At 40.8% G+C, this 144179-nt stretch overlaps 1 protein-coding gene across 1 annotated transcript; it reads left to right on the top strand.

Moving 5' to 3' along the window:
* The first annotated feature begins 66198 nt into the window (after positions 1-66198).
* On the top strand, positions 66199-133431 carry Efemp1 (EGF containing fibulin extracellular matrix protein 1). The gene is made up of 11 exons (XM_057772125.1): positions 66199-66334; positions 67494-67583; positions 76712-76760; positions 76899-77285; positions 117070-117192; positions 121297-121416; positions 122428-122547; positions 123701-123820; positions 127736-127859; positions 127951-128146; positions 132299-133431. The coding sequence occupies exons 2-11, from the start codon at positions 67503-67505 to the stop codon at positions 132458-132460; spliced, it is 1482 nt and encodes a 493-aa protein (XP_057628108.1). The 5' UTR covers positions 66199-66334; positions 67494-67502; the 3' UTR covers positions 132461-133431.
* Positions 133432-144179: the final 10748 nt, after the last annotated feature.

Here is a 144179-nt window from a genome sequence, read left to right as displayed (position 1 = left end):
CTTCCTAAAGCCTTTCTAAGACTGTGACTGGAAAAGAAGCTGGCTGGGATTCATTTCTACTTAGGATTCCCTTCCAATGCCACTTGTCTGTTTTCTATGTTGCTTTAAAAGTCAGCAACAGGATTAGGGTTTCAGAAGCTGAACCCAAAGGGTTTGCTCATGAAACTTTCCTCCCTGCTTTGTGGATAATAGTCCATCAAATTCTAGGGAATCAGTGTAAACACTGCATGTCCTCAGACTGAGCTCCCCAGGTTGCCACCTTTAACCACCCTTCCTCATCCCCCTGTATATGTCTTAGTGAAGATTAAAATTCAGGACTAACTGCAGAGCAGACTAAGGTGGCCATAAGATGCTTGAGCCTCTATCCAATCCTAATCCTTGTTGGGCGTCAAATCATATGAACCCTTTACTGAAATGAGGGAGATAACTCAGTCTGGGCAGGCATGGACAAAAGCTCTGGGCTTGTCGGCCAACCAGTTTAGCTGAATTTGTGATCTGCAGGTCAGTGAAACAGCCTAAAAAAGAAGACCTAAGGTGAATGCGGAGACATCTAGTTGTGATCTCTACAAACAAAACCACACATGTATTAATAACCACATATGCATGCTCATACATGCAAACATGTACATGCATATCTACACAAACAATTATAATTTAATAACAAAAGAGTGAAAAGTCTAATTTCTCAAGGGAAAGACTCAAAGTCAGTTCTCTTCCTTATTCATTCAGTAACATCAAACAAATCATATAAAACAAGTTTATACTTAAGTGTATGATCAACACACTTAAAATTTCATTGCAAAAAAATGATTAAGGATGGTGTTTCAAAAGTTTTGGATGACATGTTTTCCTTGAATCCTCTCAGAAAAACAGGTCTGATTAAGTTACATTATGTATCAAGACAAGTTAACATGACCTGTGATTATCACTAAGAACAATACAGTATCTCATTCCTCTCCTAAAAGTACCAATAAGGCTTCCAAGAACACTTGGCCTCAGTGCTGTGGCTCGGCTAGCTCAGGTAGTGGCCTAACCCGTCAGTTGTCACAGGAGCCCCTATACAATGAGAAGGTTGTATACTGACAAAAATTCCTCTCTGTTCTTGGGAACTAGCTAACTGATCCCTGCTTTCTCCTTATGCATCAGAATGGGTATGTTAAATAATGTGGGCAGCCTTAAATCAGATCAATTAGGGTTCCATGTGATACCAATAAAGCTTTGAAGTCCTGGACAGAGGCTAAGCAGCCAGAGGCATCCTAAAGCAACCCTCATAAGGGTTACACAGTAGCCCAATGCCAACTTTGGCATTGTTTCTGTGGAAATGTAGACTGGAGAAGGCATGGCCCTCTCTCGTGATAACTACTGGAGAATGAGCAACTACTGAGCTCATAGAAAATATCCTCTTTATCTTGTTCAATATTCTCACCAATAAACCAATAGGTATGCCTTCAGCAGTCATCAAAAGGTCCCACTTTAACCAACTGGAACTGTTTATCATTGAGGTAGAGATGGAGAATGTTTTCCTGCTTATAGACTCAATCCTTTCAGTTTAGAGTTCACTCCAGTCAGCCTGCCAGGTATCCAACTTGGGCTAATCTAGCCTATTTTTCCAGTAGTCCTTGAATCCGAGACCTCTATGTGACTATCTGTAATTATATACAGTTACCTGCCATGAGCCAAGGATAAAAAAGATCACCTAGACAGTAAAATAAACATTTAGAATTTGGAAGAAAGGGAGGACAGACTTTGATAGAGTCTACGAATGGACCAGCTTTCCTACAGTTACCTAACACGTTGTATTGTAACATTGGACATGCCAAGACGATCTTTCTAGAGAATCTCAAAGAATAATTTGAAAACGATATCCCTATTCTTTTTCAGTTCTGTCTTCATGAAACCCCTCAGCTTAGAGCAAAACAATCAAGCCTTTACAAGGATGTCTGGGGCCTGGAATTTAGAATTCTGTTTTCCTAGGAGTGTTAGCTTAGTCGTCTTCCTTTACCTTCATTTTGCAACATTTATAAGCACATTTGCTCTGTTTACAAGCTCAATAATTGCTACTAGTCTACTAAAAAAAAAAAAAAACAGCAAAGTTTCCTTTCTGCTTTTGAATATGGAGGTGAGGCCATATTCCCACAGGACCCATAATAGCATACACACAGTCCAACACGCAACTTCCTGAGCTGTGCTAATTACTAAGACTTGAACTACTGTGGCTATTCTTCCTACTAGATCATCACATTCAGTTATGAACAATTATCTGTAAGATCACTTGGTCCCACAAGCCAGATTGTCTCTCCCTAAGTTAAGGTAGGTTTTTTTTTCCAATGAGAAATGCCCAAAACTAACTTATAATATCACTAATAAAGTAGCAAATCAGTCGCATCTTGGGTTTGTATGACTGCTGTTCTTCTTGATGTCATATTCCAGCTGCATCTACCAACCTCATCTCTTCAGTAAGCTACAATCTAGAATGGCGTGAAAGACAGGACCACCTCTGAAAATGATGGTGATGTGTATCACCTGCATTTAGTTGATTGTAGCAGCATGCATAAATATGTTCAAACACATCAACTTGTATACTTTAATTATTTACTAGTTTTATATACAAATTATCTTCAGTAAATTTGGGGGAGAAAAAAAGCACCATAATTATATATCAACATGCATTTTATCCTAATTAATGAGCATGGTTTAATAATTAATTAGAATTGTCTTTTTCAAATCCATTTTAAGATTTTAATGTTTTTTAATTACCATGACAAAACAGGAATTAGTGGTCTGGGGGAAAATGTTTCTTGATATCCTTTCTAAAAACAACTTATTTACCTATTTTGCCATTAATTTTTATGTTTCTCTTAATCTGTTAGGGACTTGTCCATTAGTATGACTTTGGATTGCTGTATTATATGCCTGTAGAAAGACTCTCCTAGCCACAAATGAAAGACTAAAAGAGAAGGAGTTGCTGTGTTGGGAAATAGGAAGTATTCAAAAGACTCATCACAGTGTTTGATGTCGCAGATACTGCATCAGGAACTGATTGGATAAGACTCAGTCACCATCAGTCCCTAATGCATTGCCTTCAGCATCTAAACAACCACCAGTTGTTAGGCTTGCTGTGATGTGTTTATGGTCATCCGACAGATCTTAATTGTACCCTAAAAAAAAAAAATGTTTCTTTAGGAGAAGTAGTCCCAGAACGCTAAGCCATCTACCTTTAGCACTCTTGTGGATTTATTACTGCAAACAAAGACATTAATCTAGTTCCTTGTGTGTCCCTATAATGTACTGTACCTTTCTGACAGAATATAGCACTAAATAAAATAATTTAAATTTAGCTCATCACTTTCATTTCCTGAGAGAAAATCAAGTACTTTTGTTTCTTTGTTTAGTATAAACTTCTGGGTTTACATGGTTTTAAATATGATAGAGTTGTTTGGCTGGGGATTCTTTCCTAATGAGTACCACGAAAATAAACATCATTATTTTAAAACAAGCAACTGTAGCAGAAATAATAAAAACCCAAAGACAAAATTGGGTTTCAACCTGAAGGTCAGAAAAGCAAAACAGGCACCGGCTCTTGCATCTAAATGGCTCTTACATCAAAATGGCGATCCTGCCTCCAGAAATCTTCAAAATGAGCCTGTGTGTGAGAGTTGTCTCCTCCTGTTTTATATTCCTCTCTAGTGCTGGGATTAAAGGCGTGCACCAATACACCCCAGTTCCTAAGGAAAACTAGTGTGGCTACTGGGATTAAACTACTAGCGTCACCACTGCCTGGTCTGTAAGACTGACCAGTGGGACTGTTTTACTCTCTGATCTCCAGGAAAGCTTTATTTGTTAAAGTACAAATGAAATATCACTACATGCTACCAAGTGGTCACTATAGCTAAAATCTGCTTACAACTACTTTAAAATCATTTGTATTTCCAGCATTTTTCAATTGGAGGGTCGAGGTGGTTTGATCAAATCCTTTATCTCCACTTAATAAGGAATTTAGGAAGTTTCATTGAATGCATGTTAGTTTCAGGTACTAGTCTAGAAACTTCTGATGCTGTAGTGAACAAAAAGTCACTTTCAAATGGAGCCCATCTAGTTGTAAAGGGAACAGACTAAAATCCTTCTCTTCCCTATTGAATGACTACTTTTCAGAGGAGAAACAATCTTGAAAAAAAAGTGTTCTTTATTTAGTGGGACACTATCATAAACAAGGAAGTACGCAGCTTGTTGCATAACTACACACAGGTCATACACATGTTAGATACATTGTGATGACTCGACAGGTGAATCTTGCAGGATGACAGTGGGCTATAAACTTGACCAGATGATAACTATAATTGCAATTGCTATATCAGATGTGGTTTCAATGTTTGAGCAAATTAAAACATTTCCTGCCAGGTATGCAGTTACTGGCTTTCAAATTCTTTTCTCCACATACTTGTTAGTAAAGTCTGCCAGGAGCAGTTGCTTTTAGGTGACAAGGTTATCAATCTACTTTCATCATCTTTTCTCAGAGGTATATCAGCTCTTCAACCCTTTGTTATAATCTAGAGGGTAAGAACTTTAGTCACATATCCAGTCCACAAGATAGGATACTCAACCATGAAACTGGTAATATGGTGATCGTTGGACCTAGTGAGTGATAAGTAACAACTACTGCATGCTCGTTGCTAAGACATTTGCATTTCAGAAGGTAGAAAGTAAATGCAAAAAAAAAATGCACATGGTTTCCATTTCAAAGAAATTTGTAGGAGTCCCGTGTCATTGAGGCATATTAAGACCATCTAAGATGAATCCTGTCTAAGATGAAATTTAAGCCAAAACATCTGGTCCATCCTACAATCAAGAAAGAGATACAATGCCCAGTGAGTCTCTTTGTGTTTGGGAGTGGAAATATATTCCTCACTCAGGAATGTTACTCCTGCCCTTTTTCAGCGTGCCTTGTGGAACATCTTTGTGCCAATAGTGAAAGACGATCTTCCCAATGGGCAGAACTTTGAGTGATATACTCACTTGCTAAGCACTTTGCTTAGATGGAGAAATGACCAGGTGTGTGATTGTATGCCAATTATTGATTGTGGCTAATTATTTGGCTAATGGACAGGACTGAAAAATTGTTGAAAACTGGAAAAATGGCTCCAAGGTTAAGAGAATTTTCTGCTTTTCCAGTGGATCCAATTTCATTGCTCAGCACCCGCATGGAGTGGCTCACTGTTGTCTATACCTTCAACTCCAGGGAATACATTGTCCTCCTCTGGTTTCCACAGGCATGTGCCATGCACACACAATAGGAAAACATAAACTTAAAAGTAACAATTTTGATAAGGAATTTCGAAAAAAATCATGAAGAGAGCATAGCACAATGTCTAAGAGGATAAAAATATTAGGCACAAAAACATGACAACCTAAATTTAACCCCCAGATCACATGGTGGAAAGATAGAATACCAAAATTTGTCCTCTGACTTCTATATCTGTGCGGTAGCACAACTGCTCTAAACACACACAGAGAGAGAGAGAGAGAGAGAGAGAGAGAGAGAGAGAGAGAGAGAGAGAGAGAGAGATGATTTAAAATGTTTTAATAAATTAAAAAAAAAACGAGGATATACCTCTTCAGACAAAACAAAGAATAGCAAAAATATCTCTAAAAGGAGACCACACTCTCTTTTCCCAGCCTCCCAGAACCAAATAATCACACAAAAATTTTATTACTTACAACACTGTTTGGCCAATGGCTCAGGCATATTTTTAACTAGCTCTTACATATTGAATTAACCCATTTCTATTTTATATTTTACCAGGAGGTTTATGGTTTGTTACTTCATGTCTGCTTCTTGGGTGGCTACATGACATCTATATAACTCCACCCTCTTTCTCCCTGCATTCAATTTAGTTTTTCTGCCTAGCTATATTCTGCCTTGCTATAGGCCAAAAAAACTTTTTTATTAACCAATGATAATAAAACATATTCATAGCAGACAGATGGGAATATCTGCACCTTTGTGAATATACACAAAAGGGTGACAAGAAAGCATGGTTTATTATTAAGACTGGCTTATGAATACAAATTAGTCTCCTCCCCCAGCCACCCCTCTTATTGCCTGAATTTTGTGCTCATATGCAGAAAGCCCACAGTAAAGGTAACGGTGACTATTCTTGACATAACATAGATTTACGCCCAGCAAGACCAATATAATGGTGACCATTGCTGAGTTTCCAGTCATCCAGCAGCAGAGACAAGACCTGTACTGAGTCCCCAAAGTGACACCATTCCTTCAATTGACTCTTTGGTAATTTCACATCAGCACTTCAATTCCATTTCTTTTCCAGTACTTCCAAGTCCACCCTCTACCCTTGTAGCCTCCCCCTCACCATGCTAAAAGAAAATTTAAAAGTTATTTAAAATAATTCACTCCTCCATCTTCCCCACATTTCCATCACATTTTCATCTATCACAGTAGCCTTGGGAGCTGCAGTGTCTCTTTCAACATACCATCTTGCCCAAACAGCTTTACTTGCAAGTGCTCATTGTGTAATGTGTTATTGGTCTGGTTCAAGGCCTCTGGCTTCTGGTATACCATCAATACTGGACCCCGACCAAAACTCCTCTCAGATCTCCTGCTGTTGCTTAGAGACCCTGCAGATACAGGTCCACAGGACCAGTCCCTGTACACACTCCAGCAGGTCATTGATGGGGTAGATGTTGGGGTGGACCCACTCAAAGCTGTGGATGTGGGTGCGCCTAGACAGTAGCTGAGATGATGAGGGTGGTTCTCCACTGAGACTGCACCCCCTCAGGTGAGGGTCAGGACCAGCTCTCCTATGCCCATGTCATCAGGGGCAGCTCTCCCATTGAAGTGACCAGAGAGCAAGGAGGGCAGTTTTCACAGTGCCATCAAGGATCTTTGAGCCAGCTCTCCCGTGCTCAGAACACTGTGGCCATTTTAGATACTAGAGCTAGGGCTGTTCTCTGCTGAGTTGACCAGTAAGGGAGCAGGATCAGCTCTCCAGTGTACAGGCCAGCATGGGCAGCTCTCCAATGGCCTGGGTAGTAATACAGCCTATGGACATCATCACATACCCTGGCTGCAGTAGCGCCAGGGACACAGACATGGTCCTCAGCTGCAGTTTGGGCCTGGATATTGCCATGGCCTTGGTTGGCAGTGCAGATCTCTCAGAGCAGCATGGCCCTCAGACATGAACATGGTCTCAGGTGGTGACCTGTAACAGGAAGGGTCCCCTTGTTCATCCTGCTGCCCAGTTCCCCGTTGCCCTGCTAGCTTAGACCTGAAATAACCCCAGAGAAATTGTGTTAATTAAATCACTGCTTGGCCCATTAGCTCTAGCCTCTTATTGGCTAACTCTCACATCTTGATTTAACCCATTTCTATTAATCTGTATATCACCACGTGGCAGTGGCCTACTGGATAAAATTCAGCACATCTATCTCCGGAGGCAGATCCATGGTGGTCCCCTCACTCTGCTCTGATGGAGGAGTTAATTTCATTGGTTAAATAAAGAAACTGCCTAGCCCATTTGATAGGCCAACCCTTAGGTGGGAGGAGTAAACAGAACAGATTGCTGGGAGAAAGAAGCCGAGTCAGGGAGTCGCCATGATTCTCCCACTCCAGACAGACGCAGGTTAAGATCTTTCCTGGTAAGCCAGCTCATGGTACTACACAGAATATTAGAAATGGGTTAGATCAATATGTAAGAGCTAGCCAATAAGAGGCTGGAACTAATAGGCCAGGCAGTGATTAAAAGAATACAGTTTCCGTGTAATTATTTCGGGGCATAAGCTAGCCATGGGAGTGGCTGGGTGCCGGGGGACGCAGCCCCGTCACTCTTATTACAACACTGCTCACTTCCTCCCAGAATTCAGTTCTGTCTTCTCCACCTACCTAAGTTCTGCCCTATCAGGCCAAGGCAGTTTCTTTATTCATTAACCAATACAAGCAACACAGGGGATTCCCGCATCAATGACCCAGACAATGGGCATCCATATGACCCTCAGTGATAATACGGGTCACAGACATCATCACGGACCCCAGCTGCAGCTCTCACCAACATCATCATGCCCCATCATGGCAGCACAGGTCACCCACATCAATCTGTTTGTCACTGTGGTTGGGTCTTCAGTTCCACCTCCATCCATAGTACACAAACCACTCTGCCTCTCTTCTCCCATCTCTCCACCACATTCTCTTCATCACAGCGGCACCCACCCACCAGGGTTGCTTGAGGCCAGGTGGACCACAATAATCTACTTACAAGAAGATTTAGGATTATGATATTTTCCTGGTTAGTATCCTAAAAGTCCCTATAAATTTTAATAAAATAAAGTCTGTTTACCATCTATACCATCACACGTTTTAAAGAATATCTACCCTGGTATCAATTTATGTGATACTGTTTCTTGCCTGTACTAACCAAGGGTCCATAAGGGACCTGAAAACCCATTCTAAAAGGTTACTAAAGATGCTTTGCAGAAATGAAGGCAGGGTTAAGGGACCAGGAAATTTTTTTTTTATTTTTGTGCTTCCCTGCTCACTTATCCAACCTTCCTTTATCTCCAATCATCCCGTTTCCCCAAGTTTCCCTCATCCTCTCCTTCACACTTTTCTCTCCCCATCTCCCCTTACCCCATCCCACCCCACCCCCAAGATTCCAATTTTTTGCCCAGGAATCTTGTCTACTTCCCATAGCCAGGAGGATAACTATATGTTTTTCCTTGGGCTCACCCTCTTATTTAGCTTCTTTAGGATCACAAATTACAGACTCAGTGGCCCCTATCCACGGCTAGAAAACAATTATGAGTGAGTACATCCCATGATCTTATTTTTGGGTCTGGGTTACCTCACTCAGGATAGTATTTTCTATTTCCATCCATTTGCATGCAAAATTCGAGAAGTCATTGTTTTTTACCGCAGAGTAGTACTCTAATGTATATATATTCCACACTTTCTTCATCCATTCTTCCATTGAAGGACATATAGGTTGCTTCCAGGATCTGGCTATTACAAATAATGCTGCTATGAACATAGTTGAACAAATTCTTTTGTCATATGATAGGGCATCTCTTGGGTATATTCCCAAGGGTGGTATTGCTGGGTCCAGGGATAGGTTGATCCCAAATTTCCTGAGAAACCGCCACATTGATTTCCAAAGTGGTTGCACAAGTTTGCATTCCCACCAGCAATGGATGAGGGTACCCCTTTCTCCACAACCTCTCCAGCAAAGGCTATCCTTGGTGTTTTTGATTTTAGCCATTCTGACAGGTGTAAGATGATATCTCAAAGTTGTTTTGATTTGCATTTCTCTGATTGCTAAGGAGGTTGAGCATGACCTTAAGTATCTTTTGGCCATTTGAACTTCTTCTGATGAGAATTCTCTGCTCAGTTCAGTGCCCCATTTTTTAATTGGGTTAATTATCCTTTTAACGTCCAGTTTCTTGAGTTCTTTATATATTTTGGAGATCAGACCTTTGTCTGTTGTGGGGTTGGTGAAGATCTTCTCCCAGTCAGTAGGCTGTCTTTTTGTCTTAGTGACAGTGTCCTTTGCTTTACAGAAGCTTCTCAGTTTCAGGAGGTCCCATTTATTCAATGTTGCCCTTAATGTCTGTGCTGTTGGGGTTATACATAAGAAGCGATCTCCTGTGCCCATGTGTTGTAGGGTACTTCCCATTTTCTCTTCTATCAGGTTCAGTGTGTTCAGATTGATATTAAGGTCTTTGATCCATTTGGACTTGATTTTTGTGCATGGTGATAGATATGGGTCTATTTTCCTTCTTCTACAGGTTGACATCCAGTTGTGGCAGCACCATTTGTTGAAGATGCTTTCTTTCTTCCATTGTACACTTTTAGCTCCTTTATCAAAAATGAGGTGTTCATAGGTTTGTGGGTTAAAATCTAGGTCTTCTATACGATTCCATTGGTTGACTGCTCTGTTTTTATGCCAGTACTACGCTGTTTTCATTACTGTAGCTCTGTAATAGAGTTTGAAGTCAGGGATGGTAATGCCTCCAGAAGTTCCTTTATTGTGTAAGATTGTTTTGGCTATCCTGGGTTTTTTGTTTTTCCATATAAAGTTGATTATTGTCCTCTCAAGATCTGTGAAGAATTTTGATGCATTGAATCTATAAATTGTCTTTGGTAGAATTGTGATTTTTACTATGTTGATCCTCCCATCCAAGAGCAGGGGAGATTCCTCCATTTTCTGGTATCCTCTTCAATTTCTTTCTTCAATGCCTTAAAGTTCTTGTCAAATATTTCTTTCACTTCCTTGGTTAGAGTTACCCCAAGATATTTTATGCTGTTTGTGGCTATCGTGAAAGGTGATGATTCTCTTATTTCCCTCTCTGCTTCCATATCCTTTGTGTATAAGAGGGCGACTGATTTTTTGGAGTTGATCTTGTATCCTGCCACATTGCTAAAGGTATTTATCAGCTGTAGGAGTTCTTTGGTGGAGTTTTGGGGGTCACTTATGTACACTATCATATCATCTGCAAATAATGCAAGTTTAACTTCTTCCTTTCCAATTCGAATCCCCTTGATCCCCTTATGTTGTCTTATTGCTATTGCTAAAACTTCAAGGACTATATTGAAGAGGTATGGAGAGAGTGGACAGCCTTGGCGTGTTCCTGATTTTAGTGGGATGGCTTTAAGTTTCTCTCCATTTAATTTGATGTTAGCTGTTGACTTGCTGTAAATAGCTTTAATTATATTTAGGTATGACCCTTGTATCCCTAATCTCTCCAAGACTTTTATCATAAAGGGATGTTGAATTTTGTCAAATGCTTTTTCAGCATCTAATGAAACGATCATATGTTTTTTTTTCTTTCAGTTTATTTATATGATGGATTACATTGATAGATATGCGTATGTTGAACCAGCCCTGCATCTCTGGGATGAAGCCTACTTGATCGTAATGGATAATTTTTCTAATGTGTTCTTGGATTCTGTTTGCCAGTATTTTGTTGAGGATTTTTGCGTCGATGTTCATGAGTGAGATTGGCCTGTAATTCTCTTTCGTGGTTGAATCTTTGTGTGGTTTTGGTATCAGAGTTACTGTAGCTTCATAAAAGGAATTTGGCAATGACTCCTCTATGTCTATATTGTGAAATACATTAAGGTGTATAGGTATTAGGTCTTCTTGGAAGTTCTGGTAGAATTCCGCATTGAAACCATCTGGTCCGGTACTTTTTTTGGAAGGGAGGTTTTTGATAACAGCTTCTAATTCTTCACGACTAACAGGTCTATTTAGGTTGTTTACCTGGTCCTGGTTTAACTTTGGTATATGGTATTTATCTAAAAAAGTGTCCATTTCTTTTACATTTTCCAGTTTTGTCACATATAGGCTTTTGTAGTAAGATCTAATGATTCTCTGAATTTCCTCTGTGTCTGTGGTTATGTCCCTCTTTTCATTTCTGATCTTATTAATTTGCAAATTCTCTCTCTGCCGTTTGATTAATTTGGATAGCGGTTTATCAATCTTGTTGATTTTCTCCAGGAACCAGCTTTTTGTTTCATTGATTCTTTCAATTGTTTTCTGTGTTTCTATTTTGTTGATTTCAGCCCTCAGTTTGATTATTTCCAGTCTTCTACTCCTCCTAGGTGAGTCTGCTTCTTTTTTTTTCTAGAGCTTTCAGGTGGGCTGTTAAATCTCCAATGTGTGCTTTCTCTGTTTTCTTTAAGTGGGCACTTAGTGCTATGAACTTTCCTCTTAGGACTGCTTTCATAGTGTCCCATAAGTTTGAGTATGTTGTTTCTTTATTTTCATTGAATTCAAGGAAGACTTTAATTTCTTTCTTTATTTCTTCCTTAATCCAGGTATGGTTCAGTAGTTGACTGTTCAGTTTCCATGAGTTTGTAGGCTTTCTGGGGGTAGCATTGTTATTGAATTCTAGCTTTAATCCATGGTGATCTGATAAGATACAGGTGGTTACTAATATTTTTTTGTAACTCTGGATGTTTGCTTTGTTACCGAGTATGTGGTCAATTTTCGAGAAGGTTCCATGAGCTGCAGAGAAGAAGGTATATTCTCTCCTATTTGGGTGGAATATTCTATAGATGTCTGTTAAGTCCATTTGATTCATTACCTCCATTAATTCTCTTATTTCTCTGTTAGGTTTCTGTCTAATTGACCTCTCCATTGGTGAGAGAGGAGTGTTGAAGTCTCCTACTGTTAGTGTGTGCGGTTTGATGTCTGGCTTGAGTTTTAGCAATGTTTCTTTTATGTACGTGAGTGCTTTTATATTAGTGGCATAGATATTCAGGATTGAGACTTCATTCTGATGAACTGTTCCTGTTATGAGTAGAAAATGTCCCTCTCCATCTCTTCTGATTGATTTAAGCTTGAAGTCAACTTTGTTAGAAATTAGTATGGCCACACCTGCTTGTTTCTTAGGTCCATTTGCTTGATAAGCCTTATCCCAGCCCTTTCCTCTGAGTAGGTGCCTGTCTTTGTGGTTGAGGTGTGTTTCTTGTAAACAGCAGAATGTTGGATCCTGTTTTCGTATCCAATCTCTTAGCCTGTGCCTTTTTATAGGTGAGTTGAGTCCATTGACATTAAGTGATATTAATGACCAGTGGTTATTAACTCCGGTCACTTTTTTAGTAGTAGAGTTTGTGTGTTTTTCTTCTTTGAGTTGCACTGGTGAAGGGTCTCTAGATGTCTGAGTTATTGTAGTCATTGTTGGACTCCATGGTTAGTGATTTTCCTTCTATTACTTTCTGTAAGGCTGGATTTGTGGCTACATATTGTTTAAATTTGTTTTTATCCAGGAAAATTTTGTTTTCTCCATTTATAGTGAATGAAAGCTTGGCTGGGTATAATAGTCTGGGCTTGCATCCACAGTCTCTTAGTTTCTGGAATACATCTATCCAGGACCTTCTGGCTTTCATGGTTTCCATAGAGAAGTCAGGTGTAAGTCTGATAGGTTTACCTTTATAAGTAACTTGGCCTTTTTCCTTTGCAGCTCTTAATATTCTTCTTTTATTCTGCATGCTTTGCGTTTTGATTATTATATGGCGAGGGGATGTTTTTTTTTTGATCCAGCCTATTTGGTGTTCTGTATGCTTCTTGAACCTTCATAGGTATATCTTTCTTTAGGTTGGGAAAGTTTTCTTCTATAATTTTATTAAATATATTTTCTGGACCATTGAGCTGCCCTTCTTCTACTCCTATTATTCTTAGGTTTGGTCTTTTTATTGTGTCCCATATTTCCTGAATGTTTTGTGATGAGAGATTGTTGGCCTTGCTGTTTTCTTTGATCAGCGTGTTTATTTTCTCTATGGTATCTTCAGAATCTGAGATTCTTTCTTCTATCTCTTGTACTCTGTTGGTTATGCTTGTTTCTGTAGTCTCTATTCATTTACCTAGATTTTCCATGTCCAGCCGGCTCTCTGTGTTTTCTTCTTTGCCTCCATTTCAGTTTTCAAGTCTTGAACTGTTTCCATTATCTGTTTGATTGTTTTTCCTTGGTTTCCTAGGGTATCATTCACTGATTTACTAAATTCTTCAAACTTTCTGTTATACTTCTCATCCATTTCTATAAGGGCATTTTTTACATGCTGTTTAAGGGTGTCAATCACTTTCATAAAGTCAATTTTTTCTACTTCTTCTTGATTAAGGTGTTCATGACCTCCTGTTGTGAGGTTACTGGGTTCTGGTGGTTTCATATTGTTTTTCAGATTGTTGGTTGAATTCTTGCATTGGCGCCTGCCCGTCTCTTCCTCTGAGTGCTCCCCTATGGATCTTCTTTTATAGGATCAGATCTCCTTGCCTACTGATATACCTTCCCAGTGATGGCACTCCCCAGTGATGGCTCTCCTGGTGCTCCAGTGATGGCTCTCCTGGTGCCGAGATCAGATCTCCATGCTGGTTGGGTAGTTTGTAAACAAAGCGCCTACCTTGCTTGGTGCAGGCAGGTTATTGACACACAGGAACTCCCGTCTGCCCGTTTGCCCTGAGGGTTCAACCCCAGCGCCCAGGCAGGCTGAGCTGGGTGGCGTTATGTGCCCAAAGAGGGAAGGTGGGCAGAGAGGAGGAGGGTTCTGGATGCAAGCTGGGTGGGATAGGAAGAGAGAGGCAGTATGCGGGGAGTAGAGTCCCTTCAGGGAGCCCAGGAAGTACGGGGCGAGGGGGATGAGGAACTTCTGAGTTCCCTGTCCCGGGCTGCTGCCACGGGTCAGAAACTCACCCCAAAGATGGTTCTCCTGGCGCCGAGAACCAGGACCATAAAAATTTAAAGGTCCCAGGCCTTCTAATTAAGGAACAGCAGAAAGCTATTACTGCCTTAGTCCCTGGGGCAGGGGAGAGAGCAAGGGAGTGGTCACCACAATTAGAACAATGAGGCCTTTAGGTAAAAAAGAAGCCACTATGGAACCTCAGCCTGTAGGTGGTGGAAGCAGAAGGACTACTCTGGCCCTTTCTCCTGGCCCTTTCAATTCCAGTCAGTGCCTGAAACAGAAGAAGAGGCAAAGTTACCCCAGTTTCACAGAATGTGATGTCAGCAGAAGCAGATCTCTCTTTAGGAACACAGACTCACTTTTCCAAGGCTTTAAGAAGAAAAATGGTGAGCGAGGTAATTCCTATTTCTATTCTTCCAAATGGAAACTGCTCATAATGCCTAATGGATAAATGGCCATGGTTTTCTCTGTTCAATCTTTGTGAGTTTCTGGCTTCTATTTCAGTTCCAGTCACTTCTTCCGTATTCCTCCAATGACTGTCTGCTATCTAAACTAATGCTCTCTCTCCAACGCCATATCACTGTTTCATTGCATGTTGTATTTTCCTCCCAACATAACATGTCCTGAAATAATTTTCTGTTTTATTTTTGTTCTCTTCCCTGCCCCCATCCCGACTCCACAAATTCCCAGATTTTGCCTCACTTTTTCAGTACCTAGAACAGTGCTCCATACCTAGAAAATGTTCTGAAAATATGTCTGAATAAAGTGAAATCTGACAGACTCCAAGAATGTAACATAAGAGAAAACTGTGTGCCATCACGAGAAAATGCCCACAGCAAAGAAAACCTTTTCACAATGGGGAGAAACGCAAAAGATAATTCTAGAACCCGTCAGCATTCTAAAATGTCCTAGATAATTTATACTGTCTATCTTAAAGGGATCGTGGTGCTTGAGGTTTCAGGAGGAAAATCTCTAATTCCACAGCTTTGATTTAGTTATGAAGACAAAGTTAAAATGTGGAGTTGGGCAAGAAAGAGACCTAGAAGCTTCTTGGGATATCTCTGTCATGGCCCCTCTCCATCAAAAGCAAAATGCAAGCTGGAATATGTGGTTTGGGGACTGTCTTAAAGACTTCAGGGAAGTTTGAGAAGTGTCTGGAGAAGGCTGTCCTATTCCTTTATGTCATGAGTCACCTACGAGGCTCCAGGCAGCAGCTGTATGGCAGAAAGGTTTGAGGAACTGTTCAGCATCCACAGAGCAGAACTGCAGTTGGGCCACACCCTGTAAGTAACTGTCACTGTGGAAAGCGTGCCATATGAGGTGCTGTTCATTTCTGGGCAAGTGATGAACCACAATGTTGTAACGTGTCACACATTTGACCAAACAATCCCTAATCCTCCTATACTTCTCCGAGCCAGAGACAGAGGGGGCATGTCTGTTCCCCATTACCGGCTCATTGATCTGCCTTAAGAGCAATTTGGGAACGCGATACACGGACCACGCCACATCAGTCACAGATAACAAACCACCACACGAATATCCTAATTCACAAATAATAGCGCTTCTGAGGATCCACATGTCACCCCACGTGCGGGAGGGCATCTGAAAGTGCTGAGTGCTGAAATCACATGCAGCCAGGCAAGTCCCTGCTGAATTCACATCTGAGGAGCTTTGCATGTATTGTTTATTCCAGCAACTTTATGGAGTAAATTACATACAACAAATTGGTTTCAGATGGTGGATAGGAAGTGCTGATGTGCAGTGTAGGGAAGGTGCACACCCGCTTTGACCCAATCGCTTCCCCTCCTAGCCATCTCAGTCTCGCAGTCCAGATGCAGCTTAACTTGAAATGTAGTAGAGATTAAAAACTAATAAATGGTGAGGACTAGAGACATGAAAAAAAATGAGAGGTATTGGTTGTTAACTCGTCTGTCTTGTGATTTGGGGTTGTTGTAAATGAAAACATAAGGAAGTCTAAACTTGCTTGCTCCATCCCTGCCTACAGCACAGTGAGCAGAGTCAAATGCCTTCCTGACATTTTGTGCCTGTCCAGACATTCAGCTCATCCCACACACAGAACCTCACTGCTTACCCCCACACTGACCAGCATTCATACTCACCTGAAATCCCAGCACTTTAGAGGGGAGGCAGGAGGAGCAAGAGTTCAAGACCAGCATAGGCTACACAAGAAATTCTGATTAAAAAAAGAAAGAAAAGAGAAGGAGAAGAAAATGGCTCTATATTCCTGGGACACTTGTCTTTTCCTATCCTTCTGAAGCTAAATTCTTTTTGAAGAATTATGTTTAAATTAGCAGCAAAATGTAAATGTATTACTGATATACAGCTCTCTGAATTTTACTGAATGTATAAACTCAGGCAACCATAACTAGAGGCACCTGACTTTGCCTTTTCCTTATACTTGTAAATTTGGGGCTAATATTGATATATTTTAATATGATTTTTAATGTAATAAGACACTTAATAATTAGAGATACATAAAGCCCTGGGTAACCTACTTATAAATCAGGACACTTTATTTGGAGAGGGAATCCAGGAGGAATTTTTGACTGTAGTCAGTTTAAGCAACTTAACCCAGTGTCACATGTCCAGTCTAATTTTCAGTTCATAAATAAGTGCTGTGGGACAACGGTTTTGTGCCCTGTAAAGGTTTGTCACTTGTATTGGTTTAATAAAATTCTGGTTGGCCAGTTGCCAGGCAAGAAGTATCAGTGGGACAAGAGGAACAGGGGAGTTCTGGGAGGAGGAAATTCTCAGTCTGCAGTCATCACCCAGCTGCAGAGAAAACTGGATGAGAATGCCTCACTGATAAAAAGGTACCAAGCCACATGGCTGACACAGACAAGAATTATGGATTAATTTAAGATGTAAGAGTTAATAAGAAGCCTGAGCTAACCAGTTTATACTTAATGTAAACGTGTGTGTGTGTGTGTGTGTGTGTGTGTGTGTGTGTGTGTGTGTGTGTGTGTGTGTGTTGAAACTAAACATCTGCGGGGCCAGGTGGGACAGAAACTTCTGTCAACAAATGGTGTCAATGTGGACAAATAAATCCACTTAAAACCTGAGAGAGTCCGAGAAGTAATTCTAGACACAAAAGAAAAGAGTTAAGCTTGGCTTCTTGGTAGCATCATTTTCTTGGGTGGACTCTGTTTGCTAGAGGCAAATACATGTCATTTAAGAGAGGCTTCCTAGAAAACATCATTTTGAGTGAGGTAACCCAGATATAGAAAGACAATTATCACATGTACTGACTCATAAGTGCTTTTTAAACATAAAGCAAAGAAAACCAGCTCACAAATCACAGTCCCAGAGAACCTAGACAACAATGAGGACCCTAAGAGAGACATACATAGATCTAATCTGCATGGGTATCAGAAGAAGACAAGATCTCCTGAGTAAGTTGGAAGCATGGGGACCTTGGGAAGGGTTGAAGAGGAGGGGAGAAGCAGGAAGGGGAGGAGGGGAGCAGAGAAAAATGTAGAGCTCAATAAAAAAAAATCAATAAAAGAGAGGCTTCCTGACTCAGCTTTAGCTGCAAAAGCTTTGCAACTCTTTTAAGAGGCCACACCACCAAACACTTAAATGGTCTTGATGAATAGCCAACAACATGCTTCTTGGTGGTGGCAGGAACCTTGAAACTCCATAGAATTATGATAATAAGCATGGCTTCCACTAGTACCTCTGCCATGAAGCTAGACTCTCAAAAAGCTAAGGAACTGGGTGGATCCAGCCATCAAAGCCATTGCATTAATCCTAGTCACATCGCTTAGAAAATTAAAGACTCATGTGGTCAGAAAAATAGAGATATACAATAAAGACATATTCAGACCAAAACAACAACACTAAACAGTTTACAGTGTGTTTAAAAATATATGTAAGCTTGGGAGAGAAAGGAAAAGAATAAAGTCCAAGAAAGAAAGAAAGAAAGAAAGAAAGAAAGAAAGGAAGGAAGGAAGGAAGGAAGGAAGGAAGGAAGGAAGGAAGAAAGAAAGAAAGAAAGAAAGAAAGAAAGAAAGAAAGAAAGAAAGAGAGAGAGAGAGAGAAAGAAGTTAGTTGGGTGTGGTGGCACACACCTTTAATCCCAGTACTTGGGAGGCAGAGTCAGGCAGATCTCTGTGAGTTCAAGGACAACCTGGTCTACAGAGTAAGTTCCAGGACAGCCAAAGATACACAGAGAAACTCTGTCTCAATAAATAAATAAATAAAATAGAGTTTAAAATAAAGCCATGTAAAGATGAAAAATACAGAAGGAATCTGGATACTGTATGTTATTGTGCTGTCTTTGAATTGTTTGATGGCTGAAGAAGGAGCTAATTTGATTATAAATGTTGCTGGATTAATCCCAGCACTACTTGTTGAAGAGATTATCTTTTCTCCAAGTCATATTTTTGGCATCTTTGTCAAAAATCAGCTGGCCAGCCATCTGGTTTATAGCTGGGTTCTGAGTTCTACTATACAAATGATTTACATGTCAGCATCAACTTGTTTTTGATATTATGGCTCTGTAGTGTAATTTGAAATCAGGTATTGTGATATCTCAAGCATTATTCACAGAGTCACTTCTTAAAGCATTATTTTCATGAAAATGTGGTTATCTGCTCTTTTTTGCAATAACAAATAGATTTAATCTGAGAATAAACCATATAAATGTTTAAAAAGTGGTAGCAATATTTACATGAGATTTGAAGACAAAGAAACTGAAAAGAAATTTAAAATCTTGCTTATTAAAAGATAAAACATCTGGCAATCAAGTAGCATGAATAATTAAAAGCAAAAGGTAGAATATAGTAAGAGATTTGAAATTTCATCTTAAAAATAAGACAAAGATTATCTAAAATACATCCATATCTAGTAACATGAAACATTCCAAATGTGACAGAAGTAACAAACACATTTGATTTTTCAGAAAGAATGGTGAACCATTCTCACTTTTACAAACCTGATGTTATTTCTCTGTTGTGGATTCAGTTCATTTTTATTATATTTTTATTATTAAAACAATTTTTAAAATTTAAATATTTTGATCATATTCTTCCTCTCTCCCAAGTCCTTCAAGATCCTCTCCCCTTCTCTACCCACCCAACTTTAAGTTCTTTCTCAAAAGAAAAACAAAACCCCAATAAGATCCCCAAAACACAAGAAAACAAACTAAAACCATGACCAAAAAGAAAACAAACACTAACCTGTAACCAAAAGAAGCACACACATACACATAACAAATCTCACTTAATCATCCCCCCCAATGTATATTAGGTTTTAAGATCATTCTCATTGCACAGATAAGAAAATTGAAAACCAGAGTAGTACTATGCTGTAGTTCCTCAGCTGTCCATGTTGTGAGTGCTAAACTCAAACAACTGAAGCTCACTTGCTATGCATTCTTTCATTCAGATGCTCAACCCTAGCTCCAAAGAAATCAGGTCAGTCCCACTCTGCATCTGGACTAGTCCCATAGAGTCACCGTGAGCCAGCCTGGGCCAGTGCAAGTCGCAAAGCTCCCGTCTGAAAAAGAAGAGGAACATGAAATTGAGCAAACAGAGAGATAGGGGTGTGTCTGGGAAGACATAGGGAACCGGGGAGTAAATATGATCAAAATATATTGTATCAAATTCTCAAAGAATTAAAAAAATGTATTGGGTGTGATTGCATGCCTTTATAATCCTGGTGCTGGAAAAGCAGGAGACAGGCAGATCGCTGGGGGGAACTACTCAGCCAGCCCAGCTTATTGGGTGAACTCCAGACCAGCAAGAGGCCTTGTCTAAATAAACACGAGGCGACGTGGCGGATGGTGTTTGAGGGACAATACCTAAGATTATCCACTGGATTCTGTACACTCTTCACACAACATGAGCACGCGCGCGCATACACACACACATATCCTAAGGCTGTCCTACCCATTTTTCTGTTTTCAAGTTATAGATGGGTGTGACATAAACTCCAACTGGAAAGCTTAGGTGTACTTTATCTCAGCAAATTTTCTTTGATGTAAACTTTCCATATCTGAGATAAAGTATACCTAAGCTTTCCTGTTTTCAGGAGGACCTGATGAGCAAAGGGACTTTCCAGAGGAATGGTTGGTTTGGTTTGGTTTGGTTTGGGTTGGGTTGGGTTAGGTTGGGTTGGGTTTTCTACCCTTGTTTGGGAACATCCTTTTGCCCAAAGGTCACCTTGTGAATCTGATAGAGGTTTCTCCTGGCTTTTGTCTTTCCTATCTCTGTTCTCTTGACCTCTGCAGACCACGCCCACTGCCATTCCCTTCTTCCTCCTATCTGCTTCTCTGCAGACCTGTGCTCACTGCCATTCCCTTCTTCCCCTTATCTGCTTACCTCCATACTCACCCCAATCCATGCTAATTATATTCCTTAAGAAACTTTTGAAGCAGAGGGAAAGGTTTGTAACATCTTGGCATCAAAAGTGGTAATCAAAGCAGATTCTTGGCAAATCTATCATCACAGGCCCTGTCCGGATATTCCCAAATTGACAGCTTCTCATCTGCTCTCCTCATTCCACTGAAAGCAACTGAGCTGGTGGAGTGTGTGTGTGCATTGAAACCTTCAGGTATAGGCAACATCCCCTATCAAGAAACCTGGGCCTTCCTGGTAGGGGTAATGGGCTCCTGACAGCACAGTTCTCCCTAGTAATCGGGACCCACATGGATTAATTTAAAAGTTAACTACCAGTCAATGACCTTATGGAAGAGTTCTTAGCAGACATCAAATAAAAACAAATAAACAAAAACAAAGCAAGCAAAGAAACAAACAAAAAACCTTCCCTGTTTCAAGAAAGGCTAGTTTTCTGACAAAAGGATGCATCTGGAATAAGATCCATCTCAATTTAAATCCCAACAGATATAGGATTTAAACAACAAAGCCTGGCACATTAAGTTGGGGCAGAACCAAGCTCCTCCCTCCTGCATTGAGGCTGAGCAGTGCATCCCAAGTAGGGAATAAGCTCTAGCAAACTATCTCATGCACTAGGGATCCTAGGGATCGATCCTGGTCCCTTGGGAGGAGTAGATGGGGGGGTGGATTGGGGGAGTGGAGGCTTGGGGGGGGTGAAGAGGCATGGGAGAGAGAACTGTGGCTGGAATGTAAAATGAAATTTAAAATATAAATTAATTAAAATAAATAAAATTTATTGTAAAAAAAATAAAATAAATATAAATGCCAACTCTACCATGAACCAATTCCTATAGGTCTATTATGCATAAGTAAGGTGTACCTGAACTGTCCCTGGGGAGTCTGCATGCGAATTAATGAGGAAGTGGTACCTGGGATTCTGGGCATGCAGTCAGTACTTCAATAAACCAATAAAGCTTTCTCTTTCTTCTCTCTTCCCAGACCTCACAGGAAGAGGGGTGTGGTCGCTTAGTGAGAGAACATGAGGAGATTGTGATGATATTAAACATTCCAACTGTAACTTCTCTGGTTAGCCTTCCAAACCCTGTAACTGCTTCGTGAGCTCTGCTTTATAGATAAGAAGCTAAGTTCTTGTCAAGGGCACTCTGCTAATAAGTGATACAACTGTGATTAACTAACTCCAGACGAGAGATGCCAGGCAAGAGAGAGAAGAGAAGGGGTTGCATTAATGATAAGCCTTAGATGCTAGGCTCCATTTGGTTTGCATGCTAGTTAAAATCAGGTGAGGGCTGGCAGAGAGCTCAGTCAGTAAAGCACTTGCTTTGGAAGCATGAGGACATGAGGACAGCTCCCAAACCCACATAAATAAATACCTAGGGAAAGTATGTGCTGTGAACTGGAGCAATGAGGACACAAGCAGACCCTGGGACCAGCCAGCCCCCGTCATAGGTGAGTCCTAGACCAGTGAGAAACCCTGTCTCCCTTGTAGAAGGTACCTGATGAACAACAGTGGGGTTGGGCTCTGGCCTCCACACAAATGTATAAACCTGGGCAAATGTACACAGAGACAGGGAGAGAGAGACTGCATTTGGATCTCTGTTTCTGACACACAAAACGTGGGGGATGCTAATGGGGCCGCACGTGTTAATTAACAGCTACTCTCTGGACTCAGTTCTCAAGCTCACCAGTCTCCATGCCATGGTCCCGTTTGCTAGCGCCTGCTTCACTTGCCATCTGAATGCTCACTTGAGCTTGTGTTATAGACAATGCACCAAACCCTGTCTTAGCCACAAAGACGCAAGAACTATGCCCATTACTATGCACTCCATGACTGAAATATTTGCATGGCATTAAAGAACAAGGAACCTAAGAAAGAGTCTGTGTAAAACATAATTGACAATCACCTTCAAACCACGACCAGCACAGAGGACACTTGGGAAATCTTCTAGCCAGATGTGTAAGAATTATAAATCTGAACTTCCTAACACCTAAATCCTAGAATGGAAGTTTTTGTGTTGGCACTGGGGCAAATATTCAAGTGCTTTCATTGTTAAATGCATCCTTTACCTGGTGTAACTAGAATAAGCAGTCTCGGTTTTCACATACTTCTTAACTTGAAGGATAACATTCAAACAATTTTTTCTCTTCTTTTAGGTATTTAGGCCTTGAAGAGTAGTCATGTATCTTGTAAAATTCTCTGGGCAAGAACAGCATAAGGAAGGTCTAGAACTTTCTCTGGTCATGCCTATTAAGAAGGGCTTGATTTACAAGTGAGAAAACAACTCTAGAGATAACCGGGGTAGCGAGAGAATGAAGAAAAGACAGACACAGGTAAAATGCTGGGATCAGGGCCTTTGTCCTCTTGGCTGGAGGAACTTCAAGCAGCTCAGAAGCTCAGTGTGTTTATGACGTAGAGTGAACACACATACAGTTAGAGAGGCAAGGCTGTGGCATACAGAAGAACAGGGAGGCAGGATTTAAGGTATCAAGCTGGATCAAGGAGGCAGGTTTGGCTTGTCTGGGTGGGAGCAGATTCAGTGGGGGAACAGCTCAGGCCATAAATATCTGTGGAGGAGCTATGATGGACATTTTCTGCACAGTGCCAACACTTGCACTCAGTCCCCCATAAAGGGCTTTGCCATTTCTCCATGGAACCACAAGTATCTGGGACTTTTGATATGACCTGGCTCAGGTCAACACATACATCACTCAGGATTTCACTTACTCAGGGCTTTCTCTGCTCCCTACAGAAAGAGAATCAAGAATGTACCTAAAACCACAGAGTCCAGGAAGTACTGCCTGCCGTGCTCTGCCCTCGGATCCATGTCCTACCTAAGTATTCGCACTGCCTCCTTCAGTTCTTCTCTACATGAGCCACTCAAGAAAGCCATCTTTGTTGTCACCATTTGCACAAAAATATTACCTATTTTACATCTAGAGGTTTCCCGGACAGATAGATCTTTAACCAGGCATTACTCCCCAGTAAGCCCTCTCTTTATAACATACATCCAAAGGGAATTTCAGTACCCCTCCTCAGCAACCCTTTACAGTATACATTTTGTTTCACCTTCATGGTTCCATTCAACTCATTTTTATTAACTAGGAACAGAAAAAAAAATCACCAGCTTTTATTTTTATCATTCCACTTTATTATAAACCTGCAGTGGTGCCGATTGTGTTTTCAGATCTCTAAGTGGAATTTAACAAGCGTTTTCCTCCTCTAATCTCTCTCCTCAAGCATTCCCAGAAGCACACAAGCCATCTCAACCACTCCCCAGTTCCCCTTGGAATGCCCTGAATGATTCTGAAAGACTGTGTCATTCCCCAAACACCACCCTAAAACTAATCATTGGACTCCAGGCTGCTCTTCTTGCCAAGTTGAAGGGAGTTCAAATGCTCTCTCTAACCCAAGTCTAATGGTTACCAAGCCGTGTATCGTAGACGACATGTGTGTTGTTCTGAATAACCAGGCAAGGGGGTGGGGGCTCTGTGACAACCAGGAGTATCCAAAAAACTGACTGTGACCACGATGTGTACATGTCTGTTCTTTTACCTAAAAGTCAGCTTTTGTCTCAGTAACGTACAGTTAGAGTTTTCTCACATCCAAAACAATTAATGCTGCCTAATTTAAGAGTGTTTCTCTACTTTATACAATCCAAGCAGATATAAGAAACTGAGAAAACAAACCAGGGAAAATAATGGTGATCTGGCCAAAAAAATTAATAAAATATTTTGAATGAAACATTCGACGACTTGAACAGAGAATGTAGAAAAGACATTTCTAACAAGATACAGTACTAACTGGGATTTCCATAGACGTGACTGCGGAAACTGCTCTTTTCGCAAGGACCACACACATATCCACAGGGTCCTTCAACAAGGGGCACAGTTCCCTCAACTCCAGACTCCGTCCCTAGTTCCAGCTTATTCCCTGGCAGTTCTGCTAAGCTTCAAAATGGCCCTTGGGGACATTCATGCTAATTCAAGTTTTCATTCATATTTTAAGAACTATGTGAACATATAACTGAATTCCACGAATCACCTAAAGCGTGAGTGTACTCCCACCCCAGATACTGTATTGCTGGCACCTGGAATAGTGCCCAGCACATAGAAACGGCTTAATAAATTTAGTATTTTATGAAAAAAAATTAAAAAGTCTCACAATATCAATAGGACAGTGTGTTGGTTTGAAGGAAAATGATCCTCAAAGAGAGAGGCACTATCAGGAGGTGTGACTTTGTTGGAGTAGGTGCGGTCTTGTTGGAGGAAGTGTGTCCTGTTTTCCTGCATGCTGCGCTGCGTCCCATCATAATGATAATGGAGTGAACCGTTAAAACTGTAAGGGATCAACCTCAATTAAATGTTCTTTCTATAAGAGTTGTCATGGTCACGATGTCTCTTAATGGCAATACAAACCCGAAGACAGGCAGTCCTACAAATCTCTCTCTAGCCCTGCAATTTAACCTTTTCATTGCATGAGATCTTCAATGGGTCTTTAGTTCACTAAATACAAAGTCACATGGCCAGAAAGAAAAAACAAATCCCAGAGACCAAAAAGCAGCTTAGCTGTTCAGTCAGCTCCAATCTACAATTCTGGAGGAAGATTACTTTGGAGCTATGTGTTTTATACACGCATAAACTAAAACCTGGGCTCTTAGGGAGATCCTGTGGCTTAGTTTTAGATGGGAGGTGTTGAAGTTCCACCTGTCATTTTCTATACCTGCATCTTCAGTAGAGAGTCCTTACTCTCTCCAAAATGAGTACTTGTTAAACTTGAGGATTTCTTCTTTAATCCTCCCCAGCCTCAGTAATGGGGGTGATAGAAAGAGCTATGATTTGAACTTACCTATCAAGAATCAGAGGTTTGCATGGCTGAGAAGTGTATTTTGGCCAAAAGAAAGAAAGATCTTACCGGCCCATCTGAAAATGTGAACTGTTTTGTTCTTAAGTTCATGAATAGCCTCGGTGGAAAAGTGTATGGTTTCCTAAAACTATGAAGACAAAAAAAGCAAATCCTTCGATTTGGCCACAAGGGGGCAGCTGGAACATTTCCTCCTAAATCTTCAAGTTCTAAACCACCATGAAGAAAGGGGCACTGGGGCCTCTCTGCTCACCAGGCAGCTTAGCATCACCTTTCAGCTGAGTTCTCAGCATGTCACAGCCTTTTCTCACGGTGTTTCTTGGAGTGTATATTGTTTTGTTTTAAAACAAATTATTTTCCAATTTCTTTTCAAGATCTAGAGAGCCCTCTGGTTTAGAACTCTGTGCCAAGATTACCATCTACAAAGATCTTTGGAGACCAATAAATTGTTAGGCTAATTTGGAAAGCTGCAGAAAAATGTTTTATTTTAATTATGTTTGACCCCAGATAAAAATGAACGGTAATGATCATCTGATTCCGCCACACTTAATAAAGCTTACTCTAAGTGCTTTGAGATTCGCCAAATACTTGCCTCATCACCTAGGCTCCATTCGTCATTCCCATTTTTTGTGATAGCCCAAAAACTTTCAAATCAAAATTTATTGTGGAATTTTATCACTGAGCTAAACAGTGGGAGGTCTGCAAACATAAAAACAAGCAGAGATTAGTAATAGCTAAATTCCACATCTCTGCAGTTCTGCAAAAACATAAATTCACTTCGTCTTTTAGGTACATAAAGAGTTGGGAGTTAATCTGAAAAACAAATGCTAGGTTCCCTATGTGTGTGCACTGCCGGGGTTGGGGTGCATTTCACTTACAGTGACGGGTACTTTAAGGATGGAGTTTTGTCACTTTTAAAAATAGACACAAACTTGTGTTCCAAGGTTCTGTGATTCCTTCCCCTAAACATCCTATTTAGAATTCTACTAAGCCCCCTGCACTCACACATACACACACACACACACCCTCCCTACTCTGGTTTCCTGATTCAATGAGCAACATCTGACTTGTTTTACTTGGCCTCTCACTATCACCCCTTCCTCAACTACAACCAAATGCCTTATGCTCAAACCCAAATCTTGCCTGTTCCATTTAGTGCTGTGTTCACAGTTTATACTTGCGCCTGCCACCCTATGGGGACTCAGCAATTCAGCCAAATGGTGCAATTGCCAAAGGAGAAAAAATAAAGTCTTCCTATTATACTTTTGAAAATGGCTATTTTATTTCCAATTTTCCTAAAAATCCTTTATAATAGATAATCTTCTCTGCCAGAATTGAAGTATGCTTTTAAAGCAGGCATCTTAAACCACCCTTGGACTCTTGGTCGTTGCTGAGAGCATCCTCTGGAATGCCCAGACACAGATGGAGCTGGACCATGGTATCAGCAAAGGTGATCCTCCTGAGTTGCCATGGCATTAAACAGGCAGAGATGTACCACACTGCGGATGACACTGGCCTGGAAGGGAGAGCCCATAGTCCTCCTTTCGCCTCTGTCTCTGGCAAGCCAGGAGTTAGATCATCCAGTTCAGTTCCTACTGTCTCAATGTCCTCATCCGAAAAAGAACAAAGGGTATAAAACTTAACTACCAATTCAAAAGACTTTTGAATTCATGAAATGTAGAAGTGTTTAGAAAGAACAAAGTATTTTTCAAATATGAGGTAGGTTGAAAACCAGTGTTTCCTAGCCACTATTAAATAAATACACCTCTACTTCACATGGCCACCCCCACCCTTTTTTTGTCAGTGTCTCACTAGAAACCTCTGGCTGGAGTTGACTATGTAAACCAGAGCAGTCTCTTAGACACCTGTGGCCTCCATTTCCCAAGTGTTTATCTCTTCTTGATGGCTTAACTAACAGCCCTGGGGTGGATGCATTACCCAATCCCTAGACTTTCCCTTTGCCATAGCTGATTCAAATGACACTGGAAGTTCCTGCTGCTCCTGTCTCCAGGGTAAACCTTAACAGGAAACAACATCTCCTAAAGAAACTCCATCCTTGCAAGGAGGAATGTGTACCAAGTCACAGTCACAGCAGCCCTGACAGTGTGTTCCATGCTCGAAGATGAGCTTCTCTCACTCCACAGACAAATAGACAAGCTCTTTTCTCAAGATGGTAAGGTCACACACTGCTTCCTGGAAGCATTTTCACAGTGGGTCCTCCATAAACACTTGAGGGAGAGGATGAACGAATGATAAAGGGCTTTATGGCAATAGTCCCTTAGGTGTGGAAGAACTCTACACGCCAGGATTCCAATTTCTTGCCTCCTGCTAAGCCTCATTTATTCATTCAGACTGTAAAGCCCATTGCTTTCCCTACTTGAGCTTGCTTGCCACCCCCCAGGGATATTGCTTTCTACTGTCATTCTGCACTCTCTTGGTACACATCTCCAGTGATTCTATATCCTGGGGGACTGCTTCGCTTTGCTTCTGTTTCAGCTCAAGGGTTGCCCAGACCACAAGACCCTCACTGTGGCTAAGTGAAAGCGTGTAATTTAGCCATGCCTAGATTAGACAAAGCTCTGAGCATGCACAGGAAAGTGTAAGGAAGCCTAAAACTTTAAAAATAAATGGCATGTTTCACAAGTTTCTTTGTAACATGGATTCTCTAGTGCTTGCAAATGCATTTGTCTGTGGGAACAACCCACCTATTCTGGGAAGCGATTCCTTCAGAAATAGGTGAAGAGGATCTTCCTATTTTGTGCTGGCTTTAGCACAGTAGGAACACAGAGAGATGAGAGTCAGCTTCTTTCTTCCTGAAGAACATGGGGAATAGTGGTAGAAACAAATAGTACCTATACAGAGTCGCATGTCTGAAGATCAGATGGTCCACACAGTACACTGAGAACAAGGAATCCAAGGTGGACCCTCTGCCTGGGTGGATCTGGAAGGTTCTACAAAGAAACAATCAATCCTGCTGAGGCAGAAGAATGAGGAAGCAGACAGCAGGCAGATGAGTGGAGAAGGGTGTTCCTGGTATGTGGGTGTCAGATTGCCAAACCAACACCCAAGCATCCATTTAACCCCTTCTTTAGCTAAGCCATTGGAGAGCACTTCATCAAGGGCAGACATGGAGTAGGATTTTGTAAGTTAGCCTAGGAAATCTTGTGTTGGGGGGATCAGTCTAAGACCCACAGTAAGATAGCCCTGGTCCTTGGTTCATTCACCATGGTAACCCACCATCATTTACATCACAAGTATCAGGACAACATCTAGGGCAAAGAAGGAAAGCAGCCCCTTCTCTGAGACTGGGTGTGCTGCTCTTGCGCTTTCGCTTTTAAGTTTTAATGTGAATTTGAGGTCACGAGTCAGGCTTATTAGAGACTACACCTCAAGACAGGTCCACACCCCAAGGAGCTTAAAAGCTAGCTCTGTAGGTAAGGCTTCTGCATATAAAATAACTAAGAGCCTAAGAAAGTAGCTGCCAAAACAATGAGACATGCTGTAAGCACTATACTCTAAGTTTCACTGCTTTCTCCTGAACATAGCTCCGCATAGTTCAGCAAGTGTTTTTCATTAAATGCCCACCACAGGTCTGTTGATGACGCAAGGTGGCATTCAGCAGCAAGAGGCAGTGTCCCCAAAATTTTGCAAATGTAAATCCATGTACCTCCCAGAGATTAAGTCAACCCTGGAAAGGCTCTGGGGAATCTAATCAATAGGAATTCTGTTTTACTCCATATGGGGATAGGTATCCCTGAATATGTATGAGAATTTCCCACCAATCAGAGCTGTCTTAACAACAATGAACCTCCCTAGGAGATAACATGTTTCTAGCAAAGCTGGAAATTTACTTGGCAGGGCTCCTGTAGGGGTGATGCAAACACTCAATGATCAGTGGTCCCTCTGCCAGTCCTGTGATTGTGAGAACTTCCACACATACAACACACATGGTGGGGGGGGGAGAGAAAGAGAGAGAGAGAGAGAGCAATATCTGGGCAACCACACTGCAGCATGTCACCATACTGAGCATCAGCAATTGATAGGCTCATTTGAAGTACCAGAGCCCGAATAAATGGTGGCAAAGAACCACAGGATGGGAAGATACACTTTCCACTTAGAGCCTGAATGGACAGAGTGTAGCTGGGATAGCTGAGAGTCTCAGAATGTCAGAACTCAAAAGGGTTCAAGATCATCAGACAAAGACCTAGCAAAACACAACACCTGTGAAGAAAAGAGCAGTAATATTCTAGAGGACCTTGAGAGACTCTTCTAACACCTCTGGAAAGTCCAATTCAAGTGGCCATCATGGTTGTTGAAAGGGGACTCTGGGTAGCCTTCCAGCAAATATGTCACCAAAGATGTATTCAGGAAGACTTCCTCCAGAAGAAAGCCAGGGATGTATAGATCTCCTGAGGGCTTTACACAGCCTCAAAGGTGGACTGTAAAAAAGGAATGTTGTCTGAGGGTTCATCCCAAAAAGCAAGTTGGTTGAAAACCTGGCATGGCGTCAAAACAGCTGGCAAAAGATGTAATTTTCTGATCTTGAAACAAAGTCACCACATTGGTGCTGGTGTATCTGCTGTAACTCTTCAAGAAAGAAAAAGAGCCGCATTTGAATCTAGACCCAACCAGTTCTGAGATGAGACTCCTATGAGCTTCAGAAAACAGCATACTGGGTCAGCAACTTTGTGCAAGGACCCTTCCTGCTCTGAACTCCACTGTGCCAATGTACAAAGGAGAAGCTCTTATAGGAGAAGAAAAGGCAGCTCATCTCATATCATGTTAGAAGAAACAAAATAAAATAACCTTGATTCCTAAATTTCCATCGTGACTTCTCCCATCTTCTTCCTCCTCCCCTCACTGAATTTGGTTTAATCAGTTAAGACAAATGAATGGAAATGAAATCAATACACCACATACTAACATTTTAGGAGAAAGTAAGCAAATACATGATGTTTGATCATAGTGAATGTAATTCTACAGGCAAATCCCATAATTCTAAGACAGGTTCTGCCCAGGACCCAGAGAAATCCATCAAGAGAAGGCAAATTGTTTCTTTTCAAAAAAGCTATCAACTTAACATTGCAAATCATTTGCTATTCTCAAGGGTCTCGCCTAGTATTGCAAAACTTGATAATTACTGGTTCATGACTGATTTAGGAAAAACATGGACTTAAGTAATCAGGCCAGAGCAGGGCTGCTGACCGCAAGGCTGGCAGGCAGCTTGCCTTGCTTAACGTTACTCCTTTCATGACTGCTTAACATTTTACAAAATCGGGCTCTTAGTGGTTTGAATTTTCATAAATCCCAGAGTATGGAAAGCCCAGTTAAGACTCTCCAGCCACTGGTACCTTCTCTTTCCTTCTGACCTGAAATCCAGGAAGCTAGAGAAAGCTATTCCAGAAATTAGAATTGATTGTTTTCTATAAAGTGTCAGCGCTCAGACTCTGGACAAACTCACAGAGAAAGGTCTCCTCTGCAAATGGACAAGACTTCTGTGGAAATTAGGAGGAAGAATTTAATTACAGCTCGGAGCCAACCCTGTGCACCACAGGGAGCTCACTCCCTTCACCAACAGGGCTACAAAATTGTTTCATTTGGCCAATGGACAGCAACAGTGAGGGAGAAGGGAGATGCTCCTCTGCACTTGCCCCTGAGAAAACTTGTTGTATATTTGTTTGTTTGAAGGGTATGTAAATCTCCATCTGCAAAGGAAGCTGTTCCCTCTCAGCTGGAATAGTTTTCTTACTGAAGATCAAGAAATTAAGAATATTTTCTTATTCTGCTGAGAAATTATAGAGAAATGCATACAAAAATAGTGTAACAGATTCAAGCAGACAGCCCCTGGCCTCGAAGACTGTATCAAGTTTTCAGATCTTTACTGTTCAGCTTTCTGCTTCCAAATAAATATGCTTTTGTTAGTTAAAAAGCAGGCCCTTGTCACCAACTTGGTTCCTACTAACAGTTCTTAATAAGCATATATTTTATATAATGCAAATATTATAGATCTATTTACACACCATCAAAATTCTTGTAGAATTAAAAAGCAAGTAATTAGGGAGTGAAATTTTAAATAAGCATTTTAGCAGGAGGAAGATAAAGTCTAGTTGCACAGAATACTAATGTGCAAATTAGTAGAACCCTGTTATAACTTGACTATACATATATGTATCTATGTCTCACACACACATACACACACACACACATATATGCCTTTGAGCCAAAGATCCACTTTGAGGAATTTATCATTCAAATGATTAAAAACTCAGATAAAATCTTTGTGTTCAAAGATACTACTGTATACTATTTATGATTAAAAAAAGAGCAGAGAAACAACATTGCAGAAAGTAAAACTACATAACTAATAAGAGAATACTATGCAGCATGGCAAATATCTATCAACATTAGTGATAACATGAAAATGTTTATATAATATTAACCTAGAAGGCAATAAACGTGCATCACATATCTGTCTTCAACATTTGGTTATAACTCTGCTTGTAAAACTAAAATTTCTCAACATTACAAAATATTAAAATGAAATTTTGGTAGTTGTTTTTTCACCTTTTCTCCACATTTTCTGAATTTTCTTCAATGTGCTCCTAAAGGAAACATTTCCAATTTAATGGACCAGTAAGATAGTCTAGTAGATAAAGGCACTTGTCTCCAAACCCAAGGACCCTAAGTTTAATTCTCGGAATCTTCACAGTGAGGAAGAGACCAGGCTCCCAGGCCATTGGATACACACACACATGCACCCACAGAAACACTAAAGAAATAAATGCAAAACTCAACATAGAATAAGGAATTCTAAACAGATACATATTAAAATTAAGGTTCACTATTTCACACCAAAATTAGATTAGGATAAAGGGACTTCACATGTAAAAGCATATCTTAGTGGGATAGGTATGTATTAGATTATCATGGTGATTCATTTATTTTATGACTTCATAAAGGGTCTGAAGGATACTGGAAGTCACAGTTGAAACAAGAGCATCACCTAGTCCACAATACACGGTGTAGGATGAATGGACCCTGGGAGAATGAGACCAGCAGAGAACCCAAAGGAGGAGGAACTTCTAATAAGACAGAGAAGGTCAGGAATATAAGTAGAGACTGGATCTGGTGATGGGCAGCCAGAAAGGACAGAGGGAAAATGTAGAAGAGAAATCTGAACTCAGAGGGTGACAGAAAAGTGGAGGCATCAGACACACGCAGAGAACGTGAGACTGCCGATTAGGCCCAGACCCAATTTGTCCTGTTGGAAATATAAGAGAGAGTTGGCACAGCACTTCAAATGTTGCTAGGTACTCGTGAGACTATCTCTAGCCTGCTGTCATCTTGAGGCATCTCCTCTAGTACAACCACATCTGTGCAATTCCATGCCCGTGCCACCTCTGCCCTTCCCTCTGGGCTGTTCACCCTGGCCTATCTCTTGAATCCTCTCCCGAGCGCCCCCTCACTGTCAGATTCCAACATTTCTGAGGACTGCCACAGGCCATGTGATTGACAGCAGCACCCACACACCATCTCATCACCCCAATGCCTGCCTCTGTATTCTCATGGCCTTCTCTCTCTCTCTCTCTCTCTCTCTCTCTCTCTCTCTCTCTCTGTGTGTGTGTGTGTGTGTGTGTGTGTGTGTGTGTGTGTGCGTGTGCATGTGTGTGTGTGTGTTCTCTTGTTAAGACAGGAACCACTCAGTTAGGACCTACTCTAAGCCAATATTATTTCATTTTAACTAGACAAAGGACAACTGCAAATATGTCCTCCTGAATAAGGTACTCTGCTTGGGTTTTGAGTGTGTATGAAGGGAGGCACTGCTCACCTCTGCATCCCCTCCTCTCTCCTCCTCAGCGGAGCCATCTGTTCTAGCATGTCCTAACCTACCTTTTACCTAGCTCCTCTGTGCAGGACTCTGAGCTTGCATCTGCAGCCTTGATCTAAAGCCTCCTCTCCAGATCCATGTTTCCACCAGCCACCGGCCATGGTTGATTGGTATAGGCCCTTTAAACAAACCAGTGACTTTGAAAAGACTGCCCAAGTCCCACGGTACTTCCTGTACTTTATGTTTTAATTGAAGTAAATGCATCTGGTCTCTTAAGTCTGAAGCACCAGCTTTTCCCTCTTCCTCATCAGCTCCACAACATCCATACTACAAAGGGCTCCATGAATTCTTCCTCACAACCCTCACTCAGCGGGACTTTCTCACCACCTCCATTATTAAAGCCCTAGTGTGAGCTCCTGCCCTGCCCTTAGACTATTTGGGCAAGGAGAGTTTTGATTTGGCAAATGTCTATACAGCAGCTCTTCTGTGCCTGTCTTCAGGCACACCGATCAGAATTCCACTCAGTCTTGTGGTTTCCAGTCCCTTACCTGTCCTCCCTGCCACCATACCAAAAGACATTTTCTCACCAGAAAACAGACCTGAAGAGGTGCTGCTGCTTCTTTTGACTCCTCTTTCATTACAACATAAAATATACATCGTCTCCTGGCATGAAAGACTGTGCACAGTCTTCCTCCATGCACACGCCTACCCTTCATCCGCCCTGGTCCCTGCTGTGGTGGGCTTCTTACACTTTCCAAGGCCATGGCTGGGAGGAATGCTGTGTTTGATCTAAAATGACTTTCATTCTATACCCAAAAGACCCTTATCTTTCTTTAATGAGCCACTTAAAAGATCCCTCATCCTTCTCAAATCAGAATTCACTAGGATCCCACCATGCTCTGTGCCCCACACCCGACTTTGTTTAAACCTCTGTCAAAACCCTTACCCAAATTATTTTTCTGCACTATCTTTTTACTCACCCATCACCATCCCACACAGTCTATATAGGGCCAGTACCAGGAAGGATGAATTGATCTCTGTCTGTGTGTCAAATTCTACTTCTATATCTGAGTCCTACCTATCCTTTACAGCCCAGGGCAATCCCAGCCTCCTCCTTGACCCTTCTTTGGCCACTACCTCCAGACCAGCATGCCTTCTTGTCTGAATAGTCATAACACTACCCTCTGTCTACCAGCTTAGTTGTCAGTTAACAACACGGCACCTTGAGCTATCAAATGTTCTTGTCTTCCCTTCTACTGCTCTGCAAAGTCTCTTCTCTAAACCTCAGTCTCTCACTGTGCATCATACTCTGCGCTCTACAATTTTTTGCTCACCTGTAACTTTCTCTTCCAGAAAGAATGAGAATGATGACTCCAGGACAGAACAGAACAAGTGTAGGGTGTCTTTCCTTAGAAGAATCTAAAGGAAAAGGGAAGTAGGTGTAAGTGATACTAGAAAATACAAAGTCCTAAATAAGATAGCCGCAGACTTAATTTTTTCAGATAAACAAATCATAGAGAAATAAAGCAACATACTGAACTAAACATGCCTCATGATCATCAAATACAGTCAACTAAAAACAGATGCCCGTGCAGTCACTGTTCATATGAAAACAGAAAAGAGCAGGCACGCAAGTGGATAATTTCCAGCACACCCAACTCTTCATTTATGTAACTGATGTGCGTGGTTTAATAGAAAGCTTGAGAGAAAGTAACTGAAGTGCGAGTAATTCGGCCCTCTGCCCATTGAAGGGGCAGTTATGACTCACGTGTCCCTCACAGGACCTCAGCTCCTGATCCTAACACTAGAGGTGACAGTGGAAGGATAAATTCACACTGGTTTCCTCCACGTTGTTTCAACAGCAAGGAAAACACCACACTGCTGAGAGACAACACGCATTTGTGACTTTTATATAAAGGAACTTCGGAGTAATCGCAGAGAATTTTAAGAACATTGACTTTATATAATTTTTATATTGGGCTATGACTTTAACACCCAATCTTTTAGTGAGATGTGACCCTATTGTAGTTTAACGTCTTGATGGATACTTACCCCACCCACACACAAGGAGCTCCCATGGTGCTTCTACCAACGATGCTTGCTTGGAGAATTTGGTCATAGCTGTCTCTCATTGCTGCCCAAGTGCTGGTTGTTCTGATAGAAATGTGATCACCCCTTTTAACTGCAAGTTGATAGTAACAACGTCAACCTTTATACCCCCACAGTCTATGCCTCACCATGCTCAGGACTTAAACACACAGACATGATTAATTACTAACAGGCCATTTTAGCTGTGGTGCCATCTCCAAAATCAAATTCAGAGGCCGAATAAATGACTTGGACAGGAGTGTGTGTCTTGTGTTCCTATCATGTTTTCTTGGGTGCACTTACACTGTGAAATGACTGGAGAAAGGGAGAGGCTTTGGTTGACCCCAAATTACTCATTAAATATTAAATAATTGAATTTAATCATATTCACTTGAGAAGGAATGAAGAGGCTCTGTTTAAAGAGTAATAAAAAAGATATTGTCATCAACATTTTTCTACAAAGATAATAAAAAATTCACTTGGGAAAGAGGCCCGCCTTTATCAGCAGCCTGGGAGGGAACATCATACCAAGCAAAGATCCATAAACCAACTCCTCTAGAGAAAACAGCGATCCAGAAAGCAAAATCTCCCAGGATTAATCAACAAAATATAGATATATGAGGAGATTAATCAAGATTTCTTCATGTTTAACTAAATTATCATATATCATCTCTAATTTTAAAACAACATTTTTAAAGTAAGCTAAGCCTTTCACTGCTGGTTCCTAACACACCATTTCCTTCCCTCCTTTTATTTCACTCAATTTAATTCAACCCACAAGTCAGCAGGGGTCAGGTGGCCAGGCAATGACTGCGCAATTACCGGGTGTTATGGACTTACAAAGATTAGCTATTTGAATAATTTACACTAAAAATAATAAGAACTCCTTACCTTCAGGTGGTCTTAGGGAGCCGAGTCCTTCTGATAACTCAGCTAAGTTACATGGGGTGTCACAGAGAAGACAGCCTAAGTAGTTCCTGACATGAGCAGATTATTTCGAACTGTTCATGTCCCACAATGAAGAGAGGGATAGTTAATACCATCTCAGTTTAAAAGTAAGTTCTTTGCTATTTTTAATTTATTGGTCAGCAAGTACTTTTAAACTCATGAGTCAAAGTTTTTGGACATTAAAACAAACAAATCTACTGTTTTTTCAGGCATAAATGATATGCATTGAGCCTCTGAACACAGAGGTTTCTCATTCTACTTTGAGTTTATTTTCTTGCTCATGTTTAACTGAACTGCCTCCAAATGATTTTTAAGTATTAAGGTGAACACAGACGTCCTTTTTCAAGGATATTTTGGGCAACGGTTTTAAAGCAAAAATGCAAATCACTTTTTTAAAAAGCCTGATGTGAGATTAAAAAGTCAAGTCAAAGATCACCCAAAGCTTAAGCTCATATAAAAACAAACTAAATCAAAGGAAAGATATTTAAAATTCTTGAGAGCAGGTTCAAATTACCTGAGCTGTGGTGCAAACTCTCCTGAGTACATCGTTTTTTGATTCCATCAGATCCTGTTTTTTCTCTCATCTGTAAGCCACCATTTATCTAGAATGCAATCAAGCAGAACATTAAAATAAGCAGGGTGGTGATTTTCCTGTGGCCTCCTTTTGATTAATCCACATGTGTTTATTGAATACCTACAATGTTCCTAACACCATATTAGAAAAAGTGGGCATATGGAAAGGTACAGTTGTGGCTTTATGAGAGACAGCTAACGAGCAAACCAACTTCCAGAAATGCCATCCATAAAGCAGTCCTGATCACTCCAACCTTCATCTGTTCATGTAGGACTATCAGGTCAGGCACCAACAGCTGAACTCCTAACTATGCCTGAAAAGCACAGTGAAACCCAGAAACATCAGAGAAGCCCCGGCTTCTGCCATATTTTCTTAGTTTCAGTTGAATTTCTAGTTTTTGGATCTTCTCAAATATATGTAATAATTTACATGTTCTGTTAATAAAACTTATTTCTACACACTATAAGTCGATGAAGCCTGGAATATTTTTTTTTACCTAGTGCAAAGCCTAGCAAGAAACTGATAGGGTCAACAAATAATTGCTAAATGGTTGAGGTCATTTCCAAAAGCCAGATGCATGCTATTCTACACAAGTCTCAGAGTGACAGGTGTCAATTGAAAGCTTAATTTTACTTCTTGGTACAGTAAATTCCATTTTAAATGGAAATTATTCCAGGTAAAGAGAATCCTGATTAGAAAACACAACTGTACTCCAGGATGAAGGACCTTGTAATTTTCCATAGGGCTTAACCAAGAATCCCTCTCTCCATCATATTCACAGTCATGCCTCTCAGTCATCTTCACAGTCTTCCCTTTCTCCATCATCTTCACAGTCTTCCTCTCTCCATCATCTTCATAGTCATCTCTTTTTCCATCATCTTCACAGTCTTCCTCTCTCCATCATCTTCACAGTCTTCCTCTCTCCATCTCTCCATCATCTTCACAGTCTTCCCTCTCTCCATAATCTTCACAGTCTTCCTCTCTCCATCATCTTCACAATCATCCCTCTCTCCATCATCTTCACAGTCATCCCTCTCTCCATCATCTTCACAGTCTTCCTCTCTCCATCATCTCCACAGTCTTCCCTCTCTCCATCATCTTCACAGTCTTCCCTCTCTCCACCATCTTCACAGTCTTCCTCTCTCCATCATCTTCACAGTCTTCCCTCTCTCCATCATCTTCACAGTCATCCCTCTCTCCATCATCTTCACAGTCTTCCCTCTCTCCATCATCTTCACAGTCTTCCCTCTCTCCATCATCTTCACAGTCTTCCCTCTCTCCATCATCTTCACAGTCTTCCCTCTCTCCATCATCTTCACAGTCATCCCTCTCTCCATCATCTTCAGTTTTCCCTTTCTCCATCATCTTCATAGTCATCTCTCTCTCCATCATCTTCACAGTCATCCCTCTCTCCATCATCTTCACAGTCTTCCCTCTCTCCATCATCTTCACAGTCATCCCTCTCTCCATCATCTTCACAGTCTTCCTCTCTCCATCATCTTCACAGTCATCCCTCTCCATCATCTTCACAGTCATCCCTCTCTCCATCATCTTCACAGTCATCCCTCTCTCCATCATCTTCACAGTCTTCCTCTCTCCATCATCTTCACAGTCTTCCCTCTCTCCATCATCTTCACAGTCATCCCTCTCTCCATCATCTTCACAGACATCCCTCTTTCCAACACTGTCACAGACCCCATGCTTGTGAAAGTAAATAAGGCCAATGTTCCCCTTCCAAACTACTGTGTGTCTGTTTCTAATTCTTAGCTAGACTACCAATAATTGTGACACAGGGAAAATTCAAAATATAAAAGATTTGAATTTTACCTAAAGTAAGCAAAAGTTTTTAACTGCATAGGATCTTCTGTGTTAATTACCCATTTTACAGTAGCTCAGAGGATTTTGGAGAAGAAAAGATACTACCAAATAAAATTTGTTAAAAAAAAAAAACTATCGTGTTTCCTGGGAAAAAGTTCTGCTGCTGTATCAAAAATCTGATAAAAACTAACACTCTCCAAAGTCTATTTTAACCCCACCCATTTTCAAGCATATTTTACAGGTCACTCCTGCTGTCTGGGCCAAGACCAACTGACAAAGTACTCTCCAGACAACTCCAACACCTGCACAAGCTCTTAAGACTTCACCATTGGTACAAACTCTCCTGGATCAAGAACACCTACCAACTAAAATCTGTTATTGTGTCCCACTTAGACACCCAAGCCTTACCTGTACAACCAGGGCACTTCTGTGTCCCATTCTTCCTGGCAGTTAATGACTCTTCCCGTGGCTAGCCCCATTCATAGGGCCAATAATAACAATAAATTTTTTCTCGTAGCCAGCTGCCTTCTCATCTCCCTCAAGAAACAGCTTCCTGAGGTCTCTAAGATGACAGTATACTGGATGCCGCTCCAGCCACACCTCTTTCTGAGCATGAGTCCACTAACTCCCAGCTCTCCCCTCTCGCACATCGCCCCATGCCCACAGGAAGCAGCCAGACTTGAGCTGGCACCCCTTTATCCAAAAAGTCTGGAATGTTTGGCTCAGGACTTTTCCCCAGCTCCTGACATAAGCTCCCTTCCCTGGGAGTCACCTCAGTCCAAATTCCACCTCCAAGAAAGTCTGGCAAACGGTGAACCCCTCTCCAGGTGAAAGACCCCAGGTGGGGACCTTCCCTCAAGTGGAGACCCCCGGACCCAAAGACCAGGCCGATGCAAACTGCAAGAGGTTTATTAGGTAGACACAGGTACCTGCGGGCGGCAAAGTCCTTCGGAGGACTTGCGCACCTGCAGACTGGGAGGAGGTCTTTTTATAGGAAAGAGGGCAGCAAAAGCAAGTTTACAGAAGCATAAGCGTGGTTATCGGAATGAGGCGGGGGGCATGAATGGTTTTTCCTCTCCCAGCATGGATGTTTGGCAGCAGACATCCTGTTCTTATCTTATAGATATCCTACTTTGCAGTCATCTTGCTTTGTAGATGTCCTATCTTATAGATATCCTGTTTTCCTAAGCAAATGGGATGTTCTCACGAGAGAAGGCTAGCTGCTGATCCTGAGAATCTTTCCAGCAAACAGGACGTTCTCCCAGGAGCATGCTAGCTGCGGGTTCTGAGGAGGGGGTCTGTAGGGTCTTTCGCAGATAGGGTCAAGAAAGCCTGCCAAACAGTAACCCCTCCCCAGGGAAGGTCAAGACCACTCCCACAGGCTATTTAAACTGCCCCGCCTCCGCAGAGAATGAACACGTGGTCTCCAGGTTTCGCATGGTCTTCCCTTCTCCATGTTTGTCTGGGGCTACCGGGGAGCACTCCATTAAAAATGGGCATCTTTAATTAGGTCTGATTTGGTCTGTTGGGATTATTTATATCAGTGGGAGGTTTGATGTCTTAAGAAAATACTTAATAGAACCTTTCTGCAAAACCCTGTAGACTCTCATAGACAGAGCTTCAATAACTGTGTGCTCACAAGAAGTAAGTGGTAACGAACAAGACTCAAAAAACAAACAAACAAAAAAAAAACAACAACAAGCAACTTAAATAGACCCAGAAATTACTGTATCTGGAATAATCAAATGCTAGGTTAAAGTATGAAGTTTGCTGCATTTAAAGAAAAACAATGCAGATAATAAATAAAAACCTATAAAATGGGCATTCTTTAAATGATAAAATATTACTTCTAGAATGCAAGCTATCACAGTTAAGATTAGTCAAGTTGACCAACAAACTAGACAGAATTAAAGCTAGAACAAGTAAAACCAACCATGTGTAAACAGCACAGCTCTAACAGTCAGCTGTAAACAACATGACTGTATACAACCAGGTGTAAACAACATGACTATAAACAACCATATATAAACACCATGTCTGTAAAAAAACAGGTGTAAAGAAGATGGCTGTAAACAACCAGGTGTAAACAACATGACTGTAAAGAACCATATATAAACACTATGGCTGTAAATAACCAGGTGTAAACAACATGGCCGTATACAACCATAAGTAAACAACATGACTGTATCAACCATGTATAAACAGCATGACTTATACAATCATGAATAAACAGCATGACTGTAAACAACCAGGTGTAAATAACATGACTGTAAACAACCATGTGTAAAAAGCATGACTGTAAACAACCAGGTGTAAACAGCATAGCTGTAAACAACCAGGTGTAAACATCATTGACAGCAATGATCAAAGACTGGCAAGTGAAAGAAATGCCAAGAGGTAGAGAAGAGAGTGTGAACACACAAATATTTCTATGATCATACATAAATACAGAGAGTGAGAAGATGAAGAATAATCTTAGACTTAAAGAAGGGAATAAATCCTGATTCTAATTGTAACAATATCAAGAGTGATCAATGAAAGCAGGCATAGTGAGAAACCATGGCCCCTGAAAGAAAGAGATCAATGACAGATCATATGAACAACAAAAGCAGTTTCAAAATATTTTAACAGAACTAGAAAATTCTTGTTGCTTAGTGTTTTACCTCTGTCTTTTGTAGCACACCACTGTGTGGCAGTTGTCTTCAAACAGCAACATGCTGGACAGGAGCAATAGACAGGACATGCCATCTAGATGTGTGGGAGTACATTCTGTACAATGGCAAGACAGACAGACTGACAGCAAACTTCTTGGAACATAGTCCTGTGGTTAAGGGGCATATGACTTTGGGGAGTCAGGGGTGTGGAGACCAGAGGTTGACATTAGGTGTCCTCCTCAATTGTTCTCCACCTTGTTTTTTGAGATAAGGTCTCTCACTGAAGCTGATCAGAATATTCTAGATGCATGACTGTAAATATTAAGCACTTAACTGTTTCAAAATAGAAAGTGTTATATCTAGTAGACAAGAAATTTATGTTTTAAAAAAGTTACAAATAGATAGAACAGAAAAGTATTCCAAACATTAAAAATACAGCCATCTATTTGAAACTATAGATATTTCAGTGAAAATATGATCAGGCCTTCAAAGCCTTCAACTTCATTAGTCATAAAGACAGTATAAATGAGAACATGTGACATTGCTTCATCTGTAAGCATACTGACAATTCAAACACACATTGAATGAAAGAGCACTCATATCCAGCAAGATGAGTTATCTTTTATAACTCAGATTTACATTCACACTTATGTTTATATAATTTTAAATCTGTAGTCTACATATCAGAGAAAGCATTTATCTTTCTAGAATATTACATTTAACATAATGATTTCTATCCATTTTATTCCTTTCCAGTTCTATTCATTTTCCTGAAAATGTCATAATTTTATTTTTCTTTACTTCTGCATGGGATTCATTTGAGTATATATACCATATCTTTCTGTAACTCCAAGCTGTTTCCATGTCTTGGCAATTATGAACAGTGCAGTAATAAGCATAGATGTGCAAATCTCTGTGGTGTTTTGAATTCTCTGGGTATATACCCAAGAGTGCTGTAACCAAGAATAATTATTTATTAATGTATATTTTAGTTTGAAAAATTTGGCAACAGATATCAAAAGCCCTAATCAGTACTAGTAACCTAGAACTTGTGTTTCTAGAAATTTGTTCTAATTTGTTGATGTATGAAGAGACTGGCTTGAAAACTGTTTACACGGAATGGTCAGATATGTGAGAGTTAAAAGCATTAGCTGCTCTTCCAGAGGACCCAGGTTCTATTCTAAGCACCCACATGGCAGCTCACAGCTATCTGTAACTCCAGTTCCACAGGATCTGATGCCCTCTTTTCTAGTCTCTATGAACACTGTATGCACATGGTGCACAGACACATATGCAGGAAAAACACCCCCACACACAAAAATAAATAAATAGTTTTATTTATTTCAGAAACTGCCTATAACAATATAAAGTTAGAAACCATTTAAATGACCAATAATTTAGACCAAAAAAATAATTCACAGAAATATAAGATTATAAAAATATTAAATGACAACATATGAACCTAATTGTGCAAAGCAAATGTGTTCATAATAATGTCAAAATGGAAAGAAAATCAATTGAATTACAAGTAGGCATACTATAGTATGAGTATAACTAGAAAGATGATAAAAAATATTCAATAAAATCTTGGCACTGGTTACCTCTAGGTAGTTTTTTAAGATGATTTTAGTGTATCTTTTGACTTGCTATCATTTTCTACACTCTTTATGTATAATGAATAATTTTAAAAGAAAAAAATCATTACATATAGTCCTTAAAATACAACATTATATATAAACCAAATCAGATGATACTGCTTTCAGGAACCTCATACTCTACTTTTGTGGAAAATTTGGCCCTTTTCAATGGCAAGTCCTGAAATCTCAAGAACTGTAGAGTGTGAAGTCTTACTTAAGAACTTTAAGTCACAGCAGATGAAGAAAGTCACCAGTGAAAGTTTAATATAAATAATATGACAGTCGTAAAAAATAAAAACTTGCTGTCACTTAATAACTTTTTATTAATCTGCTATTTTTTTATTTTTCTCCTGATAGTAAGTTTTAAATACGAGCATCTTGCCTCAATGAGGAACTTTGAAAGCTATAAATTGTTTATACATTGTGCTTCCACTATGGGCATTTGAACCATCCCCTGACAATACACAGTTAATAATGTAATGAGGCCAAAGAAGCCCAAGAGGCCAAGGAGATTAGTCACAGAACTCAGGGGCTTTCACCACTCACTCATTGTTTGGAACTTAGCCTACATCAACAATGACTAAGAATCATAACCTACACTTCATTCCCAGCATTGTGTGATCCCTTTGCTTGGAGAAAAGGATTCAATCCAAAGAGCTGCCTGTTAAGGTGGCACTTCTACAGGAGCTCTCAGTGCTACAGAAACGAAATCCCAGCCATGGCTTTCCCACTCTCTAACCAGCGATGCATGTCTGAAAAGAAACAAAGGAGTAAGAGTGTGGGAGGGCAGGAGATTTCCAGTACCCATCCTACCATTCCGCTCCAAGCTTTCACCTTCATTAAACACAGTAAACCATGTTGTAATCAGGATGAAAACTTGATTAATCCAGAGATGTCTCGTGTCATTTTCAATTTGTTGCACTACTGAAAAAAGTTCAAGCATTCTGCTCTACCTACAGAACAGCTTGAAACCCCCAGAGAGCAGCCCCCATTCAGCACCTCCTTTCTCATACATTTTACATTTTCACAGCAAAAATATTTCCCTACTTGTGTTAAAAGTTGTATTAGAAGATAATGAACAATTATAATGCAATTTGCTAACAAACATCCCCGAGAGTTCTTTAATCATCCCTTAAAGATCTTCATAGTAAAGACGCAATGAGCTGTGTCCGGCTTTCATTCAAAGACTAAATTTATGAGGCAAGACCAGTAATTTCCTAGAGATGCCACCATTTTGAGCAGTGATTGAATAAATGCTAAGTATGCACGGCAAGAATCCCAAAATCTGACAAATTGAGAAGATTGCTTGTAGAAATTTAAATTCCAGTTGAGAGCAGCATCCCATAATTCCCAAGGCACATCACTAACCGGTCTTTATTTATGACTAAATAAGCTGAAATTAATATGTAGGAGTCTGGGGGCAGGGGTGAGAGGTTACTGGGAGGATAAATCTGTCAGCCATCGGGGTAAATGCAACATTCAGAAGCAGTATTTTCAGCTATTATTTGATGAATCTCTAGCAGGAAACATTTGTGTGTGTGATTTATGAAATGCAAAGTCTAAAAGCGCATGACAGGAGTAACAGAATGACAAGGGCTCTTGGAAATTTGCTCGTCTCAAACCCCTTCCCACCAAACTCCTCAGGAAACAGTGAATGACCAGGGAAGAGGGAAAAAGAAGACAAACCCACTGACAATGAAAGAGTTTCCCAGAATGAAGTGGATTCTGCTTGACCCCAGGTCATGGCTGTCTAGTTTTTTCCTCAGTCAGAGTTCAGACTTGAAATATGAAAATAAGCTAAGCTTAGAATGCCAGGCGCTCTTTAAAACTAAAATATCATGAGGGGGTAGTTAGTAGCCAGAGGGGAGAAGCCTACAAAGAACAACTAAGCTCTCCAGGCTTCTAGAAGGAGTCACCACACAAGAATTCAATTAAAAATATTGTAGCTTCGACAGGATCACACAGCTACTTGAGGTAGCACAAATACTTTGACCACTGAGAAGTTAAAAAAAAATTATTCAACTGTTAATGAAATGAAGTTCTCTCCTTGGGCTAGTTGAGGCACAAGCCCTACACACACTGAGGAGTTAAGTGGCCAAGTACATCTTAGATGTGTGTGTTATAATGGTTTTCTGAATCATATTAAACGAAAACTGTTCAAGGAAGGGGTCTAATGAATATTAAGAGTTTCTTTTTTCTCTGTGGCCTCAGTTGTTTTAAACCTATCTGTTTCCACTTATGTTGTCTGGGAAAAACTTGATTATTTCCCTCTCAAAAAGACACTTTCTTGACATCTTCTGTCATGAAATCTGAGTTTTTGAGTAACTTGTTATTCTTTTGGTGGAAAACTACAAAACACTGGAGACAGAAAATAATATTATCTAAAATGTGACAAAACCAGAAGTCAACCCTAGCCCATGCCAGTATCTCCTTCCAAAAATAAAAATAAAACAAATAAAAAACATAGGCTTTTTCCAGTCAGTCATGAATGAGCCACAGCGGTGACAGTGACCAAGACATGAGCCTTTTGAGTTTGGACCTGTTTGTCTGCTGGAGAGTTAGGCTGGTTCAGGTATGTAACAAAGCCTGACTATCCTAACTGTCCTGGCCACCTGAACAACACACAGCAGAGTTCAAACCCTCCCTGAAGAGGCAAGCTCAAGGTCCCCGCTTCCCAGTCAGTGGAAGGGTCCTGCTGTGTGGCACTGGGTCCTCCTGTGAAGCGTGGCCCTGATGAGAGATGGCCTAACTGAGAGTTCACCTGGAAGGGTGTGGGCTCTTACCAAGTAAAAACCACAACTTTGGTAAAGCAACTCGCTTGTAGGGATGTCTTGCTTTCTGGTTTCTAAGAATAATCTCTACTGATTGGCGCCTGGTGACAATGTATGGTTGCTTCTCACTTCTGAAGTTTAGCTTCAAAGCACGAGTTTGAAATCACAGGCTAAAGTTCTTCAGAAGATATCTAGGAAACTACAGGGAAACCCAGATTTTCATGGAATCTGCAGCAGGTCATAGACTCCAAATGTATTGACTCTGGATTACTATCCTCCTTTGTTATGATGGTATATGAATTTAGAGTCCATTATAGATAAATAACTTCTTACCAACAACCACTGTCTCTAGTCAAGTGATTTTCTTTTTAGTTATGTCTTTTATTATTTTAAAATAATAATATAATCACATCATGTCCCCCTTGCCTTTCTTCTGGCCCAGATCCCATATGCCTCTCCTTGCTTTTTCAAATTAAGAGCTTCTTTTCTCATTGTTATTATATACATACATACATACATACATACATACATACATGCATGCATACATACACACGCACACATACATAAATGCATACATACATACACACTCATGCATACATACATACATGTATACATGCATGCATGCACAACACACAATCCTAAATAGATAAATAAAACTTATACAGTATTTATAATGTTATTTGTATGGTATTGCACAAGCAATTGGTGTGCACTTCCCTGGGGAGGACTCTTTCCCCCACTCTCAACATTTCTCAGTTGCTTCTTATTCTTTATATAGGGTTGAGGCCTCATGGGCTCCCCCACCCACCAATACACATCCATATTGACAGGTCAATTGTTATTCTTGTTCAACTCATGGTTAAGCAGCCGTGTTGGTGAAACTTTACGGGCATAGTTTCTGCCAATCCTAATAGACACAATCACATGGCAAACTGTATTATTCTCTTGCTCTCACAACCTTCCATGCCTTCTTCTGTGGTGGTCCCCGGGCCATAGGTAGAGGAGTTTTTACAGGTGTATCTGTTGGTACTGGGCTCCATAAATCTGTATTTTGATTAGTTGCTTTCTAAAATGGTCTCTATCTGTTGTAAAAGTTTGTTCTCTAATAGGGGCGAGAACTACACTCATCTGTGGTTATAAAGATGAATATTTAGAGTATAGTTAGGGCTGAAGCTGGTTTAGTAAAGTGATTGTTGTAAGTTCTTCTCCAAGATCCATGATTTCATTAGCCATGTGTTTCCAGTACCAGAATATGAGTTCCCTCTTGTTGAGTGCGTGTTAAGTCCAACTGGAGAGCTACTGTGACTGCCAATGTATTTGTGCCTCTACTGCATCCTTAGGGCTATGGTGCCATGGTGTTAATTTTGTGGTTCATAGGCACCGTAGCTGAGGAGGCTTATTGGTTGCTTCCCTCCTTTGGAAGCTTTCATGGCACCTTCTGGTACTAGAAATTGCCATAGAAGCTAGTCATCAATGAGGAGGCTTTCAAGTCAGTTCTCAAGGTGCCGCGTCTGAAGTGCATGATGTCTTCATCAATAAGACCTTACCTTCCACTGCTGGGGGCCAACCAAGGGCAGTGGCAATCGACTGTAATAATTGGGGAATCTTTTGAATAATCATAACCAACAGCTCAGAAGAGCATCTCATGCCTCATGTTGGGGTTTTTGTTAGATGGTTTTTGACTCTTAGAGGGAGTATTGTCCAATCAGATGGGAAAACGTCATTTAAAGTATATATGTATATTTATATGGATAATTTTTTTAGATAGTTAATATTATAATTTCTTATAAATTTTTCAAACATCTTATTGTTATTTTACCCTCCTGTCCCCTTCTGTATTTATACCCCTTTCTCTCCCTAATTATATCCTCCTTCCCCAGCATTTTTTTGGAATAGTCACTATTTTTTATTGGTTTTTCAGCCTGTGGTGGTCAGACTTCTAACCCAACACACAAAATGTTCTCTTCAATGAGAAAAAATTACTTTTGTTTCCAAATTCGGTCTATATTTTTCAATTAAAATGAATTTATTCAGTTTCCACTTGGCCAACTTTGCCTAGTTTGATAAACAAAGGTCTTCATGACCCAACCCTGATTTATTTCTCCAGTCTTAACTTCCTTTTTTATCTACTGAATAACTTGATCCTCTTGTGTATGTGGCTTCCCTGAAGGCTCTCTAAGTATTGCAAAGTCATGTCCTCCATTGCCATGGTTAACTCTCTCTTCAGAGCTGAGGCAGGTACCCCATAATCTCCCTGTTCTGGTGACTGCCTCTTCCTACAAATCTCTGCCACGTGACATAAAGTTGGAACTGAATACTTAGATAGATATCTGAGCCTTCAGACTACAATAGTCTTACAATGTTCAATCCAATGTTCTCTGTAAAAGAACTGAGGATCCAGAAGAAATTAATTAAAAACAAATGATTTGTAAGTATAAATAGCATTTTCAAATGCTAGTAGAGAGGACTTCCATCCCAATACAAAGAAATGATGATGCTGAGATGATGGAGATGCCCATCCCCTGATGCAACATCACACACTATATGCCTACACAGAAATATCTCACCAAAAGTGTACACCACATTAATTAGGACTTTTAAACAATGAAATAAATGAGACACCCACAAATATAAGTTATTGATAATTTTGTATAGACACTTAAGTTTTATTTTCTATTCATAAAGCTCAATTACAAATCCATCTTTATTTAATACTTTCAAATAAAATGTATTAGCAGCTAGCCACCTGATAATCACGTAATTAAATCTAATTACCCAAACAAAAACTGGTATATCTGTATAGTAGTAAAATCAATGATTTTGTCTATATTACCACTCATAAAGAATTTCGTTATTAGGTTTTATTTTTCACAGAATTTACTGACTCAATGAACTGCATAAAGACCAGACAGCAACAAACTTTATAATAATCTAATAATTTAGGAGCACTCTATTAATCAACTTCAAATATATAACCAAGTGGTTTCTCCTATAAATATTATTTTCACAAATTGAGTGCTAGTCCGGTTTGATGCATTATTATAAATACATAATACTCAAATACAAATTCACTATGATTTCAAAGAATTTTAGGGTTTAGCCATATCTTAAACATTTTATGTGTGTTAAAATTACGCCATTTTCAAAATCAATTAAAGCCTCAAAATAATAAGACATATTTAGAAATGTTCAGCTTCAGACTTGTAATTGGAAAGCTAAAATGTAAGCAAAATGAACTTGTGAAAGGAAGTGGATGAGCATTTGTGGCTAACCGTTTTTGACAAGGAGTCAGGAGAGAGGGAACCGTTTTCATGGCAGTATTCTCCACGGTGTGTGTTCTGAGATTCTTCAGCTAAAACCACAGCTTCTAGTACAAACATGACCATTCAGTTATTCATCCAACACGATCCCATTAAGAATCACTTTTCCTGGTAATCATGACGTAGAAGCAAGCACTTCTTAGGGGGCCACTCACGAGTCAGATGGAATGAGTGTTTGACAGTGGCTTATCATTACAAACAACTGACAAGCTCGATTTTTTTTTATTTACCCCAAAATTATGCCCCTTTCTTTTATTTCACAAACTGTTTCCCAGGTGTAGATAATTATTGATACCTTTCAAATTTGTATTATGTGTAGGGCAAGAATAACCAAGGAAAAATCAACCTGCCCCTCACTAGACTGGAGACCTAGGCCAAGGAAAAACACCCTGACACTGGCTTGACTTCAGGGCCAGAACTTGAAATCCTACCAATCCCCGAGCTTGCTGCAGAGTCAGCCTGGAAAATTACATCAAACTCTGAATTTTCCCCAGAATCAGGCTACAAAAATTCACCAATCCAAGATACCACCCTCCAATAGAAACCCCTATATACGCCCTGTATCCTGTTTAGTTTGCTGCTGCTTCTGAATCTAGAGGCAGCCACCCTCCTGGATTTTTCCTTCCCAATAAATCTCTTGAAGGAGGATTGTTTCGTTGTGTGACATTTTTTGCTGGAGTGGAGGCAGTTAACAACTTTCACCATAACCAAGCAGAACAGAGTGTGGCAGAGCTGTAACAACTTGCTGGGGGAACCCTCCCTTGCCAGAGCAGAGCTGTTTTATTGGTTTGGTTTGGTTTTTCAAGACAGAGTTTCTCTGTGTAGCTTTGGAGCCTGTCCTTGAACTCACTCTGTAAACCAATCTGGCCCTGAACTCACAGTGACCTGGCTGCCTCTGCCCCCCAAGTGCTGAGATTAAAGGTGTGCGTGACACTTGTGTTAGGGACCCTTTTCCTGGAGCAGAGCTGTAAACCCACACTTACAGAGACTGTGTTATTCCTTGACTCCTGAGTACCAGGATACCTTTCCATCCAAGCTGCAACACTAACATTATGTGTCTCAAAAGATAATAGTCAGTAGTTTGGATCCAGTTATATTTGAAGCAGTTGATGACATTGACATTTAAACTTTATCAGCTTTTCTCTATCTCCTTCCATTCCCCGTACTCAGCACTTCCTCATCTTTTGGTTTCCTCCAGTTCCTCTTTTGACTGATTACAGCAGCATCCAGCTGGTCTCCCAAAAAGCAAACTGAAAAGGACCTGTGCTTTATCTTCCAACCACAGCCATGTCTTCCTTAACACATAATTTTAACTCTATAATGCTCAATGTCATCCCTAGACAAAAATGTCAAGCTGGTTTCTAGCTACCTGAAAAGTCAGTCACACCTCCTCAAAAATTCATTCATCATTTCTTTTGAGTCAGGCAAGCATAGAAAATAACTTAGAAACCCAGGATTTAGCTGCCATAAAATTCTTCCTACAATGATCTATTCTATCCAAACTACTCTGGCTAGCTATGAATAAGTAGAAGTTCAACTCTGTTGGTGGAGCGGCGGGGCTGCGTCCCGCCACCCGGTTAGCTTTACCCGGAATAATTACACGGAAACTGTATTCTTTTAAACACTGCCCATTAGTTCCAGCCTCTTATTGGCTAGCTCTTACATATTGATCTAACCCATTTCTAATAATCTGTGTAACACCACAAGCTGGCTTACCAGGAAAGATCTTAACCTGCGTCTGTCTGGAGTGGGAGAATCATGACGACTCCTGACTCAGCTTCTTTCTCCCAGCATTCTGTTCTGTTTACTCCGTCTATCTAAATTCTACCCTATCAGAGGCCAAGCAGTTTCTTTATTAATTAACCAATGAAAGCAACAGATAGAAAGATGACCCTCCTCCATCACAACTCTTTTTACTGTTTCCTGGAGGAAACTCCCATCATGACTATGCCTTTAACACTTATCTTCAGATTCAACATACACCTGAAGTCTATCTCACTCTTCAAAACCTCTTCCTCTACTCCTGAGTCCCACACCAAGGTATCCCTAAGCCACTGGTACACACTAATAGTCCTTATAGAAAATCTGTCACTTAACTGACACTGTGATATAATAAAAAACAATCCCTTTTTATCCTACTGTCTTCCCTAATGAGTAAATTTTTCTTTATTCCAAACCTACTGCTCTGTTTTTTCTTCTCATTACCAATTTTTCTAATCATTGTTTGGATGGCTGTGGTCATAGCTAGCCCCTCTTACTAGTTAATAGGACTTCTTATTTTGCTTGATATTTTTGGTTCTGCCTCCTTCTATAACTAATCAGTTTTGCTTCTCCAAAAAGCAAACAGATTCAGCCTCAAAGCATCACAAAAATATTCATTGTGGGTCCAGGTTGATATGAGAACCCACTTAAAACCTGCTTCCATGGTTAGAACAGATTCTGCTAGGTGCCTTCCCATCTTCTTTATTAAGCCCACTTTGGAGCAACCATGCCCTACCACCCTACACAGTTCTCAACATTATCAACAATATCCCATAGTTCAATCATTAGTGTGTGATCTGGTTCACCATGACAATAACATCACTCCTCAGTATTAATGTTCTATGTGAGTTACTTTTTTCATTACTATGACAAAAATCCCTGATCAAGTCAAATAGAGGAAAGAAACATTTATGTTGGTTCAAACTGTGGTTCAAGGTTACAGACCATCATGACAAGGAGAGCATGTCAGAGGGATGTGAAGTAGTTCAAGGTTACCGTCCATCATGGCAAGGAGAGCATATCAGAAGGGTATGAAATGGTTGCTCACATTGTGTCCCCAGTCACGAAGCACAGACAGATGACTACTGGGGGCTCAGTCTACATTCTACATTCAGAATGGGTCTTCCCTCTTTGCTTAAACCTTTCTGGAAACACTTTCAAATACTTTTCATTGAAGAAACACACATTCAGAGGTGTGTGTCTTTGGGAATTCTAAATCCTATCTGTTGTGGTGTAATCTTTTTGTACACTGTAAAGATTTGTCACTTGGATTGGTTTAATAAAAAGTTAAATGGCCAATAGCTAGGCAGGATTTTGGAGTCAGAGAGGACACTGAGAAGAAGAGAGAGATGCAGCCAGATGGAAAGAAAACAGCATGAACAGTACAGAGTAAAGAAAATAGAGCCACAAGGCAAAAAGTAGATTGATAAAAATGGGTTAATTTAAGTTAGAGCTAGTTAGATACAAGTTTAAGCTACCGACTAAGCTTTCATAATTAATAAGAAGTCTCTGTGTGATTATTTGGGAGCTGAGTGGGGTGAGACAGAAAATTCTACCTGTACCTATCAAGCTGATAATAAAGGTTAAATACCTCTTTAACAAAACTAAAGAACAGAACTCAAATCATTGTTAGTATTTCTTGCTTTTACTCTTGCTATCAGTACAGGCATACAGAGCTATCTTCTTCTATTTTTCACACCCCAAGTACTGTCCTTAAAATTCACAAACCAAGTAACTGTGCTAATCCAGGAGCTTCCAATAATACAGGAACAATTAAATCACTTGCAGTGATTATACTTCAAAACTACCAAGTTCCGTATTTACTCATTATGGCTGAATGTATTATACTGTGTATTACACTATACAGAATGCTACTGCTGTGTGAAGATCTGAACAAGTTTTTTTTTTCTTTTTTTAAGTGCTCAAATGCAGTGGGGAATTTAAAGAAACAAAGAACAGGAATGTGAAGCAGATGTAATTTTCAAACAAGTGTCTGATCATGATTCTTCTGACATCTTGGTTTCTGGAACCACTCAGATACCTGTCTGAGTCTTGTATTTGGTCTCTGCAGTTTCAAGCTATTTGTCAATTTTATTTCTTCTGTTACCAGCAGTGCCATCTCCAGATGGTGCTATGCAAGGCTTTCACCCACCCCTTGTTGTTAGAAGCCCCATTTCCTTTATGGTCCAGACCAGACCACACAGACCTATTCAAACTGCCCTTACCTATGTCTCTACCCCATGGAACCCCCACAGAGCCCCACAGGCCTGACAAACAATTAGTAAGGCCCACACTTTGCTCCTCCTTTGTTCTAAAAAACTGCTACTATTAATCCTCTCCCAGGCCTTCATGTCAAACGTGACTCAGTCATTCCCAGTCACTGTGGAGGACATGCTTCCCCAGTAAAATTAGAAAATCCAGTGTGATCCATTGGACCCTGAAAGCTACAAGTCCCACTCCTTCCCCAAGTGCTCCTATCCACCACAACCTCAGAGGAACTCTGAAACACAGGTGGTAAATTCACAGAGAGAACCAAAAGGTAAGTGATAACACCCCGCCCCCGGCAGGACATCCCATTCTCTAGGTGCTCCATAGATCATGTGAATCTAAACCTTAACTGCATTCTGGTCATATTGCCCTACAATCATTCTCCTACAGGAATTTTCATGCAAAGGAAAGATATTATCTTAGAATGGATATTTTAACCACATAAACTAAGTAAGAAATTAAAAACTTATGTGGAAAAGGTCTCTGAGTTAATTCTAAAAGGAAAATTGAGACTTCATCAATTAAAAGGAATAGACCCAGAAGAAATTGTAATACCATTCACTAATGTTGAAATTAACAAATTAGAAGAAGAAAGTGAACCCTGGCAAAGAGGTTGCAGTAATTGTTTTGGAAGAGATTAACAACAACTATCGCAAGTTATAAAGAGAAATAATTGGATTCTACCCTGACTTGTATGGGAAACATCAATAACTGGAGCCCCTACATCTATACTGATGCAAATGAATCAGAAAATGAAGGTTACAAATCAGAAATTTTAAGTAAAGTAGAACAAAGCCCTTATGATTCTATCCAAAAGTAAGAATTATATGCTATTCTCAAGGTAGTAAAGGATTTTAAAGAACCTCTCAATATAGCTACTGATTTGCATTATATAGAAAGACTTGTTATGCATATTGAAACCACTGAATTTATATCAGATGATACAGAATTGACTTCATTATTTATCCAAATCTAAGATATAATCAGGAATAGATATCATCTCATAAACATAACACATAACTGATCCCATATGGGTCTTCCAGTTCCTCTAGGACAAGATAACACGGAAATTGATCAATTATTGATTGGAAATGTGCTGAAGCCCTCAGAATTTCATTAAAACATTATGTTAATGGCAAAGGTTTAAGAAATAACTTTTCCATCACAGGGAAACACATCAAAAAATTATAATGAGATGTCCTATTTAATCTTTATACAACCAAATGCCACTACCTGCAGAAAGTAACCCAAAGGGTACTCAAATGAATAAAATATGACAGATGCATGTATTTCATTGTATAGAATTTGGAAAATTAAAATATGTACACCATGCCATTGATACTTTGTCAGGTTTCCAATGGGCAACAACTTTGAGTTTGGCAAAGGTTGATTCTGTAATTACACATTTACTAGAAGTTATGACCATCATGGATATACCACAATAAAAACATACAATACTCCAGTGTATGTGTCTAAGAAAATTAAACAGGTTTTGTTTCTTATAATATAACATATTACAGGTATACCAAACAATCCTACAGGTCAGGCAGTTATAGAAATAATAAATTGAACTACAAAGGGTTGTTAAATGAACAGAAATGGATAATAAATAACCCCAGGAATAGATTGAACAGTGCTTTATTAACCTTGAATTTTCTTAATGAGGATGAGAAAGGAACAACAACTGCAGAGAGTGTGGGAGCCCATGTGTGACTCAGTTTCCATCTGGAGTCATTTCTGACTTGAAGTCATTTGAATTCAAGCTTGCTTGCCTGCTCTGCTTTTTTTCCAGTAACCTTGAGGTCTGTGAGAAAGCTCTGATTAATCCCATGAGAAAGAGCATTTTTGCCCAGTTGGAAGAGCACATTTTTCTACTAATATTTGAGCTGGTATATGCCAGCCAGAGGCACTCCTCATTACAGATTAGAAGTGATTAGCTGAATAAGTTATTGCACCTGCTTGAACTTCCTCCCAAGGACAGTGCATGGAGGTACTTAGCTGACTGCACTGCTCTTTGTTTTGCCTTTTACCTGTAGTACATATGCTGCCTGAAAAATAAACTCAGGGCTGTTTGGTATTGACCTTCAGTCCTCCTGGTCTATCCTATGTTTCTATCTTCATTTCTCTTAATCTAACTTTTCCTCCATCTCAGTACTTCCTTCCAGGAAACCCTCAGTTGATTTCTGCTGCAGTGGGCTCTGACAAGAGAGATATTGAACAATAGAAAAATCTTCTGAATTGAATCAACTGGTGTACTTCAAGGATGTGTTGGCCTCAGAATGGAAACCAGGAGATGTGCTGTGTTGGGGAAGGGTTTTCTCTCTTGTTTTCACAGTAAAACAAAAGCTATGGATATGATCAAAGTTAAGACTTGATTTAAAAAGAGAGATCTCATCTCTGGATAAAAAGCAATGACATCTCATCCACAGAGGTGACAATCCCACAAGTTGTGAGAAAGCCTCACTAGGGTTGGAGCAAGGTTCTCTTCTTGTCTTTGCAGGAAAATAGAAAATACCCACTTTATGGATTTACAAAACATCATATTGAATGAAGTAACTCAGACCCAGAGAGACAAATATAATATGTACTCACTCATAAATGGCTTTTATACATAAAACAAAGAAAAACCAGCATACAGTCCACAACCCCAGAGAAATCTAGACAACAAAAAAGACCCTAAGAGAGACATAAATTGATCTAATCTACATGGGAAGTTGATGTAGGAGGGTCTTTTGTCTATATGTTACTTTCATTGGTCAAATAAAGAAACTGCCTTGGCCTTTTGATAGGCCAGCTCTTAGGTGGGTGGAGAAAGAAAGAAAGAAAGAAAGAAAGAGAGAGAGAGAGAGAGAGAGAGAGAGAGAGAGAGAAAGAAAGAAAGAAAGAAAGAAAGAAAGAAAGAAAGAAAAAAGAAAGAGAAAGCAGAGTCAGGCAGATGCCATGAATTTCCTGCCCTAGACAGATGTAGGTTAGGATCTTTCCTGGTAAGCCACAGCCTCGTGGTGCTACAGATTTAATGAAAATGGGTTACTCAAGATGTGAGAGTTGGCCAATAAGAGGATAGAAATAATGGGCCAGGCAGTGTTTAAATGAATACAGTTTCTGTGATTATTTCAGGGTATAAGTGGCCAGGAGTCAGGTGGCGGGAAGCAGCCGGCCACTCCTTTTACAGGAAGTGAAAAAGACAAGATCTCCAGAGTAAACTGGGAGCATGGGGGTCATGAGAGAGGGTAGAAGAGGAGGAGGAGGGAGGGAGGGGAGCAGAGAAATATATAGCTCAATAGAAACATTTAAAAAAAATCTTTGAGAAGTCAAGAGACCTTGTACATCTAGATACCAAAAGGAGAAAAGATGACTGTTCAGAAAGAATCACCAAGCATAGGAAAATCTGACTTTTGATATCCATATTCTCTGCATGGTAAAATCTCACTACTTAAACATACATATCTTCTTACTTCTTTCTCAGTATAATGATAGTCCTGACTCACTTAAAAATCAAAGATGGCTTTGGAGTTAGACAGTGTCTCCCTTTTCTAAATTCAAACATGTTGTTAAAAGAAAACTTCAGAGTTTCTGTATAATTTCAGGAGAGCCACCTGGTGTGGGAGAGAAGAAAGACAAAAATTTAGAGACTAAAGTTATCAAAATTCTGCATTCAAAAATTCTACTTCTCCCCATATCTATTTTTATCTCTGTGGTACCTTTCTTTGAATATATGTCTATAGAATTTCAAACTTTCCATTTTGATATGAATAATGTTTAAGTTTTCCACAGTGAACAACAATTTTTTCTACAGTAATCTCTGAAGTCTCTAGGAAGGAGATGAGGTCCCACAACAACAATTCCACCTAGTTCATTTGATGCCATTCAGCTGGTAGCATCACTTAAAGATCAGCTTTGGACTATAAACTACTCAGAATAATTTCAAGGTGACGAGCTGAGATGATCCAGCCTAACAAATCTAGCCAGGACTTGAGATAAGCCCTGCACTTTCCCATTATGCATAGCCTAGAAAAAATGATACAGCTGCCTCTCCCAACAGTTGACAATTAACCGCAAGGGGTGCACCCACACACTGAGACAATGGGGATGTTCTATAAGGAACTCACCAAGGCCAGCTGGCCTGGGTCTGAAAAAGCATGGTATAAAACCGGACTCACTGAACATAGTGGACAATGAAGACTACTGAGAACTCAAGAACAATGGCAATGGGTTTTTGATCCTACTGCACGTACTGGCTTTGTGGGAGCCTAGGCAGTTTGAATGCTCACCTGGATGGAGGTGGGTGGTCCTTGGACTTCCCACAGGGCAGGGAACCCTGATTGCTCTTAGGGCTGACGAGGGAGGGGGACTTGATGGGGAAGGGGGAGGGAAATGGGAGGCGGTGGTGGGGAAGCAGAAATCTATAATAAATAAATAATAAATAAAAATAAAAAAAAATAAAAAGCTGACAGACCAGTAGCCTGTCTGGAAGTATAAGTGGGACAGCCAGACATAGAAGACTCTAGGAAGAAGAAGGGCAAAGTCAGGGGAGATGCAAGCCAATCAACGAGGAAGCAGGACATATAGAAAATGAGGTAGCAAGCCACAAGTCACATGGCAAAGCAAAGATAAGAAATATGGGTTAATTTAAAGTGTAAGAGTTAGCAAATAACAAGCCTGAGCTATCGACCAAGCTTTTGTAATTAAGCCTCTGAGTGATTGAGGGTGGCTTCAGGACAGGAAAACTTGGCCTACATCCTAAAGTGTACTCTCAACTTGGGCTGCTAGGAGGATGAAAACAGGACTTACCTTCATGGGGACTGGTGAGACAGATAATATTCACCTCATTCCACAGATATGAGGGTTAGCAGCATTTCTATAAAGGCTAGAAACACACCTCAGTCAAATGCTTGATGTATATTGGATGGGTAGATGATACTAATGCAGTCTAACTTTGCTGAAGAGACAAGGGAGACTAGAAATGAAGAAAGAAGACAAGCAGAGCAGGGTGGCACACATCTGTGATGCCAGAACTCAGAAGGTGGCAGCAAAGGCATCTTGAGCTCAAACCAATCTGGGTGCTACATGGCAAGACCCTATCTCAAAACAAATAAATGAGAGGGAAAGAGGTAGGAAGTGAAAGGAGAGGAGGGGAGGACAGGGAAGGGACAGGAAAGACCTTCCTCCTAGTCTGTGGCTATGCCCCTAACTAGTGTGAATTTCAACAACTCATCACTCGTCTAATCTATGAGCCTCCCAAGGTCGTATGGGCAAATGGACCCTCATTTTGTTCTCTTTCCTTTTTCCTATAAAATGAATTCATCTGTTCTTATACCTTGAAGGTCCTTTTTGAGCCTGTCATTCTTCCAACTGAACTGAACAAATTCAATACTGTTTTATAATTCTTGACCCTTTTAAAGGTTACCTACAAAGGAACCATCTGCTGAACAGAGATCTTAAAGGAAGAAATAAGCTGAAATCCAAGAAACATCCATTCAAAGTCTCTCTTGTGGATATGTAAACTTTTAACCTCTTACCTCCAATGAATGAATTTCCTTATTTGTCCCATTTAATCATCAGTAAAAGTCAGACATGCCAGTTCTTAGATTTTGTCTGTTAGCACTATACTATAAATTCTAAAAGGAAAGAATTTTCTTTGGTCTTTCCACATTCTGCAATGAGAAAGAAGTTAATACTAGTTTATCAAGATAATTTATGTTTTAAATCCCTTAAAGAGGAGAGAGAAAATAATAATGTCTATTTCATTTTAGGCTTTGGTCTCACCAGTTGCATTGACATAGGTTATGACGTACTCAGGGGAAAAATCATAAATCATTCTTACAAATGCTATTACACATTTTTCACAACTATGGATGTCAACATGCATAAAGTATTTATGTTTTAGGAACCATTATTTCCTAAAGTTCCATGTAAATATTTTTAGACTGATTTTAAGAACTTATTTAACTATAATCAAGAAAAAAATAAGTGGTCACTAAAGGAAAGCCAAGACACATCTCTGCTGTAGTAAAAATCTACAAAAATGAAGGAAATTTTAATCTTCACAAAATGTTATTGTTGCTGTGTGCTATATGAGGTTGCATGGCTCCACCCACATTTGAGGTTGGAGGTGACTCTGTGAAGTCAGCTCTCTCCTCCCACTTCTGTTTGGCTTCTGGAGCTGGATCTCTGGTCATCAGACTCGCACAGCAAGTGCTTCATCCACTGGGCCATCTCACTGGCACCCCATAAGTTATTTAGATAGCTTTATTTTGATGTTGCAAAGCACACTGAAAGTTCTAAAAATCAACAAATTACTATGGAAAGTTTCCAAACTGGCAACGTGGAATAGCATTGATCTAATTCTTTAAATTGCACATTGAGGAGGAATTAGTAATTTAAGAGGGTTCTTATTTCCAATTTCATGCTCGGTAACTACAATCATCTTGAAACCCCACCAACCTGGAGGAGGGTTCCAGGAAAGTTAAATCTGAAAGGGGGTAGCATTGTAGCTGAAAAGAAAAGTGAAGCTTGCCATCTGCATCCTCTGAGATCGCCTCCCAGGATCTGAGAACTTGTTAGAAAGCAACCTTCTGCAAGGCTTTACATCATGCGTTTGTATCTCTCCAAGGAAATTCTAATTACTGGTTCCAATCATTTCTGATTGATTTGACTTTTATTTGTCCAAGATTTTCTTTGCTCTATGATGAAATCAAGCCTCTAATAAAATTCCAAATATTTCAGAACAATTTACCAGCTCCAGATGACTGAAAGTTTTCTTATGTCCATCTGGCGTTCAGGAAGAGAGTTTCACAGGATAGATCCTGAAGAATGATACTTCTGACAGTGCCTAAAACAAAGGACTCGACAGTGACATACTTAAGTCAATGAATCTTGCATGAATGCAAACTTGTCAATAATCTTTGAGACCCAAGCTTCAATATAACCATCACACATTTTAGTGAGTTTGTTTTCTAACACATGGCTTCATGTTTAGAGGACATTTTGGAAATCAATTACATAAACACACATTATCTTCAGTGAACACATTTATAATTATTGGCAAGCCAAGCATAGTGGCATTGTAATTCAGGAGGTAAAGGCAGTGGAATCAAGAATTCAAGGCCATTCTCTGCTACATAACAAGTTCAGGGCAAGCCTGAGATACATGAGACTATGTCTCAAAAATACATGTTATATAAACACAATATGTATATATAATATATATGTGTGTTTAATATATATATATATACATAGTGAGTGTGTGTGTGTGTGTGTGTGTGTGTGTGTGTGTGTGTGTGTGTGTGTGTGTGTGATCTATGTGACTCTGGCTGGCCACATAGGACCCTCCTACCTCAGTCTTCTGAGTGCTGGGATTACAGGACTGTGCTGCCAATTTTCCGTGTTCCTTTTTTAGTCTTTGGGGTTTTGGGTTATTTTTTCTCTTAAGAAACTAATTAGATATGCTAAACATTCACTTAAATTATTCATTTCTGTTGGCTTTACATAAACTCTAATTAAATGATGAAAGACAAAGCAAAGTGGAAAAATCTAGCACTGAAAGGTAACTACTCACCATCACATCCAAGGGCTTGCTTGAATCATAGCAAATACATCAGAATTCATATGTATGCTCATCAAGAAAAAAATTGTCATAGGCAATAATGTTCAATTTAGCTATTCAAAAATATTGAGTTTTTTAAGTACCAATGTGAAGACTAACCAAAATAAATAATTTGGTCAACATTATTCTTGGCAGGGGATGAATTTTTATCAATTCACTACAAATACTACTAATACAATAATAAATTCTTTCTATAACACCAATCGGTTGATTCATCCAGTTATGGCTACAATTGTTACTTCTCATGTACCCATATAAGAGAACATACTTTTACAAAATGAGACGGTATCAACACTGCCTGGTTTGGCTACCTGGCCGCAACAGTCAGACGATTTGATAATTTGTGTCTTGGTTTCTAAGACTCCAGAGATAACCAATGTGGTTCCTTGTTGGACTCTATTAGCTCATACCTCTACCAGCTCCTCTTAGAAATAAGACATACTTATAGAACAGATTTGATCCAGACACAAGCTTCAAGGATTAGAATCTTAGGGCATATTGGCCATGCATAGTCCTCAGTGTCTCTAAATCTCCTCTGCACCTGTAAACTCTTCCCACCAAACACAACTTGAAGTCTTTAAAAATATCAGCTTCTCCTAACCTCAGAGCAATTTATCAAGCCAAGTTTATTGATTGACCAACTTTATTCTGCTCAACCCTGTTCTTCCAACCTTGAATGCCTGTAGTTGATAGAGCTGCACTCGCTATAGTTGACTGCTTCTTTATGATCCCATTGTACTAAACTCCCCTGGTAGAGAGGAGGGTGTGGTGCACAGAAATATTCACAGTACACTCCTGACACCAGACTGCCTGAGTCTGACCCCCCATGTGTGACATGAGGCAAGTTACAGTAGTGTGTCTCAGTTTGCTTACAGTATAAAGACACAGTGCTAAGAAGCCATGCTCGGAGTCTCGTTAGTTTCTGGGACAGTGGGCATGATATATAATACCAGTTACTATCATCTTACTATTAATAAGTTTAATATTAATATGTTTAATGTTTGAAAAGTTAAATAACCCAGAGCCTTAGAATTTTAGAGGAGGTTTACAGATGTTGAAGAACCTATTCCAAACATAACTTCATCTTTAGATATTGCTTATAAGGGATCCACATATCCCCAAGACCTAGTCAGCAAACCACAGCAAACCAGTGCCCAGAGTCTGCAGCTTCTAAAATATAGCAGAGAGGGGAGGGCACACAAACAAAACCATGAAAAAAATTAGACATTAATCTATTTGTCATGCAATGAAGGATCAGACCAGTAAGTGATAGACCGCCATGATCAACAGCAGCATTAGCAATGGTAACATGAAAGTCCTAAAGGTTTTTTCTTTATGGACACTTTTAATACTTGTAAAAACATCTACAATGTGAGAAAAATCACCTGCCTGCCTGTCTTTTAGCATATGAAGAAATCGAGGCCTAGAGAGATTGAGTTCAAAGTTCACATATTTGGGAAATGCCAGTCAAAACTTGAATATAGTCCTGCAGGCTCTATGCCTCGTGCTCTATCACCATTATTTTGGTTATCTTCAAGTGTGTCTGCTGTCCCTCAACCATTCTATCTGACCACAGGAGATTTGATGTCATGATTAGCAAAGTCAAGGTACACACTCCCCCTTAAGCCAGGGGTGGGGAGTGGAGGAGAAACTTCATGATAATCACATAGAGAAGAAATGTCCTACATAAAATGTAGTGTCTGGATTCGAGGTCATATATGATCCCCCAAAAAGATAAAATGAAGCAAGGGTTCTCAGGTGGCCTCGTCCTCAGCTTGCCTGTATTCTGCAGAGACAGGCCTGAAGACTGGAGTTCTTGGCAACACAGCTAGAAGGGCTAGCCTCTGGACCAGAGAGGAGGAAAGGTGGTCTGTGTCGTTAGTGCCTAGCACACAGAAGCAAACCACTCCCAAAACCAGTGAGCCAGTGACTCGGCCATGTCACCCAACCCAACAGCTGATGTTTGACATGCTTGTTGCTCTGGTACTAGCCCATTTCCTCTTAACTACACTGCTGAGCCTGGGGAAAGGGTCTCTTTTGTGTGCATTTAAGGAACTCATCAAGGCTTTACACCATAAGCCTTGGTTTCCAAAGGAAAATCAAGAAGCTATTCACAGAAGAGAATTGAGGAAGAGCAGACAAAAGCAGTGTGGCACCTGCTGACAAGCATGTTACGGCAAGAGTAGCACAAGCAGTATGGTGAATATAGACTGGCCTTCCTTTTGAGTTTGGGCTATAGTTCAGCGACCAAGTGATTGCCTAGCATTCATAAAGCCCTGGGTTCATTCCCAGCACTACGAAAAGAAACACACAAAACAGCTCTTTATTTCAGTTCCTATTAGCCCTACATGGGCCAATAGTCCACCATGAAACAGGACCCATCAAGCAACACCACTAGTTGCATCTAATCTACACTAGTCAGGAGACTGTCAGGACAGGAAGTAATACCTGAATAATATCCTGTTAGGGTGGAGCACCAGATGTTCTGATAGCTAAAACACAATTATTTGCATGTGTTTGATATTCTTCATGGATTTCGTGTTCTAGCCTCAAAACAACCTCAAGGGGCCAGTAAGATGACTCAGCTGAGTAAAGGCACTTGCTGCCAAGCCTGACAATCTGAGTTCAATCCCTGGGGCCCACATGGTGAAAGGAAAGAAGTGACTCCCACAAAGTGTCCTCTGACCTCTGTGCATGTAACATGCACGCATGCCCACGTGCACACACACACACACACAAATGTCATTTTTTAAAACTTTAGGAAATAGAGACTTTGTCCTTCAATTTGACAAAAGCAGTAACATTTTAGAAATGGTAAAAAAAAAATTCTCAAAGCAGATTTTTGAGTAGAACAAAAAGGACGGTTATAAACATCAAAATTGAAAATATTGACTCTCAAAAGATAGCAGTAACACATTGATGTTGACAGAAGTTTCTGTCCTGCCCAGTCCTGCAGCCACTCAGTCCCAAAGAAACACACATAGGTCTACATTAATTATAAACTGGTTGGCCTATTAGCAATTATAACTTTTATAACTTACATTAGAGCATAATTCTTGTCTGTGTTAGGCATTTAGCTTGGTATCTTTCATCAGTGAGGCATTATCATCTTGCTTCCTCTACAGCTGGGTGACAACTGCCGACTGACTCTTTGCTCTTCCCAGAATTCTCCTGTTCTCCTTGTCCTGCCTCTACTTCCTGCTTGTCTACTGGATAATCAGTGTTTTATTAAACATATACAAGAAGCAAATCTTTACAGGTTAAAACCATTGTCCCACAGCACATTGAAAAGAAAAGAAGAAAATGTTCAAATTGTATCTGACCAAAGACTGAAAAGCACTTCTACAATAAGACAAAATCAATAAATAAATTGACAAAAGAATTGGACAAAATCTTTAAAAGGAAATTTTACCAATAGGCAAATAAAAAGATGCTGTGTGGTAGACATGAAAGAAGCGTTATGTGAAACTTCACAGATACAGGTTAGTCACCAGAAGGGATAGCATTGCATATACCGAGTACTAAGTGTCAATAAAGTCACAGAGTAAATGAAAACGCAAAATATTCTAACATTTGCTTATAAAGATAAAGATACAATTCCACTTCTCAAGCATTTACCTAAAAGAAAAATACTCAAAACATTCTAAACAAATGCCCAACACAGGTTTATTCATAAACAACCCAGATATCCATCAAAAAGCCAGCAGAAAACTGGAGATATAGCCACACAATGGAATGCCACACATCAATGAAAAAAAATGAACTTCTGGGTCCTTCCCAAGGCTTCATCTCAAAAGCATGCTAAGTGAAGGAAACCAGATCCAAAACAATTATATGCTGTATGGTTTGATTCACATGAACTTCTGCGATGAACAGCTGCAGGGGAACAAAGGTGCACACAGAGAAATCAATCAGGAGCTGTAATGATCCAGATGGAAAAGTCTAAATCAGGGTGGCTGCAAAGATGATGAGAACTGGTCCAGTTCTGAAAATATCTCAAAAAAAAAAGTCTGTGTCATTTTCTGCAGAACTTAATGCAGTATGCATGAAGTAAAGAAATGAAGCTGACTGGATCTGAGCAGAAGGAGAGATGAAATTTTTGTTGATTTGAATGGTGAAGCTGATGGTGGAACAGGCTGGGGGAGGGGTTGCTGAGGCTGGCATGTGTTCAGTCTGAAATGCCCATCAGATGTCTAAACAAGGGTAGCAAACCAACAACTGGGTGCGCAAGATAAGCTATAGATAGATTTTATATATAGATAAACTATAGCTAAATGACTACAGATAAACCACTGGGAGCCTTTTACCTCTCTGCTCCAAAGAAAACGATGCAGAGAGTTCCAACAAGAAAACACATAGAGAAGTGTTTTTATTGTACAGAAAGGGAGAATCTACTTTTTAAAACACAGAAAAGCAGTTTGGAATCGTTGGTGATAAGTGGAGTCAGGGAGACTCACTAGAAACTCAGCAGTCAAAGTCTTTGCTACGATCATCAAAGTCTTGCATACTCGGTATATCCTGGGGACCATCTCGAACTCCTCTGGTCCTGTCAAGTGTTGGGTGGTTTTTTACCTACACATTGTTGTCTAGGTAACCCACCTTCCCCAAAGACCACCTGGCAGGGCTCTCCCAACAGTCTCTGCCAAGTCCCCACCTCCTCGACTTCTGCAGTCTGCCTCTGGGCCAGCATGTTCTTAGACCCTCCAAGTTATTAGGTTCTGTGACCTCTGAAATTCATTTGGTAACTTGGTTCTTAAAAGGCACACCGGCAGCCAAAGGGAACTGCCTGGCTCTAGGGCTAGAGAAGTTATCATAGATAGCTGCAATCTGTGTGGTACGACTTGATGAAGTAGGTTTAAAAAAAAAATCTCTCTTCAGATTCCTGAAATTCCACTACTATTATGAAAGATGGAAGCAAAAGCCTAACTTGACTTTGGATGAGCAGTGCTGGGGAGAAGGAAGAAACTGTAGATAAGAAAGGAGAGGAGTTGAAAGACCAGCATTAACACACACACACACACACACACACACACGGTGCGGGCAGGGGACAGGCATGCATTCAGGCAGGTACACACTTTGTTACTGTGAGTTCCATTTGACCCACTCCCAACCTGGAGCACCTGGTAGGCCAGGAAATGAACACATTCGTTCTCACTATTGCACCATTTGAGGAAGCAAACCCTCCCTCCATCAATAAATAAATAAATCTGAAATTAAAAAGTAAAAGACCATCTCTGAATAACCTTAATTTACTCTCCCAGGAATCACTTCTTGAGATTAAAAAAAATATATTAAGCCATTTCTGTAGAACCTAAAAAAATCTCTATGGGGATGATATTTGGCATCATGTCTCAAATCCTTGTGAATCTGAAGACGGAGGGGCCGACCGCAGAGAACAGCTGGACACCCCCAGACCCCAACGCCGAGGGGCGCGCTTTCCCGCGGGCTGCAGCCTGGGCTGGGCGCTTGCGCCTCCCTCTCTCTCCTCCGCCCTCCTTCGCCCTACTTCTCCTCCCTTTCTCCTCCTCCTGTGGCTGCTGCTGCTGCCAGACCTCGCCATTTCAGACCCACCGGGCTGCCCTCCCCTGCGCACCTCTTCACTGCCAGGGCAGGAGAGCGGCGCAGTCCCCCGCAGGTAGGAGCCCCAAGCCGAAGTCGCAGGGTGCTCGCTGCACCCGCGATGGCTGCACCGGGGAGTGTGGTGGGGTGACCCAAGAACTATCCCAGTCTGTGCAACCGGGCAGAGGAGAGGGAGGTGGAGGTGAGGGTCTGAGAATGCAAACTGTCAGCCTATGCCAGTACTTGGGTGACATCTGTTGGGATGGGCAGAGTGTATGCGCAGGCTACCAACCCCGAGAGTTTTGCTGGTGACCATCGTCTCTAAAATTCAGCGACGGATGTGCAAGATCTGAGAGGCACCTGGATTGCGCAGCGGCTGGGTGGAAACTAAAGCATTCAGCCATTCACGCTGACAGGCGCCTAGTAGCTAACATCTAAGAAAGCGGAGCTCAACTCCCTGCAGGCACCAAGCCAGGCACCCAAAAACCGGTACCCAGTGTTGCGGTGCAGTCTGATGTCCGACTCTATGCAGCCTAGACCAGTGTGTAGCACATTCTGAGATCTTGGGACGAAGGAACAAGGGATCAGTGACTTTGAGTGGCTGATCTCTGATGCCCTGAGTTTGGAAACAAAGTTGAGGGCGCGATGGAAAAGGTGCTTCAAGAGAGGGGACATGAGAAGTAGCCCTGCGGGGAGTGAGAAGCTTTGTGAGAATTTCTACCAGGAACTTGGAGATCGCTCTTCTAGTTTTGTTTGGAAATTTTGGACTTTTGGGGGGCGGGAGGAAGAAAGTCTGAGGCCATATTGGTTCGCAGGTATTTTTACTGAGCTGGGTAAGAGCTTCACCAGCTAGAGGTGAGCCATGTGGGTATTCTAAGATTCCACAGAACAGACAGGTGCTGCCCATTTTCCCCTCCGCGGGGGGGAACGAGGGTCGCACAGTCGTCTTTGGAACTGATCATATTATATAGCCCCCTTTTTGACTCCTGTTTTGGAGCCTAATGCGTAGGTGCGGTATAAATCGACGCTGAACATCCTTGGTTCAGGATGAATGAAAACGAATAAATGAGGTGCTGCAGTTTCTCCTCTCGATGGCTGGGGACTGGGGGTGAGAAAGCAGATTGGACATTGGGTATCTTGGGCTCTCCACCCTCCCTCTCTTGCTTGTTTCTTCACTGCTGAAGTTTTGATTTTCCAGGCAGCAGACACTAAACATACCTTTGTGTTTTCCTTAGAAAGTCACGATGTTGCAAACCCTTTTCCTAACTTTGCTGACTCTGCTGATGGTCAAGTCACAGGACACCGAGGAAACCATCACATACACGGTGAGGGGCGATGGAATTTGATGGAAGTGTATTGAGTGGTAGTCTGTGACACAGCCTTTACCCGCCTCTGCTAGGGTAATAGGACTGTGTTCTGTAAAGCAAAGTAACTTAAACACTTTAATATGACTCAGATTTGGGATTCCTGATAAACTGCCTTGGGTCCTTTCAAGGGTGCATTCAGATTCTCAGATGAGATGAGGAACAAAATGGAAGGATTTGTGAAAGACCCGAAGTGAGCACTTTAGTATCTTCATCCGTGGAAGCGCTATGTTTCTATGACTCTCAATGAATCGATGAGTTTGAGGAATCTGGAAGCCTAGATACATGTAGATGAAATCAATGCATGAGAAGAACACTCAAGTCAAATAAGAATGTATCATGTAGGGACACTGTCTCATCTGTGCCTGGGCCCACTGTCCTTATGGGTGATATTTATTGAATTCATAGAGGCTGTCTACTCACGTCAGAACCGTGCAAGGAGTTTCTCTGTCAGCAGGAGACAGCATTTGCTAACGAGGATTTAAAATACACTGTGTGCCTCCTGGGCTTGTAACTTCTGTCAGCATCTCTGGCATTTCTCAGTCAAATCTGATCAATTAATTAGCTGCACCAGTATAGCCAATGGTTGATAAAATATTTAAAACATCATCTGGCCCCACCCACTGCCCAGTGTGTGAGGAGAGCGCAGGCCAGGGCTCACCTCACTGTGATGAGGTGCTGGGTCCTCTGTTTTGTGTTTTCTAACTCAGGCTTGTGAGATGAATGACAATGTGTCCTGGGTGAGTATATGAAAAACACATTTGTCTGCTTCTTTCCAATTTTTAAAATTAAGTAATCCTCCTAAAAAGAATGCTAATGTTTTTTATAATAAAACTCAGAAGTGAGCTAATATCAATTACTAATAATAAACATTATCTCACTTTTGCATTATGTTATCCCTATAACATTATCGCCCATTCAGCAGATGTTCCCTTCTGCTATTCACATCAACTGTTAACAAAATCGGTTAGTGAGAATACCGTGTTAACATGAAAATAAAGAAAAATGAAAACGTACTGTTTATCTTCAAATGAAAATGTTTTGCTACTCAGGATAAACTTACTCCCTTCTAAGTAAGCTCTTATTCATCTAATAAAAGAGTTTGCTCCTTTTTCCTAAGACTCTGTCCTAGAAATCACGGTGTAGACCAGCCTGGCCTTGGATGCATGATCTGTCCATCTCAATCTCTTAGGCAGTTAGTACTGTTTTTAGAATTGCTTATCTTATACCTCCTCCTTTTTCCAATCTCCTAAATCTTCTTTCTTTGTAGCAGAAAGCATCCATTGTGAGTTACAATCCTACAGTTTTAGGGTTGTTGTTATGAAGGTCTTCCAGATAGGATATTCTCTTTGTGCTGAGAGATAAAAGTCTATCCTCTTGTAAGATGTGTATGCCTAATAACTGATGTCTCCGAGAACAGAAGTGATTAGCCAGGCTTAGTCACCTCAGTGTGAACACAATCTCTGCCCCCTTGCAGTCAAGTGTCAGGTGAGTGGCGCTATCCTGTTGATGGTGGGACGGAAGAACAGAAAGGTTATCTACTTGATTGAAGGTTACACAACCAGCAAGTAGGGAAACCAACTTCGTTCTAGGCAGACGTGTTTAATAGTAGAGCCATATTTAATGCACTGATGTAATGTGATAAGTACCTTAAACAAATTGCAAGTTTTCCTTATTCATCATGCCATTATCAAATGAACTGCCATCTTGACATGGTTTGAAAGATTGGTATCTACAAAAGAGAGACAGTCTATGTTCCCCTTTCATATTAGAGATAATCGGGTTCGCTAAACTACTATTGGACAAATATTTACAGAAACAACTTTTTCACTATCAAAAGTAGTTAGAGTTATTGGCTTATTGAGACAATTCAGCCCCCTATGTTGGGGAAGATACTGTTGAAAACTACAAGGCTTCTAAACAAGATTATCATAGATTATACAAATCACCAAAGATATGGAAAGGCAAAAGTGGTTAATGTCAGTGCTAATGTAAAAGAGAATAACTTAATGTTGGCTCTCGATGGAGGTTCTGAGATCGACTGTTATAGGAAGGCCGGCACAGCCTCTTGATGGAGGTTCTGAGTTCAGATTGTCCTAGCAAGACCTGGCACAGCCCCTTGATGGAGGTTGTGAGCTCAGATTGTTCTAGGAAGGCCTGGCACGGTCTCTAAGACATGCGGAAGTGATTGTAGAGTGGATGGGGAAGAGGAGTTGTGCATGTGTGAGTCATTGTGAGTTCATAGGTGGGGTTGTAAAGACCAGCATGGCTACTGTGCACTGAATGTAAGCATAAGGAGTCTTGCCTCATTGAGAGGCCAGGAAGGCTCGTATGGTAATATAGACACGGAAGAGTGGTCAGAGCTTGATGGTGGTGCCTTAAACAGTGTTGGAAAAACCAAGACAAATCAGTGTAAGGGATAATGTGAGCTGAGTTTTTACCCTAGTAGGTTTCACATGTCACTAAAACAGCTGACTTGACCTGGGTGCCTCCACCGGTCAGGTATTGCTAAACATTTATGTGCACAGTCAGTTCTCACTTCTAGTTAATGAATTTGTCTGTTCTACTTTTGGAGTCTGCCTAAAGCATCTTCTTCACTTTAACTTTCTCAGATACCATCTGATCAAACCACTCCCTGAGTTTAAAAATTCTGCCGAGGCTTCTTACCTTCTCTAGTGGTGTTTCTCGGGTTTTATCTACAGACGACCTTCATGGCCATTGTCTGAAGTACTTCTCAGGGTGTAATCAATCTATAGACAGCCTGCATAGCCATTGTTTGAAGTACTTGCCAAAGAATCAGATTCCAGGCATCCTATCTAGACTGACAGAGTCAGATCCTTGAGAGCCGAAGAGTCTCTCTCATTCAGCTAGCACACCAAGTGATTTGGAGGCCTAGTAAAACCTGGGAATCCTACCTTCAGGGTATAATCTAGTCCCTCACTCTCAAGGAGAAGGAAGACTTCCTGGTTCAGCCCAGCCTGCCTTGCTGACCTCAACTCCAAACTTTTTGCCTCTTCAATAATTTCATGACTATGTTCATAATGATCCCCATTCCTAGAATTTCCACAGCTCCCTAGGGAAAATCTGTCCTTCACTAAATCCTTGTTCACTCTCACTTTCTCTGCAAGAACTTTCCTCCTGTCTCCTTCCACACAAAAGCACCCCTGGCATATCCGTATAATTCATTCCCTACCCACTTGCTCTTCTGCCCCATGAGCTGTCAGAGGAAAATGACAAGGTCTTCACCATCTTGAATTCCCAGGCCTGGGACAAAGCCTGGTGTGAGCAGCTGTTTGGTGGTTGTTCAGTGAAAACCTAGAGCTAGGGCCAGACCTGGGGGTGAACTCAAAGTCAGGATGTCAGGGAACCTACATACTCAGTGACAAGTTTGGGGTTCAGAATGTGGAGGAGCCACGTAGGGGGCTTGTAGCACGAAAGAGGCTCTGTTCTAAAAGGATTTCAGACCCTAATGCTATAGACAGATAAACAGCATGCTGCAGTCTCTCATGTGGCAGCGTGGGCAAGGTCCCTTCTACACATACAGGTTTTAGCAAGAGGGGCTACCATGCATGTGGTTGATGAGTACTCCACAGTACACATGTGTGTCAGGCTGGCCCTTCTTCATGGGCAGCAGGGGAGGGGGAAATGTCTTGCATTTTTGCTGAAGGAATAAGATGTTGAGGGGAGAATCTTGAGGATAGGGCTTGGCATTTAGCTAACGGGCATTCATCATGAAGGGTGTGTCCCTAGCAACCCCTGATTGCTTAGAGTCTGTAAGCCTAGGGGAATGTATACAGAATGAACTATGAGGGTAAAAGGAAACAAAACTACGTGGGCAGCAGTTGGTCTAGGTTCTAATATTCCTAACTTTTTATTTATATAAAAAGAAATAGAGTAATAACTTTCTATGGAGGGGATTAAGATACTGGACACCACGTTCAGTCTGGTTGTCTCCTGCTGAGTGTGAAAGGGGCTATCCTGGAGTTAGAGGTAGGATAGCCTTTGGACCTGTCCACATCACTGCTGAAGTACCGACAACACTGCTGTCACTTGCTGAACAGCTTTTGAAGGAACATGAGAAATAGTGTTCCATGTGTTCCACTGCCAGGAAGGTCATTCCTAGAACAGGAAGAAAGCTGGGTCTTGGGAGAGAGAAGTTGTTACTAAAGCTGTGACAGAAGAAATTCTTGAATCATCTTAATTAGTCATCATAACCTGGTTTGATTTTTGTCCTGTTCTTAATAGCTGATGCAAGAGAAGTACTATGTCCCATATTAAAATAATCAAAAATATAGTACATCTTTATCTTTTTTCCTCTTTTGGTTTTTCTAGACAGGGTTTCTCTGTAGCTTTGGAGCCTGTCCTGGAACTCTTGCTATAGACCAGGCTGGCTTCAGACTCATAGAGATCTGCTTGTCTCTGCCTTCTGAGTGCTGTTTTTTTTTTAAGTAGGGGTGGGTATAATAAATCCCCAGACTCACTAAGAGGAAGCAGATGTAGCTTGGCTGCCCTTCCCAGAGCAGTGAACAGAGAGGTGACGCTGGAGATAGGGGCACCAGTTTCTCTGTTACTTATTTTTCTGTTTTATTTTGGTTTGTTTTTGTCAAGAAAGGGTTTCTCTGTGTAGCTCTTGCTGTCTTGGATATAGCTCTGTAGACCAGGCAGGCCTTGAACTCACAGAGATCCACCTGCCGCTGCCTCCCAGGTATTGGGATTCAAGGCATGCACCACCATGACCTGTATGGAACATCTTGAAGTAAAGATAAAGTAAATGAAGAAAAGAGTTGCTCTAGTGTAGTCTGGAAAAGGTCATTTCAAATCTTTAGTTATTCCCAACTGTAGCAAATTGAATAAAAGGCAGAAGAGGAGTAATCTAAGTGGTTGGACTCAGTTACTATTTTTTTTAATTAGAAAAGGTTGGGATTTGGCTTAAGAGTTTGGATTAAATTATAGAGTTTCTTTCAGAAGATTTAAAATAAATTTTGGTCAATTTCAAATTAGATTTCTTCTATCCTTTTCAAAGACAGTGAAACATTTGAGAAGTTTAAAGATGTAAAGTTAGTCCAAGTAGGGTAAGGGGTCTGAGTAAGTAAACAGCTACATCAAAAGCATGATTTAATTAGGGATACAATATAATATTTACCTTAGTATTAGGAATGTACCAAGCTAAATTTCAAGTGTCTTTTACAGATAGCAGAAATGAAGAAATAAGGAAGCACAATGCTCTCCCTCTAGACTGGAGGGGTCTTCTTTTGCTTAGTGAAATCTTCTCATCATCTTCACTACCCACAGGCAAAACTCACAATTTGCTGATGGTAGCTGTTTATTGAATTAGCCCTCTGGAGGACTGAGGATCATAGTTACAATAAAAATTCGTATAAGGGGTGAAATTAATAAGTAGATTTAATTATTTGTCTACCAGAATAAGTTTGATAATTAGTATGTAACTTAGCAGAAATATCTCAGTAGTAAGATTCTTTTGCAACAGAACCTTCCTAGTGTTAAGACAGTTAGTACCAGCAAGTAAAAGCTTCATACAATAGGAAAACATGTTTACCATTTGTAGAAATAAAATTACAGGTTTTAAATATTTCACTTACTATAATAAACTTCTTGGACAGTGACATTTTCGGTAGGTAAAGGCACTTGCTGCCATGTCTGACGAACTGCATTCAATCCCAGGTTGCATTTAGTAGAAAGGGAGAACTGAGCCCCAAAAATTGTCCTCTGACTTTCATACATGAACCTACACACATATGCATAAATAAATGAATTAAATAAACCCCAAATCTAGCTTTTATAAATATTATTAAGGAAAAATAAATACTTCAGGAAGCTAGAGGCTGGGGAGATGGTTCAGTCATCTGCCATGCAAGTGTGAAGACAATCATTTGGATCCCCAGAACCACATAAGTGATAGGCAAATGGGACAACCTGTCTATAATACCAGCACTGGAAAGAAATACCCATAAGTTCCCCAGAGCAGGTGGGCTAGTGGGACTACCCATATCAGGGAGCTCTGGGTGTTATTGAGAGAGTCTGCATCAGTCATAAGGTAGACTAGAGATGGTGGTGAGACTGCCCATATCAGGGAGCTCTGGCTCTGATTGAGAGAGTCTGCATCAGTCATAAGGTAGACTAGAGATGGTGGTGAGACTGCCCACATCAGGGAGCTCTGGGTGTTCTTGAGAGACTCTGCCTCATTGAATAAGGTAGACAAATAACTGAGATCATTCATGGTTTCAACCTCCGGCTCCCACAAGCATGTATGCACGCACACATACAGCTACACATGTGCAAACTTACACACATACATGCATACCACACACACACAAATATAAGAATTAAAGCATATGTTTCAGGAAAACTCACTGTAACAAGATAGAGAACTAGAACGTTGATTTTTATCTCGATACTTAGAGTTTTGGCCATAGCATTTATAATGAATTAACGTCTCAACTACATTATAACCATCTTTCATAAATTTTCCATATAATAATCTCTTTTGTATAAAGACAATAATCCTTTCTAACCTTTGTTATGAGCAAAGATTAAAATGGATTTATACATTTTGTATACATAACCTTTATATCTCTTTTTAATTTGATGACTTTTTATGCCTAATGTTTAATAAAATCTTGCAGACAGTAATCTTTTAAATGAAAGCTTAATAAATCATGTTTGAAACACCGAAAACATGCACGTTGTATCCAGATTTCTAGCAGACATAATTATAGACAGGAGGGAGGTCACCTAAAGTCACTGTGAAAGAGAAGTTAACATTTATGATGGAAGCAAGCACAGGCCATTGTTTGTGAATGTCCCCACGTGTCTGAGCAAAAGTCTCTGAGTCTTAAAATGTTTGTGAACATATATACAAACCCATACCTTAAAATCAGGTACACAGCACTCAATTACAGTAACTACAGGTTCTATTTAGTTTTTTTTTTTTTCTTGGAATACAGAATGGCATCTAAATATAAGTGGCATACATATGGCTCATGAGCCCAAGCCAAGAAACATAAACATGCAGCCCATAAACAAATGACACACACTTAAGTAACACGCTTACATTCAACCCTGAGAAGGGCAGAGCATCCAGTCAAGTTCTGCATCTGAGCAGACAGAGACGCAGGAGGCCCCTTGGCCTGGAGCCAGTTTTGGCAGTTTCAGCAACTGAGAGATAACAGGGATCCAAGGGGTGAGAGAAGGACGTAGACCTTCACGTCTCAGGTGTGTAGTTCCTGGAGAGAAGGGGAAGGGTGAAGGTGTGCCTGAAGAGAATCTGGAAACTACAGACAAAGTTTAGGAGCCTGCTGGTTGGACACAGAATGAAATTGCGTGGGAACCAGCAGCACCACGTACTGCCAGGTTCCGGAACAGCCCTGTATGGAAATCCTGGAGGGCGGCCCACAGGGAAAGGGAAGGCCCTGAAAAGAATGTTCATGTGGAGACCAGAAAGAAAGGGCCGGAAGCAGAGAAACAGGAAGAATTCGCAAGAGAAGCTCTCACAGGGGTGGAGGGGGCAGCAGTGAGCCGCCTTGAGATCAGAGGAGCTGGGGTCAAAGGAAGAGAATTTGGAGACACCAATTTAGGGAAAATAAGCGCTATTCTCATGTGATTAGAGCAGGGTGTCTGTCTAGAAAAGAGGAAGATTTGTTATCTCCCACAGAGAAACGCTGCAGTTTCCGGCCAGTCAGAAAAAGAGGCTTCGTGGAGTGGAATTTTAGTAGCATGATGGCGTAAGCATTGCGTGGATGGCAGAGAGGAAAGCTCTTCCTACGGTCGAAAAGGACTCTGGGAGCAGACCCTTTAACTACTTGCCAGTGCACGTACCGTCTGGAAGAGTTATGACATAAAATAGAAAATCCGTTAAGAGGTTTCCAGCATCCATCTTCCTTCTGGGGAAGGAAGTTGTCAGAAAGAGTAAGAGTCCGTTGCTTTAGGGCTATGGAGTCCTGTCCAAGTTCAGGGGAGCACCTGACCTAGAACCAGAATAAAGTCAACAGACAGTCAGACCTCCTGGTAAACCCAAAAACCTCCCCAATGGAGACCAGAGGACAGTGTAGGGACGGAGAAAGCAGCAGCAAGGGTAGAGCCCCCCCAAAGGATGATATTCTTCAGTGGTACCCCCTTCTAGTCACAGCACTGTCGCGAATGTTTTAATATCTGGAATTTGAGGAGAGTGCTGAGACAATTAATGGGAGAGACATTAACAGACAAACAGAAGGCATGAGGGAGGCTCTGAGATCCAAGGACCCCTGCCACAGACAGACAGTCGGGGCTCTTAGGAAAGCTCAGGCCCACATGGCAGAGTGAAGGGTCCCTTCAGATGTGTTTCAGAGGAAGGAGTAGGGCTGCAGGCCAGGCTGTTGATGAGTAGTCCATAGTACACAATGGCTGTCAGGATATCTCTGTTAGCACAAGCAGGTCAGAGAGGAAGGAGTGTTGCGGTTGGGGAAAGAATTTGTGACCTAGATGATGGGGGTCACATTTACTTGACTTGAATCAACCACGTGGGGTGTGCCTGAGAAGCCCAACAGCTTGAACTAGGCTCCACTAGCCTGAAGAGAGGAACAGCTACGTGTGCACAGGACCTGAGCAGCAGTGGGCTGGGTTCTACCACACAGCTCCTCAGGAAGAGTTAGAGAGACACAAGAATTCAGAATGGGAGAAAACAGGGAGTCCAGCTGACCTTCTTTTTCAATCTTGTTTTTTTTATTGTGTGTGTGTGTGTGTGTGTGTGTGTGTGTGTGTGTGTGTGAAGTTTATAATGCAAAGTGGGGAGGGAGCGACAAACAATATCAGTCAGAAATATTTGGGGTGAGTAGTCTTGAAAGAGAGAAAAGAATTCTAAGAAGATGGCGATGGACAACTGTCCCAAACACACCATGGAAACAGGCCAACTGAAGGAAAAGAAGGGACCCCTAAGCTGTCCGTTAGCCATACGTGTCTTAGAGGGGAGAATGTGGAACTAACTACCCATCTCGTTTCTCTAGGGTTCCAAGCCTCAGATAGCCCTTTCACAGTAGCTTCTTAGGAAAGCCATTCATTGTGTTCTGGTTCCATATCTGATATTTTCTTTACAGCAATGCACCGACGGATATGAGTGGGACCCCGTAAGACAGCAGTGCAAAGGTAAGCTTGCTTCAAAGCCTCGCTGTCCACGAACAGCTCCCTGTCTCCGTCTCACGTGTTTCCCTTCCTAGCCCTTGCGTGCTAACCCACACTCTAGGGGATGAGAAGCTTGCTGACTTATTTTATCACTGACTACAGATATTGATGAATGTGACATTGTCCCAGACGCTTGCAAAGGTGGAATGAAATGTGTCAACCACTATGGAGGATATCTCTGCCTTCCTAAGACAGCCCAAATTATCGTCAATAACGAACAACCTCAGCAAGAAACACCAGCTGCGGAAGTACCATCGGGGGCTGCTACCGGAAGCATAACTGCCAGTAGCATGGCAACCAGCGGTGTGATGCCTGGAGGTGGTGTCATAGCCAGTGCCACTGCAGTTGCTGGCCCTGAAGTACAGACCGGCCGAAATAATTTTGTTATCCGGAGGAACCCAGCTGACCCTCAGCGTATGGCTACCAACCCTTCCCACCGGATCCAGTGTGCAGCAGGCTACGAGCAGAGTGAGCATAACGTGTGTCAAGGTGAGCGTGACGTGTACTGACAAGTAAGTTCTTGCCCAAGGGCACCTCCCAGTGAGGATGTAATAGCTCACATTGATCGAGGGCTTCCCACACAGGACAGGGTGATAAGTGCCTCGTCTACAGTAGCATATCCATCATTGCAATACTCCTAAAAGGTACTTGCTCGTGAAGTCATTATTTTACAGATGAGGAAGCTGTGCCTTCGAAATTTCACCAGTGGTTCCCAACTCACTGCTCTATTTATAGTCACTTAGGAGCCTTTTAAGGCTTCTCACTGGCCAAGCCACGCCCTAGCACAATTAAACAACACTCCCTCAGGATGAATTCCAGGCATCAATATTTCTTTAAAGCTCCCAGTGCGGTTCCAGTATGCAGCCAAGTTTGAGAAGTGGAGGTCACAGGTGTTAGGTACAGAGCTGGTTTTTAAGCCCAAGCAGGGAGGTGCCAGAGTTATGGCTATTGGGCGAGGGGTCCGGTTATTTGTTTGGAATTTGAAACTGTGCTGTTGACCTACTCCATAAATGTCCCCCTTTGGTTTCTTAATTTTTTTGTTTTGTTTTTTTGCTGTTGGAGTTACCACTAATTTATTTTCCCCAATCAGAGGAAATCTCCACCTTGGAGGGCAGCTCTGCATTCACACGGCTGTTTCTTTTAAAGGTCTCATTTCAACACATTTTATTTCTGTTGCATTATTGTAATAAGAGCGGCGGGGCTGCGTCCCCGGCACCCAGCCGCCCGCATGGCTAGCTTATGCCCCGAAATAATTACACGGAAACTGTATTCTTTTAAACACTGCCTGGCCCATTAGCTATAACCTCTTATTGGCTAGCTCTTACATATTGATCTAACCCATTTCTAATATTCTGTGTAGTATCACGAGCTGGCTTACCAGGAAAGATCTTAACCTGCGTCTGTCTGGAGTGGGAGAATCATGGCGACTCCTCACTTGGCTTCTTTCTCCCAGCATTCTCTTCTGTCTACTCCACCCACCTAAGGGTTGGCCAATCAAATGGGCCAAGGCAGTTTCTTTATTAGTTAACCAATGACCTTCCTCCATCATTTCCCCTTTTTCTGTTTAAACAAAAAAAGAAGGCTTTAACTTTAACAGCAAAATTACATATAACAAAATAGTTATCAAGCAAGAATTACAGTTACAATATTTATATCTATTTTATCATAACTAAGGAAAACTATAACTATCTATCCATTCTTCAACTCCATCAAAGACTCCAGAAGGATATAATATTACCTAAGCAAACAAGAGATCCAAAACTCTAGAAATGACAGAGACATCTCACTGCCTGGACAGTCACCCAAAGTTCTTTTGTACTGTTGGGGCATCCATCTTCAGCCTTTATGCCCATAGTATCCAGCAGACATTTTCATCAAGCAGGAAATTCCAAAGACAGTTCAGTCACTTTTTGCTGTGTCCTGCAGAATGTCTCGCAGACTCTTTTATGAGTCAGGAACCCCGAAAGACCATCTCACCTTTAGGCAAGTTCAGCAGTCCTCTTTCTGCGGGTTCTCTGTGTCCAGTTTATGCAACAGTCCAGGCAAGAACAGTTTCTTGCCCAAATGGCTATCAAACTCCATAAGGAGCCTCTTCAATGCCCATCTTCCTCTTGAAGTAGATTGGTGCTGCCAGGAGCAGACGTGTCTCATTATCATGAAAAGCCCTAAGTTATTAAAATATTAAATGCCATATTCTGCAGTCTTTGAAAGATATGAAGAATGCCTATCTAGTTGAAATATATCTCTATATAACTAGAAAATCTAACTAACGTGACTACAAGCTTGACAATTATTGATGATTATCCATTAACAACCTATATTTCCTATTTTACATTACATTTTTAAATGAACTACATAATCACAATACCTTAATCAAGATCAGAAATACATAAACATATAACAAAATTGACCTTAAAATCATACCAATGCAAATTATTCATATCTATATCATATCCCCCTTTAAATGTAAAAGAACATTTATAAACAATGTTTGGGAACATGGGCGCAGTTTTTTTCTCTCCAAACTGCTTCCTGCTGAATGGGGGCGCTGTATTCAGATCTTTCATGGTGTAACCTGTGTGTCAGGGTCATCTCAGTTGGCAGTTGAGTGAAGTAATTTTCTGAAGGTGTTCACAGCAACCTTTCAGGAGGGCGTGGTCTATCATACCATATTGGGATAGAAGCAATTAACAGGGTCTCGTCCTCTGTGAAAACAAAAGAAGACCCTCTCCAAAGCATCATATCCTTAGACCCATATTCTGAAATCATAATACCCTTATATCTATTCTGGTTTAGCTTGGCAGCCCATATAATGAAATGTCTCTCTGCAGTTAGCTCCTTTACAGTCAAAAATTTTAAAGAAAACACAATAATACAAAAAATCCAGACTCTCTGTGAATTTTCCATTTTTACGTGGCTTATTTTTCTTTATTTCTTTTAATCTATAACTATCTGTACTGTGTCTCTTTAAAGACTTTACCTTTTTTTTTTTAAAACCATTAACTTTATTCTCTATATTTGTTTTTTCTCTCTCTCAAGCCTACGTACAGGCACCAATACTGTGGTCTTTTATGTCTGAATCTGTTTTATTGTGAATCTGTAATTTTTTTACTATCCAGGAGCATTTCTTAAAATGTTAAGCAGTTTTTAAAAACTTAAGTTGCACCATGTAGGGGTAATACAGTACCGCCTGTGTCCTGCCCAGTCGAAACCTTAACTGCGCTGTTATTACAGTAATTACGGTAGTTCCTGCCTGAGACCAGCACATTTCAGCATGGCGGAGCTGAGCCGCTCCTGCCTCAGAGCCATTTGGTGCCCCTGAGCCACACGCAGTTCCAGACACATAGCAGTCCACATTGACATCAAGCAAGCCATAGCACTTTACTCCAAATGCTCCATTCAAAAGCTCTGTCTCCAGCAGGAGCCAGACAGAGATCACGATGGCGGCACAGCCCAGAAAGCCGGCATTTTAAAACAGCCAGTTTTTTCCTGTTGCTGAGTCAGGACAATTTCTTTGCCGCACGCAACCCATAAACAACAAAAAGCTGTGTTAAATTCTCTGTGTCCTTTTTAAGCCCTCTCAGGTTTTACGTGGAGTTCATTAGCACGTTGGGTGCCACTCTGTTGTAGTAAGAGCGGCGGGGCTGCGTCCCCGGCACCCAGCCGCCCGCATGGCTAGCTTATGCCCCGAAATAATTACACGGAAACTGTATTCTTTTAAACACTGCCTGGCCCATTAGCTATAACCTCTTATTGGCTAGCTCTTACATATTGATCTAACCCATTTCTAATATTCTGTGTAGTATCACGAGCTGGCTTACCAGGAAAGATCTTAACCTGCGTCTGTCTGGAGTGGGAGAATCATGGCGACTCCTCACTTGGCTTCTTTCTCCCAGCATTCTCTTCTGTCTACTCCACCCACCTAAGGGTTGGCCAATCAAATGGGCCAAGGCAGTTTCTTTATTAGTTAACCAATGACCTTCCTCCATCATTGCATGCACCACGGCACCATATGCCTGGGCTTCTCTGTTTATTTCCACAGAGTACACATCACTGCATATTCTAGAAACAGCTGAGGGTTCATGCTAGCAGAGCGATAAGAATCTTAGGCTTTGAAGATATGTACAATATTAACTAACTGGACTGTGCTAAAAGATTGTTTGCCTTTTCCTTCTTGGCAAATTCTCTCAGAACTGCTCGTGTGATGATTCTTTTATTGAGAACGAATTCTACGAGATCCCAGACTCCTTTCACATTGCTAGGGGCTGAGTAGGTAGATCCCCTAGGATGGGCAGGCCTGTCATCACCATCCACACTGGGCAAGGGATGGGGCTTAGGAGCCCTGCCCTTCTGCCTGGTCATGAATGAGGTCATGAATTTCTCAAGAGGTAGTACCATCAAGCATCAGGGACATGGTCTCTTTTCTAGTGTTTTGTTCTGTCTTCAAAATAGAAACAGGAGCTTTTCAATGGCTTCTAAGTTAAGTGAAGAATTCACCCCTGTTCTGGTTTTTATTATTTGATATTTTGTGGGCAAATTTTAAGTCACCCCACATCAAGAGCAAACTCATGCAGTGACGGTGTCACCTTTCAGGGGACCTCAGAGGAGCATCTGTTTTGTGTTACTGTCATGAGTCAGAATCCCAGTATCGATGATGAATGCCTCAGCATCTGCTTGGTATTTTGGTATCTAATTTAGGATTATGACAATGAGATAAACTGATGAGGTTATATGAGAATATATGTATTCGGATGAATACTGGTGGAAAAATGCCTTTAGTTTGTTTCAGATAGTCCATCTTTTAGCTGAGTTATTTAAATACATTAACTTGAAAGTTTTGGTGGTATTTTATCTGAAATAAAATATCTTTGGTGAAGTTGTTTAGATTTTTACACTCATTCTGAGTTACTTTTAGCCCTTTGGGTATTGTATACTTTAATGACACCTGGGGGAAAAAGCAGATGAAAAGTGGTCTATTTATCAAAGTAGCTCATGGTCCATCATTGATACTTCTGGCTGAATTGAGGAGCAATGTCTAAAGCTGAATGAAGAAATTTTAGATTACAACAAATTCAAGACATACATCAGGTATAGTACAAACACACTTGTGAACAGTGAAAATGAGATCCTATGTAATTTTCCTTTAAAATATTTAGACTAGTTACCTGTGCTTCTATGTCCTGGGGTGGGACCCCTTGAAACTTTCCCCCATCCTTGTTAGCATGCTCATTGATATTGCTGTTGTTCCAATATTGCTTGTTCAGCCATTTCTAGGAGAGGCTGCTTCACAGCAGATGTCCTGGTGTTCTGGCTTTAACAATCTTTTCGCTGTCGCTATCCCCACAGCTCCCGGAACTGTGATGCAGATGTGTCTGTAGGTGCTAGGCTCACCACAATATGTTGACCTCTGCATTGTGTCTGGTTGTGTTTTTCTCTGATAATCTCCATTTGCTCTAAGGTGAAGGGTGGTAACTACACTTACCTGTGTAAGGATAAGATTTAGAGTGCAGTAAGAATTGTGTTGGACTAACCAAGTGATGTAGTTGATTCTTTCCTAATACCCATAAGGTCACTAGCCCTGGGAAGCTGGCTAGGCTTATAGGATTGGCATGACTTTCCTCCTGTTGACTTTCCTCATGTTAAGTCCCGTTAGACAGCTGCTGGTTACCACCAACATGTTAGCATCACATATCGCATCTTTACGGGTATCTTTCTGGTCGTTGCCATGATTCCTAGGTGCTCATCTGGGTAGAACTGTTTAATTGCTTCCCTCCCTTGGAAGCTTACTTAGTATTTTCTGGACCATGAAGGCGAGACCACAGGAAAGAGGTTTTCAGGTCAGATCCAGCTTGAGTCATCTGGGTCATGTGTCCTCAGCGTGTGGTGTTTTCATCAATGGAAGCAAACCTCAACTCCTGAGAGGCAACCAATGGCTACATTAATAATCTATATCTTTTAGGAATCACTTGGACTACCATGACCAACCATTCAAAAGGAGATTTCTTATACCTAGTTACCAAGTTTTTTGTTAGTCTGTGATTCTTATGGGGAATACTGCAGTCAGAGTGCTTTAACTTCCTTTAAGACACACACACATACACACACATATAGGCAAAGACACACAGAGACACACACATAGACACACAGAGACACACAGACACACACAGACATGCATAGACACACAGAAAGAGACACACAGACACATACAGACGCAGGCACACACCCACACTCAAGCACTACAGACACATACACACTCCGACACACATTCAGGGAAAAAAAAACCAGACACACACACACAAAGAGAAACACAGAGACACACATATGCATTCTGTATAATTTTATGTAAATATAAAATGATTCATTGAAGTTTATCAAGCAACCTTGGTGTTCTTTGTCTTTCATCCATCCTTCTTCTGTACTGACCTCCCTCCTCCCCAGTTGGAGTTCCCCTCTTCACATCACCTGTATCCTGCTATGCGCTTCCAAGCCCAGCACCCTTCCACCCCACACTCCCACCACCTGTGGTCACTGTGGCTCCTCTAGGTCCTGTCCTCCTATCTGAGGATTGGGACTAGGAACCACAGATGAAAGACAACATGCTTCAGGGAATTTCTGGTCTGGTGTCCTTACTCAGAATAGTCTTTTCTAGGTCTATCCTCTTACCTAAAAACTTTGTGGTTTCATTTTTCTTTGTAGGTAAATAGTATTCCAGTCTGTTTAAGTATCACATTTTTATCATCTATCCATCTATTGAAGAACATTTAGGCTGTTTCCACTTCCTGACTATTAGGGATGAGCCCCCTTTTTCATTAACCAACTGAGAGTGGGTAACCCCCAAATCATAGACACACCACCAACAAAATGAACTCAGCAGGTTGTATTTATATATTGTGCATATATATGTGACAATAATAACCAAAGAAAATAGGTTATCCTCTTGGGAGTGAGGGTAGGACTTGGGAGGGGTTGAGGGAGCATATCTGGGAGGGGCTGGAGGGTGGAAGGAGAAGAGGGAAGTGACATAATCCTATTTCAATTTAAAACATCTCAAAAAAAACCCCATAGGAACAGACATATTTAATTAATAGAAAAGGGAAAAGTATCTTTATAAAGCCATTAGCCACATATCTAGGGTCCAGTTTCACAGTATTGTCTCGGACAGGTTATGTGCTCTTGGTCTAACTGGAAAGTTGTATTCATTTAACTATTTTTCAGGTTACTGGATGAAATTTTATCTTACATTTATTAAATTAATTAAAATACCAAAAGATATATTTAGACTACCTTACAAGGATTTTTGCATATTAAAATACAATAATTTTTAGTTCTCTGGGTAATTTTTAATTACAAATAAAATTATTGGGCACTTTGTTTATAGAAAATATAAATACATAGCTATCTATTATATAAACACCAGAGTATTTAATCTAAACTGTTTTAAATAATTGGGCAATTTCTAAAATTTGGGCTTGGGGTTTTGTACTGGGCTTATGTACAAAAGCAATGTTAAAGGTTCTTTAATGACCTAAGGCTTAAATTGGATTTCTTCCCACCTCCCAATTTTGCAAAGTGCCCATAAATGTGGATTTACTTAATTGTTGATAAAAAGAGTTATAATATGATAACAACAGAATAATCTGTCTAAGGATCTGAGTAATATAAGTCCAGTCACACTTGTGCCCATTTATTATTGAGCTAATCAAATATGCAGCCCAGCTCCTTCTAATTGCCTGCAGATGTGTGACGTTCTCATTCCAGGCCAGCAGCATAAAATAGCGTTTCATAACAGTGTGAAAGTGTGAGGGCCTCTGCTTACAGCAACAGTGTGCTCCAAGGACCTAGATCCCTGATGTCACCAAGCCGTTTGAGGAGCTTTCTGTTTTAATAAACCTCTCTGCTCCCTTTTAAATGCTGCATAAGTGTGTCCAATAAGCCAAACACATTTACTATGACTGTCTGGATTAGGATAAATGAAAGCTACAAATGAATCATAGTTGTACAAAAACTATTTCTTTTTTCACATATATTTTTTAACAGATATACATCATCACATAGTCCAGAACTGAGAACTTCTTATGCAAGTGCTGTGGTCTCTATTGTGTTTTCATCTTAAACAGTGCTTTCAAACGCACCATGCCAATCTCATGTCTAGTGGACTCACCATTAGATTTTTTAATAAATATATAACCAATTATCTATGTATTAGCAGTTTAATAAAAACATGAAAATCTTAGACCTTTCTACATGCTTTTCCAGAGTTTTCAGTTTTGTGCAGAAACGGAAGGCTTGAAATATGATACAACATCCAAAGATCAAGTCATGGCATTTTTTAAAGTAATTCTTGACAAAGGGGAGTTCAACAGAGGAGCCAGACATACTGAGAGTTGTAAGTGGCTGGCATTATCCTTACCGATACACAATAACATGGTCATTTCTGTGTTAAGTATCTGAAGTTCATGTGATATCATCCACCTTAGAGACAACAGAAACTTGTCTAGAAAAGTACGTTGGATGGATAGAATCAGAAGCCATAGATGGCTGACCTCTTGTTTTCCACATTGTTGCCCCTGTGTGGTCTTTCTCAAAGGAAAGGAATTAAGAGGCGCTAGTTGAAGTCAAGAAAGAATTTTTTTGTCATATAAAATTTTCTGAGTACAGCTTTGTAGGGGAAAATCATTTTGAAACTGGCATAAAGAGAAAATATGAATTGTGATATTTAAAGGAATGTGTGTGTTTAATTGAACTTACAAAAACTGGGATATTTTGCCTCACTTGTAAGAAAACAAGAGCTATTAACTTGGCCATCTTTCACAGGGACAAATGACTAATTAATGAGAGAAACTAACTAGGCCATCAGGAATGAACTCAAGATGGTTCAGTGGCTAAAGGCACTTGTCACCAACTCTAACAATCTGAGTTTGATTTCTGGGTCCATAACACTGAAAAAAAAAAAAAAAAAAAGCTGACTCCAAAAAGTTGCCCTCTGACTTCAACATGTAGTCCATGTCGTGCACATGAAAGCCCAGGCACGTGCACTCATGTGCATGCACACATTCCGGCATGTCACCTTCTTAGGCTTACAGACGAAGCAGCCACCCTCTGTGTATTTATAGAAAAAGGAAGAAGGAGTTATGCATGTACTTCTCTAAAAACCTTGAGCTAACACATTCTGCTTCTTAGAGGCTAGGGAAATATTCCTGTTATTTCTTTCATTTTAAATGGATGTGATCTCATAACCAAAAGAACATTTATAGATTATAGCCTAAACAGATGGCTCAGTGGACCTCACATTGTTCTTAACAGGCAACTCTCAAATGATGTCCTTTGTTGATTTGACTGATGTTGCAAGGGTCTTTGGATGCTTGGGGTAGTTTTGTGAGAAAATGCCTGGGTATTGCTGCATATAATTACACAGCCCAGTGAAGAGCTTTGATATAAGAAAACATATTTTGAAAAGGGGAGACTATAATTGTGTAAATTATAATATAAACCTAAAAAAATAGCTCAAGTAGAAAGAAAAATGGGCATTTAAACCTGATTATGGTTTTTCATTGTTAATTAGTTTTGAATATCTGAAATGTATAGCAGAAATTTGACTTTTAAATAAATAGATACATTGAAATAGAGATGATTGTTTTCCTCCTAAACATAAAATATATTTTATTATTTTCTTTTCAAAATACTGTGGTCATTGAATTTCTAGTCAATTTAAGGTCGTTTTAGTATGCATTTGTGAAGAACATATGTATATATTTGATTCATGTAGAGAAATAGCCTTAAAATTTTCTTTATAATGGCCAGGCAGTGGTGGCATATATCTTTAATTCCGGAGCTGCTCTGAGTTGGAGGACAACCTGGTCTATAGAATGAGTTCCAAGAAAGCAAGGGCTACATAGAGAAACTCTGTCTCAAAATAACAAAAATAACAACAACAACAAAAAAAAAACCTTCATAAACATAACAATTGAAGTAAAGACTAGAAGAGATCAATATGATCATTCTCCTGTTGTTGCAGTCCTGACTCCACTGCTTTTCAAAGTATGATCCTTAGACCAGAAGCAGCAAACACACTGGTCATTTTCTAGAAATGTGGATTTCTGGGTCCCACACCTACAGAATCAGAAAATTCTGGAAGTAGGCCCCAAACACACACGGTAGTAATCCTGTGTTTCTGATACCTGCTTAAATCTGAGAACGAATGCTGTAGCTTAATCCTAGCTTTCAGGAAGCTGCGTGAGCCATATAAATCAGAAGGCAGTATCAGAATCCCCATGGGATACAGTTATCAGTAAAGAGAAAGCAAAAAACATGCATGCTGTGGTAGGGTAGGGTCTACTGTATTTTCCTTCTCTTCCTGCTGCGATCATTAGCATGCGGGCGCAGGACCATAAGCCCCTGCTAGAATTGTATCCCTAAACTAAGGACGTGATAATGCGAATCTCAAAGAGAGGGAGTAAAGAGGGGAGCCCCGCATCTCTCTGCCTGAGGGGGTGAAGTCTCCACATTGCTGGAGTGAAACTATAGTAGTTTGGTTATGATGAGTGGCTCTCAGCGACATCTGTGACTTCTCTACGGATCCACGGATCCCCGTAAGCTTATGACACAGACTGTGGTGTGAAGCAGGGTGGTTTGGAGGCTCAGGGCACACTGAGCCACAGAGGGATGAAGTTGGCCTAGGTTCAACAGAGCATCCTTCAGCTACTGAAGCAATAGGGAACCTTCCCAGTACCGGCTGAGCAGATGACCATCCCACTCAGCTCACATGCTGAGTCAGCCGGCATTTGAAAAGTACATTGTGTCTTCTTTTTGATATAAATTTGATCAAAGATGTGTTTCCCATCACAGGAGGAGATTCTTGTTAGGACAAGTTAACACTTCATCTGTGGAATGAATTTCCCTCTCCCCACATACAGGCAAAGCAGCAGATCAGAGTAGAATTGCAAGCCTGGGTAACTTCAAGAATGTGCAAAGGGACTGGGAGGTGGTGGCGCTTGCCTTTAATCCCAGCACTCGGGAAGCAGAGGCAGGTGAATCTGTGAGTTTGAGGTCAGTCTGGTCTACAAGAGCTAGTCCCAGGACAGATTCCAAAGCTACAGAGAAACCCTGTCTCAGGGGGGGAAAAAGGATGTGCATGGGAACAGGCCAATTATTTCTTTGTCCAGCAGAAAACCCCAAGCTGTATTCTCTGAAACCAATGTTTCCTTTTGTAAGGATTGTCTTTGCACTTGTTGGCTACTGGCATGATTTTAGTCTTTGAAGCCAAGGAGTAAACAAAATTTGTACCAAATGTGTTTGATTTTGCACAAATGTACAAATAAGCTATTCACACCACATCTGAAATTCATTAGCACACCGCCTTTTCCAGGAGGTAACTGCAAATTGCACACTTAAACCCAAAACTGATCAGGAAAACTGGAAACATTGGCAGCAGAAAAGACTGTCATTACAAGAAGTTAAAACAATTGCAGGTTTGTAGTTTGGCTCTAATTGATAGGTAAACATTCAGTGTAAGCACAGTGATGAAATACATGAAAGGAAGAAGGCTCAGTACCAAGACATTGGCAACAGCATGGAATTCTTAGTCTAAATGGAGATTAAAAGGACAGAAAGACAGTGGGTCAGTGTTGCATAATTGGGTGGTAAGTACAGAAAGAGACAGATTTCAGTTAAATTTTAAAATTTTACCTATTCTTCAAATAGTTGCACATTAATGCTAGTCCAGGCTAAGCGGTCAGTATTTCGATGAGATTGCCCAATTACAACACAAAACTATTCAACTAGTGTTTGACAAATGCGGTCAAATCTGAGAACCACTTTCTATTGTCATTTGATAAAGTCAAAGTAGAAGGAAGGCATTTTGATACAATCAAAAGAAAAAAGAATGATCACAGTTCAATACTTAGAGAAAGAACTCAGCATAACTGGCCCACAATTTGGCAAATGACGTTAAAACAGACAACAGTTTAGCCAAGTAATTCATAGAACATCTCAAGTACCTGATTAACTGTTAAAAGTCAAAACAAAACTAGTTTATGACACAGAAAATCTCACAATTGGCTAAAAAACATACTCAGACCAGACACAAAAGTATACCCCAAAAAGCAAGGTCAAAGATAAAAGTTCCTCCTTGGAATGGAGCATTTAAGAGAGAATGTTGGAGTAGAGTTGGAATAACTTGAAAATTAATATCCAAGTCTCAGAAGAGATGACCATCCAATAGCCAAGCAGAATAGTGAGGACATTGTGTCTGGGTCCCTTTCGTCTCAGAAGGAGCTCGGGAGGTTGCTTCTGATAGGAATGGCAACAATGTAACGAGAGACAAACCAGATCCGAAAGAGCCTATGATGTGCTGGCTCCAGTAGCTTTCCCAGAAAAGTGCTCATAAACTAACCAAACTCTGATAAACACCTTCCGGGGTCATTTCACTTAATATCATAAGAGCACTAAAATGCTTTGTTTATGTAAATGACCAGTTTTTAATCACAGGCTCTAAGACCTCAGCTATCCTTGAAGATGAACCCATTGACTATTATTGTGTAAGGCTTATGTCCCAACCAGAAGTACTATAGGCCCCAATGGAGTTATTTTAAAAGAATTTTCCATCCTTTAATGTAAGGCATCTTGGAGAATCTGTTCTATTTAAGCTTTTCCACTGGGGGAAAAAAGGGGATTCATAAAACCTCTTCTTTGCAATCCTGAATTGTTGTGTTTTAATAAACACTAGTAACTAAACAGGATGTTCTTAGTCCTAGGAAAAGGAAAATTGGAACTATTGAAGCTATTTTCCAACAAACCTTTTCTGTAGTGACCTCAAGTCTGTATCAGATATACCCTTCCTTAAGCTAATAAACACTTGGGTTGGTAGAATTTTAATATTCATGTTATTTGAATAAAATAATCACAAGGATGGAAATTTTACCCAATATTTTATTGCATTTACTTAAATAATGTGTGGGTGCAGGTGTGTAGGAAGATCAAAGACAACTGTCAGGAATCTGTTCTCTTCTCCCACATGTGTCTTGGGGATGGAACTCAGGTTGTCAGGCTTAGAGGCCAAAGACTTTATTCACCGAATCATCTCTCTACCCCCTTTTTTTAATTTAAAAAAATGTATAGGGCTAATGATGAAGCCCAGGGTCTCGCGTATGATAGACAAGTATGCTACAACTGACATATATCCCCAGATGTGCTTTCATATATTTATTTTATTCATTTTTATGTGTGTGACTGTTTTGCCTACATGTATGTCTGTGTGCCATATGCCGTGCACACCTAGTATCCTCAGAGGCCAGAAGAGGGCATTGAATCCCCTGGGACTGGAGTTAGAGATGGTTTGAGCCACCACGTTGGCTGGGAAATGAAGGCAGGTCTTCTGGAAGAGTAGCAAATATTCCTATGTGCTGAGTCATCCCTCCAGCCCCTGAGTTTTTATATTTTAATTGGCAAGTAATAAATCTGTATGTTTTGAGGGCATGGTGCGATTTTTGATGGGTGTGCTTATTATGGAATGATCAAATAAAACTAAGTAATGTATCTATTACTTCACACACACTTTATGATATGGATAGTTAAAATCTACCTCCTATACATTTAGAAATACACAATAAATTATGAGCCATACATTCAACTTGTGGAAGAGATCTCAAAAACTCATTCTGCCAGACTAACTGAACTGCCCGTTTTTACCAGCATTTCCTCGCCCCTCGCCTTCCCTACCCAGCATCTGGTCACCACATTCTTCTTTTTCTAAGTCTGTAATTTTCAGGATTCACATATGTGAGATTTTTTAGTCTATCTGTAAGGCTCATAGATATTCATATGAGTTCTCTGATAGCCCAAAGAAGCTCAAAACTCTTGATGAAGGATGGCACAATAAGAAAAAGGAGGAAGAAGGACAGCAGCTTGCCTCTGTGGCGTGTGTCCTTTCACCTACCTATGGCCCGGAGGCTGTCCTCTGCTTTTAGAACCCAAAAAAGTCACTCAGCCAAGTGATGATTTAAGAAAGATCACGTCTGATCTCAAGATGGAGTAGAAAAGATTTAATTGCAGCGAGGCAAGAAAGAATGCCAGAGTCTCAGGACCTCCAGAAGAGCTGAGATCTGGCTTACGCTTACACAGCTGGCAAAGGAGAATCGAAGAAAGGAGAGAGCTATGGGCTGCCTTAGTGTCACTAGTATCCCACGTGCCCAGCTTACACAAGAACCAGTTCACTAGTATCCCATGTGCCCAGCTTACACAAGAACCACCACAGAACTTGCATCTGCCTTTGTGCTTTTTATGGTTAAGTCTAAAAAGGCTCAGAGGTGAAGTAAGTTTTCACTCTCTGCAGCTGTGTGGGCTGTCAATGATCTAACTCTGCTCCCTGGAGGGAAGTCATGAAACATAACCCAAAATGAGAAATATCTCCTGTAATCCTATTCAGTGCCCTCTTTAGATACCAAGTCCTTCACAACCTGGACTCAGGAAGAACTTCTATTGATGTGATTAGATGTCACCATTGTTCATAATTTGAGACCTAAAGAGATACTGTTGCATAAAATGGGTTTCTATCTTTTTATTTATCTGTTTACCATCTTTATTCCTGAGAACTTTGTGATAATGGAATATTCCAGAAGTTGTTGAATGGTCATTAAGAAACTGACCTGTGTGAGATGGATGTACCCTTTCTTGCTTGGAGCCAATATATTCTAGAAATTTTTGCTTACATGTATGTACACATACAGACACCTACTCCAGCACATGTCTGTATGCATACATGCACAGAACATGCATTTGGCATTATTTACAGAAGGAAATTAAACTTATAGGAGACAAGACTTCGGTCTTGCTCTTAAGATCTCAGTCAGAGTAACCTAAACACAGCCTCGCAGAAAACAGGACACCTTGGACAGCTACAGCATTAATTTGTTCAACCAAGTATGTCTGTAACATTTTCCCTAGAAGGGTCAGCCACACAGAAATGAAGCTGATAAGGCACAACCCCTGGCTTTGTCATGACACATTTGTGATGCATTGGGATCATTGCTTTGTTAGTCTAAGAGACTCTTAGCAAAGAGAAAATGTTTGAGAAACCATGACGTGGACTAGAAAATAATATTTTAACTGGGTGTAATGTTAAATCTCCAAATCCTTACATTCCTAGGACTTTGGTAAATTACATAGTCAGAAGGAAGTTCTGAATGAAGATCTGCTCAGCAAACAAGACAGAAAATTCCAGTCATTCATGATGAATTAAACTTCACAGTAAAAAACTGTGGGCCCTTTTTGTTAAAATAGTTCATGACCTGTTGGAACATAATAGCCCTAATCCAAGGAAGAAGCCAGGCTGCTAAAAATCAACCTTTGTTTTGAGTTTTAGTTGTATAATCCCCTAACCCGTCCCCACCTTCACCCCATCCCCAGATTTGTTGATGGAGAAAAAGAGCTAATGATAAAAGGAAGCTAAATAAAAAATGAAAATTTAATTGTGGAGCAATTTAAGATGCTAATGATAGTCCTAGAAAGAAAGAAAGAAAGAAAGAAAGAAAGAAAGAAAGAAAGAAAGAAAGAAAGAAAGAAAGAAAGAAGAAAGATTATTTGGTGAATAGATCATTCAAAAATAGTTAAATAGAAAACCTTTGTAAACTAGAACTCAATTCTAAGTAAACTGACAACCCTTCTCATTGATGTTTTAATAAAAACATGAAAACAAATTGAGTAAGCAAAGCAAGGTAGTCATTTTCAATAACCCAGCCTATCAGAGGTGGTTAATTCCTCAAAAAGATTACCAGAATTATGCTCTATTAGAAAAACCTGGATAATTTGGTTATCATTGTAAGACAGTAGTAGAATATGGCATTGAAAAATTATTGTGAAATCTGTTTGTATTATATACAATCAGAGACAGGCAGACATACAAAAATGTGAATCCAATACAATATCATTTCAGTCACGCATCATCCTTAGCAAACTATTGTTTCTTCTCTCAGATTTATAGTGTCCAGGTATATAGCTTATAGTGAATAATGGAAAATAAAGGAGAGCTCAAGAAAAAATACATAAATGATATTTTGGTGGTGGTGATGGTGTTTTGTTTTGTTTTGTTTTCTTTGTTTTGTTTTTGAAAAATTCGGTAGCAGTTGTGAGAAATTGGCCTTCCTCTTCCTTAGTGCAAGTCTTGAGTTTGAGTTTCCTTTGTAACAAAATAAGGAAATCTAATTTTTAAAAATTATCTCAATAGATGGCATACGACAATTGTATCAAAACTATTTTATTCACTAGAAAGAAAACACAACTGTCCTTTAGAAGAAATGGGTTTCTTCTCCATGTGAGAGATTGAGTTGGGGCTGTCCAGAACAGAGCTAACAGAGAAGAGAGAGTGAGAGAGAGAAAGAGAGAGAGAGAGAGAGAGAGAGAGAGAGAGAGAGAGAGAGCTATCATGGGAATTGTCACATGATTATGAAGGCCAAGAAGGCCCATGGGACATAGACTACAAGCTAAAGAACCATGAATGCCATTGATGTGAACTGATTGAGTCTGAAGGCCTGAGAAGGTAGGATCATAAGAGGCCAAAAGTCTAAGATCCAGGAGCTCTGATGCCTAGAGCAAGACAATGTTTCTGGCCAAGAAGCAGAAGGTGATTTGCCCTTCATCGACACTTTTGCTTTTGGGCCTCAGTATATTATATTATATCCATCCACATTGGTAAGGGCCATTTGCCTAAACCAGTCAACCAACTCGAAGACTCTCTCTTTTGGAAACACCCACAAGTACACACAACAGAAATAATATTTCACCAGGTATCAAGGCAATCTTAGGTCCAGTCAAACTGACATATAAAATTAAGCATCATACCTCTTAACTACAACCATTACCTAGCAAAGTGCAGTTGTTGAGAATGTATGACTTTGGTGGGACTATTACCACATAGTATTTGGAAGAGATGTTAAAGCCAGTCACGAGACATCTTGGGTTTCTCTGCCATATGGCTCAGATACTTAAGAAAATCAGTTGTGAAATCTTATTAAAAATTAATTTAAAGTTATATAGAAATATTTACATTCAAAACTCAGTTTAATATACTTTAAAAACTCTTATTTGCTATGCATCAAGAACCAAAAATCCTCAGACATTAATGAATTTACAAATTACCTGAGAACCCTATTAAAAAAGATTCTGACTCTACATCCAGGCTGACACCTGACATTATACATCTCTAGCAAAACATCTCCATCTTCTGTAGCTGGCCATGGGCTTCCTGCCATGAAGCTGATTTCTCCACCAATTCTTCAGAGTTGGTCTTCTGCAGTAGCCAGCCTCATATGGGAATAATCAGATCTGCATGCAGTGCCTTTTCTCCTTTGTTAGATGCTCGGTTTCTTCCTTAGGAGCTCACATGTAACCACTGCAGCTGTGCTAAACGGGTATCTCCATTGCTTACTGATGAAGAGACTTTTATCTCTGGCAGAATGCTTTCATGTCTGCTTGCTCAGGAGCATTCCAGAAAGTAGCCTCTGGCAGCAAAGAGTGCTAGAGACTCCACCACACTAAGCGAGACACAGAAGATTGCCCTCCGGGTCCTCCCCTAAGAGAACTGACAACCTATTAATCCAGCTCATCTCTCCAAGCTTTAGTTTTCTTAGCTCCTACACTGAATTCCATATGCAGTCATACTGCAAACAGTAAAGAGAGGAACAGAGGTTTCATCCAACCAGTACAGTGGCAACGCTCTGGCTCTTCACTGAGAAATAGCTGACTCTTACAACTGTTTCTATTGATGGGTGTTCTTCTTTGTCTCAGATGGTATTTTTATCAGTAAAATAAATAAAGCCTGCCAGGACAAGTTAAAATCTACCCTGAGAAGAAAGCAGGAGCATCCGGTGATTGTAAAACTCTCCATGACTCAGAAAGAGAAAACTAGACATGTCTACTGATCTGAAGGTTTATTGACAAAGCAGTTCACACCTAGTTCTGATTGTCTACTGGATGTCTGATCCAAATCACTGAAGCATCAAAGCAGGATCACCACTCTACCCCAGGCCCCAGCGTGGGTCATTACTGTGGTGACTTGGAAAGGAATTGTTTTAATTTTGGCACATGGCAAGTAGCCATTTGCATGTGTTAACAGAAACTTCTTTATAATCTGGGAGTACAGACTTTAAGGATGACTAGTCCTCTGCTGTGTTTTTGATTCTGAGTTGGAATTTCTCACCTTCACTGGGGATAAGAATGCCTTTCAGCAAGGGCAGATCACTTAAAGTTTACCAATTCCATACATTTTGGATTGTTTTTTTTTTTTCAGCTTTGCACTCAAACTAGATTCATAAACCAAACAATTTATCTTGCTTAGGGAAGATATATTTGAGTTATTCATTGCAATACATAAAATTACTCCCAAACCTAGAAACTTTAACCAGCAAACATTGATTATCATACAGCTTTTCTGGGTCAGGAATACAAGTGTGACGTTCCAGCTTCTCTGGTTTTGAGTCTTTCACAAGGCAGCAGCCATCTCTGCACTAGACTTGGAGAGATTCAGTTCCTCCTTCATTTGTTTGTGGTTATGAGCAGGACTCACTTCCTGATTCCACCAATGGAAGAGTTTGTGACTTTTTTCCTTTATAATTCCTTGCTGTATATCATGTCTTCACTGCATCCATCACTGTGCAGCTTCTTTCATTAAAGGACATAAAGAAAGAAGTAAGGTAGAATGGTAATTAAGCTAAAGTCACGGTCCTTTGTAAGCTAATCAAAGAAATGGACACCAGTCTAGGACTCCAAAATAAGTCAGTGGATCCAGCCACACTCAGGGGGAAGAATGCTAAGAAACTAGCATCCCTGAGAGACAGGTCAGAGGTGCCCACAACAGTCTAATTAAAACTCCAGAGTTGACACTGGCCAAACTTTACAGTTAAATCTAGAATTTTTTACATGGGTTCTGTAAACAGAGACTGCTCGCTCATTTCCCAGACACCCAGACTTAAATAATCACACAGAAACTATATTAATTACAACACTGTTTGACCAATAGCTGAGGCGTATTCCTAGCTAGCTCTTACATCTTAAATTAACCCATTTCTATTAATCTACGTATCACCATGAGGCTGTGGCCTACCGGTAAGGCATCTTTCTCCTTCAACAGCTACATGGTGTATCTTTGACTCCACCTACTCTCTCTCTCTCTCTCTCTCTCTCTCTCTCTCTCATATATATATATATATATATATATATATATCTTTTTAGATTTCCCACCTGACTTTATTCTGCCCTGCCATCAGTGAAAAGCAGCTTCTTTATTAACCTATATGTTTAATATGTAATAAAAACATATTCACAGTATACAGAGGGGAATCCCAAATCAGGGTTCATAAATTAATTAATAATTGAAAGCAAAATGAATGCCCATTGTCAGTCAGGGTAAGATACAGTATGTCTCATTCAGACAGCCATCCCAAAGGCAGTGTATGGGTGAGGTGCTGTTCAATAGAAGAGCCTGCTTGTTTCTGTCTGCCTCTTGTGCCTATGTCACTCTCTTCTCCTTCGTTGACTAGAACTTCTCAAATGTTATCCACTCCTACAATCTTTCCTAAAAAAATTCATCTCCTTGGATTTTAAATTTTTCACTCTACAGTACACATAAACAATACCTCTGAAATAAAACTCACTGAGAACGTACAACAATCCACATTAGTTTTAGAAATCAGTGTGTACTTGGTATACAAAATAGTACAATATAAACTGTAGTTACTTAATGGCAACTTTGGTATTAGACATCCCAGCAGCTGTGTGTTTCTCTGAGACTCAGAGATATTTGTTCTTCTCTCCCACTGAAATCTCAGTTCTGACGTGGTCACAATTTTCTTCTCACAGGCTATAGCCTACACCAAGAATCATTACCTTTGTGTTTAAATATAGTCAATATATTTTCTTTTATCTTGAAAGTTTGCTGGGAGATATGCTATAAACATAACCTAAGGTTGCAATAGGTACATAACTTAAAAATTCAGAAACAACAAAATTCTACATCAACTTTCTTGGGTTCCTGAGGAATAAGTGTCTTGATAAAAGTCAGGGTGGGTCTTATTTATCAAAAAGAGATAAGGGTAAAACTGAGTCACATTATAAGGAAGAGAGAAAAGACACATGACCAAAACAAGAAAATCAACAGGGATGGAAATCAAGAAGGGAGAACCACTAGCTATGCTGTCTCTCCCAGCAGAACGGTCTGGAGACAGTCTGAATTAACTAGAGAAAAAGAAAAAAGAAGAGTTTAATTCAGCTATGTTAACAATAATGACAAAAATCCAAATGAAATCGATTTTCTCTTAAAGATAAAGATAGATCAAATGTTTTAAAGTTGACTTTTAAAGTATGTACCACAGTTCTGACAGAGCATAGTGTGTTGCCCCTCAGATTGCTATAATGCAGATTATTTTCCAGAGCTGTCTAAGTATCTCTGATGTCATTAATCCAAGCATCTATGGGCCTGTTGAATGGGTTGTTGGGACCTCAAAACCAGGTGCAGGCTGGCCTCTGCCCTGCAACCTCCCAGGGAGGCTAAAGCAAAGAGAGCTGACTCGGCTCTCAGCGGGGTTCCCAGTTAAATCTGGTTCTCTTTACCAGGAGGCCTAGAGGAGGCAGGAGCATGATGCTCCTACGATTTTTTCATATTCTGCTACCCATTTTCTAATACATCCTCTTGACATGAGCAGCCCCACTGTATTCTCTTTTCTTCATCACTAACTCTAAAATGACAGGTGGAGGATTATCTTTTCTGCCACTTACCATGAAACACAGCTCCAGACAGTGGTTGTAGGTTTCTGAGCTTAACCACACAGCTCACAACTGAGTGGATAATCAATCATTCTGTGACTAAATCCATCTGGAACAAATTTGAAGAAGTGGCCATGTAGGTTTCTTGGGGGAGGAGGGGGAACTAAACTGAAACCAGAGTTGATTTTTTTCAAAGCTTTAGAAGGGAAAGAATTATAAAACACAGCAATAACTTTCCCCTCCAGGACTTACACACACACTGTATGTTTGTGTAGACGTGTTCCCACTTGACAGTGTACTTAAACATTGAAAGACCCTCTGTGCATTGCAGGAGAGTCCACTCCACAAAGAGTGAGACCTCAATCTCTCCTAGGGTTAAAGAAAAGTAAAAGAGGGAGGAGGCACGGTACCTTCTCATCATTATAACTCCATACTTCTCTTCAATCCCCAGCATGCAGGTTCAACTGTGGAGTTATAGAACCCAGAGAGCCTGTTCCTGGCCTTTTCTGGCTAGATCACTCTCTTTTTACCCTTTGCATCGTAAACATTAAAGGATAATTTAAATTTCAAGGACTTTAATTTTTAAAAACATTTGTGTACAATATGTTTTGATCATATTCAGCACCCTCACCTCCTCCCAGATCCATTCCCCCTCCCCTCATCACATAATGTTGTGTCAAAAGAAATAAAACAACCATGAAGACAACTTATGCTGCCCAAATAGTTCTAGGTGTGTGGCCTTTCACTGGTGTGTGGTTGACTTTGCAGCAGCTCTATTCTTGGAGAAATCTGACCCCACCTCTTCCAGTAGCTAACAACTGCCAGTAGCTCCTCTTTGGGGCTGGGACTTAGTGCCCGCCTCCCCTTCCATGCTGGGATCTGGTCTGCCTTGGGATTGCACAGGTCTTGTGCATGCAATCCCAACTGCTGTGAGTTCATTGTGCAATGCCCTGCTATGTCCAGAAGACAATGCTCCCTTATAACCGCCCAGTCTGTGACTCTGCTCTCTCCACCCCATCTTCTGCAGTGACCTCAGAGTCTTAGGAGGAACTGGTACAGCATACTCGTTCTGCTCAGGGATAAATACTCTGCAGTCTCTTCTTCAAGTGTGAGTCTGTTTGTCACATCTGCTACAAATAGAAGCTTCTGTAATCAGGGTTGAGGAAAACATTAACCTATGGGTATAACAATAAATCATTAGGAATTGGTTTGGTACTACAGAACCTTGACTTTTAAAAACACTTTCTCTGCTATAATACAAAATGAGAGTGAAATTTTAAAATCTATTTTTGATGTGTAACCCTAAGTCAATACTATTTATTTATTTATTTATTTATTATTTTGTTTTGGTTTTTCAGGACAGGGTTTCTCTGTGTAACATCCTTGGCAGTCCTGGAACTCACTCTGTAGATCAGGCTGGCCTCAAACTCACAGAGATCCACCTACTTCTGCCTCCTGAGTGCTGGGATTAAAGGTGTGCAACACCACTGCCCGGCCACAATTTTAAAAAATAAATGTTCCAAGTGATTCAGCTCCACACTGAGCATCATTTCTAGGTAGCCAGTGGTAAATGGTGGCTGCAGGGCAGCCCTGAGGTCCTCAGAACGGAGACTGGAGACTGCAATCGGGCTGCCTGCTAAGACTTTTTAGACAGTAGGTGACATAAATGATAGTCTGGATTAAACAAACCGGGCTGGGAGAGGATGTGCAACCAGGTAGGCTTTGCTGGGGGCACAACCTAGAGACCACATTGTGTGAGTGCTGGTGCCACTGTTTACTGTAAGAGAAAAGACAGCATCAGCGAGCATAGCAGGAAACAAGACTGGAAAAGTCCCTGGGTGACTGTCTAGATAAGACTCTGAGTTCTTGGTTAAATCACTTAGACATGAAATGGTCATAAGAAAACTTTGGTCAAGGAGTGACATAATGGAAATACCACTTTCAAGTAACTAAATAATTAAGAGTAAAAGTCTACATAAATAGTTAAGTGTGTTAAATTGTCTAGTTTTCACTGTGGGATAGAGAATGTGTCAGTCTGATTGATAATCAAGTGAGTGTCTCCAGAAAGAATTGTGTGGCATTTGAATGCTGTATTTACGGTAACTGTACTAGGAGGAGCATTCCGGTGCTGTATGTACAGTAACAGTGCTAGGAGGGGCATTTTAATGTTATATACGGTAACATTGCTTAGATGAGCATTCCGGTGCTGTATGTACAGTAACAGTGCTAGGAGGAGCATTTTAATGTTATATACGGTAACATTGCTTAGATGAGCATTCCAGTGCTGTGTATACAGTAACAGTGCTGGGAGGGGCATTTGAATGTTATATATACGGTAACAGTGCGAGGAGGAACATTTAATGTTATATACGGTAACATTGCTTAGATGAGCATTCCAGTGCTGTGCATACAGTAACAGTGCTGGGAGGGGCATTTAAATGTTACATATACGGTAACAGTGCTTAGAGAAGCATTTGAATGTTATATATATGGTAACAATGCTAGGAAGAGCATTTGAATGTTATATATACAATAACAATGCTAGGAGGAGCATTTGAATGTTATATATATGGTAACAATGCTAAGAAGAGCATTTGAATGTTATATATATGGTAACAGTGCTTAGATGAGCATTCCAGTACTCTGTATACAGTAACAGTGACAGGAGAAGCTGTATATGCTGTAACAGTGCTAGAAGGAGTTATAATATAAATGGGTTATTTTCAGGATGATAATAACTAGCTTAAAACTATTTCTAATAAGTGCTGTTTGCTATTTTACATCTGAGTGCTTCTCCTGATACAGTGATTTCAAACAAGTTATCTTCAAGGCGGGTTAACAGCAATATACTTATTCATAGCCATATATTTATTCATAGCTATAAAGATAAATATCAATCACACATTCATAAGATGGTATGATTTCTGTTTTCACACTTCATGAAATAATCAATTAAGGGATAATTAGCCCTTACATGATCTTTTGAGCAACCTGCCTTTCTGCCTGGTGCCCAGAGTATTATACTGTAAGGTGCTCATTCACCGTGAAGTCTAAACAGAGGACTCTGCATCAAGTCTCCTCCTGCAAACTGTCTAAGCATAGACTGTTCACAGCCATGCTGCTATCTGAACATCAAGGCTGCTCCCTTCAAAATGCAATGAGCCCAAGCTTAGCTCAATGTAAGATTTTGAGAGTATATGAAATTATAACAAAAGGCAATTCTCTGTCCCGCCGCTCCCCAATCTATCGGATAGGAGTGGATGAAGAGCAATCTCCTTAAGGAAAGGAGAAAGCAACAGGTTCCCATAGCGTCTACAGAAAGAACGTCTTACAGCTATTGTCTTTGTTAACAATAATATTTTTTAATTGTACAGGAAAAAGCAGTATAGTTTAGAAGTAGGGGCAGGGCTGATCTGCTGAGCTAATAAAATATAAATTTGAGTTAATAAGAATATATGGTTTGTGAAATAGGCCAAAGAAACTCGAGTTGAATTTAGATCCCATTTCGCTAAGTTGTTCTCTGAAAACTAGTACACAACCAGTTTAAAAAGGTGACAGTGACTGGCGTGTCTGGTGACTGACCTGTGTAAGTCACAGTCAAGCCTGAGCTTTCCCTCTGTGGGGTAGGCGTTTTCTGAGATGATATGGTAGCTTTCTAGGTTGCTTTTATGTTTCATATTGGATTTAGGAATGAGATGAGGGAGATGGATTGAACTTCACTTTGTCACAGTTGGGGACATGTCACCAACCACAGATAAGGTATCTCATTGCAAGATCCCTAAACATGTCTTCCAAATGTAAAGTTAGTGTCGAGCCTGAACTGAACATGATCAAAGCCTAGGAGGTACCGAGAAAACAAGTATCAGAGCTTACGGGGCCTGCCCGCAAAGAGCTCACACGTGGGAGCAGACTAATTTAGTGTGGCGTTACAACTATTAGGTTCCATTTTAGGACTTCCTGGGGAAAGTGACACCAGGCCTTGATCTTAAAAAGTTGTAGGAATCTGATTTCAGAGACATGGGGGAATGAGGGAAGAAGAAAAAGGTTTTCCAGACCTAATGAGAAACATTTGCTGAAATTTAAGGTGTTTGGTGTGACCTGGGTGCACAGGGTATGAAGAGACAGGAGTCGAAGCATGAAGAGCCCCACAAGCTGGGGTCACAGTTTGGGTTTTATCCCCATGATGGGCCAAGATGACATGAGAGTGTCCTTAGTATAAGCTGAGAGATGCCCTGTATCAAATTGTCTTACAGAAGGATTAAATGTACAAATATAGTGTTAACCTTTAAATTTGCTTCTGAATTCTAATTTATTAACAAGATTGCATTATTTATCCTGAATACTTAGAACTGACCTTATTTTCCATCTATAGTCATACTAGCTATGCATTTCCTTCCCAAAACAGCCCGAGTGTGTTTGTAAGTCTAACTTTCCATCAAATGATGCGGCAAAGACCTGGGTTCAGGAGCAGCTGCAGAGGTCAAGCCAGCTTTAAAGATCCCCTCGGTAATGGCTGTGTCATTCCCACCACTGCTGGGTTCCCCCCCCACAGACCCCAGCTGTAGTTCTTGAAGGGGTTTGAAGCCAGCCCTGTTCAGGGCTTGTACTAAAACTGATTGAAACACTGGTTTGAAAACCAAAGTGATATTTGGGGTTTGCCGAGGCCAGGAAGAAAGTCCATAGAAACACATTGCTTGGCCCAATGTTCTCTAATTATGCAAAAAGAAATCATTTATCATAGAGAGAAGTAAACCGTAAAGTATAATGGAAGCCTTAAGCATTGTTTATCTTACCTGCTTTGTTTCTTTATTTTATAAAATACTAGGATGTGTACATCAAATTCAGCAGAGAGCTCAGGGGCTGCTTTCGATTTGCTGAGGCTGTGCAATCCCCCAGGCCACTGCTATGCGCCCTAAGTGATAAAGCGACAGTTGCCTAGTGGACACGGCCAGAGTTTATTTGCCAGACTAAAACTCGATAGAAGCTTGGGCCAGATCAAGCACCATGAGCCAAGAGCCTCTTCATCCTTACTGTAACTTTAATTAAAAATGAAGTAGAGACCAGGCAGCAAGGGCCTCCCCTAGGTAGTTCACGATTGTTGTCAGTCTTCTTAGCAAGGAGGGTTATGGCTACAACTGTCCGACGGCCAGTTGGACAACAGGACATCATGTTGGTCAAAGGAATCTGGGAGAATAAGTATAAAGAAGGTTGGTAAGTGCTGACCCCGAAGGGGACTCCCTCCTGCTGGGTTAGAGGGCTGTGGGAAGGCCTACTGGCAGAGGCAGGCGAGAGGTGAGAATGTGTTACACATGGCTGTAACATGGGTGATACGCAGGGTTAGAAAAGATGTGTTGATGAGGAGGAACCCAAAAAGAGTCATTTTGTATAATGGAACCACCTATAATGTCTCAGTGGAGGTTCAGAGCAATTGTGCAAAACTGTCTAAACATTATCACGTATAGAGCTAGGGTGAGGTTTTGGGGTCCCTGAGAGCCTGGCAGCCCCAGCCTCACTAGGCAGGTGAAGATGGCAGGGGACATGCCCCGGGCCAGAGTAAAAACAACTACGAACACCTGTCCAAGAAGAGGTGTCCAAGGTCTGTGTCCCTCACTGAGAGAGCAGCAGTCAGGGCTTATTAATTAGAGCATTGTCTCAAAGGTGATACAAAATTAAATATTAAATGTAAGAAATGTAGAGCTGACAGAAGTCACTGTCAGTTCTCTTACCTACACCTTCAATATGACAATAAGAGACTGGATACAATGAATATGATTCTCCTCACAATGTTTGGTGTCCAATGAAACCTGACTTTCTGAAAATTACTTCTCAGTATGTCATGATCTTTGTCTGTTACCTGTAAACATCTCAAAACCTGAAAGCAGCTTTCAGTGAAACCTCCCCCTCTGCTGAGGCCAAAGGGCTGCTTCACTGACACACGGGTCCAAGTGCTATAGGCATGCTTATTTTGAACCTCCTCATTGGAGAAATCAGATACCCTGCAAATCTAACCCATTCATTTCAGTTTAACTCTCTGCCTTATCCTTAGGGAAAAACTGCAGGATCCTGGTTCTGCTCCTGTATGTAGGTATTTTCCTATCACAAAGCATTATGAAATAAAGGGATGCATTCTCCCTTTATCCTCTAGTTCTGAGCTATAATTTCATTACTGACTTGAAAGACAGTGACTATAATGCCCTTAGCATAATTAAATAAATAAAAATTACCACTAAAACTTCCATTTTCCTATCTTTCTCGTAGCTAGGATGTGCATTAGAGCACTCTCTTGGATTTATATTTCAGTACTAATAATTGGAGCTCTGGTTGGTGCTGTCTGCTAAATCCTCTTATAAACACTAATACCTGATTGTCACAAAGGGCTGTTATAGTATGAGCTGTCCTTTCCTATCACAAAACATTATGAAATATAAAAATGGTAGCATACTTTGTTTTACCAGACCCCTTTTTGTTTGAAGGTTCCTATTTCCTTCATGAGAACAAAGTATAAGGAAGTCTGGCTTCCCTTTTCTTGGATCCATTCTTATGGAATATATAAAAAGCAGGGACAGTGGTCTCACGCAGTGGTTGGTGATCATCCGCATCAGGCTTCAGCTATGGTAGGCCATATTCAAATATGAGAAAGCATAGAAATGAAGACCTGTGTCTAATCATATACAAATTAATATGAAAATTATGCTGGAAATCATAATATTTGCAGCTTTCTTATTTCCTTCCATCTGCGTCCGACAGAAACATTAACTTGACCTGCTGTCAACTTTTAGTTTTTTCATCCGAATCAACTTACAGAGCACTTCCTGTGATCCCATGCTACTCTTGCTGTATTATTTCAGTTCATCACTGCAATGACATTATGTGGTTGACACTATCTCTACTTGGTAAATATGGCAGTGAGACTTGGAAAGGCCAAGTAAATGTCCTAGGACACCAAATAAAACTGCAATTCTGTTTAGGGTTGGGATCCGCGTGATGGGGGATAGCACAATGACCAGAGCACTCGCCACAGGAGTGTGGGCATCTGAGTTTGGATCCTAACCCCTCAGATAAAAGCCAGGAGCAGCAACACATGTCTGTATCCCAACACTTTGTAGAAGGGGAAACAGACCTCAGCTGCTCTCTGGCCAGCCACTCTAGCTGAAGAGGGGAGCTCCATGCTCAGTGAGAGACCATGTCTCAAAAAATAAGGGGAAAAGAGAGGACACAGAACATTAATTTCTGGCCTTCATAGGCGAGCACTCCTACATACACAGGTGTACACACCTGTAGGAACATGTATACATACATACAACAAACACACATACACAAGAGAAAAAACACCCATGATCTTACGCTTCTGTCTCAATCATATTTAAGACAAGAAGATGTTATTCTGCAATTCTAAAACCTTTTAGACAGATCTGTTCCTTCTTCAAACTTGGTTCATAGTATAATATGTTAGACATAGCATTTTGTTATATTTGTAATAAAAATGCCATCTCAAATAAAAGAATTTAGGGCTTAAAATACTAGCAGGGAGAAAATAGCTTGATTCCTCTACTTGAGAAAATAGAAGAGATCAGTGATTGACAGTCACTGACAGGGGACATTCAGAGACCTTTCTGGCAGCCTCACCATCATCTACATTAACCACATGTGTGCCTGAAGCCAACAGCTTTTATTTAAAGGTTTCCATAAATAAAATATTACATTCCTAGGGAAAAATAATCCCAGGGTAATTTTTAAATTAACAATGTGACTTGCTCCAACGTTCCGTTTTCTTCCATATTTGTGGAATGAGATAGACTCCATACATGTGCCGCATACAGCAACCATTAAAGTAGATGTAGGAGAGCCAAAACACACAGGCTCCTTTTCATCTGTGTTTACTCGTGCCAAGAAATTCCCCTGAAGACTGGGTTATTTAGCATCTACCTTTAACACATCCACCACGTGCCTGGCATAGCTCCATCTGTCTTTGTACTTCAGCTGAGAAACACTGTACAGTGCATGTCTCCCCATGAGGTTTTCTCCAGTGTACATTGTCAAGCATGCATTAAAGCTACTCTGAAGTCCTGGCAAACAAGGAACTTCTCAGGTACACAGTAGTACTCATCTAAGACTCCCCACTCCTCTGATAATCCTTCCTTCTTACCCAGAAAGACAGTCTGTTTTCAGACTCCCCTTTGAACCAATCCAGTAGAGTAAGGGAGAAGTTTGATCAAAAATTTTAAAGGAGAAAGAAGAAACGGAGACTTGAAACCATGACTCCAAGAAAACAAGAACAAGTTTTTCATGGAAATGAGTTGAAAGCAGGGAAATGAACACTTTTGAAAACGGCACCCAATAACCCATCAAAGAAACCATTGTTTCAGAACTGAAAGAGATCTCAGAGAACAATAATACTGCAAAACTTACCACTCTCACATAAAGACCCAACGTTTATTTAAAAGTTCAAAGACCGTTTTCCATGTTGGTTTGCAGAAAGCTCGAGACTCAGACCTCCCGCAGGGCCAGCAACTTTACTGAACAGGATTTTCTCTTGTTCCACGTCGCCTTTACACTCCTCCAGCTGAAACTTAGGAGTTCCTCAAACTTTTGCATTTTGATACTAATAAGGAGGGATTCCATAATCCATGTCAAAACAGTTTATTGGAAATTAAATTGAGGAATATAGAATGGTAGCTCGGGGAGAATGGCAATGGTTGAATCGTTCTTTGTGAAGTGCAAGTTGATAACTGATAGTTGCTCACATTTAATATTTTGGTCACTGAGTAATTCCATGTCTTGACATGATCAAAGTGAAGAGTCCTCCTTTTTGAGAAAACTTTAGTACTGGGCAGATAGCAAGAAGTCAAAGACATGTGAGCTGCTTTTCTGTTCAAGGAGAAGAGAGGAAATAAACAGGCCCTTGAGATAAGAATGTTCCTCTGTATATTTTATCTTCAAGTTTGTCAGATGTTACAGGATAAATACAAAAGTCAACTTCCTAAATGTACAAAGACGCACATGTGTGTGCATGACACGTCAAATGAGAGAAAGTGCTTAAGCCCGTTGAGTCCTTATTCATTACTTATAGGACAAAGGCAGTGTTTTTCTTCTCTTGTTTTTGGTGTGTGTGTGTCCTGTATGTGTGTGTATGTGTCCTGTGTGTGTGTGTGTGTGTCATGTGTGTGTGTGTGTTAAGCTTAGGGGAAAAGTTAATTTTAAAATACAAAGAAATATGCCCAAAAGATTAAAATATCATTTCCACTGCCACATTTACGTGTAGCCTCTTATCACTGTTTTCTAATACAGATAAGGAGGCAGATCCCTGCGACCTGCCTGAGATCCATGGTGCACTGCATGCAAATTCCCAGAGACAGGAAACTCATTACTTCTGCATACATCAAGGCTTCTAATAACTGTAACATCTTTTCTTGAATGTTAAAGTCTAGTTTCCTTGAATTTCTCCTCACGACTTCTAATTCTGCCTTTTAGAATGTATGATCGAGATATTTGCCTCTTTTCTCTAAAGAGCTTCTCAGGATGCTAAAGTCCACTCTGAGCCAACTGTGACCCTTATGGGCTGAGCACAGAGAAAACAGATCAAGGCTGATGGGGAAAGTACGGAGGAAGGCCACTCGTTCCCACGGCTCTGGACGCCGTTCAGCTTGCCTAGTCCTCATTTTCACTTTTACTCCCTTCTCTAAGCCACAGGCTTGTTAGAAATGTCTGCCTTTTCCAAACCAGAGCTTTGATGGTTTTATTGCTGTTATCATTGTCCTTTTGCTCCGGTCTCTGCTTCATCCCTATGGTAGCTGGAGAGCATAGTTTGGGGTTAATGCTCTGTCTCTGAGCCACACCCACTGGGAAACATAATCTCTATATGGCAGTCCTTTGAAATTTATTTAGACTTGTCCCATGGCCAGCACATGGCTATTTTCTTTCAACATTCTCTCAGTACATACAAAAGCTATGTTTTCCATACAGTGGTAAGCATTTTTTCAAAGGTTTCGCCATGTTATTTTTATTTTGTCTTCATTTCTGAATAATGTACGTTGATTCTTTCAGTTCCTGGGAGAAATAGCTAAAATCTTACCATAATTGTGTTTCGTTATGCTTACATTTAGCTTTTAATTTATTTATGATTAAATGCTTTTAAATTTAGAGTTTCTGTGTTTCCTTAAAATTTTTGTTGTTGGTACTAATCCTGATTTATTTCTTAGTGATTTTTCCCTTAAAGGTAATTTTATCTAATGTTAAAATTGCAAAGCCAAACTTTTTCTGGTTAATGTTTGTAAAGTATTTTTTAATCTTTTTTTCTTTAATATCCATACACTTACAGTTGAATTATGTTACTTGAAACAGTATATTCATTTTCTTTAATTACATGATTATTTAATAATTATCATCATCATCGTTATTGCTACTGTATAATGTGAGCAACAAGGTGGGAACATTGTGAGATCAGATCTCCCTTTTGCATGGGTTCCAGAAACTGAACTCCTGTCCTCAGCTTTCATAGAAAGCATTTCTGATTGCTGAACTGTCTGCCTGCTCAGTTTTTGTGTGTTAGAGCTAGCATGTAATCCAGTTCTAATCACTAATTAATATGTGTGAAACCCGAAACAACTACCCTACCATCTGCCATCTGCATTGCCTGCATATTTCATCTTCTTCTCCTTCTCCTTCTTTTCTTTTTGGGATTTCTGAGACAGGGTTTTCTCTGTAGTTTTGGAGCCTGTTCTGGAACTCACTCTGTAGACCAGGCTAGCTTCGAACTCACAGAGATCCCCCTGCCTCTGCATCCCGAGTGCTGGAATTAAAGGTGTGCGCCACCACTGCCTGGCATCTTATTCTTATTTTTATTCTTATTCTTCACCTTCTCTTTAAGCTGACAAAGTATTTTTCATGATTCTGTGTTCCCCTCAGTCAGATTTCTAGTTAAATGTTTTATTACTATTCCTTTATGTTTCCCCTGGGAATTACTCAAACATGCACCCTGGCGTATCAAAATCCAATGTAAATTAGAAGTTTTAACCTTTCCTGAGGATCTGAAGATACAGTAAAAATATTTAAGCTCACCAGGCAGTAGTGGCGCACTCCTTTAATCCCAGCACCGGGGAGGCAGAGGCAGGTGGATCTCTGTAAGTTCGAGGCCAGCCTGGTCTACAAGAGCTAGTTCCAGGACAAGCTCCAAAACTACACAGAGAAACCCTGTCTTGAAAAAAAATATTTAAGCATCACATCTCCTCCTCTCAATACACATACATTTAAATATACGTGGTGTGTATATGTTTGTATGCATTTATATTTATATATGTTCATGTTCATATGTGTGAGTTTTCATATCTGAAAATTCCACACCCAAGTGTGAAAATTTTCAGGTGTCGGGCCTTGCCTTTCATTTTGCTTTGAGAGATTCTTGTTGCTTACTCCTGCGAATGTCAGACTAGCTGGCCCTTGAGCTCTGAGGAATGTTCCTGTCTCCACATCCCAATTCACCATGGTCAAAGGTCACTGTGAGGGAACAGATATGCACTCTCCCATGGTCACCCTGAGGGGACAGATGTGCACTCTCCCATGGTCACACTGAGGGGACAGATGTGCACTCTCCCATGGTAACACTGAGGGACAGATGTGCACTCTCCCATGGTCACTCTGAGGGGACAGATGTGCACTCTCCCATGGTCACACTGAGGGACAGATGTGCACTCTCCCATGGTCACTCTGAGGGGACAGATGTGCACTCTCCCATGGTCACACTGTGGGGACAGATGTGGGCAGGAAAACATAATCAATAAGGCATTATGGTCAAAAGTGAGAGTCACAAAGACATACTTTGACAAAGCTGCAGGCCTTTAATGAGTTGGGGAACTCATGCCGAGTTGCACCCAACATTTAGCAGTGTGCTTAAATTTAGTGGGAACTAAATCTACTTACTGTTAGATGAATAAGAATACAACCGGTTTCTATAATTAGGAGGTCACCAAGCCATGCTTGTTATAATTGGCACTGCCATAGCCAGAGGCTTATGTCACTTCAAGTGATGATTAATTAAAGGAGAAAGCCAAGAATGTGTTTGCTTTGGGGTGGGGGTACTGAGTAACCCAGCTATAAGGTCTCCAGGCAGGAGACCAAAACTCAAGTCACACTGTTCATGGGGACTTGGTAGGCTCCAGAAGTGGAATTGGTCTCCATTCAGCTTATAACTTGCCAGAGTTTGATTTAGGGTTCTGGAACTGGCCAGTGCCAAGACACCCACAAAACACAATTAGATACAAACACATCCCATGATCAGTAGGATCAGAATTATACCCAAGACCATCCTTTTTTTATTACTGAATTTATTGAACTCTACATTTCTCTCTGCTCCCCTCCCTGCCTCTCCCCTCCCTTCAGCCCTCTCCCATGGTCCCCATGGTCCCAATTTACTCAGGAGATTTTGTCTTTTTCTACTTCCCATGTAGATTAGATTTATGTATATCTCTATTAGGGTCCTCTTTATTGTCTAAGTTCTCTAAGATTGTGATTTGTTTGCTGGTCTTCTTTGCTTTATGTTTAAAAACCACTTATGAGTGAGTACATATGATAATTGTCTTTCTGGGTCTGGGTTACCTCACTCAATATGATGTTTTCAAGCTCCATCCATTTGCCTGCAAATTTCAAGATGTCATTATTTTTTTCTGCTATGTAGTACTTCATTGTGTAAATGTACCACATTTTCCTTATCCATTCTTTGGTCAAGGGGCATTTAGGTTGTTTCCAGGTTCTGGCTATGACAAACAATGCTGCTATGAACATAGTTGAGCACATGTCCTTACGGTATGATTGAGCATTCTTTGGATATATACCCAAAATTGGTATTACTGGGTCTTGAGGAAGGTTGTTTCCTAATTTTCTGAGAAATCGCCACACTAACATCCAAAGGGGTTGTACCAGCTTGCATTCCCACCAGCAATGCAGGAGTGTTCCCTTTTCCCCACAACCTCTCCAGCATAAGTTGTCATCAGTGATTTTGATCTTGGCCATTCTTACAGGTGTTTTGATTTGCATTTCTCTGATGACTAAGGATGTTGAGCATTTCCTTAAGTGTCTTTCAACCATTTTAGATTTCTCTGTTGAGAGTTCTCTGTTCATGTATGTAATCCACTTTTTTATTGGATTATTTGTTCTTTTGATGACCAATTTCTTGAGTTCTTTGTATATTTTGGAGATCAGACCTCTGTCTGATGTGGGGTTAGTGAAGATCTTTTCCATTCTGTAGCTGTTGTTTTGTCTTGTTGACTGTGTCTTTTGCTTTACAAAAGCTTTTCAGCTTCAGGAGGTCCCATTTATTAATTGTTTCTCTCAGTGTCTGTGCTACTGAGGTTATATTTAGGAAGTGGTCTCCTGTGCCAATGTGTTCAAGTGTACTTTCCACTTTCTCTTCTATGAGGTTCAGTGTGGCTGGCTTTATGTTGAAAAGACCATCCATTTTTAATCAATATTTTAAAATAATGACCAACCTTATAGGACAAATTTGAATTGCCACACAGAAGGGTTTTTATTCCTAGTACCTAGCCACTCAAGAGCCAAGACTGATATTCCAAAATATAGTCACACTCCCCAAGGTTGCAGTTGGACCACTGACCATAGTATCCCCTATTCTAGGGCACCTTTCCCAAAACATATCTGGGGAGTAATTATGCTTGAGAAAGAAACAAAGACGAGTTCATCTGGGTATGATACCATCACACAGATGCCTGAAAATATCCCAATACTAAAATATTTATCTGTAGGAAATGTTGCTTTAATTCTTTGAGTGCAATCAGCTGCACTTGCCCAGTGCACAAAAAGCACTAAAGAGTGAGTGTGTGTGCCTCTGTGTTCTTTTCTTCTGTTTCAGCCTATAACTTAGGAGTACATTTGCTGGGTTAATAGTACAGAGAAGTCGCAGGTTAAGCATTCATGTGAACCCGTTGGTTTTCCTTCCACATTTATGAATGATACACTGAACCCCATCTAATCAGCTTGTGTTTGGAATCTATTGTTCCATGGAAAGCTAGGTAAGCAAGGGTTCATCTTCCATGCAAATCACCTTCATTGCTGAAGAAGCAACCCCGATACATGCATCACTTTTTAAACATGGGAACAGCATATTACAAAACTCTACTAGAACATGGTACAGTGCCAAGGATTTCCAGGACACTGGATTTGGTCACTTTCTAAAACAAAGACTGAACCACCAAGAGGGCTGAATCTGATTTTGATGATGTTTTTGTTTATCACTTAAAGCACACCAAATTGTTATCTATGCTTTGCCAGAATTGATAAGAATCTAGCACTATAAATCTCCTGCTGGCCACAATGATGACAGTTCCCCTCTGTTAGTAAATATCTCTTTTCTCCACTAGAACTGCTTAGCTCTGGTGAATTCTAGCTAAAGGGTGAAAAGCCAATTGGAACTGGGCATGTTGCCAGATAAATCTGATCCCGGCTCTATAAAGGAAGCAAAATGGGAACTAGAAAGTCTTTGACAAAAATTGTTGATAAGTGGCTAAAGACTTGGGGAGGGAAGCAGAAAGCATAGAGAGCTAGAAATCTAACTGTAAGCAAAAGAAAGACACAGGGAAGAACCCAGGTATGACATGTATGACATGATTAGCAATCCTCTAATCCTGAGGGAAAAAGTTAAAGTATACATGCCTGCAGCTCAACTTTTGCTACCCACGTTTGTGGGAGAAAAGTCTGTGGAGAACTAAATCACAGAAGGAGCAAAAGGGAGCCTGGGATTTGAACATGGGGTTTCTGCGACATCAGGTAGCTCTAACTCTACATGTAACTAGCATCCTCCTTCCTCACCTGTCAACTGTAGACAGTAGTCTGTTTCTGTTTCCCGAGGTTTCCTGGAGTAATCCGACTTCTTAAGAAACTCTTTCTGGGGCTGGAGAGATGGCTCAGAGGTTAAGAGCACTGACTGCTCTTCCAGAGGTCCTGAGTTCGATTCCCAGCAACCACATGGTGGCTCACAACCATCTGTAATGAGATCTGGTGTCCTCTTCTGGCCTGAGGGCATACATGGAGGCTGAACACTGTGTACACAATAAATAAATAAATCTTTAAAAAAAAAAAGAAACTCTTTCTGTATAGAAACTATTTATCTACTTTATACCACTTTGTTTTAGAGCTTTAATAAATGTCTACGCAATGCTATATTAAATAGCATACACTCTCCTCTAAGTAAATTTTAATCAGCAACATTAATGGATTACCAGAATCATAATTATCAGCAGCCACTATTAGATAAGACAGAGGCAGAACAACGTCCTCAGCTCTTCTAAGAAGTTCCTACCCCCTCCAATAACTTTGAAAATAAAGACCCTCCAAATCCCTAAGACCCTCATCCATCAACTCCTTCCACTGATAAAGTTCACTGAGGCCACAGTCCTAGATCACACGGGCAGCCACAGAATCAGCCACTTCAACCGCCTTCCTCCTCTCAAGTGGTCGGGAGTCACTTCTTAAACTCAAATTTAAACCCAACGTGGTACTACTGAGCACTCATACTGCATGTCATTCTTGCCCATAAAACACGCTGAAGTGACTCCATGTCGTGGTAAGTTATCAAATTATGGAAAGAACATTGCAGAGATTAAAATGTTGCATAAGAGAGAGCACAACATGAGTCAGGGATTGGAAACTATGAGTCAGAATACAAGGGAAGGAGCCAAAACCAGAGAACAAAGGCCTAAGCAGGGCCTAGGGGACACCAGTGGATGGACATCATCCCCGTGTTCGCTTGCAGATAATGACAGATCTGCAGTGCCACTGACTGGGGCAAGCCTGATAGGAGGCTCAGCAAAGATTGTACTTGATTATTTAAGGCAACTAAGGTTGTCAGTGTCAAGAAAAGGAATACCTACAGCAGTATAAATCACAAGCAGGGAGATGAGGATACTTTTAAGTTATTCTCAATCTATCAGAATGTTTAAAAGTGTTGTGGGATTTTAGGAAGCATGTTCTGCTGTTTTGTTCTTGGTAGTGTTAACATTATCCACGGCTGTTTCATTAACCGCTGTTTGCTGTAGTGTTCAATACAAACCCTTGAATCCCCCATTTAGGTCTCTGGGTTCTGCTAGTGACTTGGGCAAGCATTTCCTGAGCACATTCTGCCATACCCAGCACCGGGCTGACTCCATCTCCTTGCCATTCTCTGCAGAGTTGCTGGGTCTCTTTCTTGTGGGACTTGCCTTCAGAAAGGGAGCTTCCTTCCACTACCAGATCCTGTATCTCATCCCCTTCACCTGGCAGCTCAGGACCCACCTCCTTTGCAAAGATGCTAAGGCTGCTCACTCTGGCCAGCGTAGGCTGAGAGTCCTCCAGACTCAACAGTTTTCCCTTGTTCCCACTCAGAAGCAGAGTTGATTCTGCCGCGTTCCTCAGGCCTGCCTGCTACTCTGCCTTATGAATTTTACTTCCATAAGCTACACTACTGGTCCTGCTTTCTGTAAACCCTGAACGCCAAGGTAATGATTCACTTATCCATTAATTGGGTAAACATTTACTGAAAAAAAAAAAAACCCATCACATTCCATGTGCTATAGTAAGCAGGGGAAATGAACTTCGCTGTCAAGGACAAATGATGGATAATTAAAAACAAAAACAAAAAATTCCTTTCCCCCGAGCATTTGTTCCTAGATTCTCAGGAAAACATGGCTGACCTGAGTCATTTTCCTGTTAAATAAAGCTGGGCTTTGCCCACGCAGATGGCCTCCCAAACAGATGTAGGAAGTGAGTTCTGCTCACAAACAACAGAGGTTCCTGCAAGAGCAGTGGTTGCACCACCCTGGAGTGGTGATACAGTGTCACCCTGAGCCTTCTGACAACAGACAAGCAGGAGAAAAAAGCACGAAAAGGTTTAAAGATGTTTAATGGTTTAACATGCCTTTGTGTGAATTTATAAGCAAGCAATAATAGAATCTTCCAAACAATAGCATTATGGCATTTAAATAGATGCTGTAATTGAAGACAGTCCACAGAAGTTCAGGCCGCTGGGATTCTTTAGCTTTAAATAAGCTACTAAATGTGAGGGCTGGGGAGAATAAATACTCTACACTGCGGTTAGAACGATACAAACAGAAATGCAGATGACGCTGCCTCCAGGTCATGGAGGTTATGCTTTGAGCATTTCTAAGTGCAGGTCAAAGGAACATCGCATCCACCAATTCATGCTCACTAGATGAAGCAAATTCTATTACAGCTTTTTGTTTTGGGTAAAGAAAGGAAAATAAGGTAGTAGGAGTGGCATAGTAGTGTATTTGAGTCTTTGCTTTTATTAAATTACTGTAACTCATTGAATTTTTTTATTAAATAATTCTTTTCAGAAGCTAACTAGAGCAGACTCTTAGAAAGGAGCCTTACAGGTTTGTATGTTTAAAACCTAGTTCATGATACATTGATCCCAAGGGAAACGTTAGTCGGTTTATCAAAGACACTTCGAAGCAAATGATGGGAAAATAGGAAGGAACATGCAGGACACCCAGAATGTGATGAGGTGGAGGCACTTTTCACAGAGTGGTTGCAAAAGGAGAAGCCTCCGTCACTGGCAAGGCCTCCTTCAGCAGTGCCAAGCCGGCCGGAGTCCTTGATCTCCTGCCAGCACGGACAGAGGGAGCTCGCCACAGTTGGATCAACCAGGACTCTATCTCTCAGGGCTGTTATCACGGCAAATGTTGGCAGATTTTCCTGACATAAAACAATAGGAATTCTGCTGTCATTTCTGCATTAGGGAGTCATAAAGCTCCAAAGAATCCCAGTAGAAAAGGTTTTCATCAAGTGCATTTGAGAAAATAACAAGGCATGAAAAGGGAGCCGCTGACTTCACAGTACGGTCACTGCTCCGTGGCCTTTCACCTTGAAAGGGCTCTTTGGGGTAGATTGGAAAACAGCATCGTAGTGACAGCGTTAATGCATATCAGAACAACAGCAACAGAAAACCTTGTTAATGTTTAAAATCAGGTGCCAAGAATTTTGTGTCAAAGAAAACTTTACCAGTTTATCCAATGGGCAATCGTGCATCAGTCGCTGGGACAGCCTCATCCTCTCGCCCTCTCTTTCTGGACAGAATCTCTCCTACTGCTCCAGGCTAAGTGGAGTGATTATCTCAGAATGACTTCTTATAAAATGAATGGCTTACTTTATGGCTTTGCTTAGCCTGAGTTCAGCAATTCAATTCTCCTTGAAATTAAAAAAAAAAAAAAAAAGTCCGAATAAAATAACACAAAGAGCCACTCTCTGCTTAGGTGGAAAACAGAAAGCATGGTTAATTCTCATGGCTGAAAATTGATTTCTTTTCATTGATTCTCAGCCCACTACTCTGGGTCTCCCACAGTGATGATCAAAAATTCACTCCCCAGCAAGTCTATCTTGGTTATGAAGAAATGGTCATCTAGAAATTACACGTTTTGTGACATTTTATTAAAGCTTAGTCTTCAGTTGTTAGAGAATGCCAAAACTATGTAGCCTCCCCTTTGAAATCTATCTTCCTGGTGGCTATGTGATTTCTGAATGACGGTGAAGGATACAGGCAAATGAATTCTACCTACAAGTGGTGGTGAATGGTCACCCAAATTCCTAGCCCACTGTGGTCAGGAGCAGGCTCTCTAAGTTGTCTTCCTTGGTAAGTTCCCCTCTTTGCTAAAACTGGAACTTGCTCCCCACTGAAGCACATGTAGCAATCATTCAAAGTAAAATCTCTTAGGATACTATCAACTACACTAACATATCTGTCCTAGAAGAATATGATCAAATTGGTGCTTTTCATTTTGAGTTTTGTAATGAAAATTTATATATACATGCTATTCTGCCATGTGAGTAAAAGACACCAGAATCAGAAGAGAGACTATACAATAATAAGATTTATAAGAAGGTCTCTCAAATTCAAAAGCATTTGATAGCCAAAGTAGGAGTCGTGCAATCTGATTTAATTTTTTCTCTCCTTTTATGTAAGTGTATCTACACATGTATGTCGCTGGTGATGGTGCCTAGAGCATTACATATACAAGGAAAGTGCTTTACCAATGTGCTATATTCTAGTCTCATTTTACTTATAGTTTTGAGATAGAGTCAAAGTTGCCAAGGCTGAACTTCAACTTCCCCTGTAGCCCAGGCTAGACTTAAATTGGCGATCCTCCTGCTTCAGTCTTACAAATAGTTGTTGTGTGTTCTCGTGGGTACCACTATCTAATAAAAGTATAAAACTGTCTTAGGGAAGCATTCATGCCTACTGGGAACGTGATGGGTGGTAGATAAAAGGAAGATGGAGTAAATGGCTAAGACAGGTATAAGAATTATTAGGACCTCGTAAATCACAGGTGTACACACTGGTAGTTCTGAAAATATTTTATAAGCATTTGAATTATTTTTTTATTTTAAATATCTCCAACATAAAATCATTTTATAATGCTTTTAAAGAATAAAGTAAAATTCAGTTTAAGAAAAATGAAAAGAGAGCCCCCATATCTTCACAAACAAATGGAATTCTTTCTGTGTTGCATGTCTTTCCCAGATATCGATGAGTGTGCCTCAGGGACCCACAATTGCAGAGAGGACCAAGTGTGCATCAACTTACGTGGTTCCTTCACATGCCAGTGTCTTCCGGGGTATCAGAAGCGGGGCGAGCAGTGCGTGGGTAAGTCCCTGGTGCAGTATTAAGATTCCCATATTGAGGATCTTTAGACATCAAAACAAAGCCCTCCCGGCTGATTGAAAAATGATACCCAACAGTTTCTTCCTTTTCCGACAACGAACAATATAGTTTCCAGCTACCAAGAGAAACCTTAAGGTTGAAACTATCCTAAATACTAAAGTACTATAGACTAAGTGAAAGAAATAATCTGGTCTGAATGGAACCATAAAGACAACCGAGAACTAAATTTTTAGTTAGGGATTGTGTCACTAACATACTGGTGACAGGGACCACTGCACAGTAGAGTCTGGTGCATGTGATAGATACTGAGGTCAAATGCCCCCTCTACCCCTGTCATTTGAGTCTATAGTTATTTAAAGGCTCTGTGTATCACCGTGTTCAAGTGTCCTGTGGAGATGCCACTAGTTCCAACTCAGGAGCTCGTGAATGGCAGTGGTTAGCACATATGCGGTCCTGTGCCATGTGACTGGCAGAGTGAACACTAAAGAAATGGTTCTCAACCTTCCTAATGCTGTGACTCTTTAATACAGTTCCTCATGCTGTAGTGACCCCCAACCATAAGATGACTTCATTGCTATTTCATAACTGTAATTTGCTACTATTATGAATCACAATATAAATATCTGATGCAGGATATCTGACATTCGGCCACCAAAGGAGTCATGACCCACAGGTTGAGAACCCCTGGTCTAAAGCCTCTTTACACTGCAAGTCTTTGGCGGTGTTTCAAGTGCAGAATGAAAGCACTGTACCCGAGGGAGTCTGAAAGGATACCTCCCTGAGGTCTGGGGCTGTGTCAGCTTGTGTCACTGCTGATGCCAGTGTCCCCACAAAGGGTCCAGTACACATAGTAGATGACCTGCATGTATTCTGAATGAATGAAAGAACACAGTTTGAGGAGGCCAGCTGGCAGGCAGTGAAGTAAAACAGCACTCTGGCTCACTCAATCAAGGAGCCCAGCAGAAGCCACGAACCGCTGTGATTGGCTCCCTCTGCCCATCTGTTTGCATGCCTAGACTCTTACCACAGACCAGTGGGAAGACCAGATTTTCTCCTAGGAGCAGAGGATGAGGGTTTGGAGACAGCCAGGCAGCATCAGCCTCTACCTGAGAATGTGAGCTGTCGACATGGGTATGTCAGCACTCAGCTCCTTGTAGACCCTGGCTGACTCTGCCTGCCAAGGGCTGTATCTAGGTGCTGGAATGGGTGCCCGGACTCATGGAAGGACCAGGGTTTGTAAAGCTGGAAGTTAAGACAAAGAACAAGAGTGCTGGAAAACTCCACAGACGCCAAAGCAAGCTATGCTCTTTGGGTTAGTCAGGAAAATAAACACGGAGGGCCTAAAAGTACAGTAGTAACCTACTCTAATGCAGGGTGAACCGAAGACAAAGGGACACTGAGAAACATTTTATGGGAAAGTGGGAAGATGATCTCACATCAGCTCATGCATGTACTGATGTTGCCCTCACCCACAAAGGCCGTTCTACTCTCCTCGGAGATCATAAAGGGGTCTCCTCATCATTTCTAGTGCATCAACACCCTCCCTCCCAAAGACAGTTGCCCCACAGCTTCTTCTCACTAGTTATGGTTCTGGGCCACACATGTGCACACATTCTTTCCAGAGCAATGAGACCCTCCCCTACAAAACCCTACTGCACTATCCAATCCCATCCCAGTTGCCTCCCCGAGGAGCCATGATCTATCCAAATATAATTAGTCACTCTTTCCTCCTTCCAATTAGGATGAAGTAGACCATTTTCGGAAATTTCCAATCTGTTGTAGTCTGATACCTATGCAAATTATAATAAAAGCGTTGTGGCGGTTTCGCTTGCCACAGCTAAACATGCACTCTGAGTTCCTGCACTTGTGGATTGACCCAATCCTCCATGGACCACCACAATCAGCAGGGCACTGAGCAGCTTGCTCTCTCTGTCCCTGCTATACCTCCCTATTATTTATCTTCTCACTATGTGAAGTAACACGTTTATGCCTGTATCCCATGCAGACAGATCCAGAATATATTGCGGGTATGACTATACAACCTTATCGCCAAATGCAATGCTGTAAAATGAATGTCTACTAGTTGAAGGGACAGGCGCCATTGAGTCATAATATATTCACCGAGAGCAGACTGTGTGCCAGGTACAGTTCTAGATGCTGAGATATAAGATTAGGCCAACAATTTTTACAGAATCTTTGGTCTGGAGGAGCTATTAGAAAAAAAATCCATACATATTGACTAGCGATTGTGGCACCTGGCTATCACATAAGGCACTAGGAAGCACTATAAACAATAGCTCTTAATTAACGTAAGATTCCTCCACATCATGTAACTGGGCATCTACTAATACTAGTCCCCTTGCTCAGGGCATGAAGCATACAACAGAGAGCAGACAAATATCTTCCACCTCTACCTCAAGGGAAGAGACAGCTCTTATTTGCCTCAGATGATAGTGAGAGAGACAGACAAGCAAATAAACACGCATCTCAATATTAAGCAATGACAAGAGCTACAAGGAAATCTGAAGCAGGATAAGAATATGGGTGGGGACATAAACTGTCATATGTAGTGAAAGGGTCATCCTCCCTGAGTACCAGGAAGCAGATACAAAGGCTGTGCAGATGTCTCTCTAGTTATTTCAGTGTGCTGATTGGCCAGCAGCATTCTGCATCTTTCTACTAACACCTCCCACTTCACTACCTAGTATACTCCAGATACATCACCTAGTCTGTACCATGTGAACTCTCCAACCATTCTACCATATGGAATAAGAATCGGAAGCTCCAGAAGCTAAGACATGGAATTGCCAGATCCGAGATTCGAACTCACATTAGCTTCAAGTCATTGGAGCACACTGTTGTTAAAACAGCAGCACAGCTTTGTTATTTCTTATTCTTTTTCACCGTGAGGTAATGTCACTCTGTGGTGCTGTTTTGTATGTACAAAACTGTCCTGTTAAACTACACACGCTATGCTGGAGCCGTCACAGAGTGTAGTCATGAGGTAATGACATTTTATTACGCTTCTCTGCAAGTTCTCCACCGAGCATTTTATAGCTGGAAATATTTATCAAAGAAGGACACAGGCTGGAACACTTCATCCAAACGTCAGGACATTCTCAAAAGGTCACTTGTGTAGTATCCTTTCCTTTCACAATGTTCTTTCATTTGACCCTCACAAAACTTCCTAAGATACACACAGCAAGCCTTCCTATCACGTTAGGAACAAACACGAAGACACAAATGTTTGGATGGCTTAGCCACAGTCACCAGCTGGCCACGACCCACATCTTTTCTCTCTCAATTGTAAGCTGTATCTTCATTCCTTTTTCTCATTTTAGTTAAGTTCTTGGCCCTCCACTCTCGGCAACCTCCTGTGTGTGTGACATGATCTTAACCTCTTTCCTCTCATTTCAAAGCATTCATTTACTCCTAACATGGGAGTGTGGTTGGTCTTTTGTTTTGTTTTGTTGTTTCTTTGTTTGTTTTTGGTTTGGTTTGATTTGGTATTTTGAGACAAGATTTCTCTATACAACAGCTCTGGCTCTCCTGGAACTCACTTTGTAGATCAGGCTAGCCTCAAACTCACAGAGCTCTGCCTGCTTCTGCCTCCAGAGTGCTGCGATTAAAGGTGTGCACCACCATGTCCTGCTTGGTCTTTCTTTATAATGTTTTACTTAACAGATGGCCAAAGTATATTTAAAATACATGTATCCTAATTTGAAGAGGAAGGGTGAAAAGGAGAGATTGAGGAAGGGAGGGAAGATTATTTTTAACACAAGATCTTCCTGAGATGTTTTCTACATTAGCACCACTGAGAATTCAATAAGTCAACAACTTGGTTCTGGTTTTTGGGGTTTGGGAGTATTTGCTTGTTTGTTTGGTTTGGTTGATTTTGTTTTTGTTTTTGTTTCAAGATAGGGTTTCACTATGTAGCTCTAACTATCATGGAACTCACTATGTAGATCAGGCTAGCCTCAAACTTACAGAGAACCACCTGCCATTGTCTTCCATGTGCTGGGATTAAAGTTGTGTACCACTATGGCCAGTTAACCCCTTGGTTCTGTGTCTGTGCCATCTGCTTAGATATAGATGAATGCGCCGTGCCTCCATATTGCCACCAAAGATGCGTGAACACACCAGGTTCCTTTTACTGCCAGTGCAGTCCTGGGTTTCAGTTGGCAGCAAACAACTACACTTGTGTGGGTAAGTCCTGTGAGAACTGCTGTCCTGGCTGACCAGCTTCTGCCTAAAGGAATGGTCTGCTGCTTTGTTTCTGGTGTTCTGCGCTCCGTGTGAACTGGTTTCCGCCAGCTTCCCTCAGGGTCATAATTCTGAAAAGACAATAGCTAATCTGTTTCTTAAAACATATCAGGACAGGAATGGAAGGTAATTTTAAACCTTGGTTCAAGTTCTCCTCCATGGGGATAGATAGACAGGCAGGCAGGCAGACAGACGGATAGATAGATATAAAATGGAACTACAGATTAATGGATACACATCCTTCAGTTAGTCAGTGTGTGTGAAGGAACGCTGAAGAGGCCAAAGGGTCACTGGAAGTTCAAGTGCATAAACTTTTCACTAAGAGCACACATGACCCTTACATGCCTCGTCTCCCCTTTCAGTGTGCAATGTCATGCATGCCACATGATTCAAACCAGCACAACCTGGAAGGAATCTAGTGCAGGAGGGAGGAAAATGCCTTCTTCACCATATTTTCTGTGTGTTGGAGCATAACAAAACTCTGCATGGGTCTCAAAGGCTTATGCTATAATTGTTGAGGAATTTAACAGAAACCATTTAAAAAGTAATAAATATCCCAGATAACTCTTTACCACCACATGCTGAGAGACCATATCAGTTCAGGTGTCTTAGAAGAATTATTTATGGATTTGGATTTTGAATCTGGACAGCATAAGAAGATAGGTACTGGAACGTATGTTTATTGGATGCATTAAATTCATTGGGAGGAAATTTATCAGACATCAAGCAGTCATTCCTAGAAAAAAATATATTCTGGTATTTCTAAAAGAAGTGTGTGACCGACTTTTGTCCTTCCAACAACTGTGGCCCTAAGAGGGTGTTCTCCAGTGAGTGCCCACAGTGAGGGACTACTTACCATCAAATGACACAGGCACGGAAGAGCAAGGCTGAGCCTAAAAACGTGCAGCCCCAGATACACAGAGACAGATGTAGACTTAGATTCTTTCCCTGCAGATATAAACGAATGTGATGCCAGCAACCAGTGTGCTCAGCAATGCTACAACATCCTCGGCTCCTTCATCTGTCAGTGCAACCAAGGATACGAACTGAGCAGTGACAGACTCAACTGTGAAGGTAACATTTTTCCACATGTCTTAGAGCAAGGGCCAACCTGATTGACGTTTTCTTGCCTGACTGTGCTGCCTATGAAAGAAAATTTTATTCCCACAAATCCTGTTCTTAAAATCTTCCAAAGGCGGTTTAGAGAAAACCGTGGCTTTTGAGTTTGTTACTGGAAGAAATAAGAAGCATTGAGCATTTGGGACACTAGGTGTAGCCTGGGAGTGTCTCGATTCTCAAAGTGTGCTCCCGTGGCAGCTTCTGCTGGGAGTTGGTAAGAAACTGAGAATCCCAGCTCCCATCCGCAATTTCCCAAGACAGAATCTGCACTTGCAGGTTTACAAAGAGCTGGGGGTGTGGTAAAAAACCAAGAGACTTGGCTCCTAGTTTTATCCATGCGCTGTGTGGCTTGAACACATTTTTAAAGAAGTCAGGGTTGAGGTTTCTAAAGAGTAAAAAGATGGTCAGTCAGTGGAAAACACGACTTTGAAAGGCTAGTGGATATACACCTCCCGGGTAATTCAGGGGCTTAAAGCATCATGAACAGGAGGCCATCAACATTTGGTGTTCATGCCCACCCAATGAGTCTAGCCATGTTCATTTGGGACCACATAAGTCATAACCCATGCAAAGAAGTCTCAAATCAAGCAAGAGTGTTTAAAACCATAAGGAGTTATCACGGAACTGCTGCCTCTGCCGAGCTTAGCAAACCATAGGGTGGTTGCTGATTCTGAAACACAAAAGATTTTTCCTTCAGAAGGCCACACCATGCCAAGACGTCACCTCTGCAAAACTGCACAGGGATAGAACTTGAATTTCAACAGTTCAGCAGCAGGGTCACACCATCACTGAAGAGGCAAACATAAATCTGGTACCTGATTAGGCCTGCAGAACACAAAATACAGAGTGTCAGCCATGAGCCCACTCACTCAGTCCGCTTAGTGTCAGTGAAACCTGCTATAAGAAACCCTCTGCAGGCTGGCAGGGAGAGAGGAGAATGGACATGCTGCCACGGTTGGCTCTGCATTTCAGATGGAGCCTTGCCCTTCTTCTGTTTTAGAGTTTGCACTGTTTCGACATCCTTTAGCTGATCTAAACATGTGTAATATAAAACTGGTGGCAGGAAAGTTTCTCAGCTCTGTGCCCCTGTTCTTGTCTGATTCTATAGACATAGATGAATGCAGAACCTCAAGCTACCTGTGTCAATATCAGTGTGTCAACGAACCAGGGAAGTTCTCGTGCATGTGCCCCCAGGGCTACCAAGTGGTGAGAAGCAGGACCTGCCAGGGTAAGCTCACTGTTCTCATAGAGCTGAAGTCAGCGGTGGCCGGGAACAATGCGGAGAAAGTGGCAGGATTCAGACTTTCATTTTTCTACTTGATTGTACAATTTGAGTTCCTGACTCTTAACATTATTAGAGTACATTTTATGAAAGGGAGATTCAATGGTAGCCTGACTTCCTTTAAACCTTAACTTCCTTTCTAAAACTGTGATTTAAATAAACGTTAATGTGTCTTAATATGGTAATACTATACCTTCCAATAACCTACCAAAAAAGATTCACTTACTAAAATACTTCACTCTGAGTTTTGAGTTTAGAGCCCACTCTTACTACTTGAGCTATACATACGTTAAACAAGCCTCAAAGGCTCTGACATATCAAAACTCTGAATGAAGTATGCTTGGAGGGTGGTAGAGGGACTTGCTCTATACCCTAGGCTGCCTCATAGCACCCCAGCCTCTGCCTCATCAGTGCTGGGATTACAGGCATATATCATTACTCCCAGCCAATTCGTGTAGAGTTTTAGGTGTTGAGGAAAGTAAAACTCATGATGGATATTAAAATGTGTTTCAATGACTCAAAAAAAAAAAAAAAACAAGTATTGATCCAATAATGGATAATGACCCTGGCCCCAATTTCAAAATTAATACACAGATGGTCCTCATGTCCTTTCAGGGGTGGAAGAGAGAGCTCTCTGCAAACATATAATTCCTAGTCTGACAGAAAGATGGGAGAATATGCAGCCCTCCCCTAACCTTCAATGTTGTACACAGCTTGAAATTTCATTAATGGGAGAAAGATTATCAAATAAAGACAAAAATATAGATGATCCCAGGAAATCCAGTATAAACATGTTTACTCAAAACAGTGGAGTAAAGGCAAATACAGCTGAACTTAGTGACAGAAACCCTGCTGGGATCTAACTCTGCTGAATACTGTCTGTACAATCTGAACAAGTCATCAGACGTCTCTAAACATTGACTTTCTCTTTTGAAAAGGGGAAGGACAGGGACAAAACAAAACAACACATTAAATGATTTGCACAGCTCATGGTGATTGGATGAAATTTACTTAGCAATGTCAATAAGCAAAAGAAAATCTTAGAGTCCTTTTTACTTGGAATTAGAAAGACTAAACTTGAGGACAGGAAAGGTCTTATGTTTAAAAGGACCAGATGGAGGGCATGTAGAATCTAGTCTACTATCACAGTTGTAGGGGGGGCAGCAGTGAACTCAGAGACCATCCGAAACCTGGGATTTTGAAGTGTGGAAACACACCACAGTTGTAGGTGTAAGTGTCATTAGGATGTCATCTCTTGCACAATGACCACCTCTATAACCCTTCCCAGGTTACTAGAAACTCTGCAAGTGTTAATTGTGGGAAAACGTTGCCCTCTAATGATCTCACATTGCCCTAATTGAGATATGAATATTACATGCAGGGAAATATTAGCCAGTCAAATACTTCAACCATTTCCCCTGGAATCATCAAACAAATGTCTGTATGCTTCCAATCACAAGTGACTTTGATAGTCAGCAAAGACAAACTCAAATTATTGCATAGTAGGGTCTTATTTGTCTGGGCTTTGTCTTCAGGAATATTTCTGTTATAATTGGGGATAAAAATGCATTGAATCACATGAGAGTTCACAGTGCTGTTATGTTGAAAATACCTAGCAGCAAAATGCTTGGCTCTGCAAAACATCTTTTCATCATGCAGACTTCACTCTTCTAACATTTAAAGCAATTGTTTCCCTCTACTGAAACCCCAGTATCATTTGTAAGGACAGAGTAAAATCTAACATATTTGAATTCTTAGCTTCTTCCAAGTGCAAAGAGTCTGATATAAATGTTCTCATGATCATAAGATCACAAAAGTCAGAGCAGTGTGCATGTGTGTATCTAGAGAGGATCAAAATAAGATGTACTTACACATATATATCAAATATTTTAATATTGTTTCTTCCTGAAAATTTCTCCAGAATGATATAGGTGTTGATTATGCCAGCTCCTAAGTTACTAGAAGTAATAAATGAAGTCATAGCCTCATTTCCTTTCACTACTGCCCCTCTCCATCTTGTGAACCAGTCTTAGTATTCCTGTAGCTGAATGCTACCTTCATTGTGCAACACACTGGAAATATTTAAAGGATATATCAACAGTTACTTTGAGGGAATCTTGACATTATGTCTTTAGTTAGTCAGGCCATGAAGACAGTTTGTATAACTTGTTCTTGGAAACTGTAGCTTTTCCAGTTTCTTCCTGGATTAAAGAAAAATTTTAGCCAGCTAGAAATGAGAAGAACTGGTGTTCTACAAAACATGGCATAGAATTATTCTCACAATAGGACTATTTCTGTTATTTTATGACCTTGACTTAACCTCTGTTTTTCCTCCATAACCAAGAGCTCCTTGTCACCTAGCTCTTCACAGCTTGCATGAGAAACAACTGAATTCAACAGATCCAGGTGATCCTGATCCGTGCCTTAACACTAGCCAATGGAAAAATTCCGGAGTAGCTGTAGTTGCCCCTCCCGAAGAGCTTACATGCTAGGAATACAAACAAGCAAAGCACAGACTTTGATTACGTAAAATAGAAAGCAACAAAGACCCTAAAGAGACCATATCAGGTCTAAAAATTCAAAGGAGTTCAGACCCCAGCACCCAACCAACAAACTGGAAGCAGGATTAGGTAAATCACTTCAGCAAAGATAAATTAAGGACTGAAAATACTTGTAGGGAAGGCATGATTCATAAAAGGCTTCTGTGAGACAAAAGAGAAACTACAATCCACATGGAAATGAAGTGAGAATTACATGATAATATGGACATTAAGTATTGCTGTTAACCTACAATAATGCTTGCTAGTAAAACCCTTTCTTCAGCTGTCCTCTGGGGATCCTACTAGCGAAATATGAATTCAGCACCTGTATGACCTGGTCTAAGCACCAGCATTCTCAACCCCAAGACTCTCCTCATCTGGATGCTTCTGTTTACACTGTCTTTTCCTTATTTACTTGCCACTATTGACAGTCCCTTCTTCTGCACAGTCCTAAACTGCCTCTGTTCTATGAGATGCAACACACCATAGCTCATTTTCTCAGTGCATTGTCCAAGGAGCGCAGCCCTTCCTTCCAGAGCACCATCTGTCCCTGTCCCTCACAGGTCACAGGTCACAGGTCACAGGTCATGGTTGAGTCTCTCTTTTCCTCCCTCCCTCCCTCCCTACCACTTCCCCAGGCTCCTGAAACAGCTACCTTCTCTTAGAAACGGTCCTCTTTTACATGAGAATTCATCTCAGCAGCTTTTTCCACTTGAGATGCCTCCTTCCTTCAGGTTGCTAACCCTCCACACACAATCAGCTGTACTTCCGATTTGTTCTGCTCTTACCTACCTCTTAATTGCATTTTACTCTGTAAGTCACTGTTGGCATATCTGTTGCAACTCCTTGCAACAGGAAATGAAATGTTTTTTGTTGGTCTTTTGTTTACTTTCATATAAGCAAAGTCAAAATTAGCATTTGACTTTCAGGTCAACAGATGGACAACTGGTGAGTGATAAAAAAAAAAAAAATCAGGAAATGTCATGTATTAGTCCGCAATGACTCAGCTCTGTCTATCCTGATGTCGAAGCAGCAAATGTAGGTTGAACTTAGTCTTGTGTCTAAGAGCAAACTGAACAAGCCAGGTGTGGTGGTACACACAGATAATCTTAGGTCTTAGGAGGCTACGAGAGGAGAATTTTGAGCTCAAGGCCAGATTTGGTTACACTGTGAACTCCTCACCACCTTGCTCTACGTGCAAGACCCTGATACACACTCCAAACAAATAAAAGTCAGTCCCTCTAGTGCTTCCTTACAAACCAAACTCTGCCACACATAAAATGTGCTTAGGCCAGCAGATTCTTTAACCCTGTGACTGCAGATATAAACGAGTGTGAGACCACTAACGAATGCCGAGAAGACGAGATGTGCTGGAATTACCATGGCGGCTTCCGTTGTTACCCACGAAACCCGTGTCAAGATCCCTACGTTCTAACGTCAGAGAAGTAAGAAACATTAGGAACTTTATATGAAAAGTAAGAGGCTTCTGGTTCTCATGAGCCAAACTGGTGACTGCGTTTGTGTTTGTCTCTGCAGCCGATGTGTTTGCCCGGTCTCAAACACCATGTGCCGAGACATGCCCCAATCCATAGTCTACAAATACATGAGCATCCGATCTGACCGGTCCGTGCCTTCAGACATCTTCCAGATACAGGCCACAACTATTTACGCCAACACCATTAATACCTTTCGGATCAAATCTGGGAATGAAAACGGAGAGTTCTACCTACGAGTAAGTATGCTCCGGTAGTAGTAGCTGGCGGAAAGGTGGCCATTCACTGTGTGTGTTCCATGGCGTCAACCTAAAACCTAAGTAAGGAGCTTCACTTGTCGGCCTTGTGTCCGGCCTTCTGAAATATATGTAGTAATGCTATCAGATATTAAAACTTACTCTTTGCCGAAGAGTGAGATTCTGAAAGATTGAGAAGACTCCCAAAAGTCCCCCAGATTCCAAGTCATGGAATCTAATTAAGCTCCCCAAAACACAAGGATGCCCCAAATAGGTTCTGCAAACGCATGCTTTGTAACTGTACAGAGAAAAACACTCAGAAAGCTTCTCTTGTGATAAAATTTACTGATTGTTTTGATGTTTACACGTTTAACCTGTCCCTTGATATATTTTACAGATTGATGTTTACACGTTTAACCTGACCCTTGATTTATTAACTTCCTTCCTGCTCCAGAGTAGCAGGATCCCATTTCTTTGCCAGAAAATTAGAAGGGATTAATTTCTCAGAGCCAATTTCTAAGGCGAAAAACACAACTCAAAGTACTGTCCATTGCTTTTATTTTTCTTAATAGGAAAGAGTAGGTCTCATTAACATGTGATGTTTTAGACTTGAGCTATAGAAGTTGCCTCAACATGAGTATCACACAGTTCAGATGCTCATTTATTATTAATCAGTAACTGCACGGTAGCACAACAGCTCTTCTCAAATATTTCAATAAAGAAACTTTCTATTTTGACCTTTTAACCAATATTTAAAAAGATAACACCTTCCTGTACCAACATTATGCAGTTAGATGAAGTCCAAACATGTTTTTTTTTTCTCTATAGTAAACCTGGCATTTTGAAAATTATTTTTATTCTCTGAAAATCCTTTTCTCATGTATGAGGTGAAATATTACCAATTTTGTAGAGTATTAGAGATTTTAAATTATTTGTAGGATGTGCATGCCTGAAATCCCAGTATTCAGGAGAAGGAATCAGGCTTGCAAAGTTGAAGCCAACCTGGTCTCTTCAGTAAGTCTGAGGCCAGCCTGTGTCTGAGGCCCATCTGAAGTTCTGAGAAAGAGTTCATCTCAAATTAAGTATAAGAAAAATAACAGAACAATAAAAATGAGTACTCTAAGAATATTTAACACACAATTAAAATCAACTTCTACAAAAGTTCTACACTGGAATTCCACCTGTAGCCAGCATTTAATGCAGAAGGATCAGCCAGCAGGCCATAGTTGCAAACCTACTGTGTTCTTGGTGTTATGCTGGCTGCTTTGAGAAGCTAAGAAGACATTCAGTGCACTGTTCCTTCTTTCAAAGAGCTTTTTACTTAATAATTTTACCCTGGGTCAATCTACTGTTTGATTCTGTAGTCTAATAGAGGCCACAGTTGTGGGTAAGATCATTCACAAAGAGTATGGAAGGAGTGTCTCAATCGTTCAGAAGAGCACTAAAGTAAAGAAGGACTAAATCATGAGAGCCTCCCTCTGTAACCTTACCTGAGGACTACTGACCATCTCATCCACCACGACCTCCATGTCACCTGGCCACCATCTCCCAGATCCCAGCCATGGCCTGAGGTTTCTTGTCATTCAGTGCAGTATCACATGAGAATCTTGCTCTTCAGTGGCACAGGAAGTAGCTGACGCTCCTCTTTTCTACATGTCCTCACCCCCACTCTGTGAGCTACTGTCACCAGCACCCCACTTCCCCAGGCAACAGCCCCAGAGAAATGATGTGATTCACATATATTCCCTACCAAGCATGTGAGCACAGGTTGATAATACTAGAAAAGCTTGGGCTCCGCTTTCAGATAGGTCCTCGGTATGCTCAACAACCCTACTGCTTTTCTGTGTCTTTCGTACCATTGTCTTCAGCCCTTGTTTTCAAATATTCTCAGATTTAAGAAGTCCTTATACTCTATTTCTTAGTAGATAAGTCACTTCCTGTTTTGAAACCACTGACGCCAGCACTAACACTAATAGGCATAAATGTCCCATTCTATCCTGCTATCCCGCTCAAATGTACATCTGTGCTGTCCCTCTGGTTTCCAAAGATATTTTATATTTGCCAGTCAAGACCAGCCCAACACTATGTGCTTCTCCTCTGGACCCCTTCTCCATCAGACTGCCCCCACCTCCAAACGTTGAATCCTAGGTGTCCCATTGTCTCTCTTCTCCTGTGCTCTTTGCTCTGTGCTTCCTCACCTCTCAGCCATTCCTTTGTCTTTCAGTCAAATACCCTACTGACACTGCTCCAGGGAAAAGCCACCAATGACATCCATAACGTTAAATCCACAACTACTTCTCAGTTCCAATATTTGATTCTGCTTTGCTCTGTTGGAGGCTGCTACCACCACCCCCCCCCACACACACACACATGTTCTCCACTGAAGCATTTAGTTCTTCTCATCTTTCTTCTTTTTCTAATTTTTTTGGGGGGTCGGGGGTTTTCAAGACAGGGTTTCTCTGTAGTTTTTGGAGCCTGTCCTGGAACTAGCTCTTGTAGATAAGGCTGGCCTCGAACCCACAGAGATCCTCCTGCCTTTGCCCCCCAAGTGCTGGAATTAAAGGCGTGCGCCACCACCACTTGGCTGTTTTTTTTTATTTTTTTAATTATTTATGTGTATGTGTGTATTTTTATAGGTATGTGAACATGGGTGTGCCTAGGTGCCTGCAGAGGCCAGGTGAGGGTGTCAGACCCCTTTTATAAAGGAAAACATTTAATTGGGACTGGCTTACAGTTCAGAGGCTTAGTCCATTATCATCATGGTGGCATACAGGTAGACATGGTGCTGGAGAAAGATCTGATAGTTTTACAGCTTGATATGTAGGCCGAGGGAGTGAACTGTCTCCAATGGGCATAGCTTGAGCATAGGAGACCACAAAGCCCACCCCTACCGTGACACACTTTCTCCAACATGGCTACACCTACTCCACAAATCCACACCTCCTAATGGTGCCTCTCTCTATGAGCTTAAATTAGCCAATTACATTCAAACCACCACACAAACACACAATGTTAAGAAAATGAAAAATGACAATTTTCTTTGCCATTTCCAAGATTATCAGACTCTTACATGAACTCTTTAAAAAGGCTGGAATGATTCAATTTGTGGATAGAGAAATGCTAACATTAAAGGAAAGTGTGAAATGTTAACACATGTTATCAAAAAATGTGGGAAAATAAGAATTTGGAAAGCAAAGCCTTACCTTGGAGCCAGAGCAGATGGCGGGGTTAAGGTAAGGATGAAGGTTCAAGCAAGCAAGAACTATATTCCCCCTGGTTATTGCAGGAAGTATGCTAAAGAAAAATAGATTAGTTTTTTACAGTCTAGTTTCTTGAGTTCTTTATATATTTTGGAGATCAGACCTTCGTCTGTTGCGGGGTTGGTGAAGATCTTCTCCGTCAGTGGATTGTCTTTTTGTCTTAGTGACAGTGTCCTTTGCTTTACAGAAGCTTCTCAGTTTCAGGAGGTCCCATTTATTCAATGTTGCCCTTAATGTCTGTGCTGCTGGGGTTATACGTAGGAAGTGGTCTCCTGTGCCCATGTGTTGTAGAGTACTTCCCACTTTCTCTTCTATCAGGTTCAGTGTGTTCGGACTGATATTGAGGTCTTTAATCCATTTGGACTTGAGTTTTGTGCATGGTGATAGATATGGATCTATTTTCATTCTTCTACAGATTGACATCCAGTTATGCCAGCACAATTTGTTGAAGATGCTCTCTTTTTTCCATTGTATACTTTTAGCTCCTTTATGGAAAATCAGGTGTTCATAGGTTTGTGTGTTAAAGTCCGGGTCTTCTATTCGATTCCATTGGTCGACTTCTCTGGGTTTTGATCCTACTGCACGTACTGGCTTTGTGGGAGCCTAGGCAGTTTGGATGCTCACCTTACTAGACCTGGAAGGAGGTGGGAGGTCCTTGGACTTCCCACAGGGCAGGGAAACCTGACTGCTCTTCGGGCTGATGAGGGAGGGGCACTTGACTGGGGGATGGGGAGGGAAATGAGAGGCGGTGGCGGGGAGGAGGCAGAAATCTTTAATAATTAAATAGATAGATAGATAGATAGATAGATAGATAGATAGATAGATAGATAGGAAAAATAGAAACTCTAGCCCCAGAAAAATCATTCTCTCCACCCCTCTTTTCTCGTTATTTTAGCAAACAAGCCCTGTGAGCGCAATGCTTGTGCTTGTGAAGTCACTAACGGGACCGAGAGAATACATCGTGGACCTGGAGATGCTGACAGTCAGTAGCATAGGGACTTTCCGCACAAGCTCCGTGTTACGATTGACAATAATAGTGGGGCCATTTTCGTTTTAGCCTTTATGAGAGTCCACCACATGCATTTAAATAAGCCAAAGAATATTGTTACATTAAAGCACTATTTTATTTATAGATATATCTAGTACATCTGTATCCAGACAGTTACACAATGATAGGAAGTGGGCATTTAATCTGTAAGATTCAAAGTTTATCTTTATCACTGAGTGTAAATTAGACATTAAGCCACCAAATGTTCTTCTTGAAGGGAGCTAAGCATATATTATCTGGTGAAACTTGGATTCTTTCCTATAAAAATGGGACCAAGCAATGATACTGTTCTGTGGTATGTAGAGAAATACATAATTCCACAGGCCATCTCATGAGTATCGGCCATCTTAACATCAAGAGCAAGGAGGAGGGGTTTTTTAACTGCTTTGTAAGAAAAGGGGGGAAAAGTCAATAAAGATATATTTCTTTAGAAAATGAGAATCTGCCATGTTTGTGTTAATCTGTATTTTAGTGTTATTGGTACTGCTTATTGTTCATCAGTAAATTATTACTGCACAATATAGTGGTTTCTGTAGGACTCTTGAACTATGTCATAAATTTTATCCACAATTCCAAATGAATCATAGATCTCCTCAAAATTTACCGCATTGGAAAGTCTATGAGGAGCAGTAAAGAAAACAGCTTTTTGTAAAACCATGTTAGAATCCTTCACAGAAGCAAGCACGTGTAGTAGAATTGCTGAAGCAAGAAGTGCACCCAAGGTTCAGAGAGAAATGGGAAAAGAAGTATTTCCCTGGAGACATCCCTGTTTCTAAGCTTGACTTCTAGCAAGCCTCTGGTTTGTCAGGAAGAGTCTAGTCCTTGTGCTTGCACGCATAGAGGAAGGAATGGTGGCTCTTTAACCATTTAAGATTCACATTAGCCTCCATTCCCAATCCTATGAAAAAGCTCCATGTCTTGTTTGTGTAAAATAACTGCTTCTCTTTGATGTATCATATTTTTAACTAAAATAAATATTCTAAAAGATCACCCAGTTTTCAGAAGTTTTTTTAATGTGGCCAATAAGAGATGACATAATTTTTATGTATTGAGAAAAATCAATTGTAATTGTCAGAGCAAGAACAATCTTTATTTTTTATATATAAAATAATAAAGTAGGAGATGAAGACATACAAAGACTATTACAATCATGCCACAAGTAAAAATGTCACAAGTAACCTCACTGCTGAAAACAAATGTCTTTCAGAGTTGACTAAATCGGAAAGAATTGTCCAAAAGACAATTCACTAGGGAACAAAATACCAGCCCCATGTGTGTAAGGAGGTTAGGTGGGTTTCAGCCACAGCAGGACACAGAAACACAGACAGCACAAGATCCTGCTGGGCAGTCACAGGGCTGCTGGACTGTGGAGCACACCCCCTCACCTGCCACACAAGGTCTAGTCTACATAAATTAGAGATTGGCACAAACTCTTCCATTTCTAACCAATCTAGATGTACCCCCATTTGGATAAAGCACTCGAGTTAAGAGCTGAATACAAGAACACTTTAGGAAGTGAGGATCTACAACACTTGTGCTGGTTATTGCTTTAATGATCAGTCTTAAGGCAAATGTTGCTGCAAAGCATCAAGTCACTACTGTACAATGTGCTGGTGTCTATGGGACTCTATGCTTTATCAGAGATTTCATCCAAAGCCTAAGATTTTATCCAAGATTTTCCATCTTAAAAAGACAGACTTGTCTATAGTTCTCCAGGACAGTGCAGAAGTAACAGGGATCTATAGAAGACTCATGCATAAATGTTGGCCCTCTAGCCTCCCTTCAAACGTGGCATATTAGATCTGGATCAACAGAAGCCATTAGCTGCCAAAAAGATGATTTACCTTTTAGTCCAAAGTCTGGCCCAACCCACAAATCACAGACACATTGAAAGACTGACAGTCCCACGGAGGCGTTCCTTTCTTTCAATTGTGGCAAGTGCACACGTCAAAGGATGCACGACTTTAGTATGTGCAGCCCCGAAGTGCACACTTCAGCGGATGCAGCATGCTCACTAAGCTGTGCAACTGTCTCCACTCTCTAGAGCCATAGCATTTTATTCACTAAAAAAGCCCATTCTAGTCACTCCCAGAACCACTTGTCACAGACTCCTGTAAGAGCTACTTCAGTCTGGATTTGTCAGCTCTGACATTTCCTATAAATAGAAACATATATATGTGGGCTTTTGAGTCTGACCTCCTTCACTTAGCATGTTTCAGAGATCACTGACAAGCATTTATCTGTAATTCTCACAACACAGTTTCTATCTGTAATTCGTTCCTGGTTGTGTTCATTGCGTAGATACACATTTTGCTCATCAATTCATCAGCTAGGTATCACTTGATCCATTATTTCTGCCTCTAATTCTTCTTGTCATACATTTTTACAAAAAAAAAGAAAGAAAGAAAGAAAGAAAGAAAGAAAGAAAGAAAGAAAGAAAGAAAGAAAGAAAGAAAGAAAACACCTGAGTATTTACTCACTTATTTCAGAGTCAAAATTACCCCATTTTCAGCAAACTTTTGCCTAGGAGAGGATAGCCAGTATTTTTTTTTAATTTTTAATTCACAGGAACAAAGCCTTGCAAAGACTTTATAGGCACAACAATCTTCAGTACACATAAAAATCACATGCTCTCTTTGACTGTGGTTTGAAATCCAAAGTCGATGATGACCCAAATTAACAAAGGCTATAAAACAAAGCCCTGTTTGTTCTCCAGCTGTACAGCTCCATCCTCTTGTCCTTGAAAACCACTGATCTGAAGCAGTTCCCATGGCTGGGAACTACAGCGTGATTCACTGTCAAAGTTATAATTAGACTTTTTCTATTGGCACACATTCATTGAGGATTTTTACTGTAACCCTCTTCAGCACTGGCTGGTATATTGCAGAAGAACCAGCATTCTAACAGATTCAAGCTTATGGTGCCTCGGTCATTTTATCTATAAAACCAGAAGGTTGAAACAAGGTATTTTCCCAACTTTAAACCCTTTTTAATCCCTTCCCCATGGATGCATTGAGAGCTCCCTCAAAGTACCAGGGTACTCTGTGAATATGGCCATTGTTGGGAAGTACCGCATACCTGGGAGAAAAAAAAATGACTATTGTCCAAAAATAGATCCTCACACTATAGGTTCATCTTCTGAGGTCATGAAAATAGTCCAGTTCAGCTACAAGTTTTTAATATTTACAATATAAAATACATTTGTACGTATTAACTCTTAAATGATGTCTTTTTAAAGTATTAGAAGGGCAATGTACAGGGAAGTCAGAGGCTAACACATGGCAGACTGTCTCTCCTTATGCCTTGTGGGTTCTGGGGAATGGACTCAGGTCATCAGGTTTGCAGCTAGCACCTACCCACCGAGACGCCTCCCTCATTTCTCTCCACTGATACTAACCGAAACAGGACTATGAAGTGAACATCATTTTAAAACTTGCCTTATGCACAGAGAAGGAGCCAGTCACAAGTACAGGCAATGTACTCCTAGAGAAATGTTTGCATTTTTCCTCAGGGGCCTCAGAAATGAGGACTGATCCAAGCCTATTCTAATGGGTAAGGCCTTGATGTTTTCTGAATGGATGGCTCTTCCGAAAGTAGTCAGGAAAGGACTAGTGATTAAGTCCTCTCCAAAGGAGGATTACTTCCCTCGGTTGCCAAATCGCTACCCCAAGCAGCTTGACAGCATGTGATTTCCATTCCCTTGAAAAAAGAAACTCTCCTGTCACACACCCTCCTTTTTAAGTAATCAAAAGACTCATGAACTTACATCTGATCTTGTTGGGTCCTTTGGCTTCTAAGATGTGCTCAAGTCTGCAGTGTATTGAGCAAGGTACCCGTACCCAGAATGTACTTAAGACTTAAGAGTTTTCCATAGCCATACCCCAAGTCTTAATATCGCCAGGCAATCCGTTTCCTCCCAAGCTCTTCCATAGACAGTTGACTGCATCACCAGCCAGCCTTGTTACTTACATAATCTACAGTCACAGCCACTGTCACACAGTCAAGACAAAATCATACGTCTCCATACTGTAAAGTTATTTACTTTCTCGAGTTGTAGCAAATTTGTTTGCTTTAACTCCAAAGAGATAAAAGTGCTTTACGAACAGTATCCTCAACACATTGAAATGCCAGGAGTTGATTCTACATGAAAGAAATTCCTAAAGAAATGAAAGCGTGTCTGTAAAGCTCACAATGGAATGCCCTGCATGTGGGGACTCTCAGAGGCAGAGTGGAGACAATGGGCTGGGTCTAGTGCTGGTCAAGAAACTGGATGAAAAGGCTTACAGAGCCCATGCTGCCCCAAGAGTAATGGGAGGATTCGTATAAAGGATATTGACATTCATAAGTTACTACTGAGAGAGAAATATGCACAACATCACAGAAAGGCTGTTCCTTTGGAGGCCTGGAAAAGGACATCACAGTGAAACTTTCAGCCATCAGTGATGCCCCAAGCTCGCCTCATGTGTTTGAATGAAAGAGGAAAAGAAAAGACAAGCTTGGGTAACGGTGCCTGCTGCCAAGTGTGATGGCTTGAGTTCAAGCCCCAAGACTCATAAGATGAAAGCAAAGAATTGACCCTGAAAAGTGGCCTCTGACCTACACACACACACACACACACGCACACACATACACACATACACACATACACACACATACATACACACACACACATACATACACATACACACACACATACATACACACACACGCATACACACACACACATACATACACACACACATACATACACACACACATACATACACATACACACACACGCATACATACACACACACATACACACACACATACATACACATACACACACATACATACACACACACACATACATACACACACATACATACACATACATACACATACACACATACACACACACACATACATACACATACACACATACACACACACATACACACACATACACACACATGCACACACACGCATATGCGCACACAGAGTCTAATTTTTAGTTTAAAAAAATATTTTAAAATAATTATTTACTAAGATGTAGGACACCCCTAGAAAGCACCCTTAATATGTCACCTCGCTCTGTGAGAAAGATGTTTTAATGAATCTAAAGGATGCACTAGAAAGATTAATTATCTAAGACCACTGAGCATCGCCCCACGAGTTCATTGTTTGGGAAGATCCTTCACAAAACGGCTTCTGTCTCCATGAATTTGAGCAGTTGCGTGTGTTTTAAAGAGCTCTGTGTGCTGCTAACTTTCTAGTGCTCCCTTTAAAACACACAGAGCAGCTGCTGCTCTGCTTACGTGCTATGCACAAGCAGCCCACGAGAGACAAAGCCCTCCATTAACGTGTTGAATTATTTTTAACACACATACTTCCGTCCCAAATCAACATCCCTGAACGATGGCATGTGTCCATGTCCCCAGCTGGGGGGGGGGGGCACCTGCGAACTACAAACCCAAAGTGTCACACATCTGCTCCCAGAATGGCCAGTCTTGTTTCATCTGGCCCACAGACTAAAATATCAAGACTGTTGAACAGAAACGAGGCAAAAGCGAGCTGCCTCCTACATGCAGTCAACGCAGAGGTCTGGTTAAGCCATTTATATTGTAAGCACATGTGCATGCTAACTCAGCACAGACCCTCTTAATAAGTCAGAACTGGAGTATAAATGCAGTAGAATTTTAAAGACCCAAGTGCAATGCTCAATTCTTTTCTAAAAAAAAACCTTCCCATAGAAACTCAGTTTCTGAAGGATTAGCATTATCTTCAAATATAGGCATACAACACAAACAAATGATTGAGTAAATATATAGTCCCCAAATTGTGTATTTCCTTTAAAAACCGTATTCCATGGTTTTGTATTTTAATGTTTAGACTATGTTTCATGTTGTAAAATACTTGATTAAGTCGGGTATCTCAGTTTGCACCGTCCATAAGCATATCTTGGCTCAAAAACTATAACATGGAAGTGGTTTGAGAGACTGTCACAGACAGCACACGTGAGAAAGGAAGCAAGGCGATGACGAGAGATATCTTGAGCCAAAGAGGGAGCACACTATGGACAACTTGAGCTCAGTTCTGGAACCTACCCCCACCAAATTCTGGGAAACTCGCTTTGGAAGTGGTCCATGAGAGACCAAACAGACTGGGGCATCACCTACCAGTATGCACACACCAACACCTGCCTACAAGTGAGTGGACACGCTGGTGCTGGAAACATTCCGTGGGCAAATGGGAAAGGCTCCTTTATATGGAGCACTACCAGAAAATTACAAACATCTATCCTAGCTCCCAGTAAACTTCCATGGTACAGATGGGGTGGGACACTGACATCTCAAGGTCAGTTTCAGCCCAGATGACTCTGGCAACCACAGTCTGTGTCACCGGGTCACTCCTTGGCAGTCTTCTGTCACATGAATCCGTCACATAAACTTTTCTTCTCTGCAGGTGTCAGCTAGCGATTTACGCTCATGCTGTAATGAATCAGGCAGAAAGACAGCTAAGTAGAAAGTGTATGCTTCATGGTTGACATGACATCGATCTCACCCCGTCATTCTACACCAGACTGTGGAGTGTTATATAAAATGGGGTGCTCTTGGATGTCAACTCCAGAGGATCTAACAAAGCTGAAGTAGCGAGAGCCTTTCCCAAGACCTTGGAAAGGCCCCTAGCTATGTGTCCACCTGGTCCTATACTCATAGGAAATTTACAGAAGTAATGCGCTTCAGCTGATTTGTAAGGTAGTACCTGTGTTTTAGATTCACAGTCACCTTTTCTTTCATCTCACACAGCACCTGAACTTCACAAGCAGTTTTTGGACACAGTTGAAGCAGGAAGCATTTATATGGTCAACAGTCAATACAGTATATACAAAATAGAGCTCCTGTCTGGGTACAAATGTTTCCTAGTTTATACCACCCTCTGTAGAGGAAGCGGGGAAGAGGAGAGGAAAGGGGGATAAGGACGGGGACAGGAGAGGGATACAAATTTGTCAGAACCAAAAACTAATCCATGGAAAGTTCTTCCAGTCCCTGGAGATATGAAGCAGTAAGGAGAAGATATTATTCTTAATGCGTACTCATGATACACTTTATGCTGTATGCATAATTATTAATGTATCATATCATGAAAATACTTTCATGTTTCTATAGGATCCCTAGAAACTATTCTGACAACGAGGAATGAACTGTGCCTAAAAAAAAAAAAATCTTCAGATAATACCAAAAGCCAACATTTACTGAAGGAAGAGATGAATTCCTTTTTTGTTGTTTTTTTATTTGTTTGTTTGTTTGCTTGCTTGTTCAAGACAGGGTTTCTCTGTGTAACAACCCCAGCTGTTCTGAAACTTGCTCTGTAGAACAGGATGGCCTCTAACTCACAGAGATCCGCCTACCTCTGCTTCCTCAGTGCTGGGATTAAAGGCGTGTGCCACCACTGCCCAGTGAAATGAATTTTTAGAAAACAAACAGCGATTAGATTCTTGAGTTAACCAAGAGTAAAAGTTGATGGGATGGCCAAAGAGAATGGACCAGCTGGGAAAGTGCTTGCTACACAAATGTTAGGACCTAAGTTCGATCCCCAACACTCATGTAAAACGTAGGGTATGCCTGCAATCCCAGCGCTGGGGACACAGAGGAGAAATCTGGAATTTGCTGGCCAGTCAGTCTAGTCAAACTGTTGAGCCCCAGGCTTCACACAAAAGACCCAACCTCAAAAAAACAAGGTAGATAGCTCTTGAGAAATAACACTCAAGGTTGACTTTTGGCCTCCAAATACACACACACACGCACAAACACACATGCACAGACACACACAATAGAGAGGAATGAATCATGTAAGAGACTGTGGACAGTTTTAAAACTATATTCAGAGAGGAGAATCCTGGTGCTAGGGAATCCACAAGGATGACCCCCGCTAAGACTCCTAGCAATAGTGGAGAGCAATAGACCTTCCCCTCTAATTAGATTGGTTAATCCCCAACTGACATCATACAGTTTCATACAGTAACTGATGGAACCAGATACAGAGATCCACAGCCAAGCACCAGGCCAAACTTGAGGAATCCAGTCAAAGAGAGAGAGGAGGGATTATATAAACAAAGGAGGTCAAGATCATGATGAGGAAATCTACAGAGACAGCTGAACCAAGCTCGTGGGAACTCATGATCTCTAGACTGACAGCTGTGGAGACTGCATGGGAATGGACTAAGCCCTCTGCATGTTGGAGACAGTTGTATAGCTTGAGGAGTCCCTGGCTGTGGGACCAGGATCTGTCTCTGGTGCATGAGCTAGTTTTTGGAGTCCATTCCCTATGGTGGGATGCCTTACTCACCAGCCTTGATGGGGGGGGGGGGGGCGGTGCTTGATCCTGCATGGACTTATTGTGCCAGGCTTTGTTGACTCCCCATAGGAGGTCTTGCCTTTTGGGAAGAGTGGATGGGGATGGACTGGGAGAAGTGAGTGGGTGCAGGAAGAGAGGTGGGAAAGAGAGCTGTGGTTGGAATGGAAAATGAATGATAAATAATAAATTTATTTTCTGAGTATCATGCATGCTGCATGAAATATATTATGACTGTACATTAGGAATCACGTTCTGCTCCAACCCACACATAAGCAAAAATGAACAGTGACACAAGACTGAGAACTGGAAGCATTCCCCACTACAGACTTCGCATATCAAAGAGTATCAGATGAATTTCTGTGCAAGAAAATCTATCATGATCCAAACTCACAGATCTGACAAGACAGAAATTTGACAGAGGTATCTCAAATTAGGCAGTACCAAAAAAATTACATGGCCTAATAACTATTAATGAAGGTAAAGAAACTTCTGTAAGTATTAATTTAAGAAAATCTCAATCATATGAGAAGCAAGACATGAGCATCTTGCTATTCTCACTATAAAAATGACATAAAACCTTTTGCAGAAAAACCTGTAGAGAAACATGTTACACGAGAATGCTCAGCAGTTAGCTAGGGGCAAGGAGGTGGTTTTGCAGACTTGGTGAATTTTGCTAATATTTGTCAGTTTTTAAAATCTGTTATTTCTAGTGATCTTGTTTATAATTTTAAACAAAAATTTACTCACTTCTAATTTTGTGCTCCTTTTACATACATTCCCTCACAATGAGCCCCAACTATGTGCACACTTCGGTCAAAACTTGAGTGCATCCCTAGTAAAGATGGCACAAATCTGCCCTCCTGGCACACAAATGGGACTTCTGTGGGAACCATAGAATGATACTTTCTTTGTTCATTTTGTTGTTGCTGAAACAAGATACCTAATGCTGGACACTTTACAATGGAAAGGAATCTAGTAGCTGGACAGTGGTGGCTTTGAACTCACAGAAATCCACCTGCCTCTGCCTCCCACAGGCTGGTCTACAGAGCAAGTTCCAGGACAGGCTCCAAAGTTACACAGAGAAACCCTGTCTCAGAAAACAGAGAGAAAGATAAAAGGAGAAAGAAAAGGGATCTCTGTGACCCTTTAATACAGTTCCTCATGTTGTGGTGACTCCCAACCATAAAATTATTTCATTGTTACTTCATAGATGTAGTTTTGCTACTGTTATGAATGGTAATGGAAATATCTGTCTTAAGGGACCCCTGAGAAAGGGTCGTTTGACCCCCGGAGGAGTAATGACCCACAGGTTGAGAATCACTGTCTTAAAACTCATAATATTGGAAGTTGAACATCTAAGTTAGGTAGACCCATCACTTCAGTCTCTGGTGACAGCATTCCAGCTGTGCCCAAACACGGCTCATGCACATAAATGAATGCAAGAGTGATGTGGAGGAGATCATATGGTCAGAGTGCTGTGGGACCAAGGCAGGGCCATGCTTTGTTCTCCTGAACCAAGCCTAATCGACTTCTTCAAGATTCCATGAGTCCAAATTCATCTCTTTATGAGGATAGGTTTTCCCAAAAGACTCCTACTAGACTTGGTTTCTTAAGGTCTCAGTACCATTCAATACCTGCTATTACTTTTGATAACATTATTGTGAGGACCTTTAAATATTATTATTTTGAGAACCAAGCTTCCATGTGAGTTTTGCAGAAGACAAACTACTTCTGAAACTCAGAAGACACTTAACCTGGGTCTTAGAACATTTGAATGAGCTGGAAAGGGTGCAGGGGAAGACCTTTTATTTTGGCCATGCTGCCTCTACTTACCAGCATTATTTAATCTTTTTGGCAGCAATTGTAGATTTAAATGTATTCAGCTCTAACTCAAATTCAGACATTTAAAATATATTTTAGGGGCTGAAGAGATAGATCAAGAGTTAAGCGCACTGGCTGCTCTTCCAGGGGACCCAGGTTTAATTCTCAGCATCCAAATCCACATGGCAGCTCACAATTGTCTGGATCTCCGGTCTTGTAGATGATGCCCTTTTCTGGCCTCCTCAGGCACCAGGCATGAAAATGATGCACATATAGACATGTATCATGCAGGCAGATAAGTGTGTGTATGTGTGTGTGTGTGTGCTGATACGTGGTTTTCTTAGAATGTCAACATTCTGTTTACTTGTGTTTTGCCAATGATTGTTTCTTCCTTATATCTTGTAAGCAGCTGTTAATGAGAAAGGAAAGACTTCAGGGCTACCTAATCTCTGATTGTGTTGCACTCTGGACCCTGCCTTATAGTACTAGCATCTTTTACTGAGCAAAAACCATGCATCTAAGCCTGGGCTAAGTCCTAAGGGAAAAGACTAAAAATGACATATAAGCTCTGCTCACAATAAACTGGAAATATACTTATATAATTAAAGAGAGTATCTCGAGTCCCACTTTTTCCATCATTTCCTGAGCACTTACCACCCACAGGAGCTTTCAGCTCCTCAGTTCACACATCATTCTCACTGTGGGAAGGGGAATAATGGCCTCTGTTTTACTAGTGAAAAATCAGCATCAATGATTTGGTTAGGGCCAAATATCAGGCATGGTAGAATCAAAACTGGAAACAAGAACCAACTTAAACATTGGCCAAGGAAGCTGAGGGCACCGAATCCAAGAACACAGAGAAAGCCCCTCTGTGCTCTTCAAGATGGTGGAATTGGGTTTCTTCAGGAAAAGACTATTTTAGCAAGAGAGGTTTACTCGGAAATCAGAACACAAACACAGGGTAACAAACACATAAATCTTATGGTTCATAACTCTCAACCAAGGTCTTGACCCCTAGTGCTGACTCACGTGACAAATCTCACTCCAACCAGCTGTTTATTCCTCTTTGTTCATTATTTTCTCTGTATTTCATTAACTGCACAGGCAGACACCATTGTTAGGGTTTTTCTTTTTTCAAAAACATATCATCTGCTGTGGGGGGAACATAATTATCAAATAATCCCAAAAATGAATATAATTTGCAAATTGCAGCTGTGGCAAGTACTAAAACATGGAATGAGCTATTACACAAGTCTGTAAGGGGGAAACATCTGTCCATCTAGAGAGGCCTCCCTGGCAATACGTCTCATCTTAAAAATGAAAAACACTAAGTACATTTTTAAGGTTAATATTCAGAAAAGGATCTACATATACAAATGCTTTTGGAAGGAAAGAATATTTCTGGAATAAAATATAAGAAACTAGAACCCTGATGTGGCTGGGATAAAGGATAAAGCTTAAGAGCTAGGTAGAACCCACTGAAGTTCTAGCTTTACTCTCAAAGAAGTGGATCAGGTAGGAATTCCCATTGAGGATGAACATGGCAACTCAGTCGAGAGCATTGGTTAAG

The sequence above is a fragment of the Chionomys nivalis genome, chromosome 6 (assembly GCF_950005125.1).
Source record: "Chionomys nivalis chromosome 6, mChiNiv1.1, whole genome shotgun sequence".
Taxonomy (NCBI): Eukaryota; Metazoa; Chordata; class Mammalia; order Rodentia; family Cricetidae; genus Chionomys; species Chionomys nivalis.
The sequence above is the reverse complement of the archived record's forward strand: the minus strand, read 5'-3'. Positions and strand labels throughout refer to the sequence as shown.

What these genes read in the sequence shown, in the direction of transcription:
- Efemp1 (XM_057772125.1), top strand. Translation starts at nt 67,503, where the DNA reads ATGTTGCAAACCCTTTTCCTAACTTTGCTGACTCTGCTGATGGTCAAG. An exon ending in TGAGCATAACGTGTGTCAAG is followed by an intron (nt 77,286 to 117,069) that starts GTGAGCGTGACG and finishes TGTCTTTCCCAG; the next exon opens with ATATCGATGAGTGTGCCTCA. An exon ending in GCGGGGCGAGCAGTGCGTGG is followed by an intron (nt 117,193 to 121,296) that starts GTAAGTCCCTGG and finishes CCATCTGCTTAG; the next exon opens with ATATAGATGAATGCGCCGTG.